Source organism: Limanda limanda, chromosome 2 (assembly GCF_963576545.1).
Source record: "Limanda limanda chromosome 2, fLimLim1.1, whole genome shotgun sequence".
NCBI classification, from domain to species: domain Eukaryota; kingdom Metazoa; phylum Chordata; class Actinopteri; order Pleuronectiformes; family Pleuronectidae; genus Limanda; species Limanda limanda.
Genome location: NC_083637.1, coordinates 1,817,785 through 1,957,990, shown reverse-complemented (window position 1 = coordinate 1,957,990; position 140,206 = coordinate 1,817,785). Strand labels below are relative to the sequence as shown.

The following is a 140,206-nucleotide window of genomic DNA, read 5'->3' as shown; positions in this document are numbered from 1 at the left end:
CTCTGCTGATCATGGGGACGGACGCGTCCATTCAGAAAAATCTAGAAATGTGGGAACATAGGGCTGTGCGAACATCGGGAGGACTAATTTTTCAAAATAAATCTGGGAACATAGGGCTGTGGGAACATCGAGACTAATTTTTCAAAATAAATCTGGGAACATAGGTCTGGGAACATAGGGTTGTGGGAACATTGAGCTGTGGGAACATCGGGACTAATTTTTCAAAATAAATCTGGGAACATAGGGCTGTGGGAACATAGGACTTTGTTCGGCTGCTGATTGGAGTTAATGAGTAACTTTACGCACACGTGACGCACGAGGTGCAGTCCACTCGGAGGAGAAAGGGAAAGCGTGTCGCTTGATTTCTGGGAGGGGGGGGTGGTGGTGGGAGGGCGCGCGCGTGTCCTGTGACAGGTAACGCGCACCGGAGAGACGTGACGTGCGTGTCTGAGCACAGTGACGCAATGTGATGTAGAAAAAAAAAATCACTTGTAATGAACAAGATGAAGAAACACATCCCCCCCCCACGCCCACCTCCACCTCCTGCACCCTCCTTGTCCCAGTGCACACACGCACACACACACACACACACACACACACACACACACACACTGCTAGACAAAAGCAATCAAACTCGTGCTGCAGAATGTTGGTTACAATTTAAAGAAGAAAATATAAACTGATGTGTGTGTGTGTGTGTGTGTGTGTGTGTGTGTGTGTGTTGAGGGGGGGGGTTGGTATTGTGTGCAGGCTATATGGACGTGTGGGCGCGCGCTCAGCTAAGGGAGGCGCGCGCACGCTGTTATTGAGGGGAGAGCAGGTGCTGGACGAATTACCATACAGCTGAGGGTGTGTGTGTGTGTGTGTGTGTGTGTGTGTGTGTGTGTGTGTGTGTGTGTGCAGAGCAAACTTATTCCCTCAGCACACACACACGCGCGCAAAATAACAAAAGTTCCCCCTCATGTTGGCCACGCGAGCGACTCCAGCGCGCGCCACCCTCCCCCCCGCATGCACCTACACACACACACACACACACACACACACATCTACACGCACGCGTGCCCGTGTTTTCTTTAACCTCCGCTCAGAGAAGGAGAAGAAGAAGAGAAGAGCAAAACGGTAAAAGCAGGAGTCCGGCTCCGCGCTGCCAAGGAATGTGTTCATGACTCCATTCAAAGCATCACATTCTTCCCACAACCACAAATAGCCTCCAAAACATTTCAAGGGTGCGTGTGTGTGTGTGTGTGTGTGTTTGTGTGTGTGTGTGTGTGTGCAGAGGAGGAAAGAGAAGCAGCAGCAGGAGAAGGAGGAGGAGGAGGAGGAGGAGGAGGAGGAGGAGGAGGAGGAGGAGGAGGAGGAGGAGGAGGAGGAGGAGGAGGAGGAGGAGGAGGAGGAGGAGGAGGAAGGGGTGTAAACAATTAACTGAGTCAGGGGTTGAGACCAAGAAACATTTTTCTCCCCAAGATTTTTTCTAAATTAGCTTCACACTGCGTTGTTGGCTCTTTTCCTCCCGAAACATCTTCAGACGGCCGAGCACAAAGCGGCTCGTCCGGGGGAGGGAACAGCTGGAGGGAACAGCTGGAGGGATCAGGCCAGGTGCCAGGAGCAGATCCGGCATCTGTGGCATCGAACCTGCGCTGTACCCGACTCCAGTGGCACGTTTATATATCAGAGGGTCTGACTTTGCCCGGACCACGTGGGTCGCGATCTCCAACACAACAGCCTCCATCAGCAGTTTGCTCCCGTTGATAAAACACTGACTCCACATGAAGTGACACAACATGCTTCTTATTACATTTCACTCCACTGAGATACTTTCACACTTCCACCGGGTTGTTGGGAAGCAGATCTCCTCGCTGGGTGAGCTGCTCAGGGGCTGATGGGGGGGTGGGGGGGGGGTGAGGGGTGCAACTTGCATGGGATCCCATTGTGGGGAGCCGGGCCAGATTGGGAGGTGAAGTCGGGGAGGAGGAGGAGGAGGAGGAGGCTCCATTTGCATGTTATTACCATAGCATGTGTCAGGCCGTATATAACAGGCGCCAGGCCGCCGGGCTGGAGACACACGCACAGAAGATCCCAGCGAGGAGGAGAGGGAAGCATGTTGGACCAGTGACGACCTGTCCCTGGGTTCCACACAGACCTGAACACAGGAACATCTACTTCCTTCAGGAACCGGTCACCAGCTCCACAACAACAACACAAGGAACCGTCATTCCCCCCCCCCTCCTTTTTTTTTTCTCCACGCACTGGATTATCGCTTCATAACGGAACCGGAGGACTTCTCTGTTTTATAATTCACATTTCTTATTTTGTGTTTTTTTTTTTATTCTTTTTTTTTTTTTGTTAAGAGTTTGGATTTATCCTCTTTTCGCTCCTCGGGACATGAGGAGTGAGGCTGCAGACACTTGATGAGAGAACTCCGAGAGGCGCCAGAAACCTGCTCGATGCATCTTCCTCAGAGGGACTGAAGAGGAGGAGCAGCCCAGACTTTCTATCTTATTTATTCTTTATTTATTATGTATTTATTTAATATGGGGCGCGTCATCCTGCTGACTCTCGCCGTCATGTCCACGTTGCTGTGCCAGGTAAGATCCTCTATATGTCTCTTTTATCCAAACAATGAACCATCACATAAACACACACACACACACACACACACACACACTTCTCCCTCCCATCACTCCCACCACAGCACACACACACACACACACACACACACACACACACACACACACACACACACACACGCACACGCACACGCACACACACAGAGTTACTGATGCTAAGCTGCTCTCCTCCGCAGGGGTTCTGTTCGGGAGTGTTCGAGCTGAAGTTGCAGGAGTTCCTCAACAAGAAGGGGGTGCAGGGCAACAGGAACTGCTGCCCGGGGGGTCTGACCTCCGCCTTCCAGCAGCAGTGCGAATGTAAAACCTTCTTCAGGATCTGTCTCAAGCACTTTCAGCCCAACGCCTCCCCGGAGCCTCCGTGCACGTACGGCGGCGCCGTGACGCCCGTGCTCGGATCCAACTCCTTCCAGGTGCCGGACGTCATCCCGGAGAGTTCCTTCAGCAACCCGGTCCGGATCAACTTCGGCTTCACTTGGCCGGTAAGTGCAGACGCTCATGTCCCTGGTGTCTACAGGAGAGGAATCATCTCCCTGGTGTCTACAGGAGAGGAATCATCGCGCCCTTTCCTTTGTTGAATCCGTGCGTAAAGACGCGCAGCAGCGACAGCCGGTCTGGCCCCAGGTCCGGGACGCAGCAGGTCTAGGGGTGTTGGGTTTCAGCGGATCGGGTTCTAGGCGGGTGGTTCTCAGCTCAGTGGCTGTGTGGAACAGGGTTAACAGTCGCCTCGGGCCTGGGCCTGATGTTATCTCCGCTCCTCCGCTGGCCACCTGTCTCATGAAGCCATTTGTGTTCCCAGGGGACCTTCTCGCTGATCATCGAGGCCTTGCACACGGACTCCAGAGACGACCTCTCCACAGGTAGGAGATACACACCCTTCCCTTTTCAAAAGGAGGTTACATTTACTCACTTTCCCAGTATCTTACCCCCCCCTCCTCCCTTTCCATCCACTTTAGAGAACCCAGACCGCATCATCAGCACCATGACCATCCAGAGGCATCTCACCGTGGGGGAGGACTGGTCCCAGAACCTGCAGCCCGGCGGCAAGACGGAGCTCAAGTACTCGTACCGGTTCGTGTGCGACGAGCACTACCACGGGGACGGCTGCTCGGTGTTCTGCCGGCCGAGGGACGACGCGTTCGGCCACTTCACCTGCGGAGAGAGAGGGGAGATCACCTGCGACTCGGGCTGGAAGGGACAGTACTGCACAGAACGTGAGTGACCGGACAAGCGTGTGCGTGTGCGTGTGTGTCTGGAGGTGGAAAAACAGGAAGGAACACACGTACATTTCAAGCTGTAAAAAAAAAACAAAAAAAAACACCCCATAAAGTTGTTTTAAAGTTTGTAGGAACACGTCAGAGTGTAAAATCCTAAATATAGGTTTGATATAACACAGGAAAGCGTGTGCGTGTGCGTGGAGGTGGAAACACTGGGAACACACAGGAAAACATACATTTCAAGATTTAAAAACAAAAACACACCATAAAGTTGTTTTAAAGTTTGCAGGAACACGTCAGAGTGCAAATCCTAAATATGAGTTTGATAGTTTGATATAACATAGGAAAGCGTGTGCGTGTGCGTGGAGGTGGAAACACTGGGAACACAGGGAAATATACATTTCAAGATTTAAAAACAAAAACAACACACACCATAAAGTTGTTTTAAAGTTTGTCCTAATCCTAAATATAATCCTGATATAACGGGTTCATTTTCTAATGTTGGGTCTATAACCAGATCCAGTGAGTTCCGTTAGAAGGCAACTTGTGCGTAAACACCACACACAGCCCCCCCCCCCACCCCCTTCCTCCTCCTGCTGCTGCCACACACACACACACACACACACACACACACACACGACCACTTGATTTATTCTAAGGAAAGTTTTTGGGGAATAATCTCACGCGTGCCATAAATTTACATGCTACCTTCCGATTCGTTGCTCCCGGAGTGGGCCGGCCGCTGATTGGCTGAGGCGGGGGAGGTATTGTTTGAAGTGGGCAGCTGCCGGCAGCGAGGAGACAATGGAGCAGCTGTCGGGCGCTGGCAACACACTCGCCAGCTGTCCACTCTTATCTGTCCCGATCCGAGACATTAAGGGGAGTGTGTGTGTGTGTGAGTGTGAGTGTGTGTGTGTGTTTGTGTGTGTGTGTGTGTGTGGGAGCGTGAGCGCGCACAGAGAATGAATAAAAGAGTTTTGACCCGCAGAGAAGAAGAAAAAAAGAGGGTGGTGGTGGTGGTGGTGGTGGTGGGGCGGGTTGAGGGGGTCTGTGAGTGAGTGTGTGTGTGTCTGTGTGTGTGTGTGTGTGTCTGTGTGTGTGTGTGTGTGTGTGAGAGAACACACACTCCATCCTTTGTCTCTGAACTATGTTAAGCAGAAAATTCTTTCATGGTGATAAGGAGATTGTAGTTTAAGGTAACATCTAGGCCCCTCCCCCTCGTTTCTTCCAATTTTTATGACTTTTTTGTTTGTGTTTAGGTGAAAAGTTTTTATTTCTTCAAAATCCAAAAACAAAGACCCAGAGTTTGATTTGTCTAAATGTGTCTCTGTCTTCCTGTCTTCCAGCGATTTGTCTTCCGGGCTGTGACGAGGAACACGGCTTCTGTGAGAAACCTGGAGAGTGCAAGTGAGTACCCCCCCCCCCCCCCACACACACACACCCCCCACCCCCCCACTCCCATCATATCGTTAGTTAATGAGTGGGACTCGTACGTAACGTGAGTGGACTGACCGGTGTTTTCTCCTCATTCGGACGACAACAGGTGCCGAGTGGGATTCAAAGGCCGCTACTGCGACGAGTGCATCCGCTACCCGGGCTGCCTCCACGGGACCTGCCAGCAGCCCTGGCAGTGCAACTGTCAGGAAGGCTGGGGGGGGCTCTTCTGCAACCAAGGTGAGGAGAGGGTGTGGTCGGACGACGAGAAGCAAAAAGAACCAGAGAGCAACAACGATTATTGTAGTAATTTGCTGGTCGAAAGAGTTGAAGCTGGAGAACTGAAGCTGGATTAGATCCGGATGAAAGGTTAAAGTTTCCATCTAAGCTTCAGGAAACAGACTTTCAGCAGCTGGAGTTCAGGTTGTCACCACATGTTGAAGTGTTGTAACCTACATGTCCAAAGAAAAGCCACTTTTCAAGCCAATGGAGCCAAGTTCAGGCCCGAGCAGCTTCATATCTTTTGACCTGCAAATTGCCAAATGTTGCTCTGTGGGTTTATATGAAAACGTCACTTATTCAGAAGAGAGGGATCGAGGACGAACAAGATACGAGTTCGTAGAGCAGGCGTCAAATCTCTTTGGTCTTTCATCTCTGAAAAGGTTTTGGTAAAGTTAAAAAGTTTGCAAAGGGACATAAGGGAGCGAAGCAAAGTTAGCGAGACGTTCCAACGTGAAAGTATCAACAGTGATGAACAGAAAGGGACAGGGCAGCTGTTGTCTCCGGGTGAGGACAGAAACCAAAAACCCCTGAAAAGGAGAAAGAGTCAGCCGGGGGGGGGACAAAAATACATTCTCTCTCTCTCTCTCTCTCTTGTCCTGCCAGTTGTTGAACTGTGGCTAATCCACATGTGCTGCTGTGTCTTGATCCAGATCTCAACTACTGCACCCACCACAAGCCCTGCGTGAATGGAGCCACTTGTAGCAACACCGGCCAGGGCAGCTACACCTGTTCCTGCAAGCCTGGATTCACTGGGGCCAGCTGTGAGGTCCGGGTCAACGAATGTGCTGGAAACCCCTGTCGCAACGGAGGGAGCTGCACTGTAAGTTTCTCCTGAAAACAACTGGAAACTAGAACAGAGAAATCCCGAGGCTCAGTGCCGCCTGTTTTCATGCAGCGATCTGAACCTCACAGAGCGAGCCGTCTGTGTCAGCTGCGAACGCCAGAAAGATCTTTACCTTTTCTATTGTTTCCCCCACCGCAGGATTTGGAGAACACATATACCTGCACTTGCCCTCACGGTTTCTATGGCAACAACTGCGAGCTGAGCGCCATGACGTGTGCGGACGGGCCCTGTTCCAACGGAGGCCGCTGTGCCGACAACCCCGACGGAGGCTACTTCTGCCAGTGCCCCACAGGATACGCAGGGTTCAACTGCGAGAAGAAGATCGACCACTGCACGTCCGCCCCCTGCTCCAATGGTAAGAGGGACGAGAACAGACTCGGTTGTTTACCTTCTTCCTCTGTGGATCCGACCTTAACGCCACTCTCTGCCGCTGTTCTCAGGTGCACGCTGCGTGGATCTCGTCAACTCCTACCTGTGTCAGTGTCCGGATGGTTTCAGTGGCATGAACTGTGACCAGACCGGGGACGAGTGTCTGATGTACCCTTGCCAGAATGGTGGGACGTGCCAGGAGGGTCCCACCGGCTACACCTGCACCTGCCCACCAGGATACACTGGTCGCAACTGCAGCTCACCCATCAGCCGCTGTGAACACAACCCTTGCCACAATGGCGCCACCTGCCATGAAAGAAACAACCGCTACGTCTGCGCTTGTGTTCCTGGCTACGGAGGCCGGAACTGCCAGTTCCTGCTTCCAGAGCACGCCGCCATTCGAGGGTCAGAAGTTCCCTGGATGGCGGTTTGGACCGGGGTGTCCCTGGTACTGCTCCTTCTGGCAGGCTGTGCCGTACTTGTTGGATTTTTCCGATCGAAAGCCCAGCGCGGAGGTCAAATCGAAACGGTTGGTGAGGGAGAGACAATAAACAACCTTACCAACAACTGTCACCGCAGTGACAGGGACCTGGCAGTCAGCATTATGCCGACGCCAGGCGTCAAAAATATCAATAAGAAGATGGACTTCTGCAGCAGTGACCCAGATGAAGGGTCTTCACCGGACAGAAGCAGCTACAAGAGCCGCCATCCGCCTGCCGACTACAACCTCGTACACGAGGTCAATTATGAGCAGGCGGCTAAAGAGGCCATGCTGGACGCAGCCTGCGAGGACAAGTGCCAGTCCCTGGACTCGATCGAGTTCGAGGAGAAGCGCAGCAAACGTTTAAAATGGTAAATATCTCATCCTGCTGAAGCTGAGCTGAAGTCTGTGGCTGTGAACGTGACGACACTGACTTCCTTTTCTTTTCTTTCTCTCCTAAAGCGATGCATCAGAAAAGAAAGCCCCAGAAATGTCTGCATGTGCGGACACCAAGTACAAATCTGTGTTTGTGATGTCGGAAGAGAAGGACGAATGTATAATTGCAACTGAGGTGAGTTCGGTGTTTCTGTGAAATAAACTCTTCTCTCCGAGGTCATTCCACCAACAAACACTAACCTTCCTCTGTCTCCTCTTGTGTTTCCAGGTGTAACGAGCCACCAGTGGGCTGCCCGTTGCTCATTTGTTCTATGGGAGAGTTTTTATACTCCTTCAGATGCTGCTCTAACCCTAGGGGGAGGTGTCCCACCTTGAGACTGCTGCTGATACTGAGACGTTTAACTGATATTCAGAGTGAGCTGGTTCTCTACTGGAAACTAAGTGCAGGCAGCGGCGGCCTGTGGGGTGAGAAACTGGCGGGGGTTGAAATAGAGAAGTTTACGGTTAAAAAGTAAACTGCCACTTAGCTTTTCTGTCCTGCCTTTTGTCAAGGAGTGGGGGGGTAAACATGAAATATTAGGGAGCGCTGGCGATAACAAGCGACGCGACGAGTTTTTTGCAACATTTGCACCCAGGCCTTTTCTCTAACCCACACGCCGTTGCTGAGCGAAGGAACTGCAACAGACGGTGGATGTTTGGCCATAGTGGCCTGTTCTTCATGAGGCTGTTCACGTGGGCTGTGCACCCATCACCTGTGAAGACTGTATGTATACTTGATCACTGTGTTCGCCCAAGTGCGTTTTCTTCCCGGAGCCGTCCAAACCATTTATGACATAGTATTGTTCATTTTGATTTTTTTTTTTTTTTTTGTTTCATTTCTGGGGGACATGGAAAATGTGTCTTAATTAAATAAAAAAAAAAAAATTGTTGCTTTTTCATACAGATTGTCCTTTTTGTAAAATAAAGAAAAAAAAGAAAAAAGTTAAGATTTAAGATTATGATTTAATTTAAGTTAATTTAATGATTTTGTGTTATTTTTATTTTGTATTGTATATTTGTGATGTTTGTTATGATTATTTAAGTTGCTTTTTTAATGATGATATTTGCAAAGGCACTTCAGGTCAATGGGACTTTTTTTTAAAAAGAAAAATGTTATTTAAGAGGGATTGTACTGTACAAATTGTTATTGTTACTGTCTCCTTTACCATTTTTGAATGAAGGAATTAGCCAAGACTATTTTTCCAAATAAATATTCCTAAACGTGAAATTTTAATTGTGTCCAACTTTTTTTGTGTTGTCCATCTGCGAGTGCTCTGAAAGAAAACCACACATTTCTTTAGGGGTCTGTGAGCAAAGTTAATCAGTAACATCTGTTGTCTTCCCCTGGCGACCACATAGTGGGCTTTTCTATGCCGACACTGTTGGCTACTGCCAGAAGTTGAAAGTGTCTCCCTGGAGACGGGAGAGGGGGCCTATTCATAAAAAACAATGTCCCTACGCTAGATTTACCACTGCGAGTTCTCCCCCTAAAGAAGGAGGCAGGTAATTCATGGCTCTAAAATTCAGATCAATGTCGGGTAACGCCTACTGGACATCCTGCACTTCAGCTTTCCTCCCTTCCTGTTTTTCTCACAAATGTCTTTAGAGGCCTTTTCTACGACTATTAAACCCAAGCAACTAAAGCTTTTTCTTCCTTTCACGTCACCTGAACGCAGAAATCATTTAGAAAGTAGAGAAAATCTTTCTGTATAGATTGTGTTTCTTTCCCTCGTATGTTTAAGTCCACCTCAGTTTTCTGTCTTAATTGGCCCACAAAGACGTTGATTGTGTTTTAGGCACAAATAACTGTAAATCATCAGCCCGGTGGAGTCGGCCTCTGCTGGGGTTTATAACCCCGTGGCATTATGGCAACAGACTTCAGCAGACAATGATGGAATTGACAATGGGGCACACAAAAGGCCACCCTTGGGAGAGCCTGCGTGTCCCTCGGCATGCTGGGAGAAAGAGAGTAACAGGAACAGATGTTGTTGAGTAACAGATGCCTTCTGGCCAGAGTTCAGCCTCAACCAGCCAGACCTTCAAAGACTCAAGCTGTAGGGAAAAAGACAGATTATCAATGGGCCTTCGGGAAAATACAGCTTTTATATTGTCCCGGTGAATCAGTCGGGAGTTTTGAGAAATGGTAGAGATAAGAGAATCTAACTTTTGTGTCGCGCGATGAACACAGACAAAGGAACTACAGTGTCGCTGCTGGAGGAGAAGAAAAAAAACACTCAATCAATTCCAGGAATGAAGGAAAGATCTTTTCTCAGCATTTGAAGGACGACGGAAATTAGCTTTTTATGGACTTGACAAAAACAAATAAAAATAAAAAATCTACCTTAATCCCAAGTTCATCAGAATTGTTTTTTTTTTTAATAGTAATGTGTTTTGTCTATTTCCAACAGAGATGCAAACGGTTCACAGTTCTTGGTGCAGATCCAAATATCTGGATGTGACAGATTCAAATGTGGTTTCTGTGCAGTAACAAACCAATGTGTCCCTGAGATAATGTGGATTTAGTAGAGAATCAACTACGGGTGTTCAGTAGTTTGCATGTTGTGTGTTTTTTTGGGCCTTGACGAAGGATCTGAATCCATGTTTCACGACTGCTTTACAAAAAACAACCGTATAGAGTTAAAAAGCAAAATGTCAAAAATACTAATGCAACAAGTGAGAACTCCCAGTGTGAGGTGGTTGATTGTTTCACTGAGCTGTGACACACACACACACACAGACACACAGGACAACAGCTGGCCTGGAGCCATAGAAGCCTTTTTATTTGGAGAAAGAAATCTTTGAAATCACTCATTTTTAAAATTCAATTAATTCATTGAGTACGACATCTAAGTTCTCAGAAAAGTTAAAATCATGCCTTTAGTCTTTTGATACATAAAAGATGTGGTTTTACGATGACAAGTGATTTATTTTTTTTAATTATAAAATGAATGTTTCTTCTTCTGACATATTCAACATCTGTTAAAAGAAATATTAATGTAGAAAAACAATTACCAACTTCACCCCGCCCCCCTCCCCCGATAAAACAAAAGACAGAAAAACCAACATAAAAGGCAAAACACAGTACGTTACAATGCAATGACATGGCTTCATAGCACACATATTACAGTACTGTACAAGGGTCCGCCTCAGACAAAATGCACCAAAACCACTTCCACTGCTGAGGATAGATCAAACCTCTGAAACAGCTCAACACTGCTTATTTACCAAACCCAGGCCACAGCGGGGTGTTGGCAACCGGTAAATGAGGTAAAGGTTTTCCAAAGAAAGCACCAAAGGTTTGGCGATAACATTTCTATATAGCTTATATGCAACAGTGAGTTGAGGGTGTTTCAGTCCAGCTTCTCTTTTCTTTTTTTAAATTCAACACTGGAGAAACAAAGTACTGAGTCGGCAGATTAAAGGCCAATGAACACACGCTGCCGGGCCGGCTCCGCGTAAATAAGCAGGTTCTCCACATTAAAATGGGCCATTTAATATTTATAGTGACGTCCAGACAGAAAGGATTTTAATCTACGTCTCTGCTGGATTCACTCTTTTAGTGGAAAATAATAAGTCTTCATTAAAGTGATTTGTTTCTCTCTCTTTAAGGGAGGAGCACTTATGAAATCATGTCAATTTGAAGGCTCTTACAAAGCTTTAGGTAAACGACTGAATATCTCATAAAAGTTTTCGACTGACAAACATTAAGAAAAATGAGCAAAAAGCAGGGACACGTAAGGTTCTTTTAAAGATCACCTTTTAGGTGCAAAGAAAGGAAAACAATCTTAGGCCAAATACTTCAGGGGACAACAACATCTAGGTCTAAGTAACATGATGTGCAAACTTAATTGTGCATAGAGATCAAATTGTAATAAATATTAATGTGATAATTATCATTATCACGAGTTTGACTTTGTCAAAACTTGTAGGGGTGATTGTACATTTTCATGATTAATTTAGTTTTACTAAACGTTAAAAAGGTTTTTTTATACAATGCTGCAAGAAAAGCTTTATATTTTTTAAATTTTTTTTTTTAGCAACAAACACTTCCCATTTATTATTAACCAGAGCCCTGAAAGACAAACACAACCAAACACTCAATAAAAATCCTGATAAAAGTCACTGATTTGTCATAGTTATTCAACCAAGTTTAACTTCCTGTGAATGGCTCTTTCACTTTAAAAGTTGTATTCTTTTTTCTTTTTTTAACGTTCTGAGCTGTTTCTGCATCGAAGAATCACATGAGCAACAAAGAACAAACTGAGCGTTATAGCGATGTACAGGAATTTTACATAGAAGTACTTTAGTAAGCTTTTTAAAACGTAAATGGATCTATCGTAGCTTTAGTTTTCACTGTTTCTTCGTCTGATGTAGCTTAAAAGATGTGAAGCATAATGCCTGTCTTTGGACCACCGAGGTAATTGTAGGTGTGTGTGTGTGTGTCTGTAAGAGAGTGTGTGTGTAAAACATGCTGAAATGTTTCCCAAATATTTCAAATGAGAAGATAGTGTCCCTCCGAGCCGCCGGGGGCTCGTCCTGGTTCGAGGTATATGATCCTGGGCCGACCGGTGGCGCCTGTGGAAAATGTTACAAAGCTGTCTGATGGATGATGGTGAATTTCATTCACACTGCTGTGCGTCACGCCGCCGCCGCCTCCTCCTCCTCCTCCTCCTCCCGTGCTGCACTCCCTCCCTCCCTCCCCCCTCCCTGCTGTAGCCCCTCTCTGCTCAGACTACTTTCCTTCTTCATCGAATCATTCATCAACAACCGTCTTTGTCAGCCGCTCTGCTCCTGAATAGCTTCGGGCTCCATTCACATTCAATTCAATTAATTCATGAAGAGCGTTTTCTCTGCCTGGAGTTTTTTTTTAAAGAATGAATGAGAAGCAAAAACTGTCTGAATCTTAAATCCACAGTTAGATATCGAAAGTGAGGAAGTCATGGACTTCAGTGAGTGTGTGACCTCATCTCCTGTTTTCCTACTTTAAGGGAGACCAGTAATTAAGAGTATTTAAATCTTAATGTCCTCCGCGTACAGGAGACATTATATTAACCTAACGAGGATTCACCTTCTGTCTAGTTACAGTCTCCAAACAAGTTCTTTTCAACTGCATTGGTTTGTTATTGAGCCGGATTCAATCAGACTAATTACATTCTGGAGCCAAACTGGATAAAAAGGCAGATGCAGGATGTGTGTTCCCAGGTAAGAGCATTCGTGCTGCTAGCTTTTCAATTAGTGTCAGCTGAGAACTGAAAGTGCATTTTCAAATCTTCCAAAGTCTTTAGACCAATGTGGAAAGACGAGCATCCGATGATCTGGGGGGAAATCTTTTGATTCGGGGATAAAATGCTACGTTCACACCAAACACAAAGCGAGTTTTCAAGTGAGTCTCGAGGTCCTCGTGAGAACAACACAAGCAAACACAAGCCACCAGAACCCGGCCTGTTCTCTGGAAGAAGAACAGGACGAGCTACTGGCTGAAGGAACAAGTGCTGAGTTGTGGAAATGCCAGAGGAGCCAGAAAGGTCGTTAACAGTCTCTGTGATCATCCCGAGGATCAAGGCCAGTTTGATGAATGTTTCACATATTGTGTGTGACGCAAATTGTGCGTCTGTTGCTTCATTGACTTTGTATCTCATGTTTTTCTCTTCATGTTTGGTGTGAATGCAACATTAAAGTTCTGGACACTTGTGTAAAAATACATCTTTACAGTCGTTAGACAAGATCTAATTTCCTGATGGATTTCTTCAGAACTTGACATTTTACTGCTCTGCTGAGATCTTCAGATAAACACCTGTGTTCATGTTTATCAGAACTGATCAAAATCCAGTTCTCAACATGAATTCAATGAATTGAGGGCGAATCAAACCCTGCACCCCCCCCCCCCTCCCCTGGTTTCCCCAAGTTGCATCTCATTATCCCTTTCCTTCACCCACCCGATACCCATAATCTCCAGCTAGATCCCCGGTGCCTCCGCCCCCCCGCCCTGTCCTCCTAACCTCTTTGGTGACTCGGCTCTTTGAACCAGGGTTCCTACACGTCCTCTTTTTGGATTTTTAACGGCTGCTCCTCAAGGTGCGTGATTGTTGCTCCACAGCTCGATTATTCGTCGTCACACTAACAAATGTCACGACACAGGAAATGACCGCAGGGTTACAACTATTTTTAAAAAGGGAACTACATTTCAACCATCCCCCCCCTCCCCCCACTCCCCTTTAACTTTTACTTAACATTTCTGTGCAATTCCAAAAACCACCTTTTGAATTTACTGAGTTGTGGAAACTTCCAGCTTTGTGTAGGAACCCTGATTGAAGGTGGAGCTGCTCTGAAACGATTGAGCGCAGTTCCCACCAGAAGAAAAGATCAGCAAGGCTGTTAGGACCAAATAAGGAATGGGCTCGCTGACTCCCCCCCCCCCCGCTCCCCTGACCTCCCCGGCCCTTGCTCTAGGTGGAGGAAGCTCCGTGGCCGGGCATGTTGGACATGCTGCCGACCATGCCAGCCGGGCCAGCCATACCTGAGGGCCCCCCCAGAGCCGGAGGGCTGTGCTTGGTAGGTGAGGTCATGTCGGCTCCACGCCCCTGGCCCTGGCCCTGGGGGGTGTGGTGGGCGTGCTGCAGGGCGTGGCGCTCCAGCAGGGTGCGGTGCGTGAAGGCCCGGTGGCACACGTTGCACTGGAAGGTGCGCTCGGCACGGTGCGTGCGCATGTGCACGTTGAGCGAGCTCTTCTGGGTGAAGCGCTTGCCGCACATGGAGCACTGGAAGGCCCTGACGCCGGTGTGCACCACCATGTGTTTGAGGAGGTAGTCGCGCAGGGAGAAGGAGCGCCAGCAGATGGAGCACTGGTGAGGTTTCTGGCCTGGAAAGATCGAGACGGTCACATTTCAGGTTATCGATAAACTGGGACCAGAAACAGACTTAAACTGGACCAGTGTAACACTCGGGAACTGGATCCAGGCAGAACCAGGATAAGGAGGCGTGTCTTACCAGAGTGGATGAACATGTGCTTGCTGTAGTTCTTCCTGGAACGTAAAGATTTGCCACAGTGCGTGCAGTCGAACGAGGTCTCAGATCCCTGGGAGGAAGGGGAGGGGCCTGCAGAGCAGTTGGAGGGAGGTGGGGCCGGGGTCATCGGCGCCGGGGGCGGAGCCGGCTGACTGGGCTCAGTCCCCGCCATGCTGTCAATCCCGCCCATGGGCCCACCCACGTAGAAGGGCGGGGGCTGCGACTGGCTCACCGGGTACTGGAACAGAAGCTGAGGAGGAATCAAAACAGTTATTAATATTCCTTATTATAAAGTCATTGAAACATAGCTCTTAATGTAATGTGTTATTATGAATTTATTTATCTGGTTATTTCTTAATGGTCACATCTTTGGTTTAATTGAATTCCGCACTTTTCAAAATATGAAATCTATAAAAACAAAACTATAATTATGTGTAATATGTAAAACAAGATTAATTTCCTTTCCCGTCCTCTTCAAAATAAAGTCAATTCAATTAAAAACCCAATTTGAGAAAACAGTTGACTACGATCCATTATCACCCAAAAAGTAAATAATAATGTTATTTTAAATTTCATTTTATGTAATATTGTACGAAGCTGATAAATAACACAGAGTGACAGTGGCACATTTCCATTTTCCAACTGTTGTATCAAACTTTTCTAATCCTCACCTCTGTCAGTGAGACTGAGTGGGAGGTGTTTTGGAGAAAGACTCATTAAAACCGAAGCCGTCATATGGATTCCTGTGTTTTTAATGTTCTTCTCCTATTTTATTGCTGCACTTCTGTCAAACCTCATCACAGAAACCAGAAGAAATGCAGCAGATGTTTTGTCCAAATGAAGCATCTTTAGGAAAGCTTTTTAATTGAATGACCATATCCTCTGTTTCTCCACTGGAACAGTTCATTGACAGCAGAGTTTGCATTTCAGCAGGACAGACGTGTCCTCTGGGCGTGGACACGTAAAGACACACGGCTGGAAATAAAGATCTGCGTCTCCACAAGAAGCTCAATTACCTGGTTTAACGTTATTAAAATAAGATCTATATCTTTTATTCATATTGAACAATAGAGACTCTCAGATATTGTGTATATTTAACTTCAGCGTGTCCATCCTCATTGTATGTCCACGTCACATCTATACCGGGTAACGATTGGCTTGAAACTAGTTGTGATGTCAGAGACGTCATGCTTGTTGGAACAGGTCTTTAACTTAGAAAAGATTTACGGCGAACACGGAAACATTTTTCCCCTTCAGCAGATGAACACACACACACACACACATACACAAACGCACACACACACTTTTCTGCACAGCGATGCTCAAACATCCAAGAGAACAAACAGAAATGAATTTTCAAACAATTGGTTAAGAAACCGTTTGTACACATTGAACTACTCTGAGCAGCTTCAGCTCCAACAGTGCACATCACAGGACGCTGGGACGACCTTAAAGTTAGAAGCCAGTTTCACAATAAAGTCATTTTTAATGCGGAGCAACAACAGACTTTGAATAAATCCAGTTTTTCTCTTGAGTCCAATCCATTGCTGGAGCAAAGCTGAATATTCCTCAACATCAGCTGCTTCACCAAATAAAACTCCAAATTCCTGATACTTAAGAATTTCCTGTCTGAATATTGGACATAAACTTTGGCTTTTAATGACTTTGAGGTCTCGTTAAATCATCTACAGTTGAGCATTATGCACGTGAACTTTTCCTGCCTGGTTCAGACAGTGCAACCCACTCACCACAGACCGAATCTGCTCCTTTAAAGGCTAAATAATTCCATAACCGCAGAGTGTGAATCAGACATTACTGCACAAACCTGGTTGTTGATGGACTGGGTGGTTGGGGGAGGAGTCAGGGGCTTGTTGACCCTTCCTCTCGGGTTGAAGGCCATGGCCCGAGGAGGCTCGCTCTGGGGCCAGAAACTCTCAGAGAACACCGCCTGCTCATCGTAGAAATCCTGCAGCACAAACACACACGTGTGGGAAATGAAACATCCGACAACACCAGTTTTGTGAGCATTAATATCACGGCTTCAGATCCCAGGAAAGTCGATGGCTGAGCGGCAGCACCTCTTATGTAAAAGGTTCGATTCTCCCTCTGAAACACACTGGGATCCTGCTGCTGGAGGCGGAACACTTACCTGCTCCATGGCTGTAGATCCAGCTGTGTTGTGTGTTCACCTCAACAAACGTGTGCATACGCAAAGAAGCAAAAGCTGTAACTACACATTCTTTAGTGCTCCGCTGCGTCTCCTTCCACGTGCACATGTGTACGAACCACTTTGCACTGGCAGCCTGGTCTCAGCCCCCAGGTGAGCTCAGGCAGACGGTGGAACTATAGGTTTGCGTGGTGCGGTCTGACCAGTCAAGCTACATTACTGTGAGAACAGCAGTTGATCAAACGTACAGCTTAATGTATGGCTGCACCGGGGGGGGGGGGGGGAGCTCAGGGGAAATACCTGCATGGGTGGAGCTCGTCGAACACGCAGCAGACGTGAGAAACTATTTGTTGTAGGCGGAGTTTCATTCACCACTTAGGAATATAATTGCAGATATAATATTTAATTGAATGTTGCAGTGGCTGTTTGAATCCTTAGGTTAAAAATCTCTTGAGTCCAGGATTGTCTGTGTTCAAGTGATTTATATGATTTAAGTTTTCATGTTAATAATCTCTCGTTACTTTACCCGTTGAAACTCTGTTGTTGCAGAACTCCCTGAGCCGGACTAACCAGGTTAAATACAGGCAAATAATTAATAACAAATAAGACGAGAGACAAACTGATCTGTGTGAGCGTGGGTTTTTGCTGATAAGAATATTCCACAGAAAAAATGAAGCAGAAGATGTTCATTAATGTTATATTCTATTTAGTGTTTTTCTTTGTATTTATAGATTTTTATAATCTTGGTAGTGGACCAACCCGGTCACAACACATTCAGGTAGTTAGTACAGTTTGTTATAACTCAGCGGTTTTTCCTCCTCTTACAAACAGGATTTAAAGAGAAAACCACCACCTCAGGAAAAATTGAGTTTTAAAGTATTTAAGGTAAGAATATTGAATTTATATAGTTATTCTTATTTTATTGAACAAGTCCAAAAATTTGTATAGTCAGATGTCACAAGGTTTTCAGTTTTATTACTCAACGACTAAAAGCCAAGTTTCATGTGTTTGTTTCATTTAGTTAGTTTTAGTTTCTCATTGTAATTTAGGGACGAAAGAGTTTTGTCTGACGGACGTACATCCTGTCATCATCACCTACGTGGGCGGAGCCTATCTACACTTGACTCTGATTGGTTTGTAGACGGGGGGACGGAGTAGTCTTTCTGTCTGATGAATGAAGCGCTTCATTTGGTTGCCATGGTAATATCCTGATGTGATCATTCCCAGCATCAGCACCTCCAGGCGCAGTACTCCACAATAATACAGTACTCCACAGTACAACAGTACTCACTCAACAGTACAACAGTACTCCACAGTACTCCACACTAGTTCAAGATTTACTCTAAATCAATAACCCTGTTTGAATAGTGATCTGGTGATTGAATTCAGCCGTTGTTTTTCTAAGTCAAAAGGTTTTCACAGTTTTATTCACCATCTACTGTATGTTAAGGTTGCATGGCTGAGTCAGATCTCAGCAGTATACTCGTACATAAAGCAGCTTATACAATATAAATACATTCAATATTTAGGACCATGAAGACACAGATGCATGTCAATAATACACCGTGATTTGTTAGAAGAGAAAACAGTGAAGCTGCTTCACATCATGAGAACTGAAGCGCTGCAGAGGAAGAACTGCTCCAAAACACACTGAATTAGATTAGTTCTAGTGTCGGAGCTGAATCAATTTGTGATCACATGCTTTCTCTTTGCGTGAAGGACAAAACGTCTTCGCCCTCCTGAACCGGGCGGATCCTTCTACTTCCAGTCGTAACTTCTCTGCAGCAGCTTCGACTGAATCCTTCCGACTGCGTGGCAGATGTTCTCGGAGTATTCTGCAGGGCAGAGCAGGCTGCGGCATAAATCTGCTCCAGCGTCTACTCACTTCAAGACTTGACAGAAATGCTGAGCATGAATTTAGCACAATAAAAGTCAAAGTTTCCTTCTACAGAATATGAAAACCCATCCATGGAATAACCACTAAAATATGCAAGATGTTCTTTTACTGACTGTTGTCCTTCCGCACACACGTCCAATAAAAGTGCTCGACATTTACAGCATCTCTCGAATGTGGATCCACATTTACAAACTCCTTCTCCTCCTCCTCCTCCTCCCTCCGGGTGAAACCCACCTGTCCAAATCCTGCCATGGATTCCTGGGAGCCCTCATGCTCTCCGACCCGTCTCCCTTCCTCCAAGGCATAGACGGTCCCGTCCGTGTCCTGAACCCCTTCGTCCTTCACCACCACTCCCTCGCCTCCCAGCACCTGAGGAGAGAGAAAAGAGGTCCAATGCAATTTTTTTGAGAGGCAAAAGATAAATCAGGCTTTCATCAGTGGCAGGAGCAAAGCAGCAGCAGCAGCAGATGGTCTATAGGAACAACAGTGCATCGACTCGGCTTCGATCAGGCACTCATCATTGTTTATGACGTACAGTAAATATGCAGAGGTCCATAGAACATCAACACGGAAATGACTGCTGAGATGAAGACGAGGGCTTCTCCTCGATTGTGCAAAGTGCAGAAACATCTCAGCGATATACGCCAATGCAGTGCGAGAAGAGGGAAAAGCAGAGAAAGAAAGAAAAAGCAAACCGTTGCAGCTCTGCATGCCTGAAAGCTGTAACCATGGCAACCCTTCCCCTTATCCCCCTACCTGGAGTCTTAGCGGCTGCCTCTGCTTGCGGCTGTGGCTCGCCCCCCTGTCTCGGTCTCCATCTCTCCCCCGCTCTCTCCCGTCCAAGTCCTCCTCCTCGCTGTACCGGTCCATCCCCACCAGGTCATCCGAGAGGTCGGTTGTGTTGCCGCGGAGACTGTCCCTGCCGATGCTGTCCACGCTGGCCACGCCGGAGCTGCAGCCCGCCGACAGGTTCCCCGTGCTGCCGGCGTTGGCTCCGTTGGCCGTCTGTGCCAGCAGGTCCCGGAGCTTGTACCTGACGTCCTGAGTGCAGCTGGAGCTCTGCTTCATGAGGATGCCGCCGGCCCCGGAGCCCATCCCGTCCCCGCACATGGAGCCGGGGCCCAAGTCGCCCAGCGCCATCAGACTCACGGTGTTGGCCTGCTCCATCTGGCCTTGGCCGCTCTCGCCGACACCAACGCCGCCCCCCCCTAACCCAGCACCCATGTTGCTAGCCCCACATTCAGCCATGAAGCTGGAGAAGTTTGCATAACCCCCACCTGCTCCACCAACAGAGCAGCTCCCGCCGCCACCGCTCTCTCGCCCTTTGCCCCCGCCACGCTCTTCCTGCTTCGGGAGGACTCCTCCCAGCATGGCACTTCCTGCAGCCGCCGCCGCCGCAGCAGCAGCCGCCGCCGCCGCCCCTGCGGCCGCCTTCCTCTGAGAGATGATCTGGGTGCACTCGTCGATGACCGTCTTGATCTGCAGGATGCTGGCGGCGGTGAGGATGCAGAGGGCCTGCGACTGCAGCACCACCAGCGAGCCGCTGTACATGAAATCCACCAGCTGCTTCACGGTTTCGGCGGGAACCAGCGGCGGCACGGAGATTTCAGAGTGACCCAGCAGCAGCTTGTCCTGGAAGAAGGGGCTGCCGGCCGCCAGGACGCAGGCGTGTGCACGCAGCGAGGCGTCGTGGATCCTCACGGTCACGTCGCAGAAGAGGCCTTCACGCCGCTGCGTGCGCAGCGCCTCCAGCACCGACTGGCTGGAGTTGTGGAGGTGGATGTAGTGCACGGTCTCTGTGCCGGCTGCCATGGCTGGAGGCGGCGAGTCGCTGGGGACCGGGTGGGAGTGGGGGTGGGGGAGGGGGGGAAGGTGCCTGGGGTTTTGCGTCAGCTTGAGGGAGGAGTAGGACAGGGAGGGGAACGGGTACAGTGCATGGGCCACGGTGGGGCTGGGTCCCGTCAAACAGGCATGAGTCTGGTGGAAGCTTTCAAACTGCTGCTGCGCTGGGGGGGGGGGGGGACGAGCTGCCTCGGGGGTCCGGAGGCGACGGCGGGGGGGGGGCGTGTCCACCAGCGTCTCGTCTCTGTTAAAAACCTGTTGAATTAATCAGAAAAAGACTGATGAGTCACACTGAGACACTTCTACATCTCACGTTAGTGCTGGACAGACAATGTGACGGATTCATTAAACATCTCGAGTCGACTCTGGTTTGAATTTGTCTTTTTACAGGATTCTGCAAAACCGACTGAACCGATCTGATCGAAACCTGGTTGGATTTAGCTCGATCTGGACACTTGATATGTTGAAATAGTAACAAACATGCCAACGAGTGCTCTGTAGCAGCAGCTGGGACTCACTAATGTGAACCATGACAACAACAACAAGCTGTGTCTCAATTCTGTGGCCGCGTCCTTCAGAGGACCAGAAGGGGGCGCTCTTTGTGTTCCCGGGTGGACGGCGAAGGCAGACCCTAAACGAGGCGGTCTGGTCTACAGAGGATTTCCGTAATCGGTATCATCAGCTTGTCCCGCCGTTTATTGCCGTTTGTTGCCTAGCAACAGGGCTGCAGTTGGACGAGACGAGAAAGTTTGAATGCCGCTTGGTCTCGTCACACGTGCAGCACGAGCTGGTTAAGAGGACACGTGATGCTCAGCTGTTGGACATCTCGTCTCCATTAACATCTTTCACGACGCACAATCCAATTTGATTTACAGACAATACTCACAAAACACAATTTGTCTCATCAAAGTGCGACGTGATGTGCTCTTGTGTCACAATGTGAGTCAGGAAACACTAACACAACAAGCCCGTCTCAGCAGGGACGTCACAGAGACACGAGGGATCCGTCTCTCAGGACGGACAGAGGGACACTAGAACCTCTGGAGGGACTCACCAGAGTCTCTGTTTGTCGGGGATGAAAAGACGAGATTTGACAACTGAATTTAAGAGCAGCCTGAGAAATGAGGAACCACTGGGACGCAACAGGTCTTGAGATGCCTCCTCTGACCCGGGGGGGGGGGGGGTCCAGGTCTGGGTTCTGGGGACACTGGGCTTCAGGGAACAGAGACTGAACAGGTGAGCATCTCTGTGCAGCAGCTCCAGGGTTCTGGTTCAGGCTCTGCTCCCTGCAGGTCACCTCCACAGCTCGGATACAGGACCACCAGGGAGGGTCCGTGCACGTCCTAGTGACTGAAGCCTGGTCCGTGCACGTCCCTGTGGATGAAGCCTGGTCCGTGCACGTCCCTGTGGATGAAGCCTGGTCCGTGCACGTCCTAGTGACTGAAGCCTGGTCCGTGCACGTCCCTGGTCCGTGCACGTCCCTGTGGATGAAGCCTGGTCCGTGCACGTCCCTGTGGATGAAGCCTGGTCCGTGCACGTCCCACCGGTCGCGTGCAACATCTGGACCACCTGAGGTTCAGGACACGGCACGTGCCGCACGGGACCACTTCAACCCTGAGTCTGTGTGTGTAGTGTGTATGTGTGTGAGTCCGTGTGTGTCCGTTAACGGTACCGACACACACCGGAGCCGGCCCCGGTGTGTGTCCGAGCAGAGGCTCCGCTCCTCCGGGCACCGGACCGCCAGCGGTGACGGCCACGGCGCTAATGCTAATGCTAGCTCGCGTTAGCTGTTGACATTAGCCGCGCGGTAATGTGCACGGATCGCTCCGGGTCCGAGCAGCTGACCGAGCTGCAGCGGGACCGGAAGCACCGAGGAGGCTGTTCCCACATGTCCCCCCGCCGCTGGCACCGCGTCGGACCCGCAAACAACTGACCCACCGCCAGCCGAGCTACGTGGCTATAGCTAGCTAGCGCAGACTGCCGTACACAACCAGAAGGGTTAGCATGCTAGCTAACGCGCTAGCAGCCCTTTATCCCCCCCCCCCCTCCCCGGGGCGGAGGTAACGTTACAATCCGTCGGGTCCCGGTTCGGGTCCCGGTCCGGTCCCGGTCCGTGTCAGTGCCGGTGCTCGTGTGTGAACGGACCCACTGACCTGCGGTGTCAGGCGGGCGCTGCAGCAGGAAGCCCTCGGTGCTGGAAACGCACCCGACCGACCTGGTGAGAGCTGCAGACAAACATGCACACAAACACACACACACTGACACACACTGACACACACACACACTGTGAGTCACACACTCGGCGCAGGAAGCGATGTGGAGCCTCTCCTGCTCTAATCCATCTGCTGCAAGAACCTGCAGCTCCTCACACACACAGGACGGGGAGCAGGACACACACCTGCACGGACACACACACAGAGGCATGCACAGGCACACACACGCACACACAGAGGCATGCACAAAAAAACACAGGCATGCACACACACACCCATACACACAACAGAATGCATGCACTTCACCGTCATAGCAGATTTAATACACTGCTGTTAATTTATAACACGTGTACAAGCATCTTTGTGTACTTACACTCAAAGCTTAAAGGTCCAGTGTGTAACATTTAGGTGAAAGTGATCTATTGAATATAAAATCCTCCTGGTGATGTTTTTCCATTAGTGTGTTTTGTCTACATTATAAGAATTGTTGTTGTCTTTACCCCAAAATGAACACTTCATATTCACTTTCTCACCACTAGATGTCACTTAATTCTACACACTGGTCCTTTAAAAGGGGCAAAGTTGGTATATTAAAGGTCCAGTGTGTAGAATGTAGTGACATCTAGTGGTGAGGTGACGTGTTGCAGCTGAACAGCACCTAACCTCACCCTCGGATTCCAAACATGAACGAGAACCTTCAGGTGTCATAAAAACTCAAAAGGTTTAGTTTGTCCAGTCTGGGCTACTGTAACAAAAAGAACATGGCTGCCTCCGTAGAGAGGAGCCGCTCCTGATGTTAAAATAAAGTATTTATATATACATTATTTAAACATAAATTATTTAAACATAAAGGGCCATTCAAGAGTCAAGAAAACAACAATTTAACCTTTGACAAGAACAAGGAAATACTACAAAAAAAACGTCTAACAGGGAAAAAAAGAAATTATAGTTGTAATGTTTGTGTGTTTCTATATCTCCTTATGCATAATGCACAAATACAGCTAACTTCCTTATGTCTATTGTCTATAGTTGTATTTATTTTACACCTTCACATGTGTTCTCTTCTCTTGTTCTACCTTGTTCTGCTTTAACAAGGGAAGCTCCCGGTGTGGGATCTTATCTTAAATTAAAATGTGTAGGAACTTATGTAACATATTAAATACACCATCATGGAAAAGATTACAACAGTGCAATTAAGACAAAGATGCATAGTAGAGTAGAATGGATGCCTGAATGCGTTGATGACAGATTGAGTGTGGAGGCAGGTGTCCAGGTCGCACACAGGGTTTGTGAATGTGTGTTTGTGAATGTGTGTTTGTACAGTGAGTTGTCGTGTCTGTGCTGCAGCCGGGTCCTGGACCGGTGAACTTCAGTGACGCTGGCAGCAGGTCTGCAGGTCTGAGCTCAGCGTGGCGCTTGGAGCTCATCGTACTTCCAAGGGCAAAGACCGGAGGTGAGTGTAATGCAGCGCTGCCCGGACCAGGAAGGATGAAACAGAGGAGATGATCATCATATTAAATTAAATCAGTGCTCGAATCATGTCTGATTTTAGTTTTTCATCAAGAGCCATTAGGGTTGCAAAATTCCGGGAATATTCAAAGTTGGAAACTCTCCATGGGAATTAACGGGAATAAACGGGAATATACAGGAATTAACGGGAATAAACTGGAAATGTTGTGGGTAATTTATACTAACTGTATTTACCTTGTCATATTCAGACATAAATATAAACATTTTGTTGTGTCATAGGCTGATTTGAGCCCTGAGGAAACTTTGGGCACTTGACTATATGCTTCTGCATCGTTGTGTCATTCTTAACATAGGTCTTTGCACAGTATTTGCAAATGTACACAGCCTTTCCTTCTACATTGGATGGGGTGAAATGTCTCCACACATGAGAGAGTGCACGTGGCATTGTTCTGTAGAATAAGATGAGAAAAAAGTTTGTAAAAAAACACTAATGCAATGCCAGAGATATAAATAGTTAGCCAAACAATTGGAATCGTCTGTAAACATATTTTACAATTGATGGATAAATGAATGGAAATAGTCTAGATGAACAGATGAACAATCCTCAATCAGCATGATAATATATTTTTCCCAGTAATATCATGGAAACTTACCTGACTAGTCCTGCACTCTACAGCAGGCCTCAGTAGCCCTGCTGTAGAGTGAAGCATGCTGGGAGTTATCTGTGCATGTGATGGAAGAATGCACAGTGGAGGGTTGAAACTCAACGTTCCATCCATCTTTGAAATAGAGTTTTGAAGGATGTTTTTATTGCTCAGAGTTTTATTTGCGTATTTTTCCGTTTCCAGAAAGTTTCCGGAAATTTTCCGCCCCTTTGCAACCCTAAGAGCCATGAATTATTCCCTGAGAAATTAGGGTAAGTGTCAAAACACCCGTTATTTTTGTTGAGTTCTCTCTCGACCCTTGTTCCAAGTTCACCAAGTTTTGAGGAAATCCGATCAGTAGTTTTTCCAAACAAACCAACAAACGTGGGGCGAAAACATAACCTCCTCCGCCGAGGTGTTGATCAGCCTTTCAATCCATTGATCTGTCAACAGAAAATTAACCTGCTTATGTTTTATTACTCAGTTAATCGGTCTCTGATTCCAGCCTCAACTCCTTCATACAGAGAGATCCGGTTAAATTGCTTTTCACAAACAAACCAAGCCGCCATATTCCCATCCCGGTATTCTGGTATCGGAGGAATAACCCCGTTTGTGGTTCAACTGTAAGATATCAATCCTCAAACACATTTTTTTGTCTTGAGAGTTTGATAACGACATATTTTCCCCTCAATACATACCAGCCAATGTACGGGTATCTACATTTTTTTTAAATCCTTACTGGAGGGTATCGGAATCGCTCTTCAACCGAACCTTAAAGACGTGAATCTCCGTTAAAATCACCGTGTGAAAGGGATTCTAAAAACATTAAGTTCGAGGACACTTTGTTTCATAATTTTCTGACTTTGGCAGATTAAAACCATTTAATCAGTGACTCTAGAAAAAGTGGTACGATAGGTAATACTAAGTTATTTTTTAGTACTAATATAAAATAGGTGTTGCATGTTAGTGGATTGACTTCAACACTGATCAATTTCCAGGACCTTTTGAAGACTAAATAAGTAAATTAATTGTAGAAATGACCCAATGAATAGTGCAGTAAAGAGTCATCAATAATCTACGTCGCTCCTCAAACAGAGGAATCATGACTCGTGTGAAGCTTTCAGCCATTTTGTTTGGTGCTGTAATAATGTCCAATAGAAATGTCTTTAAATTGTCCTTCGAAATCCACAGCACCTCGTTTCTCCTGCTGCAGAATTTCACAAAAAACACTCTTATGGAAATTCACATTAAATATTCAAATCATTCCTCCTCCTCCTCCTTCCTCCGACACCCAGCCGCCTGCGGTCGGAGCTGTCGACGGTTCTGTGTTTTATGCTGAGTCACAGAACTCGTCAACAGAACGGCTCAAACTTCACCAGACGATAAATCCCGCTCGTCTGTAAGTTCCCGGTGCTTCGTGGACTTTATGCAGATTGTTGCCGTTGCTGCTGTGTGAACACTTTAAAGAAAGAGACACCAGGATTTACTCCACGACAAAATATAATTTAATGAATTCACTTTTCACCGTGTTGTTCACAAATCTATATTGATGTAAAAAATAAAATAAAAAGAGGAAAATATCTCAGCACTCTCCTTTCGTCTTAATGTAAGGCATGCAGTCTGGACAGAGCTGTGGACAGTGGAAGCTACAGGAGACACACTCGGCACAAATACACACAGAAGCGCTCGGAGTGTCCACGCGTTTTCTCTTGGCCCAATAAACATTTATTCTTTGCACAGACAATGAGGAGAAGTGGGGATTCATCACAACACCAAAAGTATAGTAGTTCACAAACAGCAACAGGATACACTTTCACTTTCTTTCGCCGGGGGCTTTTTTTCTCAGCTCTTGAGGAATAAATGGAACGGTGCAGCTGGAATACGTTAATATGTGAGTTACACTGACAGTTACACAGACCGGGGGGGGGGGGGGTTAGTAGCTTAGCACGTAGCGTGAGCGCGTCGCGGGGGGGGGCGATGGTTTTAACAGCCGTGACTCTCGCATTCAACCCTTTGCAGCGAGCCCTTGGGTCCGGAGCTGGAGTTTCGTCATCAAAATGCTGCAGTTGTAACCCTCATATAAAAAGTGCAGACATTTTGTCTATGGTGCAAAATCCTAATGACCTCTGGGATTCAAAGTGGCCTCAGTTATATAAATACAATTATATATTTGCCTCCATATAAAAATAAAATTAGCAATACACAAATATTGCACGGCTAAGGAGTTTAGATTTTATCCGATTATCGACAAGCTATCGAGGAAAATGTACAAACATGGAAATAATAAAAACCTCTGGTGCTGTATAAATAAATATTTAGATACTCAGTTTTAATTCCCTACGCATGCAGCATGTCTCTCTGGCTGTGGAGGAGGAGGTGGTGGTGGTGGGCCAGGGGGGGGGGGGCAGAGGTGGAGTCACGGCTGCCAAGGGCAGATGGAGTTGGGCTGTGCAGGGGGTTTGGGGGGGGGGTGAAGGTCACGATGGAGCAGCAGGTAGTTCTCAAGGACAAACGTGGCGGAGCTCCTCAGTGCTGCTGCGCCTCCAGCTCTCTCTGGCGGCAGCCCACGGCGGTGATGAGGGCGGCGCCCTTGCCGCTGCCGTCCTCGGACAACAGGAAGGTGACGTCACACTTGGGGGCGAGTTCCTTCACCGTCTGCTGGAAGATCCGTGAGAAGCTGAGGGGCAAGAGGGCGACAGGAAACTGTGGTTAGGAGGCAACTCGCTACTGAGCTGAAAGAAACAAAAGATGCTCTGTCGGTCCAGAGCGAGAAGGAAGAAGCTCGACCTCATCTGGAGAGTTGTGTTACTGCAGTTGTCCAGCAACACATTCATCCTGCTCATTGAGTCCACTCTCCATTTACAGTAGAACCAGGATCTTAGTCTCAAGATATCTGATAGGTGTATAATAATAATGAATCTAGATTACTATGTGAGTTCTTTGCTTCCATGTGTGGTTCTTCAGCTGGGGAGCAGGACTTACGGATTTGGTTTTTCTCTGATCTCAGATTTCTGACGACTGAAATTGGATGTTTGAAGCTTTAAACCTTTTATAGACGTTCTAATTATCTTTAAACACCAAATCCTCATCACGACTCTGTGACTCTGCTGTCGAGGGTTTCTCTACTTTAAGCTTTTTAACTTTTACATTCTCAAAAAAAGACCTTATGACGCACCAGTGGAAAGAAACTGAAAAACAATACGTCTCCTTTAAATGTCTTCTGTCTGTGTGGAAAAGTTATAGCATAATATGATTGAAAATGTCCTGGATTGGTTGATACAAGAACATAAGAAGGATGCGTGAGGATGTCCCTGAGTCTTACTGTGGGTGGAGCTTGTAGAGCGTGCCGTCCACGCCCACGGTGACCTCCAGGTGGTCCAGGCCTCGGTTCTCACGGATCTTGTCCACCACGGCAGCCATCCCGGCTCCACAGATCTGAGCCGCGCGGTGGGACACGGTGCCGCACACCTCTTTGACGATGATGCTGTCGTCACAGGTGCTGTCGAGCCCCAGCTGCTGCAGGATGGCCCTGACCTGCAGCAGCGCCAGACGATCGCTGTGGGGGGGGGAGAGGGAGTCAGAGGTCAGCCGACAGCGGTAAAAGTCACCGGATCCCTCACAGCTGTTCCCAGAGGCCAAGGTGGGCTTAGACGGTGTATAAACTAAGTCGTCACAGTGCGCCCCCCCCCCCCCTATCCCTCTAGACCAGGGGTTTTCAACTGGTTTTGTTAACATTTGGTTTTCCATGTTGGTTTTATTTAAAAACCTCAAACAAATCTAGAAAAATCTGTGTAAAAAACAACAAAAAGCGGTTGATTTTCAGTGCTTAAGAATTGAAAACAAAATTAAAATGCAGTTTGTAGTTGTACTGCATCTCAGAACCATATGAACATCAATATATAACGTTCATGACTTAAATGTACAGACATGTAGCTGACATGTTGAGAGAACATTAAAGTAACGATGATCAATAACAATCAACATAAACTGGGGCTACAACTGAAGAGGGAAGATGACAAAGTAATGCAGAATATGTCACAAATGATAATCATACAATTTCATTGATCAATTGAGGCCTACTTAAGTTTAACCTCATGATCACCAGCACCTTTATATCATTTTAGACATTTTTCTTATTTTAGATATTTTTCACGATATTCAAGAGTAATCTGGAAATGTGTTGAAATATCAAAGCGAATTTCGCGGACCCCCTGCAATGCCGTCGCGGACCGCCAGGGGGCCGCGGACCCCCGGTTGAGAACCCCTGGTCTAGATGCTTCTTTTCTGTGAACAATGCTGCTAAAGAACAAGCTTTCATGCCGTTATCCTCAAAATCATAGCAGCTGTTTGGCTTGTTGTCACCAGAGATTGTTCATCAAAAGATGTTTTATATCTAACAGTTGTTAAAGGATAAACCAGCAGTGATGTGGTTAGTTAACTTTAATACAACTTTCCTTTTGTTTTTGAGTGCTACAAAAAGTTTGGGTGTTAAGAAGACGAGATTCTCTGCACAACAGTTAAAGCTCCTATGAGATTATTTTACCTCCCAAGTCCCAGGGAGCTTATGTATCTGGAGCCTTAACTGAGACATTCCCGTCTTCTGGTTTTCATCACTTGGGTCCTGCACAGGTTTTTATCAAGTTTCCTTTCTGACACTTCCTCATTAGACTCTCGATTTGTCCGTCTCTAGATCAACCAGTGCCACTCACCTCTCTATCTGCGACAGAAACTTTGTCTCGAAGATGCCCGTGGTCTTCAGCGTCTCTGAGATTTGTCCCCGGAAGAGGAAGCCGCGCTTGGTCAAATCGATGAGGATCTGCCTGACGATCTCTCCCAGGTACATGCCGCTGCACATCTTCTCGTATCTGACCATAAAAGACGAGGAGACAAATCGTTAGATCGCGGCAAGAATGACAAAACACCCGTTGAAGAAATTCTAAGAGTTGGGAGGAGGATTGCTTTTTACAGAGCTGCTTTTAGATCCAGCAACGACATGAACTGGCAAAGTGTTCAAATACTCAGATATACTTTAACATTTAAAACCTCTTGACCTTTGTTTGCCTTCGTTGAGTGAGTTCTCGTCCACCGAGTGGTCGTACTGCGTCCTGATGTCGTCCAGGCAGCCGTTGTCTCCGAACGCCCCCCACTCCATGTTGACGCACATGCGGCCCTCGTTTCCGTCCACGATCTCAATGTTCCTCATCTCCTCCATGTAACAGGCGTTACTGCCCGTCCCTGAGAGGACACACGACGAACCGTCCGTCAACCTCCACACTGAACTGACACGTTAAAGGGACTCTTACCTTTGTTGCATTTGAGAATTACAGCACATTCAAATCATCCCGCCTTCCTCCAATGCCCCACCCCCTCGTTCCCATCCGCGGTGTTTTTTTGAAGAAACTTTATTTACAAGCAGACTTACGACCTACTGCCTCCGCGCACGCACGTGAGTTTTTGTTTACCAAAGCAATGGATTCGGTAAGTTATATACATTTACATTCACATATGATGACGGGCCCGAATGCGCCACAAGAAGCAGACGGAAAACCTGCATGTCCATGCAGCAAACAGACAGGTCTGTCGGCCAATAAGGTCCTTCGGTCCGAAGAATTTTATTGGTTGAAGTTTTCACTAAATATTACGAGAGTGAAATAATTGTTTGTTTTTACTCCTGGTGGGTCTGTCTTGCATTTTAGAGTGTCATTACCTTATTAATACCAATTTAACCTTATCCACAAAAAGTGTAAAAATGCAACAAAGGTAAGAGTCCCTTTAAATACATGAAGTACAGAAACGTCTCTAGAGTCCATGTGTGGAAACAGCTTTCGATTCGAGAAGCAGTTGTTTTGAAACTCACCTGCGATCAGTCCCACCTCACAAGTGGGTTCCTCGTACGCACAAGTCATCATCGTCCCCACGGTGTCGTTCACTATGGCAACCACATCCAGCTCAAACTCCTAAAATACAAACAACACAAGAAAAACTGGTCTCAGGGCGACGGACGAGGAAACCACATGTACGTGTTTCCACCAATCTCACCCCTCAGGATTCATGCTTTGTGTTATAATCCAACAAATCCGTAAGCAGAGACGCGGTTTTATTTTGATTTCTCTTTATCTGCAAGGCACAAAATATGAGATTATTACTTAAATCCTTTATTTATGTTTCCAGGTTTCCATTGTGCATGACAGCCATTTCAATTCCATGTTCTCTGTCCAACAATTGGACGGGCGTGTTGACAGAGGGATTAATAACTGACCACACTGAGCAGCATGCGCTTCACTCACATTCCTCCACAGGCCGAATCCATAGCAAATACACAAGCTGTGTCACGAGCTCCGCCACACTCACACAATACACAGGATCATGTCTGGATCATGTTTGTCGTCACCGTGGTGATTCTCAGACACTCAAAGACACACACTCTTCCTCTGAGAGAAGCTTCCCAGTGTTACAACATGCTGTTTCCCACAATGACCACACACGGCTCCAGGTCCTCAATGCTTTACCTGCCGGTTACGGATTTACAGTCACTTAATACTTACTGGATTCTCCATCTAAAAGTGTGAAATCAATGTAAGAATCTCAAAATGAACACATTTGAATATGAAAAGTTAAATTCCACTACTTCACCTTATTTTTAGCTATGTATTCTTTAGTAATCTTCATATCTGTCGTACTTGACAAAGGTCTTAAATATCGTTCATCATCGTCTTAAAAAGTTAACTTCAACTTTAATCTGCAGACACCCAACACGATGTTGCTCTATTAAACATTTCATTTTGCGTCCCCACATTATTTACGATCGTTTCCGAGCAGTGTAATTTCTCTACTTTATCAGAATAAATCCGTAGCTCTCTGCCGTAGGAACACAGTGAGCGGACAGCACCTCCCAGTCAAAGCACTTCGGATCTGAAATCACTTCATGACATCGATGAACACGGTTAAAGACTCAAACCCTCGATATGAGAACTGCATCAGCAAAGCAGCAGATATTAATTTTAATGAGCAGGAAAATGGCAGATATTAAAGTTATAGAATGGAGATGGTTGAAAAACATTTGTAAAAGCTTAGATTATTTAAAAACCAGTTTCTTTCTCAGTGGGAATAGTTGTGTTACTGTGGCAGCACAGTAAATATCATGAGGGCGGAGGACACACTGTGCTGTTGTCTGTGTGGCTGCACTTATAATTAGGGATGCACCGATCCGATATTTGTATCGGTATCGGTACCGATATTGAAGAAATTTCTAGATCGGGTATCGGTGACAATGGGCCGATCCATATCGGCTGATCTATTCAGTGTAATTCTATGCTGTGCGCTGTGAGTGACGTCATACGCAAGCAACACGCCGTGCGGAGCCGACAGTGTCCGGCGCCTCTCCCCCGGTTCCTGGTTCTCCCCCGGCTCTCCCCCGGCTCCCGGTCCCGCTCCCGGTCCCTCCGCCGGCCCGGTGCCGGACGGGTCCCGGTCCGGATCTCCCGCCCTGCTCAGTTTGAACGGAACCGGCGGAGTTGCAAAGTTGGTGAACTCACCCGCGGGTGACTTAGAACTGGTGCGGACCAGGGGAATCCGACTGTTTAAATAGTATCGGTATCGGATCGGTATCGGCCGATGCTAAACCTCAGATATCGGTATCGGTATCAGAGGTGAAAAAAGCGGATCGGTGCATCCCTACTTATAATAAAAGTCTCACGTTACCTCTTTCCTCTTGATGGCGTCCCGGAGAAGCTCCACCACATCCTCGCCCTCGCAGTCTGTGGCCTTGAAGCCTTTGGTCCAGGTGACGAGTTTCCCCTGCAGAGCACACAATTCTCACTGAGGACAAATCCACACGGCGGAAATAAACGCTTAATAATAAACGCGATAATCGTCTGCAGAACGGCCGTCTGACTAAATCACAGAAGGGCAATCTGTGGAGAACGTACTGCGTCCAGGCTGGTCTGGTGGCAGGGGAAGGAGAAGGTGAAGCCGAGCGGCAGTCGAGCACTTTTCATTCCCATGTAGTCCAGGAAGTCGGAGATGCAGTGCACAATGTGGTCAAAGAGCTGGAGAGAGAGAGAGATGCTGTTAGCGGTTAATAAACGTAGAGATACGGTTTGCTTTGCTCATACTTTGGTTTCTATGGTGAGAAACATGTTGGTTTCCACTTGTCAAACTCCACAAACACAACCTCATAGATAGATGCATCCTCCGAATGTGGTTTATAGTGACTAGAAATGGGAGTAAATCTATTTTCAAGCTGAAAAGTCGATTTTTTGTTTACCTCCTCTCCAGTTCCCTGCATGACCTCTATGGGAATCTGGTAGATTTTGTTGTGCATCTCCACCGATCGTCTCTTCCCGCTGCGAATCTTCACCAGAAGAACACGGAAGTTGGTCCCTCCGAGGTCCAGAGCCAGGAAATCTCCGTTCTCTGTGATTAAAAGAACGTTCTCGTTAGCAGGAGAACCATCAGATCTTAATCTGGTGCCAGGGAGTTGACTTTTTAACTTTATTATGAAAAACACAGGAGTTGAACATTCAAAAGTTACTGATTCGCAGGTTTTCATTGCAGCAGGAACATTTAAAGTTTGATAAAATCTGAGGCATTTCCTCTTGGATTTAAATGGTCCTGCTCTTGTCTGAACTGGTCTGTGTCGTTAATCTCTCCACTGTCATTAGTTGTAAACCATAATGGAGGTTTAATCTGATGATGGCGTGATGGGGGCGGACTGTGGATCTTTTTTTTAAGTAATGCAGAGGAGCCGGATTCTCTTGTTCTTGCTTCATCTGCGTCGTGTCTCGTCTTGAATTTTGGGAAACTGCCAAGTGGTAAAGCCTCCGGTTGTTTAGCACTTTGTTGATGTGAGACATTGGAACCTGGTGTAAATGGAAGAACTGCTTATAAATAGTGCTTTTCTGGTCTTCATGGACTGATGGACAGAATGGGGTTCAGCATCAAGGACACTTCTACGTGCAGACTGGGAAAGCAGAGGATCGAATCCCCGACCTTCCTGTTAGTGAGCGACCCGCTCTGCCTCCTGGTCATAGTGTAAATCAAGATGGACGACACGTCTCCTCCTCCTCCCACGAACTCTGTCTTTTTACAAATTCTGAGCCAAAGTCTACACAGCGGCGATCAGGGGAACTCAGGCTCGACCAATCACAAGTCAGCTGTCAATCATGAAGTCTCAGTCTGCATCAGATAATTAAAATCGGATCTTGTCAAAGACATAAACACTTAAGAACTTCCGTAAAATGACAGAACCCATGTTTGAGAAATACATTTCATTTCCCATCTGCTAACACGGAGGAGGCTTATTTGTGGCCTATACTGCAGCCAGCCACCAGGGGGCCCAATGAGACCGATGGACTTTTGGGAAGCCCTCATGTCGTCCATCTTTCTTTTACAGTTGGATCATAAACAGAATCTGATCAATAAACTGCAGCAATGTCGCGAATCCCATTAAAATACAAAGATTTTCTCAGTTCGGTGACTTGTTGATGTTACAAATACTTTCCCTGTATTCTCCATGTAGCTTCTACTCTGTGATGTGAAGCCAGTAAATGGTATTTTCAGTAGAATAATATCCACTTCATCTTTGACGGATGTAAAAAACGTCTCTCTCTCTAATCACCTGATCCGTCGGGGGTGCTTCGGACGAAGGTGGGCAGCATCTTGACGGCGGCCTCCTGGTGGCTCTCCTTCTTCAGGCCTCTCTCGATCTCGGCCCTCATGCGTTTCTTCACCTCCAGCAGCTGGGCTTTGCTCAGCCGGAACTCTGCCAGCGTCTGCTGGATCTGGCGCGACTGCTCCGTCAGCCTGTACGCCACCGCTGTTACCATGGCAGCACCCTTCGCACTCCCACTCTCAGACAGCAGGAAGCGCACGTCTGAGTCCGGCACCAGGCGACGCACGGTCTTGTGCAGGCGGCGAGCGTATCTGAGCAGAGAGCAGCAGACACCCAGAGTCAGGAGAGAGGCTCCAGTCAGGAAATCCAAACTGTCACAGACTCGTTTCACAGGGTGGAGACACTGAGCAGCATTTGAGAGGATGTTAGTTACTTCATTTCTCACCTACATTGATTTATCTCAGTTCTTTATGAAGACAAACTCGTACAGAACCTCACAGAAAATATTTATCGGACATATTCTTGAATGTAAAATCCAGTTAATGAGTTAATGGAGCCGGTTGATGTCTTTGAAATCATTGACCTTGATATTAATCTGGATTTATTCTGGAATGTAATCATAATATGGCATAATCTCATGTAATCTCATCAGTGACCCGTAGTTCAGTGCTGTCCATTAAATCAAGCTTTATTGTTTGTGTCCAGATACAAAACCTAAAGAAGTAAATGTCCGTTTTTGGTCAGAATCATTACTCTGGTAAAATAAGGTCAAAGTGTCATGATTTGATTTTACTGAAACACAATCAGCTAATCACTTATTGAAAAAATACGTTTTTATAAATGAACCTAAATTAAAAACAGAAGTGAGTTTAGATTCATTATTTAAAACTCCTCTATATTCGTCAGATGATGTAGTTTGAAGGATTTATCTGAACTGTTTCCTTGCTGTGGTTTCTAACCTCTGTCTCTTTGTTGGTCTTGAATGTGAAACATGAAGTTGTGCGTCCAAGGAGCATCACTTGTGTGTTTAACCCCTCCCCTGCCCTCCTGCCTGACGTGCTACTCACTGCGGGTGCATCTTGTACAGCGACCCGTCGATGCCCACGGTGGTGCGCAGGCGGGCCACTCCTTTGTTTTCCTTTAGGCGAGAGAGGATTCCTCCCAGTGTGGATGCGATTAGATTCGCCGAACGGAAAGACACGATGGTGCACACGTGCTGCACGGCCAGGCAGTCCTCATCCGACGGCTCCACCCCGAGCCTCGTCAGGATCTCCATGCACTTCTTCAGTCCTTCCTTGGTCCTGAGATCAGAGGGATTCATCGTTATTAAGAACTCCGTCCACGCACCTGCAGGACCGAGTCGCTCTGCTCACTCACTTCTCGATGGCGGAGACGTGTTTGGTCTCGATCTTCCCTTTGGTCAGGAGCTCGGGGGTTATCCGGCCCTCGAACAGCAGGCCCTCTTTGGCCATCTTGACCAGAATGAGTCGGACCAGCTCCCCCATGTACATGCCACTGACCATCTTCTCGAACCTGAGCACAGGGAAGGAACCGGTCAGCTGATGCATCGTCTCTTTTCATCGGACTTTGCTGGACAGGAGGCCAGAGGAACTCGTTTTCTGTTACATAACAATACGGTTGTGCTTCAGGAACAAAAATCGATCTTTTCTAGAATAGAGTGTAAAAGGAAACATGCTCCCACCCACAGCCTCCCCAAGAATTCAAGCAGACTACTTTGATGAATTGTGCTTTCCTGTACTTTTCACGTTTTGGAAGAAAAGATTTCTGCCCAAAAACTAAAACTTGAATTTCAAAAGGGATTTCTTACAGCTGCTTCCCTGGGTTGATGGAACCTCTGTCGATCTCACGGTCGAACTCTGTGCGGAGGTCCTCCAGGGACCCGTCGTCCCCGAAGGCGCCCCACTCCGTGTTGATGCACATCCGGCCCTCGTCCCCCTCCACCAGGTCGATGTGACGCAGCTCCTCCATGTAGCAGGCGTTGGTTCCCGTCCCTGAGTGGAGGCAGAGCAGCGTGAGTCACATGACCTACGCTCTCTGGAGTAGGTTGAGTGCATCGACTCAACAGTGCCAGGGAGGTTGTGAAGCCTTTGGCGCCCTCACATGTAGAACTGTGTCTCTGACAAGCTTGTGTTAAGGTTTTTAGATCTTATGAGAACCATCAGTGTGTGGGATCGACTGTCCTCACCTATGATGATGCCCACTTCACAGCGCTGGTCGTCAAATCCGCAGGTCATCATGGTGCCAGTCGTGTCGTTAACCACGGCCATGATGTCGGCGTCACAGTCCTGGAAAGAAAACAAGATTTGTTAAGACAAAATCCAAAATTGCAGCTTTTCTACCACAACTATTCCATCATGGGACAAACGGATCTGTAGAATAGTGGAATAGGATATAACCCTCACCCCTCGTTTCTTGATGGCCTTGTTCAGAAGCTTCACGACGTCCATCCCTTCCACGCCACTGGCTTTAAACTTCTTTGTCCATGTCACTAAGACTGCCTGTAAAACAATTGGTTTCATGAGAGACCAAACTTAAAGGTCCAGGTTTCAGGGTTTAGTAGCTGTTCTATCTACATCATCAAAAAGGACATTTGGCCGCTTTTCAGAGCACATTTAGAGAAATGAAAACTAAGGAGTATCTGTCATAGTCTGTAGGAAATATACAAGACATTATATAAATGTTTACCTCGTCCAGTTTGCTCTGGGCGCAGGGGAAGGAGAAGGTTAATCCGACAGGAAGCTTTTTGTCCTTGATTTTCTGCTTTTCCATGAAATCAGCCAGGCAATCTGCGACGTGACCGAAGAGCTGCGAACAGAGCAGATTCAAACAGTTGTGTTCAATATATACAACGAGACGGTGTAACCAACAAACATTAGACACTTTCCTATTAATACAAGACTTTATCTCATATACACCTCACACCCAACTTTCATTCAGAAAACATCAGCAGTCAGTTGAGGTAAGAGTATGAGAGTTACAGATTCAAGAGTCTGGACCTGATTGATTTACAAGCTTCACAGACATCATGTGATCAACTTGATTTCTTTAAGCTGTTTTCAGAAATTGAATTAGTACGGCTCCTATTTTCCATCCCGAGGTGTTTTGTATTCTTTCAGTTTGAATTATTGAGGTATATTTCCTGCTGTTTTCTCACATTTCTCTCTGGCAATTTCTGGACATTTTACACGGGTTCGGTGCAGTTCACGTTTCTTTAGCTCTTCTCTAAAACCGCTCTTTGTAAACAGCATATTCTTAGAAAGTCTGAACAAAATGTTATTTTCAACTAAAATCCTCCCGTTCGTCGGAGCCACTTTGTTAACAAACCTGTTCATATATCACGTTACATTTCTGAGCAGCTGTCCCTTCCTCATTTCAACTAAACAGCATCTGTCCTGTCCTGTCTGCGTCTCCGTCCCGCTCTGGACCAATCACGCAGCCGCGGTCGGGCGTCCATGTTTTGGTGATCGTGTTACAATGCGAGCGCCAGCTGTTCAGTGCAGGTTCAGTGTAGGTCAGCGCTCGTTGTGACGTCACGCCCTCTGATCTCAGCGTTACTGTGGAGGTAGTTTTACACAAAGTGATCTGCGGCCTGACCTTCAGTGCGGCCGGGCAAACACTGAGTAGAAACAATCCTCTGTCTGACCTGGGTCGGGCTGTGTTGATACAAGGGATTACGACACCGGGACATGTTAAACACAGTCTGGTGCCTGTTTTTAGCAACAGCCATCGATTTTGTCTTTGTCTGTTTAGGAAAAATCGAGAAAGTTGAACCCTGAGGTTTTAAAATACTCGTCTGTCCTCAATGAACCTTGTAACTCCACCAAGGTCCAAAGGTCCAATTAGAGTACATCTCCTAAATGTACCTGATTTATTTATTTTTTATTTTTCAAGATGCTTGAATGATTCCTTGGAAAATTGGTGAAAATGACATAAAAAAGCTCCTATTTCACCTTAAAGAAGGGTTGAAAAATTCTTGATGCAAATTTTACAAAATTCTAGATGCAACCCGGCACCAAGTTTTGTGGAAAATCTGTTGATTAGTTTATGTGCGATCGTGCTGACAGGTGGGAGGGGCTTCACCTCCTTGACAGAGGTCAAACTAGAGGATGTGTGATCACCTGAGTCCCGCTCCCGTGGATGATGTCGTCCGGGGTCTCGTACACCTGGCTCTCCATCTGAACCGGCTGCTTCTTGTCCCGCGTCACTTTAACCCGCAGGATCCGAAAGTTAGACCCCCCGAGGTCCAGCGCTATGAAGTCTCCCTTTTCTGACAGAATGAGAGATTCATAAGTAAGGTCTGTGAGACACACCTGTCAGTAGGATACAGGTCCAGATACAAGAGGCCATAGTACAAGTGAATTTAAATTTCACAATACATTTACTAACAAGGAGTGAATGTGTTTTTAATTTCACGACACTAATTTCAAGATTCCAGAAGATTTCTGGGACAATGAAAAGTCCATCGGTTTCTTTCTCTTCACATTATCAGGATGCAGATCACAGCTGTCTGTCTGAATAATGTAGATCTGTGTCGAGTGTGTAATAAAACCGGGAACGATTGAAGTCGAACATAGAATCTGATCATATCTGATAGTCTGATCCCGTCGGAACCTGAGGCCTGAAAAGAGAAACGTCCGTTAAGAGACACAAACAGGAAAATGGCCTAAAAGCAGAAAGCAACTCAGCTGGTTTCCCACTGAAGCTCTTATTGTGAAGAGGCCAGAGGCGTCTGCTGCTCCAGGCAAGAAGCCCGAATGTAAACGGATCCTCCACAGAGAGAAGAAGCATCACATATTCAGCTGCTTTCATTTCACCCAATGAAATATTTACTCACAACCTGGTGCCGGTCAGGATTCTGTCTGGAGCGTTAACCTGTAGCACTTTTATTCCAGTTAAGACTAAACTGAAAACTCAAAAACTTAAGGGGAAAGCTCCCTAATTTAGCTATATAGCCTTATTTGGTATTTGTCTGACACTGATCCAAAGTGACTCACAATGCAGACGATAACACGTGTGTGTGGTTGCGCAGTGGGATCTGACCTGTGACCTCGTGGTGTTGATTCAAGTCGGGAGGAATCCGTCCTCCCAACTAAACAATGTTCTTCACTCGGTGACTCTGTGACTTTAGTGTTTGCTGCGTTGTGCTATTTATCCCCCTGACCTGCCTGGAATGAGCTGTGACCGGGTCTGACATCCACAAGTGTTTCTGACTGAGTGCAGAGCACGAGTCCAGGTGATAGTCACGTCCCACCACGACCCTGCAGTCCAGTCCCATCGACCCGTGGATATAAATAGAAATCTGCTCCTGTTGGCAAACCTCTGGAATTGCATCATTTGAGGAGTTCACCCAGTAAAAGTTCATGTGATTTATGGATTTTTCCCCACAGTGTTTATTTAAATGATCATCTGCTTTGCTTTCATTACATGTAGAGTCCGACTTCCCCAGATGTGATTTGAGTTGCGTGGACGAGTCAGTGGATCTCTGTTGTGTTCCAGACTCAAATCTAAACGGACTAAAGTTTAAATAAGAGATTTAAACTGGATTTGTGAGAGTAGGACTAAGATGAGCAGGTCTTTTTAACATTTGAGTCTTCTACTCGTAGACTAATCTTATTACACAGGAAGGTTTACCCTGCTCTGTGACTCCTCATTAGAGCTCAGCCATGATTTCCTTCACCCGTTGTCCTTTGAGTCGCTCAGAGGGAGAAAGGAATTAGATTATCTGTCACTGAAGCACAGCTCGGGTTACAGAGGAGGAAGGTTTCTGCTGCAGCTGATCCAGCTCCCGCGGCTCCAGCTCTGCTTCCTGTCTCCACACATTGTGTTGTAGTTGAAACCTGGAGCTATTTATAAGATGAGAGACGGCTGGAAGGTGACAGCGTCGCCTCCTTGTTCGGGCCTCGGCTTGTCGCACGGACACTTGATGTTATATCTGTGTTTGGACACTGTTTACTAACAAGGACGAGGCAAGATGGCAGCTTGACTTTGACCGGTGTGACTCTGTTCTGACCGGTGGTTTGATTCCACAGAGGACGTTCAACACAGTAGCTACACACAGAATCATCATTAATTCAATATTTCTTTTAGTTTGTCTCCTCAGTAAATTCCTTATTGACCTGTAACAACCGGATTATTAAAGGAACCTGAAACAAAAGCTACTTTCCTGTAACTTCAATGTTATAGACAAAACTATTATACCAGATCTTTCAAGATTTCTCATATGACATGTTCCAAACTATCTATTTTTTCAGAATATTTTGACGTGACCGGATTACGGGATTTTCATCCGTCAGTGTTTGTGTGTTTACGAGACGAAGACGTCATGTGATTGTGTCGTTTGAACTCTTTGGCCCCGAGGCTGAAACAATGGAGATCTACTGAGTCCACGTCCAGAGCACAAAGAGGCTTGTGTTAACTCATCAGCCCTTTTTAATATTAACAGATGCGTCAGAACGAACCAATTTACAGTTCAGACTACAGACGGTTTATAATCAACGTGAACCTGTCCTGTTGTTAAAGGACAAACTATCATGGGATATATTGTGGAAAATATTAAGAACGACCTAAAATGACAGAAGCCATCTTTGGTCCACGTCCCATCCAATAACATGAAGGAGGCAGCGTTTATCACCTTTACTGCAGCCAGCCATCAGGGGGCGATCAAGATGCTTTGGCTTCACTTTTTGGAGGCATCATGTCGTCCATCTTTATTTACGTTTTCTTCGAGCACGTGAAACAAGAATTTATTTGTTTGATTGGATTAGATCGGTCACTTAAAGGTTCTTATTTAAGAATAATGTGTTTTTATTTCCTGAAGTTGGCAGCGACGCCTAAATCAAGTAATTTTAATTCCAAGTTTTGCTTTAATTCGTGAAGCACAGCAAATGTTTCCCTCATATCTCATGAATTTTAAATTACTACTACTGTTCAGTTCATTCCCTGAGACCCTGGATGTGAACTCTACCTGATCCATCGGGGATGGACCTGACGAAGGTCGGCAGCATCTTCACGGTGGCCGTGGTGCTCGTGTCCCGTCCGAGCCCGTTCTCCATCTCCCTGCGGAACCGGTTCATGACGTCCCTCAGCGTCTCGTCCGAGAAGCGCATGGAGTACAGGTACTTATCGATCTGAGGGAGGAAGACACAGACACAGGGGGTCAGGGATCGGTCAAAATATAAACCTGCATATTAATACATTTATTTGTCCCAAACACATGCACAGTGATGCACAAGCACACTCATGCAATTGTAGGGAAATTTAACCTCTGTTTTTAACCCATCTGGTGCAGGACACACAGAGCAGTGAGCAGCCATGTACGGAGCCCGGTTCAATTCAACACGGTTCATTTACAATTTAGACGGCAATTTGATTTAAAGATAAATCCGGACGAGGGGTTTGTAACTCTCTGATAAATAGAAACTTTAGATTTTCTCTTTATTATTTGCAACGATAACTTGACAAATGAGTTTCATATTCACACCAGGTTTGGTGAAAAAAATCTGTCACTGCGTTGTTGAGTAATTTTGAGCACAGACACACACACACACACACACACACACACACACACACACACACACACACACACACACACACACACACACACACACAGAGAGACACACACACACACAAAGACACACACACAGGTGAAGACATTCCCCTCCTGTCTAGGCAGCGCTCAGCATAATAAGTCAGTGTTCAAAGCAGGTGCTGGTAACCATGGCAACATCAAGTTTAAATTCATGCTGTGTCACTGATTAACTCGAGACAATAACCACGTGTGAAACTGACTAAACCTTAACTTCAGTGACATTAACCAGAGTCACACTGACAGGAGCGTTTCCACTGTGGTTGGTTTTTCTCCTTTTGATTTAATTTGCAGCACAAACACAGAATAACCTTTTGACCTCAGCTCATTGGCCTCTAGCTGGTTTGTAGAATTTGAACTCTTCCCCTGAAATGTTCAACCCGAAGTTCAACCCTGGTGCCAGGACCCCTCGTGTTGTGTGACCACTTCCTGTTCCCTGAGTCACGTGACGCACACGTTAACACATCACGTGAAGGAGCCTCTGAACCAGAGCAGATGTTTTCATGATGTCTAAATACCAGTGGCTTTAATAATCAGCAGGGTTTAAAACTGCCAGTCTGCAGTTTAATTATTGCATTAGAGTTAATGCATCTAATTAGGGCATGTGTGTTGGGGGGTTGGGGGTGGGGGGGTATTTGCTCTGGCCACTCACTGTTGTTGTTACATAATCACACACAGTGCATGCCATGGGGCACACCGGCCTATTCTGTCCACACACTTGTTTCCCATCAGGCCTCTCTGTGTGGCGTCACTATTTTTAGCCTCTCAGAAAAAAGACAGATGTATCGTGAGGAACATAAACACAGTGGGAGACGACTTCCTAAAAATAATGAGCAGTAAACAAGATTCTGTTTCTATTCACGTCCTTCGTCACACGTCCGTCGGGCAGTTTAATCGTTCAGTTATTCAACGTCTTTCTTTTATACTCACGAGAAACATCCTTTATATTCTCTATCTGCTTGATCCAAGATCCTAAAATTAACTTTAACGATCCCACGGAGAGAAAATGACTCGTTACAGCAGCAGAACGAGGGAGGAAAAGTCTAAAAATAGAATAAAATAGGCAATAACATGGAATATAACAGCAAATTCAAAATATAGAGAACATGTTCATAAAACAAACATTAAATACAGACGCCCTTGAGTAAAGTTCGAACATTTATTTGAAGTTGAGTGATGCCATTGTGAAGTATTTGTGGCAACACTGGGACAAATGTTCAGTTTGTATCAAACATAGTTATACGTGAATTTCTCCTAAACTTTGCCTTAAACGTTATTGTTTCCTGTTTTCAGTTCGTAGAGATGAACCCACTTTTCTGTGAGAGGTTAAACTTCTGTAAATGTGTTTAAAGTCATTTAGGCTCATAATGAAAGTATTAAGTATATTAGTCTGATTCCGGGTTTCACACCAGAGCTGTCAGGTTCTGCTACGTTCGGCCTATTCCATCATTGGCTCGTGCAAATACTGCACAATGACATCACGCATGACATCACTCCCCCTCCAACCTCTGGCCACTCCCACCTCCCCCCAGGGAACATCTTTCTGCTCTCTCATCCAATCAGGTGGCTGGTTTCTTTCTACTCATCCTCAGGTCAGGGTCTCTGGATCCAGCTCACATTCCTCTGCTGATGAATTCATGTGTGTGTGTGTGTGTTTGCCCGCAGAAATAACGGAAAGACGAAGGGAACGAGGGAGGAGACGGAAGAGGAGAGAGCGGAGGAAGAAGGAGGGAGCGGAGGAAGAAGGAGGGAGCGGAGGAAGCAGCAGGTGAGAGAGAGGGAGGGAGGGAGGGACGACATCACGACTTTCCCACGACCGACGCTCAGAGACACCTGTCTGCTTCTGACGCCCCCGGCAACCGACGCCCCCGGCAACCCTGGCCGGTGAGATGTCTGCCTCCATCCCTCACCACGGCCGAGGACACCGGGTCCAGCACCGTGAGCCCACCGGAACCAACCAGAACACATCACACCCCCGGTAGAGTTCATCATGGCCTCCTCCACTTCCTCTCCCAGCCTGATACGCCCCACAGCCTCATGTACACGCTGCCATGTTAACCGGCTTCCATGTCCGCCCCCCCGGCCGCTGTCACATCACACAACACACAACACACATCACACATTCCTCTCTCGCTCTCACCTTCTTGAGTTGATCATCCTTCAACTCGGTGAAGTAGTAGGCCAGGAGCTGAGCCGCTATCATCTTGGCTGCACGTCCGCCCAGGAGCTGTCAGCGACGAGGAGGAGGCGGTGAGAGAGCAGAGAGAAGGAGGGAGAGGAAGGCTGCCGGCCCCCCCACAGTGATCCCTCTTTATCCTGAGGAGGAGGAGGAGGAGGAGGAGGAGGAGGAGGAGGAGGAGGAGGAGGAGGAGGAGGAGGAAGGCCGCGGCCAGGCGCCGGGACAAAGCAAGGTTACAGGGGGAAAAGTCTGGTGGAACAAGAGTGCAGCAGTGGTCGTGCCTGCTGGTCTGCGACAGGCACACACTCACAGCTCCTATCTGACACACACACACACACACACACCCACACACAGCACAGACACACACACTGAAGCACACACAGAGGCTGGGTCAGTGTGTGTCTCCTCCCTCTCAGCTGCTGGCTCCCTGTTCGCTCTGGGGAGATGCAGCAGCTCTGCTCTGGAGTGGTGGGTCCGTTATACCCTGCCCCCACCGAGCGCTCTGATTGGCTGAGCAGGGGAGCGTGAAGGAGAGGAGGGGCGGATGAGAGGAGGGGGCTTCTCCCACAGCAGTGAGGGCGGGGGAGAGAGAGGGAGGGAGGGAGAGAGAGAGAGAGAGAGAGAGAGAGAGGGAGGGAGGGTCTGAGCTGAGGGAGGAAGCTGCTCCTGCATGATAACCTGCAGGCGGCCATCAGCAGCCAGAGACTTCCCTCCCGTTGCCATGGCACCCAGAGGTGGACGTGCAGGGGGACAGGGCCGCCACACGATGATGTCATCGGCGCTCGTCCTGCTGCATCACTCTCCCGCAGCATCACATGACATCACATGACACATGAGGCCGACTCGTGACTGACGGGTTCTTCTCTCCTGTCACGCTGTCACAGTCCTCTCACCACAACTCACAGTGACCGCTTCAGAATCATAACATTTAAAAACCTCATTTCAAATATCTGGGCAGCGATGTTCACTCCTGACCTTGGGAAGATGGAAAAGTCTCTTTTCAATATTCATAAAAGTCATAGAAAGGCACAACACATGTCCCTGGCTCTGCCACCTGATCTTGATCCAAACCAAAATGTAATGGAGACTTTATCCCTGTTTATATCCGTCTGTAAAACAAACGCACACATCACAACGGGAACACAACCTCGTTGACAAAGGTGATAACAACACTAAAGCAAAAAGAAAACTGGGAAAAACATCTGATCACTATTTTTTCTTTACAATTTCCCTTCCCCCAGAAGAGCCTCCAATACAGTAAAGGGACCTGAAGGGTGGAGGTAAAGGTTCCATGACTGATGGATGGATGGATGGATGGATGGATAGTTGTATAGATGGATAGATAGATAGATAGATAGATAGATGTATAGATAGATAGATAGATAGATAGATAGATAGATAGATAGATAGATAGATAGATAGATAGATAGATAGATAGATAGATAGATAGATAGATAGATAGATAGATAGATAGATAGATAGATAGATAGATAGATAGATATATGTATTGATATATAGATAGATAGATGATAGATAGATAGATAGATATATGTATTGATATATAGATGGATAGATGATAGATAGATAGATAGATATATGTATTGATATTTGGATGTATAGATGTATAGATAGATAGATATATGTATTGATATATAGATGGATATATGTATTGATATATAGATGGATAGATGTTTAGATAGATAGATGGATAGATGTATAGATAGATAGATGTATAGATAGATAGATGTATAAATAGATAGATAGATAGATAGATAGATAGATAGATAGATAGATAGATAGATAGATAGATAGATAGATAGATAGATAGATAGATAGATAGATATATGTATTGATATATAGATGGATAGATAGATAGATGGATAGATGTATAGATAGATAGATAGATGGATAGATGGATGGATGGATGGATGGATGGATGGATACTTTATTGATTCCCAAGGAAATGAAAGCATCTCGTAGCTTAAAACACACACACATTAAAATGAGCCATGGGGATATTATACTAACTATAAAGTCACTGCGCACAGAAGTTATTCTTGATATTATTAAAGATGATCAACAGAGCACCCAGAAGTCATTGTGTTGATGCATTTGTAGCTACAAGTCAAAAACGTGGATTTCAGGAAGGTTTTCCAAGGACAGAAATCTTCGAGACCCGTGAAAGGATTTTCTCTGAAATTTAGTTTGGCTCACGTTTCCACCAAGTTTCAAGAAAAAGAGTGAACGAAAAGCAGTGAAAACATAAACCTCCTCAGTGGAGATAAACACGAGTCGGACTTTAAAGCTAAAAATCTGCTTGTCAACAGATATTAATAAATGAATTCCATCACATCACGATCCTTTCCCCCTGTCTTTGAATGTCAGATGAGACCTGATGCAACAGATCTCTGCATTGCCCCACATGGAGACCCCCCCCCCAACCCCCCCCTGCAGCTCGGCCACGTCACCGTGTCAGCTGACTGACGACGTGCGAGCGCTGTGACGTTCCTCTCGTTTCTTTAGGATTGAGGACTTCCCTCCTGGACGCCTGTGTGTCCGGCCCCTAGCCCCCCGGAGCCGTCTTCTGCAGCCAGGGGTCACAGGGTGCATGCACGAAAAGAACCACCTCCCTGTACTGTCTCTCCCCCGCGGGGCGAGAGAGAGAGAGGGAGAGAGAGAGGGGAGGAGGGGGGCTTAACATTCATTCACTCCTCTCACAGGCAGAATATCCAGCGTGGTGTCATGGCTGCTTCAGGGTGACCTTCTCCACCGACCTTCATCTGTGTCCGAGTGCTGACACGCAAACCAGTGAAGGGCTTGAGACACATCCACAAAAACTGTATATTATACATTTTAATGCTGTTTTTATTGCGGATCGTTTCATTTTTTGAACATGGGGAGAAGTTCTTTGATTTTAAAATGTGTGAGATTAAAGCGACAGATGGATTAGAAATAAATCTCAGTTCATAAAACTGCAAAATAATCACATTAGTTCCTGAAAATTACAAAAAGTGAAGCTTGTTCCAGGTCTTAAAAAGTCTGAAGTCCAAATTTCTAAATGTTATGCCTTCAAAAGTATTAAGTTTGTTAAAAAAGTGTTAAATATATTTTGGTAAATGCTCATTTAATACTAATTTGGTCACACTTCTTTTATAGAGAATTGTTTTGGTATCGTGAAAAGTTTGTCTCTGTTGTTGATCTTCAGTAATGTGGAAGTGTAATTAATTCTTCTTCCTTCACATCTGTCGCACTTTATCTTAAATCTTATTCATGATGGTTTTCTGTGCAGCAGTGTTTTCCTTTGTGAGGTCAGATGAAGGACAAAGATTAATAACACACTTGTAGAGCTTATTATGACCGATAATCATGTTGTTGTTCTGAATCTCTTGTTTACGATCTAACTAAACTTTGAACAACAGTTTCCTGTGGTCGGACTGTAAATGGGACACAAATATTGACCTATTATCCAATAACGTATTCTCTCCTCATTAGTCACAAACAAGAAACTGTAGAGAAACAGATGATATAATACATTTCTGCCGATTGTGCTCATTTGGTCTGAAAGTCCATGAAAGTCCAGAGTGAGGAGTGAATGTTGCTCTGCAGAGACCAGGCCCCTCAAACTTCTCCCTCAGATTATCATGCTCCAATAATCTCCTTTATTCCCACTACAAACATGCTGTGTGCTGAGGCCAGAGAGAGGAGTGAGCATCAGCAGGAGACACACACACACACACACACACACACACACACACACACAGACACACAAACACACACACCACAGGTTTTGTTTTTTGTGCTGTAGAAGCTCATGAAGTGATAGTTTTCAGGAATGTGTTTCTGTCTGGTCTTACGAAGCTTAAAAACTTTTAAATGCCGAATATTAGATCTTAAAAAGTCTTAAATATGCTAAAGAGTATATATATATATATGTATAAGTATATGTATTCTGGTCATAAATATAATCCTCAGAACAGTGGAGAGGAAGAATGTTTGTGCAGCTGAAATATTTGGGTTTTAGAACATAGGGCGATACGGAGAGAATTACATTTAATCAGAATCCACGTTCTCTTAATGTAATATGTCCCAGTTTTACAAAATGATTTGTTCCTCTGTCATTAAAATTCTAAATGTAAAAATAAAGTTTTATTTTAAATCGTTGTCTTGGGCTTTGACTTAGTTTTTAATGTTTTCTGCAGTAAAACATCTTGTAAACTTGTTTTGAGAGGAACAGTTTAAATTAATTTAAATAAAATGTATCATTATTATATGCAACAACATATTTAATAATTCTGATTTTCTCAGAGTAGTAAATATCAAAGTTTGCTATAATGGTGATAAACAGCATTTAGGCAAACAGCAACACTGAAGCAAACTGGATCGGCTGGCGGCCGAGTGTGAAGCGGCTGGGATGAGGATCAGCACCACTAAATCTGAGGCCATGACTCTTAGCAGGAAACCGATGGATTGCTTACTCCGGGTAGGAAATGAGTCCTTAGCCCAAGTGAAGGAGTTCAAGTACCTCGGGGTCTTGTTCGCGAGTGAGGGTACTATGGAGCGTGAGATTGGCCGGAGAATCGGAGCAGCGGGGGCGGTATTGCGTTCGCTTTACCGCACCGTTGTAACGAAAAGAGAGCTGAGCCGCAAGGCAAAGCTCTCGATCTACCGGTCGATCTTCGTTCCTATCCTCACCTATGGTCATGAGGGCTGGGTGATGACCGAAAGGACGAGATCGCGGGTACAAGCGGCCGAGATGAGTTTTCTCAGAAGGGTGGCTGGCGTCTCCCTTAGAGATAGGGTGAGAAGCTCAGTCATCCGTGAGGGACTCGGATTAGAGCCGCTGCTCCTTTACTTAGAAAGGAGTCAGCTGAGGTGGTTCGGGCATCTGGTAAGGATGCCCACTGGGCGCCTCCCTTGGGAGGTGTTTCAGGCACGTCCAGTGGGGAGGAGACCTCGGGGAAGACCCAGGACTAGGTGGAGAGATTATATCTCAACACTGGCCTGGGAACGCCTCGGGATCCCCCCGTCAGAGCTGGTCAATGTGGCCCGGGAAAGGGAAGTCTGGGGCCCCCTGCTTGAGCTGCTCCCCCCGCGACCCGACCCCGGATAAGCGGATGAAGATGAGCCACACTGAAGCTTCAGATGAATAACAGCAGGGGGCAGCATTTCACCTTGAATACGACAAAATGACTGAAATGTAACTTGTTGACTTGACCATCACTTTACTAATCTGCAGAAACTCTGCATTGCAATGTGGGAAAGTGAAGAGAGACACAAATAAAACCTGTAGGATCCAGAGTCTGTGGAGTTTGACCCGAGGGAATAAAATTTCTGACCAATATTCTATTTTTAAACCAACGTTATGGGAGTGTGATGTTGAATTGAAGAATCATTTTAAAAATATTAACTGAGACGTAATTTAAACATTTATATTTTACTTATTGTTCCTGTTGCTCACTTCTCTCACACACACATGATTAATATCTGTTATTATTGTATTTGCTTATTAATCAGGAGAATCCAGAAGTTTTAGGAGAGACACAGATTTTTTTGCTGCTTTTCAAGTTCAAAACCAGGGAATGTATCTTAAAATGTCTGATGTGAACAACCTGCTGCTTCGTTCTTCAGATATCTGACTTAGATGACAAATCTAAAGTCTTCTCTGGTTTGGAGAAAACGTATGAAGTAGGTTAGAATCATTTTAACAGGTTTTAAAGGTCGTAGGTCTTAAATGTAATTCTTTAAGGTCTTAAAAAGTCTTAAATTTGAGTTATTCAAACCTATTAAATCCCTGTGTCAGAATAAGAAAACATTTCCCCTTAATGAAGGATGGAAGAACTTTGGTGCTGGTGGGAGTCAAAGGCAGGATCCAGGATGTAAGTTCCCCCCCCCACACACACACACACACACACACTTATTTAAACATTGTAGAATAGTGCAATTTTCTACATTCGTTATTTTTCAGGAATAATGCACAACTGTTGATTTCCCACTCTGGTTAAAGTCGAACTCCTCTTTCCTCCTCACTTGCATTTATCTGCGTCACTGACTTATATCTGTGTGTGTTTCGCGTTGCTTCCACTGGGTGTCGCCAAAATATTCAGACATGTCTAAATCCTCCACTTGGTAACACAGATATGTAAAATGTTTTTATGAGTTTTTATTAGGGTTGCAAAATTCCGGGAATATTCAAAGTTGGAAACTTTCCATGGGAATTAACGGGAATATACGGGAAATAACGGGAATAAACGGGAATAAACTGGAAATGTTGTGGGTAATTTATACTAACTGTATTAACCTTTTCATATACAGACATAAATATAAACATTTTATTGTGTCATAGGCTGATTTGAGCCCTGAGGAAACTTTGGGCACTTGACTATATGCTTCTGCATCGTTGTGTCATTCTTAACATAGGTCTTTGCACAGTATTTGCTAATGTACACAGCCTTTCCTTCTACATTGGATGAGGTGAAATGTCTCCACACATGAGAGAGTGCACGTGGCATTGTTCTGTAGAATAAGATGAGAAAAAAGTTTGTAAAAAAACACTAATGCAATGCCAGAGATATAAATAGTTAGCCAAACAATTGGAAACGTCTGTAAACATATTTTACAATTGATGGATAAATGAATGGAAATAGTCTAGATGAACAGATGAACAATCCTCAATCAGCATGCTAATATATTTTTCCCAGTAATATCATGGAAACTTACCTGACTAGTCCTGCACTCTACAGCAGGCCTCAGTAGCCCTGCTGTAGAGTGAAGGATGCTGGGAGTTATCTGTGCATGTGATGGAAGAATGCACAGTGGAGGGTTGAAACTCAACGTTCCATACATCTTTAAAATAGAGTTTTGAATGATGTTTTTATTGCTCAGCGTTTAATTTGCAATTTGCATATATATAAATTTTTTTTTTAATTCCCCAAATTCCCGAGCTAAACTTCCCATGGAAAGTTTCCGGAAAGTTTCCGGAAATTTACCGGAAACGTTCCGCCCCTTTGCAACCCTAGTTTTTATTCATGTATTTTATAAGTTAAGATATGAGCAGAGCTTCAGACCCGTTTCTTTTAAACTGAAAAGTGCCGGTGACCTTTAAAGTGAAGTCACAACCACTTGTCGTCTTGTTGATGAACCCCCGGCCTCCTTTGTGTTGGACTTTGGACAGAAGACGAGGAGACACACACACTTGTTTTCTTCCTCTCAATCCTCACTTATAGGATTTTTAAATAGTGTGAATATAAAAAGCTGCAGCGGCTCTTGTACAGTGGGAGTCGGGGGTGTCACTGTAACGGAGGCGCTGCAGATAAGAATAGCCCGAGTGCTGCTCACACGTGTCTCAGGGAACCTAAAAAGGTCTCGTCAGGTTCTCAGTGTTGAGATCTGCCAGCAAAACTTCTCAAATCCTCTGTTGTGGCCTGAATGAATAACGTTGTGTGTTTGTGTGTGTGCTGCAGGGACGAGGTCAGAGGTCATCCTGGTGAAGGGATGTTTTGAGAACTTCCTGAATGTTAACAGACATGTTAAAAGATGTAATTTGAATCTTAAAATAGCAGTTTGAGATAACGACTTGTTTAATTGGACGGACCAGTGGATGAAACGTACCTCAGAGCACTTTTAATAAATGTGCAGGTACGGACGCTTCATCTCCAAAGTGCAGAATGAGAGTAAAATTTGGGGGTAAAAGCTATATATAGTCTGAAGTGCCTCCCTACATGGGGTGGAAGGGGGAGAGCATTCCTCCGGTGACAGGGTAATATTTTTGTTACCATCAGCAAGTGCTTCCCAAGCGGCATCAGGCTGGTCCGCATCCGCTTCGCGCTGTTTTAATCTCTCGGGGTAAGTCACTTCTCTTCATATTCGCTCCCTGGCGGCCGGGTTTTATTGCAGGAACTTGTTTTCTTTGTGCAGAAAGTGAGGAGACGATTATCTGCTGTGAGAGGTGGGAGAGTGAATGTGCTGCTGTCACAAACGGCTGTAGATAATCGGTCTCCTGTGTGAGGAGCCGGCAGCAGCCTCCCTGGACGGTACTCTCTCACATGCCAGGGCGTTAAGAGGCTGCTGACCCGCTCGTCCTCATTTGTGTCGGATAAACAAACTCCGGTGCAGAAAGTGATCGACTGCACAGAACTGTCATCGGAGGCAGAGCTCGGATTTGACGGCTGGTTTGGAAGTTCACTTAGAAACAGTCTCTAGATGAGGTTTTTTAAAGAAGTAGTGTGGAGGCCTGTATTTTTGCTGCTGTGTTTCCTTCATTAATTCTCCGATCGTGGAATCTGCTGCACGTCTATTCATAGCTGAGCAGCGTGAGGCTGGGAGGAGAAACTCTGGAAGTGCCGAGCTCCCGTTCAGAATCAGAATTCTTTTAATTGCCAAGTATATTTACACAGACAGGAAATAGCCTTGGTGTGGTTGGTGCATTGGACATAAAACAACAGTATATACAGTAAGAGCTCTGCTGGAACTGGACTCTAAACACATCAACCCTGAGGTGGAGAAGAACTTAGATATCAGTGTGTTAGTGGTGGAGTCAGTACATGTCCCTCAGAGGCTTCACAGGAGCTGCAGTCACGTTAAAGAGAAGTTCTACTGACATGGCTAACACATGTGTGGTCTCCCCCCCTCCTCCTCCTCCTACTCCTCCTCCTCCTCCGCCGGCCTGGGGCTCTCGGCCAGGTCTCCTTGAAGCGTTCCCGTCATGGCCTCCAAAGTCACCGCGTGCTATAAGAAGAAGCGCGTGAGCCAGGTGCAAACTGATTATGCGTATCACCACACTAAACACGAGGTCCAGCAGCAGACGGAAAGGTACGACGGTGACGTTCACCTCCTGCTGCTGCTGCTGCTGCTGCTGCTGCTGCTTGAGCCGGGTGGAGTGTGGAGCTGCTGCTGCTGGGGCCCGGACCCCCCCCCGTCCCCCCCCACCTGCTTCTAGAGAACATTGAACTGAGACTTGTTATGTTCTCACTGCTCCCAGCATTCACCTCGCTTATGTCTTAAATCATCTGTGCAAGATTCATTTTCTAGATTTCATACACCTGCTTCACTGTTTCACTCTTTGTATTTTGTTGACCTCGAACATATTTCTATTTTTTTTTTTTTTTTTACAGTTCCTTGTGTTTGTGTACGATATTTAACTTATAACCTTTATTCTCTCCATAGTGCGACTGGTAAAGGATCATCGTATCGTGATTTATCTTATTGTATCGTACCGTTTCGCATTATAAATCATATCTTATCGTATCTTTTCATATCTTATATCTTTTCATATCTTACATTACCGTACTGTATCGTCTCACGTGTTAACCATCTCCTAGACAGCAGCTATCAGATCCAACTGAATCTCTGGGTTCATTAACTTTATGTAATATTAGCTTCTTCCAGGCGTGAAAACCCAAATTTTTGTTCTTTTTTTTCAAACTTTAAACTTCTGCTGCTGCAGCACCAGGACGACAGAAGTTGATATCGCTGTTATTGAACGATGAGGCCAAGACAGAAGTTTTCACATCAGTCGATCGCTGATTATCACAATGTCACGTTGTTTCTGGTTTTAAACTTGTCAAACCTCAGCTCGTTCGTGTTAAAGCTCCTCACGGAAACATCTATTGCTATTGATGAAGTTATATCGAGTTAATGACAGATATGACTTCATCCTATCTTACAGATCATGACCGAGAACTTTGTGTCTTTTCATTTCGTCTTCTGTTTTGTATTCTGCACCTTCCCTGGCTCTTAGCTCAGCTCAGCTCTGCTTCAGCAGCAAACAGCAAAGTTCTCTCTGCGCCGGCTTTGTTTTCAACTGTGACCTAAAACCAGCTCACGTCCCAGATCTGAGTTCTGGTGTGTAGCCCCCCCACCTCCCCCCTGAACCTGAACTACATCTGAAGTTTTACATCAGAGGCAATGGAGAAGAAAATTCTATATAAAATATTTAATCAGGTTTTATACAGAATTTTAAAAATCAATTTTAAAAGAGCAAATAATTTCTTGGATCTGCAACTAATTGTGAAACGGTTGACCAGCGACATTTCACAATTTGTTAATTTGCTTATAAACCAAATTAATTGATGAAATCGAATGGATGTTGTAGGATCTGAATCAAAAGTATTGGCAAAGCACGGGAGAGAAATTGTTCAGGATCCATTAAAGTTTAAAGTTTATAGTTTATTCGTTTGCATCTCAAACCAAAGCATATTCACACGTGTTGTTTCTGAAAAGTTGATCGTCTGCTGCCATTTTAAACTCGACCAGGTGGTTTTTTAAACAGCAACAGCTTCTGCAAAACTAAAATAAAGACCTCCTGTAAGATGGAATTGTCCTTTAACGGCTGCTTCATAACGACGGACTCTCTCCTCAGCAGGAAATCCACTTCTAAGTCGGCGACCCAGGTGCAGGCCCAGGCCACAGCGGCTATGGCGGAACCAGATTATACAGTACCGGTGTTCCGGCAGAGGTGAGTTCCCATTGGCTGCCGCATGTCGGGCTATTTTCGGTGTAAGGTAATACTGAACTTCTCCCTCAGCCCAGTGGAGAGTCACTAGCTGATTATTCTGAATCGATTTGAGTGTTAAGTCGGCATCTCACTGAGAATACTTGGATGTTGTTAATTTAAACTCTGCACGAAAGGAAATTAGGCAAATCGCCAAATTTAATACTTCAAAGCTTTCACAAAAAAATATGTTTTATGTCCCTTGAGCTTGGATTCAATGTGTTTTGTTGTTCAAGTTGTATTCAAAGTCAGACTTTATGAGATGAAGTGATGAAAACCCCTGAAAGGATCAATTAGAATAACTCAAAGCAGGAAACTCTTATTTCTTGATAGAAGGTTTCCTACAATGTGAGATAAGTTTCCCCGGTGGCACCGAAGCTGGGTGTGTTCACTGCTGTGGGTTCATCGTGCAGGTTCAGTTGGATAAGTGTGCGACGGATCTGGTTCTGTGTGTCTTCAGGAGTTCTGAGGAGACGGAGGAGTATCAGAGAGTGACCACCAACGTGGGGAAAGGCCTGGCTGTGATCCAGGAGGAGCTGCACAGGATGAGAATGGCCACCAAGGCTCAGGTGGAGAGTCTGGAGATCCAGAGGGAGGTGAGGAGCCTGGTGTCTGCTTTTTATGATTTAAATATTATTATAATATATTTATACACAAACTGAAAATATTAACCGTAGATTTGTTGTTTAGAAATGAGGCTTTTATAGTTTTCTTATGCTTATTTCATTAACTTGCGTATCAAAGCCAAGATTTAACAATTCATCATTTAGCAGCTTAGATTATGATTATTATTCTTATTACAGCAGTTTGACACCAGGGGCTTAAATATTAAGGATTAAATAATGTTAAATAATATTTATAGACCATTTACTCACTTTGTAAAGTTCTTGTTCAGACGCTGCATCAGGAACTTATCAGAGCAATGTGGTCAAAACAGTCTCCAGTGTATCAGGCAGATCACAGAGATGATAAAGAAAAATAAGAAATAAATCAAATAGAAATGTTTTCGTCCTCAATAAAACTTCACAAACTGCGGCGCCAAGTTTTTATAAGAAGTAGAACTAATACTTCTTGCTCCACATTTGAGTAAATAAAGAATATAAATCCGGTTTTCTACTTTTAATAGTTTTCAACGGTTTTTCTGATGTTTAGCGTCAAATTTCTGATTCAACCAAACTTTGACTCTTTTGAAAACAAGCTTCTAAACTTTTTAGTTCTCCTTTGCTCTTTTCTGTCGTCGTTACTCTGAAGAAATGTTTTGCTCAAATTAAAGGTCATTTTTTTGTCAAATTTCAAACTAAAATGTGTAACAAGGTGTAGTCCTCACATTGATCGCCTCTTTTCATGGAAACACATTATGTGTGTTTGAATTCCACATGATTCACACTTCATGTCCCAACATGGAGAACAGAACCAGTGGAGTAATCACTGTGCTGTCTGCCCCCCCCCCCCCCCCCCCCAGGTGAGAGGCAGGATGCCGAGGAGGGGCGACACGTTGGAGGAAATCCCCAAGCTGCCCGACTTCCTGGTGGCGCTGCGGCCTCACACCGTGTGGGAGAAGACGCCTGTGAAGCTGTTCTGCACCGTGGAGGGAAACCCGAGGCCCATCGTCAAATGGTCAGAACACCCGCATGTCACTGGAGAGTCGTTACACACGTGCACTCGTTACACACGTGCACTCGTTACACACGTGCACTCGCTACACACGTGTAACGAGTTCACGTGTAACGAGTGGAGGAGTCACGACGGCAGTTTGATAAATGACTGAACAATGACATCAGATCAAAGGAAAGACAGCAGAAGCTCATCCTGAGAGACGTGTGCATCTTGTTCTAAGATCCCTGCAATAATACGTCATAATTCTAAATTATTATCACACAATTATGAAGTTGTGGCTGAGTAATATCCTGGATTGAAATAAGAATGAACTGAGAGTCACAGCTCAACGTTCAGCTCAGAGAGAACTTCATATATATACTAGGGCTGGGCAAGTTAACTAGTTTCAATCGAGTTAACTCAAGTGATGAGTTAACTCGATTAATTATTTTATCTCGCATTAACTCAGGTTTGATTATTTATTGTTTTATTGTGAAAGTCAGGCTTTTATTTTGTGAAAGTCTGTTGCTGACTGCTGCAGAACAGGAGAAAAGAAAATAATTGGCGGATAAACAATCGAGTTAACTCATCACTTGAGTTAACTCGATTAAAACGAGTTAACTTGCCCAGCCCTAATTTATACTATCATCATTCAAACATTGTTCTGGACAATTTTCTAAAAGTTTTTAGAACGTACACTTCTGGGTTAAATGACAAAACACATCCAGTTAACGTGATAACTTTATTATAGTTTCTTATGATGCAGCCTGTCTGTATTTATGTTGCACTTTTCTAGTTTTGATGACACTTGAAGATGGGGATCGAACCGTCGAACCCCCTGAGCCACAGCTTAGTGTTAATATCATTTCAAAATATCGTGTCTTTACATTTTATATTAAACCTTGTTTTGTATTATGTGGGTATAATATTTAGAATGAAACAGGACGAGAGGGAATGACTGTGTCTTGTTGGCAGGTATAAAGGAGGAGCACCGGTCGACCCGCTCAGCGCCCCGGGACGCTACAAGATCGAGAGCAAGTATGGAGTCCACAGTTTGATCATAAGCAGGTGAGTTTCCCTCTCGACTCCGACTCATACTAATAAAACTCTAACTATAATATAACAATTAATAAGTGTTAACTGAAGCTCTGTGATGATGCTCCTCCTAGTTAGAGGTGAATCAAGTCGATGCACGTGACAGACAAACAACGAGAAATTAAATCATTATAAAATCACAAAAATAGTCAAATCAGAGACTTTACTTCTTGCTGCTGTTTGTTAAACCTGTAAGTTTGAAGGAGTCAGAGGTTCAAAGGAAACCGACAGAGAGATGATCAAAGGGGTTTAGAATAAAATAATCATAAACATGTTTTCACTTTGATTTTTCTTGGCTCTCGACGATCGTTTTCATCTGAAAAGTTCAAACCCAGTCAGAGACTCAGTGAGAGGAGAGTCCGTTTCGTCATCTTCACGACTGCTCAGCTGTTCCTGTAGAAGTGCTGACCTTTGTGTCACTCGAGCCTTGAATTCCTTCCTCCCTCCATATCTCCCTCCCTCCCTCCCTCCCTCCCTCTCTCAGAATATCTCTAGCCCCCCTATCATCGTCACAAGGCCGCCTCACTTCACCTTCTGCTCAGAGTGAGGTCATTCCTGCAAAGAGGCCGGACGCCCCCCCCCCCCCCTGGTCTCTGAGACGCTGAGGTCTTATTGAGGAGAAGCTCAGCTGCTCCTTGTGCTCATGTTAAACTCTGTGTTTAACTCTCAGCTGCTGATCTGATCTCAGATCCTACAATGTGGATACGACACTCGTCACTTACATAATGTCCGCTGGGTGTTTTGGTGAAGCTCTTGAGATCTGTCGGTCGATTAAAATGTATTTAAATACACAGAAACCTTATATTTATATATTTGTATTAGTCCCACAATGAGGACATTTGCGATATTACAGCAGCAAGAGTCAAAAATAGGCATCAATAAGTAATAATAAGTAACATACCATACTACATGAATGGAATCAAAATGAATATATTGCGCATCAGTAAACAGCTGTACCATGTATTAGATATTGAAAGCTATCGATGTGTCTTCATGTATTGAATCAAATCCCTGACGTGTTTCCGTGGCGATGCTCTCAGGTGTGTGGTGAGTGATACCGCCGAGTACAGCGCCGTGGCAACCAACGCGCACGGCACGGCCACCAGCAAGGCTGCAGTCACCGTGAAGAGTAGGTGCTCCTCTTCCTCCTCCTCCTCCTCCTCCTCCTCCTCCTCCTCCTCCTCCTCCTCCTCCTTCTCCTCCTCCTCCTCCTCCTCCTCCTCCTCCTCCTCCTCCTCCTCCTCCTCCTCCTCCTCCTCCTCCATATCTCATCCCTTTCTCTCAGTGACCATGAATTCTGTTTCCACAGGAGCCGCAGGAGCCGGGCAGTCCTGCCAGCTCAACCTAGGTGAGGGGGGAGAGAGGGAGGGAGGGAGGGAGGGAGGGAGTCTTTTTAATATTTGTCTGGAATCAGACCTAAACACAAACCAGTGACCCATGGGACCTTTTGGCTCCAGATAGCAATGAGGAGCTGTGACAAGCTGTGGAATAAAACAAAAAGAAACCCTTCTTTAATATAATAATAACTTTTCAAATCGCCACAGCAAGAAGGACAAAGTAGAATAATGCAAAATCATATATATATTTTTTTTACACATATTTTATTTGTTTTTTCGTTTACATACAGCAATAATTCACACATACAGTGTATACAAAAATTCTTAGAGGTAGAAAATAGCGGTAGGATGTCCAAACGATGTATGATGATAACAACAATGAGCTTAAACTGAGCCAGAACGGCTTCTATGAACCACAATTAACCCTTGACCCTTCCCACCCACTGACAAGAAAAAAGTAAAATAATTGCATAATTAAACCGCAAAATCATATTTAAAGCTTAGAGATGGTTCAGGGTTCCCCCTCATCTTAAGAAATACTTCTCCATGACAATCAGTTATGTCATTTCACTTTAGGCTTAATATTAACACATTTAATCCCATTTATATTACTCATTTTTTAATGATGCAGGCTTTTTATTTGAGGCGAACCATGTTTTTGTGACTTTAATAACATGAAATCTTACTTGTGTCCGTCACTCCAAACAATGTCTAATACTCAGGTCCCGCACATGAACTCCAAACTGGGACAAATAATAAATACATACATATTTATATAGTTTACAAAGTGCTTCACAGAAACAGAAACATAATATACAGGCAGTGGAATTACACATTTAAACAAGTGCATTAAACAATAGAACAACATGTAATGAGTTGTGAGATCCAGAGAAGGAGCTTCCTGTTCAACAGATTCAATCAAAATCTAAACACACATGGATATTCATGAAGGTGATTTATGAAAGGAGCTGAAATACAGTTTAACGAAGGTCCAGGACAATCCAGATTATCACCAGGAGGTTCTGTCCAGAGAGTTTCTCCGAGTGGAGAAGTTCCTGATGTTTAACTTCCTCCGTCCTGATCCGTCCAGTTCCTCATCTGACCGTCATCCATCCCAGTAAGCTGGAGGTGTCTCTGCTGGATCATTTCTCCGTCAGCTTCGGGCTGGAGGGCGGATCCATCAGCCTGGTGTGCACCATGGTGGTGGTCCCCGACCTGCCCAACCTGCCCCCCCTCGCCCAGTGGTACAGAGACGGTGAGACATTGGTGCTCGGCTCCTTCCTTTACTCAAACCGTCCTGTTGCCACCTCCGAGACAAACGCTCCGTCGTGTCCTCACTCCTCCTTCCATCCCGTCTGCGAGTAGATAAACTGCTGGAGCCCAGTCACCTGGTGGAGATGGCGGTGGGGGGGAGCGCGGCCCGTCTGACGCTGCCGCACCTGGCCAAGGACGACGAGGGTCTCTACACGCTCCGCGTCTTCACCAAGGACGGGACCGCCGAGCACAGCGCCTACCTGTTCGTCTCAGGTCCGACACAACTCTGCATCACCAACACTTCATCTTCTCATTCATCTTGTTTGAATACCGCACAGTTTCTTCATCTATGTTCGAATAAGATCTGTAAAATGAGAAACCTCCTTATGTCTGTGTTGTCTCGGCCCCCTAGACGCCCCCCCCTCTGCAGCCGGGGCCCCTGGTGCGCCCATGAGCGTGAAGGCATATGACATCAACGCCGACTACGTCCTGGTTGCCTGGAAACCCCCCAACACCGTCAACGAGGCGCCAATCACCGGATACTTTGTGGACCGGTCAGTGCTCCTCAGCTTTATCAAACCTGTCAAATCACAGCTTCTTCAGGAAATCACTCAAACTGATCTGATGAGTCTGAAGCCACCATCACAGAACTGCACTATACCTGTCTCCTTGCACTGTGGACCTGTACAACACTCAGCTACATATACACTTACTTCACATCATATGTGATATGTGTTCATATACACCATATTGATATTATATATCATTTTATACAATAATATTGTCTTTTGCACACTCTGTCTACATATTCTTACACTCATAGTATATTATATTATCTATTGTATAGTCAAATACTTATATTTATACCTCTACTATTTATCATATATTATATCATACTCTCTGTATATTCTTTGTATATATAAGTCTATATACACATTTTTATACATGTGTTGTTATAATTATTATTATTATATTACTATTACTATTATTATTATTATTATTATATATACTGTTGCTGCCATTATTACTATATACTGCTATTATATTGGTATAATTACTATCATATATAAATATATGTAATGTTATATTATATACTATATATACTGTACTATTTCATATACTGTCTAACAATAACATTACCATCATATCATCAGTACTATTACCATCATCTTGCCACTGCACCTTATCTACCTATTTATCTTGTGTTTCTGTTTTTATTCTTTCTACCTCAATATTTTTATTTTATTTTATTTTATCCTATTCTATTGTATTTTATTGTATTCAAATATACCGGCTGCTATGACAACTTAATTTCCCTTCGGGGATGAATAAAGTAATCTATCTATCTATCTATCTATCTATCTATCTATCTATCTATCTATCTATCTATCTATCTATCTATCTATCTATCTATCTATCTATCTATCTATCTATCTATCTATCTATCTATCTATCTATCTATCTATCTATCTATCTATCTATCTATCTATCTATCTATCTATCTATCTATCTATCTATCTATCTATCTATCTATCTATCTATCTATCTATCTATCTATCTATCTATCTATCTATCTATCTATCTATCTATCTATCTATCTATCTATCTATCTATCTATCTATCTATCTATCTATCTATCTATCTATCTATCTATCTATCTATCTATCTATCTATCTATCTATCTATCTATCTATCTATCTATCTATCTATCTATCTATCTATCTATCTATCTATCTATCTATCTATCTATCTATCTATCTATCTATCTATCTATCTATCTATCTATCTATCTATCTATCTATCTATCTATCTATCTATCTATCTTTCTATCTATCTATAGACCAGTTAATTCTGGTCACTTGTGAGGTATTCTGTGTATTTCCCCGGCTGATGATGTCACATCCTGGTCCCGTGTGCAGGTGTGAGGCCGGGAGCGGTGCCTGGGTCCAGAGCAACGACGCCCCGGTGAAGGTTTGTAAATACCCGGTGCACGGCCTGAGCACGGGCCGCTCCTACCACTTCCGGGTCCGAGCCGTGAACAGCGCCGGCATCAGCAGGCCGTCCCGCCAGTCGGACAAGGTCACCGCCCTGGACGCCGCCGAGAGCGAGAGGCTGCAAGGTACCGACGAGGGTAAATACCAAACACACGGCGGAAGGAAACAACAGATTTCTGACAGATCTGTTGTCGTCATTTCCTGCAACAGTGATAAAAATCGAAGGGAAATACGACGTAGTGATCAGGGACGATGACCTGGAAGGTAAAGTAGGAAATCCACTGATCCGGGTTCAGATTCCTGCTTGAATCCTTTTAAACCACTTCCTCCTAATCTCACACAGGCTGAACACTAACAACAGACAAACTAAATCCCAGCAACATCAGTAATAACATTTACATTTTGAAAGGGGAACTACACTGAAAGTATGAATGCAGTTCAAATTTAAAAAGAAATATTAATAATAAGTTCACATCCACCTGATTGTGTCTTCGTCTTTCATCAATAATAAGTATCTAGTGATTGAGTGGAGATTCCCTAATTGAATAAAAAGTTATGGATGAATTAGGAGGATTAAGAATAAAGCCGTATTTCTTTCTATCTTTTTCACGGGTCGATAAAAATGCTGATTCCATTAATATACATTTATAATTATAGATAAAATGATGTACATTTATTAAAAAGCACATTTAAAAACAACCACAATGCAAAATACAAGAAAAGGGTCAAATATAATAACACAGAATACAAACAGTCGATTCTAGACTTTTACTCTGAAGATCAGATTTTCTCATCTTTCCTGAAAACATGAAGAAACAAACAAACAAACATCACACTGGATATAAAAACTAAACCCAACAACAGAACTAATGTCACGTGTTCTAACGTCTCCAGACCCAAACCACCTCCTTCTTTTTTTATCCCGTTTTGACCGGTGACGTCTTCGATCTAACTCCACTTTGGAATTCTGACTTTTAAAGATCTAAAAAACGTTCTTCCATTAAACCACCGGGTGTTGGGCTGACTCCACCGTGTGCTGAGCATGTTCTCCCACTTCCCGCTAACCCGCGACACAAACACTAAAAATGTAAAAAACCTAAAAGTAATATTTTGACGCGTTTGTATAATTCCTGCAGATGTAGAAGTCCCACATTTCACTGCAGTTTATTCAACTTTTACTGATATTGAGTTCTTAAGTGTTATAGAAATCAAACCTGTGTATTTATCTCCAGCTGCAGGACAGATTCCTTCAGAGGATTCTTTCTTTCTTCTTTTTAAAAAAGCTGAAACATGAGACTGAGGTTTTCTTAGAGGAGACGTGTTGCTAGATTAAATGAAATTAAGATTAAAATGATGAAACGGTGAATCCATTTCTCAACGAATTGCTTTAAAATACATGATTTAAAACACAGTTAGCTCTTTAATGTGGGACTTCTGCAGCCGCTGTCACTGCTGGTACCTGATCAACTCGGTTCACTCCTGCTCCAGGCTACGTTACGATCCCCGGGGAGCCCACCGACGTGCATGCTTCAGAGGTTTTCAAATCGTACGTGGTGCTGAGCTGGAAACCCCCCCGCCCCCGAGGACGGGCGCCGCTGAGCTACGTCATCGAGAAGGTGCGTGTCGCTCCGTCACTGAGGTTCTGTGGAGCGTTGACCTCTTAAACGCTGGAATTTAACTCGTGTTCACTTCACTTTTAACTCGTCTCTCCAACAACTCATATTTACTCTAAATGATTCGATGCGTTTCTGATCCGGCTTTTTAAAGATGTTCCCTCCAGCTCCGTTTAAGAGGTTCAATGATTCTCATGATGTAGAAGGTCCTGACCCCCCCCCCACATGTTACTCACCTGCATCGTTGGGGCTCCGCTTCAGAGTCGCTGGTAGTAAAGCCCACACGTGAATATCAGCATAAATAAACAGCATCTGATATCTTTTTATCTGGTCTCTTTACATAGATGTAAAGTTAAAGATGGCCGCTTTGTGTCCTGGCTTCGGTTCTGGACAGTGGGAGGAAGTGGAGACACAACCAGAGAGGGCGTTTTACAGTTCTACATTTTTCCTGAAGGCCTCTATAGACTCTCTGATATAAGGAGGGGTGATATTCACTTGGCTGAAATATGTCCCCTCACCACTAGAGGGCCCTTAATCCTCCACACTGAACCTTTAAGATCTTTGGCTTTTATTTTGACTTTTGTCTTTCAAGCTCCGATTAGAAGAATTCCTGCAAACATTTTAAATTTAGCTCAAGAATTGTTTTCAATCTCTAACACTGAGTTTGATCGTTAAAACCACATCGAGCCCCAACTCTGCAAAAAGTGACGTACGATTGAATAATCTTCATCCTTAAAATCTCATCCTTGTTGTTGTTGCTACGTTGGCGCGCTCGGTTGCACCTTCTCACTTCCCTCCATCCCCCGACTTTCCCACAGTGCGTCGCCGGCACTGGGGCGTGGCAGCGGATCAACACGTCCGTCGAACTGCTCTCCCCTCGTTACCCGGTTTTTGATTTGCAAGACGGGCAAAAGTACCAGTTCCGAGTGTTTTCGGTCAACGTGCACGGCAGCAGCGAGGCGTCGGCGCCCTCCGAGCCCGTCCAGAAGGTCGATGAGGACGGTAAGGGACAGGACCAGAGACATGCAGACACCACGAGAGCTTCAGTCCTAAATGTTCTCTGTAGATTCTCCTCCACAGCAGTGCGTTTTCATATATGAATAAAGAGGGAAAAATAGGGTTTTTATGAAGTGTCTATTTTAAACTGACTGGGTTTTGTTCAGCTTTCAATCAAATAATGTTCAACTAAACTTGTTTTATATCATAAGAACAACTAAAAATATTTATGCTTATCTCTTACAACTGGGAAAAAGAAAATGTGGTGTCATCTCAAATTTAGTTGAGTATTTAAATTTCTCCAAACACCCAAAGAGTTCCATCTGAAGTTGATCCTCTGTTCAAAGTGATTTACTGTTTCCCACAGGAGTTGAGCTGCCGGTTGGTACGTACACTTTAATGTTGAATATTAATTTAGTCACAAATTACTTCACTCTTCCACTCTGTGTGGTCACACTGGTTTATCAGCACACGTGCACAGTTCTTTGTGTTGTTGACTTTGAGCTACAGTATCAGATAAAACAAAGTCGTCTCATAACTATAATCATCATTAGTTCCTCAGTTTAATCGTGTTCCTGTGTGAGATATTTTTCTATAAATCTAAAACATTACACGTGAACAAACAAATCACTTTGTGTTTGTTGACCCACGTTTCACTGAAAACACCACGAGGAGGAATCACCTTCTGTTCACTGCACGTTTCACATCCTGGTTCATCTCAGTGTGTGAGCATCAGACCTGGGGTCAGTGGTTTCTGCTGTTTGTGATGTTATGGTTTCTGTTCAGTGAGGAAACGTGTGAATGTTAATCAGCAGATTTCATCCAGAGAAAAAAGGGTCACTGTGATTGACAGGTGATCTGACTCAGAAGTATTACCCAGCCAGCGACTGATGCAGACATTTGACTTAAAATCATACAAATATATCATTTAAAATGTTTTAAGTTGAAATGTGACAGTTTGTAAATTATGAGTTTATGTTACAATTAGGGTTGCAAAATTCCGTGAATATTCAGAGTTGGAAACTTTCCATGGGAATTAACGAGAATTAACGGGAATTAACGGGAATTAAAGGGAATAAACTGGAAATGTTGTGGGTAATTTATACTAACTGTATTTACCTTGTCATATACAGACATAAATATAAACATTTTGTTTTGTCATAGGCTGATTTGAGCCCTGAGGAAACTTTGGGCACTTGACTATATGCTTCTGCATCGTTGTGTCATTCTTAACATAGGTCTTTGCACAGTATTTGCAAATGTACACAGCCTTTCCTTCTACATTGGATGGGGTGAAATGTCTCCACACATGAGAGAGTGCACGTGGCATTGTTCTGTAGAATAAGATGAGAAAAAAGGTTGTAAAAAAACACTCATGCAATGCCAGAGATATAAATAGTTAGACAAACAATTGGAATCGTCTGTAAACATATTTTACAATTGATGGATAAATGAATGGAAATAGTCTAGATGAACAGATGAACAATCCTCAATCAGCATGCTAATATATTTTCCCAGTAATATCATGGAAACTTACCTGACTAGTCCTTCACTCTACAGCAGGCCTCAATAGCCCTGCTGTAGAGTGAAGGATGCTGGGAGTTATCTGTGCATGTGATGGAAGAATGACCAGTGGAGGGTTGAAACTCAACGTTACATACATCTTTAAAATAGAGTTTTGAATGATGTTTTTATTGCTCAGCGTTTAATTTGCATAGTTGTTTTTTCCCAAATTCCCGAGCTTAATATTCCCGTGGAAAGTTTCCGGAAAGTTTCCGCCCCTTTGCAACCCTAGTTACAATCACTTTCTCTGAATTCACAGACAGAAAAACAAACATTTGACGACTTCTGAATATGTTTTATTCTGGATCTCTTGACTTTAGCTGTTGAATTATGTTCCTATAGTTTTTGGAATGTAAATATGAAAAGCATCAGCAGAGTTACTGACGGTGAATAACGGCTCCTCTCCCTCGTGAGCAGGCGTCCCCTCGGCTCCGGGTCAGGTGGTTGCCACCAGGAACTCCAAGTCCTCCGTGTTCGTGCAGTGGGATCCTCCCAAGCAGGTGAAGAACCTCCTGGGATATTACATCGACGGGCGCGTGGTCGGATCCAAGGAGTGGTTCCCGTGTAACCACAAGCCCTTCAAGCACAACAGGTACCAGGCCAGCGTCCCGCCGGCGCCACTTTGACTCCACAGATTTGTGTCATGTGTCTGTAATTCAAACCAGAAGTGAATGTGTCTCAGGTTCGTGGTCCACGGGCTGATCCCGGGCGAGACCTACGTGTTCCGGGCCCAGGCCGCCAACGTGTTCGGCCTCAGCGAGGAGTCGCAGGAGTCTTCGCCCATCGCCGTGGAGCCGGCGCTCGGTGAGACAACAGAACTCTGAACAGTCACAAGGAGCTGGAAATGATAAATTCAATCTGTTATTATCCAAACACATTCTCGCCTTTGGCCGGAGAGAAGAATGAATCATTAGAAACACAAAACTGATACCAGACGTGATTCATTTTAATCAACTTGTTTAAATACCTACAGGCCGAGCGGTGGATTATGGTATGTATTCGATCCCTGTGTTAACAACCTGCTTCCACCCCCCCGCTCCACGTCCCACTGTGTGTTTTCTTCACAGAATCATTTATCTTCATGGTCACCGTGGCAACACGACGCACAAAATGAGTTCACCATCACATTTTTAAGCACTTCACGAGTTTGTAAAACTAAAATGTTCTGGTGGATAAAGTTTGAAACAACATTAATGTTCACGTCACAGTGAGCTTCACTCATTAATTAAGATTCGTGTTCAAGTCAATGATTAACAAAGTCGTTAATCATAAAAACGTCTGTTCTGGATAAAAAGGTGATGTTAGAAGTTTGTAAGAGAAGTTTATATTAGAAGCTTCTATTGAGATCGGATTGTAAAGTTGAGTTAATTGGTTTATAGTCGATGACGTCAGTAACGTCCCAGGTCACATGACCTTCCCCAGTCAGGAAGAGGTTTCCCAGGTGTTGACTGTGACTCTGTGTGACCTCTGCTCCAGCGACTCCCAGCGCTCCCTTCGGCATCACCATGCTGAGCTGTGACGGCGCCTCCATGACTCTGGCCTGGAAGAGTCCCGCCCACTGCGGCGGCTCCAAGGTCAACGCCTACTACATCGACAAGCGCAACGCCGACACCCTGACCTGGAAGGAGGTCAACCTGGTGGCCGTCACCGAGAGACTCTGCACCGTGAGAGAAACAGGAAGTTCAAACTGTGGAGCTCATCTCTCTTATTAAATCTGTTTATGACCTCACGTGTTCTCTGGATCCTCAGGTCGACAGTCTGACCGAGGGTCTGACCGAGGGAATCTTCTACGAGTTCAAGGTCCAGGCTGGAAACCTGGCGGGCGTCGGTGTCCCATCAGCTCCCAGTGCCCCCATGAAGTGTGAAGCTTGGACCATGGAGGCACCAGGTAGGAGACACGTTCCAAGGAAAACACTTCTCTGCCCTCAGGTTTCTCTCTTCTCTGGCTCCTACAGTCTTGTTTAAGGTGAATTCGATTGTTTTTGATCATATTCGAAACACGAAACTGATCAAAAAAGCAGAAATCAGTGCAACAGGTTTGTTTCATCGTAACAAAGTGAGAATCCGTGGACAGTATCACTTCCAGTGTTCATCCAGAGTCACACTTCATCCACGAGATAAACAGGAATATGGCAAACTTATCAATTATTTCAAAATAAAAGCTTTGTGTTTAGACCAGAACATTTTATCTTTCTCTATCAGTTTCTGTCGTAAAACCTTGAATAACTAAAAATCAACTGTTTTCAAAACCAACCTGCTGATTTATTTCTTTATATATATCTAAACATGTATCTTTATATATATTTGAAGGCCCAGCCTACGACCTGAGCTTCAGCGAGGTCAGAGGTCACTCCCTGGTCATCCTGTGGAAGGCTCCCGTCTACACCGGAGCGAGCGCCGTCTCTGGATACCTGGTGGACATGGCTAAACAGGGCTCGTCAGAGTTCGTCACTCTGAACCAGGAAGCTGTGAGCCACCGTTACCTGCAGGTAATAGACCGAGCCGACACGTTCACATCCGCAGGTTGACACGCCTCTTCCCTCATCGTGGTCCCTCCGAACATCTGATGTTGTTCCCCCGGTGTCCTGCAGGTGTCCGGTCTGGAGGAAGGTCAAACCTACGTGTTCAGAGTTCGTGCCGTCAACGCTAGCGGTGTCGGGAAAGCTTCTCAGGTGTCCGAGGCCGTCTGTGCCAGAGCTCTTCCAGGTAACAACGACCTGACGCTGCTGTCACGTGGGTTCGTCTCAGAAACACCAGCGTGAAGTTCCTTTAGTTCACTTCACTAGGACCCGAGCTCCCATTGCTCCTGGTCCAGTTGATTTAATTAAATCTTGTTAAAACCAAACGTTCTCACACTTGACCCGAGTGTGTTTTCTCGTCATGTTCGATGTTCTCAGGCGCCCAGGAGATCGTGGCCAGCGTGGACGGGGACACCGGAGACATCTTCCTGTCCCTGGAGGCCTGTGAGATCTGCGAGACGTCCAAGTTTGTGTGGTCCAAGAACTACAAGGCCATCGTGGACTGTCCCAGAGTGGAAGTGACGACCAAGGGCAGAACGTGAGCTCAACACACACACACACACACACACACACACACACACACACACACACACAACAATCAAATGTTTTCTGCTCTCATTCATCTTGTTGCTGGTCGACCTGATTCCAGGATTAAAACTCTTTTATGAGGATTTTCTGAAACGTTGATGGAGAAAATGAACGAGGAATAGAGACGTTTCTGAAAGTGCACGTTCACTGTTACGCTCTATTGATTTATTATTGGAATGTAATTGTCAAAATTAAAATTACGAACTTGTTTTGAACAAAACTCTTAAAAATTTCTGACTCATGAAACAAAGAGGAAACGTCACAGAAACATTTTATTTACACTTTCATAAAATCAAATAGTTCAAACTGTAGATAAATAAAAAGACATGTGAGATCCAGGTGGAAGCTGAACTGACCTCCGCTCTCTGTGTTGTGTTGCTGACTCGGATTGTGTTGATATTCACCAGTTGTTGTGTTTGTGTCCCAGCTCCAAAATGACGTTCACTCAGCCCGATAAGGACGATTTGGGCAAATACTCCGTGGTCGTCACGGATACGGACGGAGTGTCGGCCAGCCACACGCTGAGCGAGGACGGTGGGTCACGGGTTCACTGGTGAAGAACATCTCATGACTCTGGTGTCTTTGTGTAATAATTCATATTTCTCTGATTCTCCTGCAGCTCTGAACACGATGCTGGAGCTCAGCCACGCCATCAGACATCCCAGTGAGTCCAGCAGCACATCGCACAACTCACAGAACTGAAGACAAATAGTTATTTGAGATCAGGTTCCATGTTGATGCTTATTGTAGTGAAACAGCTCGATGTAGACAAATTCAAGCACGACTGATTTATTGATTTAAATATAAAATCTATCTGATGTAGAAACGTCTGATATGAAAATCACAGACGTTTACTGTATCAGTGTTTGTTTCTCGATGGGAAAACTTAATTTAACAGAATATACAAACAAAGATGTGCTGACGACCACAAGTGTCAGAAATAGTAATACATGTAATTTAATCAATTTAAAATTAGTACTTTTATAAATATGTTTACAAACCAGTTTATTTATCTTTATAAAAAAGAACAAGTTTAATACCTCAGACAACGAAAACGCAAAATCTGTTATAAGAGTGAATTGTACATGTCACTATTGATGAATTCACTGATGTTTTTTAATAATGTACTTATACTTATACATATGTTGTGTTTATAGTATAAAGTCTATAGATTAATATATAATAATACATTAATCATAACAATACATTTGTTAACTTGAAATATTTTATTTCTTTATTTTGTGTGACACTTGTGATCCTTCAACGTTTCAGTCGGACATGAACATATTATTTAAGTTTGATATATTTTGTGTTTTTATTTTTAGTTATTTCTATTTGTAATAAAGTTTATGGTAAAACTGTAAAATATCCAAACTCAGTTAAATTACCTATAAGGTTTTGATAGTGACATCTATATATATATATAATTGAGTTATGATAAACTAAGAGGTGTCAGTGCAGCAGATTCTTGGGAGCAGTGAGATCTGATCTTCTCTCGCGACTCTTCCTCTGTTTCCAGTTGTTCCTCTGAAACACGGCCTGAACTACGAGATCCTGGAGAAAGGTCACGTCCGCTTCTGGCTTCAGGCCGTCAAGCTGTCGCCCGCCGTGTCCTACCGGTTCATCGTGAACGACAAGGAGGTCGCCAGCGGGGAGGTAACGGACCGGAGCCAATGAGTTCAGAGAGTGTGACCAGCTGTAGTTATCATGAACGTCCTCTAAGTTCCAGCGTGGAACCGTCAGCTGCTGTTTCCTGCTCTCGTCCCCTCGGCTCGGTTTGACTTGTCTGTGAAACTCTGAGATCATCTGATGCTTTTCATTTATTATCCACAAACAGATAAAATAAAAAAAAACACATAAAAAACGTCTTCTAACCCTCAAGTCATCATGGTTTGAATATTTAGCTCTTCTCTGATTGGTTCTCTGTCCGGTTTCTACCAGGATGTCACACTGACTTATGGACATTTATAGAAAACATGTGATGCTTTTTCTGTTTCCTTTGTCTTTCTAAAATACACATTTGTTCTACTTTACTGTTGTGATGAGTTACATCCTTTTTAAAAATGGTAAAACTCTTATTTTTGTACCTTTCAACCTCAACAAATTGATTATTTGATACATGTAACGTTTTTGTCGGTTTCTTTCCTCTCGTGTGTTATTCAGCTTTTGTTGTGAATGTAAAAGTTTGGATTTCTCTGTGGATTTCAACGCACTGAATCCTCTCCTTCTTTTTCCCGTCAGGGTCACAAGATCAGTCACGACGTGGCCACAGGAATCATCCAGATGACCGTGGATCACTTCACCAGAGCCAACGAGGGCACGTACACCGTCCAGATCCACGACGGCAGAGCCAAGGCCCAGAGCTCCCTGGTGCTGGTGGGAGATGGTGAGCTTTTCTTCAACCCCTGGAATTCAACCAGCACACACACACACACACATGTTAATCATCTAAATGTGCCTAGTTGGTTTCATCGAGATCCATGAAACATTGAAGCAACTCAGACACAAACACTTTATCCACCTTTACTCTGTTTTCAGTTTTCAAGGCAGCGCTGAAGGAGGCCGAGTTTCAGAGGAAGGAGCACATCAGGAAACAAGGTAGGAGACCCCCCCCCCGGGCCGGTGGGAGCCACACGAGCCTGAGACCTGAGATTCATGTTCAACACACTGTCCGTCCCTGACAGAGACGTCCAGCTACAAGAGGAGAAACATCAAGAATGAGTCTTCATGTCCTTAAACTACCGCGTTCCACTCTGTTGTTTCAGGTCCACATTTCTCTGAGTATCTGTATTTCACTGTCACTGAGGATTGCACCGTGATGCTCGCCTGCAAGGTAATTCTAACGTTTAATAAAGTGAAGCTACATTTAAATGTGTTTTTGAGATTGTTCTTTGATTTAACACATTAAAGGGACTCTTACCTTTGTTGCATTTTTACACTTTTTGTGGATAAGGTTAAATTGGTATTAATAAGGTAATGACACTCTAAAATGCAACACAGACCCACCAGGAGTAAAAACAAACAATTATTTCACTCTCATAAGATTTAGTGAAAACTTCAACCAATAAAATTCTTCGGACCGAAGGACCTTATTGGCCGACAGACCTGTCTGTTTGCTGCATGGACATGCAGGTTTTCCGTCTGCTTCTTGTGGCGCAAATAAATGGTGCAAATAACCATTGAACTGAAAAATATATATGTGAATGTAAATGTATATAACTTACCGGTGCTTCTGAATCCGAATCCATTGCTTTGGTAAACAAAAACTCACGTGCGTGCGCGGAGGCAGTAGGTTGTTATTCTGCTTGTAAATAAAGTTTCTTCAAAAAAACACCGCGGATGGGAACGAGGGGGTGGGGCATTGGAGGAAGGCGGGATGATTTGAATGTGCTGTAATTCTCAAATGCAACAAAGGTAAGAGTCCCTTTAAAGCTGATCACATTTATCACCACATCTATAAAAACCTGTGTTGGACCAGGCTCATTACGCCCCCTAGTGTTTCAAAGCATCCGTACACTTTACAGAAAACAGCTTATGATTTATGATGATTCGTTACTTTCCTATTTTAATACTTTTCTCACTCCTCCGATGACTCTCCTCCCTGTTTGTGTTGTTGTTTTTTTCTGCAGGTGGCCAACGTGAAGAAGGAGACGACTTTCCACTGGTACAAGGAGGACGACGAGATCGTTCCCGAAACTCCTCCCAACGTCCTGTCGGGGGCCTGCGCTCTGCCCATCGCCCTGGTAACAGCCGACAAATCATCAACCACACATGCATGGGTTCAACACACTGACACTGACATGCACACATTCATGATCACACACCGAACAAAAGTCAGAGAAACAAGTTTATTTGTTGATCTTTGTCGCCTGAGACTCTGAATCAGGCTTGTTTCTTCCGATCTGGTTAGTTTTTGGTTTCACATTGTAATTGATTCGGTTACAGTAAATTGATTTTGATCGGGAAAATGTACGAATTACTATTCTTTGTCTCAGTTCTCCAGGAAAGATCAGGGTGTGTTCAAGGCCACGCTCGGGGACGACAGAGGAAAGGACACGTCTCTGTTCGACATCTCAGGCCAAGGTCAGTTTGTCTCTGTCCTCATCGTTCAGTCTCTGAGTTGTTGTGGTTCAGAATCTAATGTTCCCTCCTCTCTGTTTGATCCGCAGTGTTTGATGACATCATCAACGCGCTCGCTCAGAACGCTGGTGAGTGTGATTCCCTGAGTGTCGGGGATGAAACGTGTGCGACAGGATGCTGGTGTCTGATTGGACGGTTCATGGTTCAGCACCGGCTCTTTAGCCTGAAGCTCCGACTGTCTCAGATGATGTGTGACATTAGACTGTGCAAATAAAATTTAAAACATTAATGAACATAAAGATAAAGTCATAAAATGCTAGAAGAGGAGAAACTAAAACCAGAGAAAACTGGAAGGAGACTGAGAGAGAGAATAACTCCGGAATTAATCATCTAGAATGTGACGGCCCACAATTCTATAACCTGTCCCCATGAACCAACACTTCATAGCTTTCACTTCTCATGATAACATCAGAGATCTCTCACCTGCTGCCTTGTTAACATGTGTGCAGCTATTTGCAGAACTAATTCGGATCAGCACCAAGATTTAATGAGTTCTTTCTGTTAATCTCTGGATTTTTAATCCTGCTGACGAACGGACAAAGTGAAAAAACAGTCAGATTGTAATTCAGAATAATTCTAAATACGATCGAATGAAGGATTTACCAGTAAAATATGTATGAATAAATAAAGAGATCATGAACATTTCATTAATAGCCTGGTCTGGAGTTTGTGTTAACGCTGTGAGTGTGTGTCTGTGTGTGTCTGTGTGTCTCAGGTGCGTCCGCCTCTGAGCTGGTGATGCAATGCACTCCAGAGGGAATCCGGCTGCAGTGCTACATGAACTACTACACCGAGGAGATGAAGACCGTCTGGAAACACAAGTACGGTTCACACGCTCCTGCTGCAGCCGCCTCCTCCGCACACTTTAGGCTTTTTTAACTTTGCAGAACTTCACAAACCTAAAAGACAAACTAGAGGAAAGAGCCAGAGACAGAACTTCTCCCCTTTAACACGTTAACTCAATGTGACGGTACTTTCTCTAAGCGTTGACTCAGACGTGTTAAAACGACGTCTTTGTTACCTGTGACCAAGTGTTGACCTCTGACCTTTGACCTGGGTCTCCAACCCACAGGGAGACAAAGATCGCCTCCTCTGAGAAGATGAGGATCGGGGGAACAGCGGAGATGGCCTGGATGCAGATCTGCGACCCGTCCGATAAGGAGAAGGGTCACTACACCATCGAGATCTCCGACGGCGTGCAGACTCACACCAGGACCTTTGACCTCTCTGGACAGGGTGAAACATCCGTCCTCCCGTCCATCAGTGTTTTCAGTTTCATCTTAAATCATATTCTGTCCTCTCCATGTTTCACTCCACTGTTTTATCTCCCTGACGCTGAGTGATTAAGTCATTTATCCTGAGCTGATGTTGTGTGTTGCAGCCTACACCGACGCCTACGAGGAGTACCTGAGACTCAAGTGAGTCCTTTCTCACAACAAACCTTCGGGGACATGAACTTCTGAATGTTGTGTTACTCACTCTGTCCTTGTTTCCTCCTCCAGGGCAGCGGCCTTCGCTGAGAAGAGTGAGTATCCTTATTTATTACCCTCCGGGACATTGACCTACATTTCAGTTCCTGAGTGTTTGCACAATGACGTGTTGAGTCAGAAGTGACTCTCACTGAACTCTCGTTGCGTCTCCTCAGACCGCGGCAGAGTGGTCGGGGGTCTTCCGGACGTGGTCACCATCATGGAGCAGAAGGTGAGGAGTTCTCAGCTCCGCCCTCAGATCACACGTCACCATATTAACTCTACAGCAGCGATGATGCTGAAGTTTTAAACCTTCTGACTGCAGGTCTTGTGTTTCGTCATCAGTCGTGCACTTGTTGTACGAGTTGCACAGGTCGAGCCACATTCTTAGGAAACCAGTGCCGGAGCAAAACATGTAAATTAGAGCTGTGAGTCAACTCCGGCTCTAATTTACTCGTGGTGCTTTGGTCTGGAGGCTCCAGTTTGTCTGTGGTTCACCGGTTATGACATGAGGACGTAGACGTGTGGACTGTCAGGCGTGTTCGTTGATCCTTTAAGAGAAGATGAGCCGAACTCGGTTTGTTCAATCAAGAATTTATTTAGGAAGCAATGAACAGGTTATTATCAGCAAAACAATGGGCTTCCAACACACTAGTTGTATCAGAGCGCCACAAACATCCGGCACCCGTCCAACAGTAGATCTTGGTTCCTCCTCCTCGGAAGTACACAGGCGTAATCCATCCTCCTGGCATTTGGATACGGAAGTAACAAGGAGTCACTCCCAAGGCCTTGACCCAGCAGATGCCATGAGGGCAAAACTGATGTCCAGTGGGCGAAGAATGTTATGTTTTCTGCTTTATCAAAACAATCCTGACTCATAAACATTCGGATCCTCGAAACCAAACAATGTCACAAAATTAAGTCAACAAAGTCACTCTGTCCGACCTCCAGAACTTATCAGACAGCTGCTCGATATCTATGTGAGTTTAATGAACCTAAGGGAATTACGCTTTAATACAAAAGTTAGAAATTAGAACAAGTGAAAGATTCATTATTAACACTAAGCAGCAACAGTTATTAAAATCATTTGTATGAAGGTATAATATCTAGCCAAAACTACTCCTATCTTTATTGTTAAGAGTACAAATATAATTTGAAATGCTTCTATCTTTATTTGTTTAGAATTCTGTCAGACAAAACCTGTAGTTCAAATATTGAAATCCTCACAGGACGAAGCCGTAGTTTCTGTCGTTGAAACATAAGTTTTCCACTTTCCACTTTCTACTTTCGTCTCTAATTAAATTCTGACTCTTGCCCGTCCGCAGTCCCTGAGCCTGACCTGCACCGTGTGGGGCGAGCCCACCCCCGAGGTCACCTGGTTCAAGAACGAGCAGGAAGTCACCTGCACGGAGCACACCAAGGTCACGTTTGACGGCGGCAAGTTCTCCAGCCTCATCATCAACCAGGTCACGCCCGAAGACTCCGGCAAGTACAGCATCAACGTGCGGAACAAGTACGGCGGCGAGTTCGTGGAGATCACCGTCAGCGTCTACAAGGACGGCGAGCAGATCCCCGAGGCCAAGCTGGGACAGCCCAAAACGGCCACGCCCGCGGCCACGCCCACATCCACGCCTGTGCCGCCCAAGTCCCCGGCTCTCCCCTCCAAGACCCCGACCCCCACACCTTCCAAGTCCCAGACCCCGGGGCCGCCACCGAAGACCCCAACTCCAGCCTCTACTCCGGCGCCGTCCCTGAGGAGTCAGGCCTCCACCCCTTCTTCCACCCCCGTCCCCAAGTCCCCAACCCCCACCCCCAAATCCCCCACCCCAAATCCTCGCGGCGTCAAGTCCCCGACTCCTCCCAGGTTCATGAAGTCTCCGACCCCCCCGAGGAAGTAAAGGTGGAGCGGAGGTCCGAGGGGGAAACGTCTGCCGTGAGCAGCGCTGGTGTTTAGCATGAGTGTGAAAGTTATTTAGACGTAGTCTCTGTTAAAGTCTCACTTCCTGCACGGCCGCACGCAGCGGACGGCGCCGGACACGTTTCAGCTCGTTCACGGGATCGACCGGTCGCTGCGCTTTGACTCGGGCGGGAAAAAGCAGAAAAGTACGACAAATTGAAAGACCAGGGTCCAGGTTAATGTCCTGTGTTTTTCAAAAGCTGCACCTTCCGCTACGTGACGTCAGCGGAACGCCTCCTTTTTTTTGTGGTTGTTTAAATGTTAAATCCTGGTTTTGGCTCATGGTGATAAATCAAGTCTCCAGGTTTCCTGCTGAGATCTGGAAACACGCTGACGAGAGAAGTTACGTTAACACGCAGAGAGAATCGGAGAATCACCGATGACCTCTGAGTAAACCGGATTAAACCAAATCATCTCGTCTCTCGTGGAGTTTCTCACGCCGGCGTCCCGGTCTCGGCCGGTAAATCTCGGCGAGTGCAGTGTTTTTAGAGTCAGACCCAAACTGTTTGGAATCCTGTGAGTTACGTTTGTCCCATGTGACTTTCCTCTTGTAAAATGTGTGAATGTAAAATGTTCACTTCCTGTCAGAAGGTCTGAGACATGTTTGTGTGCCCCCCCCCCCCCCCCAGTGCTTTGTGATGACAATAAACTTCACTTATCAACCTCATCCTGTCGTCTTTGAGTCTCCTTCCTCCTCCTCACACCTCCTCACACCTCCTCACACCTCCTCACACCTCCTCACACCTCCTCACACCTCCTCACACCTCAAACCTCCTCACACCTCCTCCCACCTCCTCCCACCTCCTCAAACCTCACACCTCACAACTCCTCACACCTCAAACCTCCTCACACCTCCTCTCACCTCCTCACACCTCACACCTCCTCCCACCTCCTCTCACCTCCTCTCACCTCCTCTCACCTCCTCTCACCTCCTCCCACCTCCTCACACCTCCTCACAACTCCTCACACCTCAAACCTCCTCACACCTCCTCTCACCTCCTCAAACCTCCTCATACCTCTCACCTCCTCACACCTCACACCTCCTCCCACCTCCTCCTACCTCCTCACACCTCCTCTCACCTCCTCACACCTCCTCAAACCTCCTCACACGTCCTCTCACCTCCTCACACCTCACACCTCCTCCCACCTCACACCTCCTCTCACCTCCTCACACCTCAAACCTCCTCCCACCTCACACCTGCTCCCACCTCCTCCCACCTCCTCCCACCTCCTCAAACCTCACACCTCACAACTCCTCACACCTCAAACCTCCTCACACCTCCTCTCACCTCCTCACACCTCACACCTCACACCTCCTCCCACCTCCTCACACCTCCTCTCACCTCCTCACACCTCCTCAAACCTCCTCACACCTCAAACCTCCTCCCACCTCACACCTGCTCCCACCTCCTCCCACCTCCTCCCACCTCCTCAAACCTCACACCTCACAACTCCTCACACCTCAAACCTCCTCACACCTCCTCCCACCTCACACCTCCTCTCACCTCCTCACACCTCAAACCTCCTCCCACCTCACACCTGCTCCCACCTCCTCAAACCTCCTCACACCTTCTCTCACCTCCTCCCACCTCACACTTCCTCCCACCTCACACCTCACACCTCCTCACACCTCCTCACACCTCCTCACACCTCACGCCTCCTCCCACCTCCCACCTCCTCTCACCTCCTCCCACCTCACACCTCCTCACACCTCTCACCTCCTCTCACCTCCTCACACCTCCTCACACCTCCTCTCACCTCCTCCCACCTCCTCACACCTCCTCACACCTCCTCTCACCTCCTCACACCTCACACCTCCTCCCACCTCACACCTCCTCTCACCTCCTCACACCTCACACCTCCTCATACCTCTCACCTCCTCCCACCTCCTCCCACCTCCTCACACTTCCTCGTAACACGACTCCTGCAGCAGCAAAGAATAATGAAAATAATACACAAAAGAAAGAAGTGCACAAAGTGCTCAAGAGCGGTGAGTCGAGCAGGTAAACAAACCTGCTGCTGCCACCCAGGTGAGCTGAGGGGGGGCGTGGCCTGTTGCAGTGTGCGAGCTGTCAGTGGACAGACAGAACGAGGGGGGGGGGGGCATGTACCACAAAGTGCTCTCTCAACACCGTGAGTTCAGATCCACACACCTCCGAGCGGCTGCAGCAGCAGCACACACCGAGGAGACGGCCTCCTCTGCCTGGAGCGAAGCAGAGTCACTGGTTCCCAACATGCTGTAAGTTGTGTTTCTTCATGTTCTTCTGCGAATGCTTGTTTAGGTAATTTTTCGTTGAAGCTGAAGTATAATTAGTTACTGGAGTCACCGCATGCTTCACAGTGTTGATCTACTGGAGGTGATTCACACACCCGACGGACAGGTTTTCACATTCAGCTGTTTCCCTCTCGGCGTGACTCTCAGTATCTGTCGTCTGGTCCAGAGAAGCTTTCAGGTGTGAACTGCACCGATAAGAGTCTCGCAGCTTCTCACCCGTCGGGTCAGACGCCCCGAGGCCACCCGGCCACATGGAGGCCAGCCTGTCCGGCCTGTCGTCGCTGAAGGACGACAACGTGCCGCTCTACATCCAGCCACACTACAAGGAAACCTACCGCCTGGCCATCTACGCTTTGCTCTGCGGCGGCAAGGAGGCCTACGAGGACTTCCTGCGGGCCGAGCAGATCAGCCACTTCCTGTCCGAGGAGGAGATCTTCTTCATCCTGGAGAATGCAGAGGTGCCGGTGGTGGAGGACGAAGCGGAGGTCGCCAGGCCGGGCCCGGACGAGGTCAGCCCCTCCACCTACTTCCCCACGGAGTCGGACGAGGAGGTGCCGGACCTGGACCTGGGCTGGCCCGAGGACACGCAGGGGGGCGCGGACACCAGCATCAGCCTGCTGTTCCACCCGCCCAGGGAGGACACGCCCACCATCAAGGAGGTGGTCCGCAAACAGATCCAGGAGGCGAGGCAGGTGAGTGGTCAGATACTGTGCAGACACACACACACAGACACAGACACAGACACACACACACGTACACACACACACACACACACACACACACACAGACACAGACACAGACACACACACACTCAAACACACACACACACACGTACACACACATTCACACACACACACACACACATTAATGAGGGTGAAACCAGACTCTGTCAGGTGTGTGTTAATGTGGAGGGATTATTCTTCATCTTTTATTGCTGCACAAACACACACACACACACACACACACACACACACACACACACACACAAATAGTTACACACACAAAGCAGCACAAACACAATGAGAGGCGTTTCTTTTACTCAGAGGAAAATAAATATCACCACACATTTCTCTGTAGTGAACAGTGAACATTGAACAGTGGGCTTGGCTGCACTGTAACACACACACACACACACACACACACACACACACACACACACACACTCCACAGAAACACACACACACACAGGGTTGTGCAGCTATTCTTATTAGGACTTTGCATTGACTTCCATTCATCATGTATTGTCCAACCAAAGCCTGATGTTGAGCCTCTTTAGAGCAGAGCTGTGGTCCCCATGAGGTATGCTGGTCCTGACAGGGTCAGTGTTTACACAGGGAAAGGTCCCAAAGAGATGATGACAACAAGCTCACACACACACACACCTGACGACACCATTTGTATTGTTTCATTCAGTCGTTGTTGAGGAAACTTTGTTTCTTTTAATCTCCCGACGTTCAGCTGCCGTGAATTCCACTGAACAGATTCAGACCAAAGACCAGTTTGATTCTATTGTGAAATTCATTCACAGTTTTCCTCTTGTTGGTTCGTCTCTTTGGAAACAGACGAGAAGTTTGCTGTCAGTAAAAGTTATAAATAGTGAACATGCAATATAAGGAAATATAAAAAAAGAATAGATATAATATATAAAAATGTGATCTATGATATATACGGTATAAACCTTGATGTTGTGACCAAACTGAAGAAAGTTCAGATTCTGCTGTTTCTGATTCACAGAAACTAAATCTTTTGAAAAGTTTGTTTAACGATCTTGTGATTATTTCGCAGGTTGTTGGTAGTTTTTAATTTATTCATGAAAAAAGTGTTAAAAGTAGAACGTCTCTGTAACAACAGATTGTTTCATGAAGTTTTGACATGAAACTCGTGAAATGAAACGTGCAACATTCATTCAGGGAAGAAAAGAGAAACTGATCACCTGAGGCCAGTGATTAGTCTTCAGTCCTTTTTCAAGATCCTGTCACAGCATGAGATTTAACAAGATTTACACAAAGGTCTTCTTCTACACACACACACACACACACACACATGCAGCTCAGCAGTTAATTGTGAGTTTTGTGCAGAAAGGCCACGGTTAATTTTCAGACACATTTCCGTGAATCAGCCGTCGTGTCTCAGCTTGAATCTGTTCGAGGTTCGGCTCCCTGTCTCCAGGGCTGCAGATAATAATTCATACATCACAGTGTGTGTGTGTGTGTGTGTGTGTGTGTGTGTGTGTGTGTGTGTGTCTGTGTGCAGGAAGTGGACTTATATTCTATAGATATCCCTCCTCCTGTGCACGATGCATTCGTGAACGTGCTCATGTTCAGAGTGGAAGTTCAAAGCTGCAGCTTCAGCTACGGGACGTTGGTGGAACGTTTCTATTAAAAAGTAGAGGATTGAAAAACGTTGTTCTGCGTGTAAAAGTGTGTCCACGTGTCCACTGTGTCTCCAGGTCGTTGCCATATCGATGGACGTCTTCACCGATGTGGACATCTTTAAAGAGATCGTCAGTGCCACGCTGCGGGGGGTGGTGGTCTACATCCTCCTGGATGAGTCTCAGTTCAGGAGCTTCCTCACCATGTCGCACAGGGTGGGCGTCAACATCCAGGACCTGAAGGTGAGACAGACACGTCTGATCGTTATGAATGTGTGAGGTTGTGGGACGATGAACGTACAGGGACGACAACGTGCCGAGGACACAGGCTGCACATGAAATGAAGGCTGAGACTCAACAACAACATTAGAACAGGTTTAGTGTTTGACGTCTCGGCTCCAACTTAATCTGCCCTCGCTCGCCGGCGTCGCTCGACTTATTTATCTGTGCATTTCTTGAGAAATTCATAAAAATGTCAAAAACACATTTTAAATTAAAGGACAAGCTAGTGGTTTGCAGGTCGTCTGGAAGTTTGTTCAAAGACAGATCTAAATCTTTTAGTTTTGCTCCTCCAGTCGTGAGTTTGCAGATTGTTATCCCCTGAATGTCTCCAGGTGAAGCGCCGCCCCTGCGTTGACCTTTCTTCTATTGACAGGAGCGTTCAGTGGATTAAGTCTGACATTTGCTCCACACCTTCGTGGAAACATGTCTTCTTCTGCACGTCTGCCTGTCATTAACATGTGAGACGGCTGCAGCAGCCGTGGGACACATCTATTAGCGCGGCTGGATTTTCCTGTTGAGCTGCATCAGGACGACATTTGAAAAGTCAAACAACGAGTCGACAGATCACGAGCTCGGCTTCGTGTCTGCAAGTGAAACACAGCAGCACTGAGACGCAGGTTTGATCCTGTTGAGAGTAAGAGGGTGTGTGTGTGTGTGTGTGTGTGTGTGTGTGTGTGTGTGTGCGTGTGTGTGTGTGTGTGCATGTGTGTGTGTGTGTGTGTGTCTGCGGTGTGCTTTTATATGGGTGTGTTGAAGCTGCTGGCAATAGAAATGGGAATAAAAAGTACCGCTTTACTTTGTTTAATGTAGAATTTAATTAGGCAAATTCATCTAATTTCAAATTGAAATGTTCAAACCCTCGGGAATATTTCTGTTTGTCTAAATGCTGCAGCCACAGAAACAAGGACACTTGGATATTTGTCTCATTAAAGAGCCGGAGTTAAAAACCGACAGTTTATAATAATAATAATATGATGATGATGATGATGATGATGATGATGATGATGATGATGATGATGATGATGATGATGATGATGATGATGATGATGATGATGATGATGATGATGATGATGATGATGATGATGATGATGATGATGATGATGATGCAACATAAAAAAACAACTAAAGTGACAAAAAAGGATAAAACTGGACATTTAAGAGTTAGATGATCTGCTCCTCACTGGCGGCCACATGTGGCTGTAACGGTCATTACACATTTACTGGAGAGCAGAGGCAAACTGAAGCTGGATGGTTTTGATCTGAGGAAATACTTTGAATTCAGTCGTTATCATCGACCAGTTCTAAAAATGGACTTAAACTCTGGTTCTGCAAATTATTACCAATGGGAGTGGACCTGAAACCTGTATTCTCTTGAAAGACCAGGAGAGGGCGACTCCACTGGTTGAAAAAGGAAGTCCTAACACTTTCCAAAGGAGTTTGTGTCTCAAACTCTCGTTTCAAGTCTTGAACATTTATTTTCTGATTTGAAAAAGCACATGTTCAAAGTCCTGCTCAGTTAAAACCAACTTCTCTCTCTGTTTGTTCCCCAGAACATTCGGGTTCGAACAGTCCAGGGGCAGCAGTACCAGTGCCAGTCGGGGGTCAAGTTTCATGGAGTTTTGGAACAGAAGTTTATTCTGGTGGACTGCAGAACAGTTTTATACGGAACTTACAGGTAAGTCAGTGCTGATCTTCCCTCGTAGAGTGACCAGGACACAGGCCGTTCCTCCGTCTGTATACGTTTCTGTTGACTGTGCCTCTACTTCCTCTTTCAGCTTCACGTGGTCCTATGAGAAGATCAACCTCAGCATGGTCCTGGTGGTAACCGGTCAGCTGGTCTGCTCCTACGACGAGGAGTTCCGCCGACTGTACGCTCGCTCCACGGTTCCTCCCGTCCTGGCCAGGGAGAGAATATCTGTCCCGTACCTGAGAGACTCCGTGGCCCTGACGAGTCCAAACTCCAGCCAACTGTCCCTCCACCAACTTCACATGAACCCCAGACTGATGCACGGCATGAGAAGCCCTCCGGATGATAGGTTTAATAATCCCCCCCAGCTGACCAGGGGCCTGAGCATGCAGGACCGGCTGCACCAGTCCCACTGTCCAGACTTGGGGAATCTGGTGCGGGGACACAGTTATGGTGAACTGCAGAAGTTACACTCCATGACTCGGCTGAGGATGGGGACCAGGGACCTTGGAATACCTGACAAGACAGGACCGAACCTGATGCCAACAAACAGGTTGTCTCAGCAGCAGCTTCGGCACCACACTCGTTACGGTGCAGATCAGAATCTAATACCATTCAACTCGGAAACGTCACTGAACAGGTGGAAGATCGACTCGTACTTTAACGAGAGCGATTTGCCTCCAGATGCATCATATGATGTGATCTCTCCCATGGTATCCCCATACAGCAGCCACACGGGCTTGAACGAGCTGCAGTCACAGGTGATTCACAACCGGTCGAGGGACATTAAGTCCAGGATGGAAGAAATGAGGCAGAAGAGGCTCAGTTTGCAGGAATATGCTAATTTGAGGCAGAGCCAAGAAAGCTTGAGGTCGATGTATCCAAGTCTAGAAAGACCAAAGTTTGGGTCTTCGTTGAGAAATCTGGACAAGATGCAGAGCGTGGCCGAATCAGAGCCCCATGCACAAAATGGTGGTGACATGGAATCAACAAACCAGAAAATCAATGACCCAAGTAAGGAAGGCGACAAAAGACAGAGACTGCATACGTATGACTGGCGTGAGCCTCTTACCAGAACAGTGTCAGCTGCTGAATTAGACGGGAAACTCAACGATCCTTCGCTCAAACTCTCTCACTTGCAGTCCAGCAGTGTCCAGCACTTAAGAGCCATGGAGTCTTTGATTGAGATCCCCGAAGAAAAAGACAGTTCAAACTCTCGTATCAACACCTCGGACAAAGTTGTGCTCGACAATGGTAATGAGGAAAATCACAAAGAGGAAATAGTTGTTCCAGAAGTGAACTCTGTGAAATCAAGCTCAGCTGAAGAGCCACAATGTCGGGATGAAGTCAGAGGAAGTCACGGTTCTATTGGTAAAGTAGCCAACAGTTCTAAATCTTTGAAAGAAAGAAAGAAATCAGTAGAAAACATTCCAAAGATATTGAACACATCTACAGGGTCTCAGCCTGCAATGGAGGGTAAGAGTAGTCATTCGGAAAAACGACGAGAGGAACCAACGCTGCAGAGGAAGAATTCCGTGAAAATGAAAGTGCAATTGTTGCTTTCATCTGACGAAAAGAAAGCCTGCAAAAAAGAGGAGAAGTCTCTCCAGAGGAAGTCCTCGGTGAGGGCGCAGAATCCCTCGGTATCGAGCCAGCCCCTCAGGGCGGACCATTCCCAGGGGTCCTCCGCCGGGCAAATAACAAAGAAAGGTCGGTCGCCCAGTGTCTCCAGGTCACAGCACGCCAGTAGTCCAACAGACACCGAAAGGAATAAATCTGCATTCGCAAGATTATCACCTCAACGTTCAAGCAAAAGAAAGACGAACCCTGCAGCAGAGCAGGATCGCGGCTCCAGGAGCACCCTGAGCGACGAGGGGGCCACCGTCTTTCAGACCCGGAGAGAGAAAGCCTACAGCCGATACGAGTACTTGCTCAGCACCGAAAGCAGGACGACGAGCATGTATCCCTCCGACAAAGACAGAGGCACGAGTCCCGTTCATGGAAGGCCTGATTCAGGTTACTCAATGTACCAGACACAAAGCAGCACTGAAAACAAACTGGGAAGATTCATGCAGCGAGTAGGAAATCTTATGGGCAAGAATAAGTAGAGATGCAGGAGGAGTTAAGGCAGGAGGGAAGGCAAAATCTGTGAGGGTTCGTTTGGTTTTGCCTCCGACACAGACTGGATATGAATCTCTGATGTTTTTCATAATGCGGGTCAGAGCTTACGAGAGAAAGTGTTTATCACCGAGGTTAAAACACAAGATGTTCTGGTACAAAGTGTTTCTTTATTAGCCTGGAATCGATGTTACATTGGAAGTGGGGTCGATGTGAAAATACCAGTTAAGTTATATACTCATAATGTTAAAGGAGACATATTCAGGTGGATTATTTTAATTAGTGTTATGACTGTAAAAGGTTGAATCTAATGTGCACCTGTTTAACTTTGGAGAACTTTTACATTCACGAAAAAAATCACTGGAGGATAAAAACACTGGAAAAACATCATCTGTCTCCTTTAAGACGGGATGAATACGAAAGTAGCGCTTTTAGATTGTATATAAAAATTAACAATACTCTGTTTGTCTGTTATTTAATAATGTTTAGTTTAAGTACAAATCTGGTGATATTCTTTATTTTTTATACAAGAAAATTCTACAAGATTAAAAAACAACGAAAATGTTTCTCCAGAACGTCCAATAACTGGAACTTAAGTTTTGCTCAATTTTTTCTGTTGTAAAAAAGTGTGAAACTAGTCTTTATACTGATGTTGTTGTTCAAATCCAACATAAAATGCAACAATATCTTGATTAACATGTGTTCAAATATAAAGTACAAAGTGGAAAAAGCTCAGATCTTGTAGACACCGTGTTTCTCACACACTTTATCATCTGCAGAATTTCACTTGACTGTTCACGTTCATTTCACATCAGAAAACCAAAGTGTTGAACTGACTTCAAATGGAGGAAGGACTTCCTAACTTCAGAGTCACATGGTATTCCAGTTTTATTTCCTGCCGCAGGACAATGCCTCTTACTTTGTATTTTTATTGCATTGGTTGAATGTTGTACTTATTAACTTTTATGTAAACACCAGTTTGCAAACACACACACACAAACTGCAAAAACACTTTGCGCAATTAGGATATATTTACCTTTATTTCGAAATGACCCTGAAAAATATCTATGATCTAGTGATAATGATTGTATATCAACATAGTATATAAAATAAACAACTTTTATATTCAAGCTGTAGTTTCTCATGCTTTTATTTGTGTGGAAGGAGGAACTGTGTTTCAAATGGAGAAGCTTCTTTAAATAAAATACTCCAGGCACTTGTTCCTCTCGTCATCCAGTTCTTGGGTCTCAATCTCAAACTTTTTCATGGCGATGAAATACTGAACAAACGGTTCTCCGAGTGTGCTGCGGATCACGTGGTCGTCCCCCAGCGCCTCCAGGGCCTCGTCCAGCTTCACAGGGATGGAGAATTCCTTCTGCTGACAAGGGGCTTTGTTCAGACCGCTCTCGATGTTCAGGTTCCGCCTGATGCCGTCCAGTCCCGCAGCCACTGTGGCGGCCAGCACGATGTAAGGGTTGGCCATGGCCGAGCCCAGCTTGTTGTCGATGTGCGTCTCTCTACCGCCGTGACATTTGATGTTGAAGGAGCTGCTGTTATCGTTGCTGCCACAGGTGGCGTACAGCATCCGCTTTGGGTCTTTGATTGTCTTGGCAATGTGGTTGCGGCAGCCGAGGCCAGGCGACATCAGGCAGCTCAGGGCGGCAGAGTGGGTGAGCAGCCCGGCCAACCACTTCCTGCCGATCTCAGACAGCTCGCCTGCCTTCTCGCCGCTGTGGAAGAGGCTACGCCGCCCGTTAGCATCCCACAAGCTGTGAGAGAGCACCCCCGCATTGTACAGGCCGTCATCTGTGAAGAAGCTGGCGATGTAGCTGTATTTACGAGCCATTTCTTTGATGCCGGTGCGGAAGGTGAAGGCGGTATCAGCTGCCGCGATACCAAATTCTGGCCTGAGATTGATCTCCATCTGGCCGGGCCCGCTGGCAGAGGCGGTGCTGTCTATGTCTGCACCCATGCAGTACATGCTGTCCACCAGCTGCTGGAAGAAAGGCAGGTCGTGGTTGCTCAGCAGGGTGGTAGCCGGGAAGAGGAGTGTCTTCGGTCCGATCCGGTCAGGTGATCCCAGGACGCAACATTCGTAGGTGAAGGAGGAGTGCAGCGAGAATCCCAGACTCTGCAGCTGGGCGAGGAGCTGCTTGGCGATGAGGCGAGGTGAAGTGCGAAGGGGGCTTCCTGTCACCGTGCAGGGGTCACAGATGACCCGGGCTGTCTGCTCGGCCCAGGGTAGGACCCTGAAGGTCGAAAGGTCAGGGATCAGAAGGATATCACTGTTGAAGTTGGCAGTGTTGGCGTTGTCCACTTCATTGCTCTGAGGACTCAGGGTTAGCTCCAAGTAACTCCTCGGCATCGGAACCCCATACACGGCTTTCTCCTGCGGATACAACATGTACGTTAAAGGAGAATGCTAACATTTATTTATTTTGATTAATGAGAAGATCAATATCAATCTCATGTTTGTGTCAAATGCAGAGGAACTGCTTGGAGATGCTTAGCCTCCCTTAGAGACCATAGGTAGGTAGGTAGGTAAGTGAGTAGGTAGGTAGGTAGGTAGGCAGGTGGGTAGGCGGGTGGGTAGGTAGGTAGGTAATTTAGTAGGTAGGTAGGTAGGTAGGTAGGTAGGTAGGTAGGTAGACAGGTAATTTAGTAGGTAGGTAGGTAGGTAGGTAGACAGGTAATTTAGTAGGTAGGTAGGTTTCCATACGTGGAAGAAGCGAACAGGCACTGTCTTGGACCTGGACACCCCGTGGAGATCGGTGGCCTCGAATCGGACAAAGTTGATGTTCTCTCGGGCGATCTGCTGCTTGATCTGCTCCATGTCTGCAATGAACCTCTGGTTACCAGAGAACTCGACCGTCTCGTTCTCGTTATCTGTAGAAAACAGTGTGAAATATCTGCAATAACATGTGACAACCATTGATTCAAGTACTAAGCCTAAGAAAAACATCCACAAATCCAATTTTTCTCCAGTGGTGTCAAGACGACTTTGGTCAAATCCGAGATCAGCTCTGTTTGAACCAGTCAATACCGATTAGACAGAATTTGTTCAATAAGTTGTCTCAGCCAATAAACAGAAGTAAATTAAAGCACAGAAACATCCAACTGTGCTCAAGGTGAAAAACAACTTGGAAATAGGCCATAAATTGTAATTTATACTAAAAGTAGAAATAATGAGTTTGTTTAGGATGAAAAGATCCTTCTCTCAGTTTTGAAGAAAGCAAAAGTCCATCACACAGCCAGCTTTACGTCAAATTCATAATTAGAAAAGTCCGGGTAAAAATAAAGAAAACACAAAAAAATGGTTAAAGAAATCGACAGCTCAGTTAAAACAGGAGAATGAGACAAATTTCGGATTTTAAATAGACTCAAGACGGAGACCGGACTTTTAACAGTCTTTGATCTGAGATGTCTTATCTGCTACATTTTGTCTTTGTAAGAGAAATGATTTCTGGATTTGGGAGGAAATAACTCGTCGTATAAACAAAGCTTCACCGACCTGAATGAGAAGCTCCAGTCTCTTCCCAGGAGCCACCTCTTGCATGTGAGTGCGCACTGACGCCCGGCCGCCTATTTGTGTTCCCATCTGACCTGAACGAGCTGGATGAATCCATGCTGGAAGGCAGCTGAATAGATGTGCTCTCTCTGGACCCGGGCCCCCTTCTGGAAGCATCAGACTGGGGTTTGAAGGTGCTCAACACCCTGTGGGGGTTTCCATCTTCCTGCCGTCCGTCGGGGCGTCCGCCACCGTCTCTAGCGCTCCTGCTTCCATGGAGGTACGTATAGGGACTCCCCGGCTTCCCATCGTCTCTCACCCGGACGCTCAGCAGAGGGCCGCCGCTCAGGATGGTCTTCAGCTCCTCCATGGTCTGCCTGGGGACACCCATTTCACTGTAGGACACCCTGGGGTGAGACGACGCCTCCCCGGGCCAGTCGCCCCCAGCTGAGGCTTCCTCCATTCTGCGCTCAGCGACCCGCTCTGGGGGCCTGAGAGGCAGGGGGCCAATTGAGATGACAGTGGGGGTGTCTGGAAGTTTGGGGATGCTGGCAGGAGAGTGGATGATGGATGGACCTCCTCCTCTGCTGCTCCAATCCACAGGAGGCACATGTCTCCCAGTCACCCTCACTCCCTTCCTGCTGCTCATCCCTGTGCCGTCTATCTGGTCTTTGCTTCTTCTCTCGCCCTCCTGGAAAACACGCGTCCGCCACATGAACGTTAAGAGACGAGATCAAATCTGGAAAAATACTGATTCAAAATTAAACTTCAAAGACAATAAAAAAACAAAATAAGAGAGCCACTGGAAAAAAGTTTTTTGCTGAAATAAAATTAAAATCAAGAAGTTAGATTTTGAATTGTTACCTTGAAATCCTCAGAGTCATTCATTTCTTTGTTTGAACTCTTTCATGAACAGTGATTTGGAGTTTTCAGGGCCCTCATGTGAGGACAGAGCTTCTCTGGCGCATTAATTTTTATAGACAATTGGTACAATGGTGACGGATTAGAAAATTCTTTCTCGCCCCCAGCACCCGCGGGAGTCTGGCTGGAAACTGGCAGCCGCCGGCCGCTGGTGGACACTGAGCCGCTGAGCTGCCGGCTCATTGGCTGCCGGACAATTCAGAGTCGCTTTTGTGCTCCTGCAAAGTGAGAGTGCAGAGCTCAGCAGCTCTGTTTGTGCTTCCAGAAAGATACCGAGCAAAAGTATTTATTCTAGAGAGATAAAAAAAAAAAAACACAAACTACCAGGAGCAGACAATGGCTGCTGCTGCTGCTGCTGATGCATGAAACCGCTGCTGAGAATCTCTCCGTCTACAAATCACCCCGAGAACATGAACCCATTTAAATGTGTTTTCTTCACTTAATAAAATCATTTCATCTATAAATCAGAAATATATACAGCTACCACTTCCCTACAAGTTATATTAGGCTATAAGGCTATAAGTTTTGGTCAGTAAAAGAAACTCCAGCCCACATGGTCAGTTTATCAGTTGTTGTTTTACCATTTCTTATGTTCATCAGCTAACGGAGGCAACACGTCCTTAAAGAACGTTTCAAATGTAAATTCAAATCTAAAAAAGAATCATAACAACCGAGCAAAGTCAATGTGCTGAAGAAGAAACAATCGAAAGCTCTTGAGCAGCGGCTAAATGGTCGGATAAATAATTAACTCTCAATCACTTGTTCAAAAGTTGTAATTAAATCATAAATGTATATGTGGTCATTTAATTAATTTATTAGAGATTGGTAATAAATGATTAATATGGCCTATTTAAGGTGAGCTCATTCTCAGACACTTTGTAACCTTTAGACCTGCAAACCTGCAAGTCATTGATAAACAGTCATGAGGTTTTTTTTTAATAACATGGTAATGAACAGATTCAGGCCCAGATGCTCTGCAGCTTGTTCACAGAAGGAAAATGATTGAACTGTTCAACAGAGAAGATCAGAAACACTAAAAGTTGTTTTTTAAAAATATTTACTGCAAGTCCAGATTTTTTTAGGATTACTTTTGTGTTCACTCACAATACTTTTCTTCTTCTACTAATACAAATGCACTTTTCTGTCTGAACCTGTCCGATCCCGAGGGTAAACTAACCGAGCACGACCTGAACCCAACACGTTCTGTTATTTGTGTCCGAGCCCGGCTGCATTGAATTTGTTTCCCTGACACGCTCGTGGTTATTGCAGGTTTCCAACCAGCTACCTGAGCAGCTTGCAGCCTCAAAGATTTGTCTGACCCTCTTTATATTCAGTCTCTGGTCTGGACCTCACATTTTCAGGGTGGGGTTCCCACTGCTCCGTCAAGCTGGAGACAACTCAAAGCAGAAGGAACCAGATGATCTCAGGTTTTTCTCTTCAAAATAATACTTCAGGTGTGAAGTGACTGTGAACAAAAGTGCAGAATAAGTATAGAATATAATATATCATAGTTTACTTGTTGTGAGCTGAGAATAAGAGTAAAAAAAATCATCTGACAGATATATATATATTTTATGAGAATATGTAAATAAGTCTCAGGAGGAGTCAAGATGAGAACAGTTAAAGATTGCAACATGCTGTTGTTGTCGTGGTAAAGAGCTTGTCATTCCGGCTTTGCCGGCTGGTGATAGTCGTTTTTTGTGTTTGACCTTTAACCTGCACCTGTTTGGACCAAAATAATTCACCTGTAGGTAAAAATGTTTGCGTAGGAAGTTCACACGAAGAAGTGTCTTCACCTCCGGCCTCATAACTGAAGTGTTGACACCAAGGAAACGTGTCAGTCGTGTCTCTGCAGGATGTTTGGGTCATAGAATATAAAATTAGTTTTGGGGGAAATTTCATGTGACAATGTGAGGGAGAAGAATCACATTTTTCTTCCTTTCATCAACTTCATCTTTTTCTTGTTTATCAGTTTTATTATGCAGCCTCCACTGAGGTGAGTAGGGATGGTTTGATAAACCAGCATTTTAAAAATCACATTGGTTTAGTTTATTGGTGAGTGTGGTAACCAGCATCAAGGTGCATCTTCTATATCCTCAACCTCTTTTCTTTGTTGGCTCCCTCTCCTTCCACCAAACCACGGGTACCTTTATTTATATAGCACCTTTTAAAACAGATGTCATAAAGCATATTTTTGTATATTGTGGATTCAAATATTTATCTTTAGGATTATCGTCTGTTGTTTGTTTCTTTGTCAACCTGCCTGGGACTGAAACTGATTCTAAGAGACTAACTCCGGTGCATTTCTATGAACCACAGTTCTCATATTAATTCGTGTGCATTGTCCATTTGAATTAAATCAGATAAATTAAAAAACAAAACTCATTGTAAAGGAAAGGGGCTGCGGAGGAGGAGGAGGTGGTGTTTTTTTTTGTTTTTTTTAACAATATATTTATTGAGTTTTACATATAAGAAACATACATTCAAACATTTATAAACATACAAACGTTTATGAACACCCCCCAACCCAAAATCAAACACTCAGGGTAAAGAAAAAGAGGCAGATATCAAATAACTTAAAATAAGATTAAATAAAATAATAAAAAAATATATAAAAAAAATACATATATATAATATAAGAATAAATGGAAGTTAATAAAGACATAGTTATACAAATACAAATACAAATAAATAAAATAAAATTCCAATCAATCAAATCAAAAGCCTAGATAAAATAACGTTAGGAGGTGGTGTTTTACTTTGAAAAACGGAAGTGCGTCGGGCAGTAATCCGGAGACCACCGGGAGACTTCCGCTCGGGGACTCATCACCGGAGAGCACCGGGAGAAGTGTCCGTTAACTCGACCGGTTTCTGGGGAGCGGCTGAATGATCGAGCTACAATCTTCAATGAGTAAACACACCCCAGTAAGTCCCCGTGTCCCCGGGTCCTCGGTGTCCTCCAGCTCGGTCCTCCGGAGCGGCTCGTCCCCAGCTGGCCTCCGGGCTGTGGGGGGGGGGGGGGGATCACGGCCTGCTCGGGACTAACCCGAGTTAAAACCCCGGGTTAGTCCCTAGCGGTTCACGCGGAGCCTCCTTGCGGTAACAGAAGCGGGCTAACCCGGGGTGTGGTCCCGGTGGTCCCGCTGCGGGTGGAGCTCCGGGCTGTCCCCGGGTCGAGGAGCCGGAGGAAGCCGCTGTCAGAGCCGCAGCTCCCGGGCAGCCTCGGCTCCGTCGCTCGGTCTCATCGACGCGTCGTCACCGGGAAGAACAGGGAAATGGCGACGGACGGTTTCCCCTCGGTGGTTGTGCCCGCTGTCGAGCTGCTCTCCGCCCGCAGAGAGGCGTCGTGTGTGCGGCCTGGAGGAGGCGGAGGGCCGGGGCAGGAGGGCCGGGGAGGAGGTGCAGGAGGGCCGGGGAGGAGGTGCAGGAGGGCCGGGGAGGATGATGGCGGCCAGCGCCTCACACAAAGGAGGCTGAGCCCCGAGCAACCGTGTGGAGACTCCGTGTCTCCTCAGCGTGTCTCCTCGGTGTGTCCTCCGTGTCTCCTCTGTGTGTCTCCTCCGTGTCTCCTCGGTGTGTGCTCCGTGTCTCCTCTGTGTGTCTCCTCCGTGTGTCCTCAGCATGTCTCCTGCGTGTGTCTCCTCCGTGTCTCCTACACGTCTCCTCAGCATGTCTCTTCCTTGTCTCCTACACTACTCTACGTGTGTCTCCTCGGTGTCTCCTCGGTGTCTCCTCCGTGTCTCCTCCGTGTCTCCTACACGTCTCCTAAGTGTGTCTCCTCGGTGTCCCCTACACGTCTCCTCCATGTCTCCTACACTACTCCGTGTGTCCTCGGTGTCCCCTACACGTCTCCTCCGTGTGTCCTCAGCATGTCTCCTCCGTGTGTCCTCAGCATGTCTCCTCCGTGTCTCCTACACGTCTCCTCCATGTCTCCTACACTACTCCGTGTGTCCTCGGTGTCCCCTACACGTCTCCTCCATGTCTCCTACACGTCTCCTCCGTGTCTCCTACACGTCTCCTCCATGTCTCCTACACTACTCCGTGTGTCCTCGGTGTCCCCTACACGTCTCCTCCGTGTGTCCTCAGCATGTCTCCTCCGTGTCTCCTACACGTCTGCCCTTTACACCATCTCCTCTCCTCGGTTTTAATACGTTTCTACCGTAATGCACCGAGCGGCTCCGGTTCATTCTGGTGTGAACATCTGTTTATTAAGAGGTGAACATCTGCCGAGGTCTGTTAAAACACCCAGGAGGTTTTAGATTCCGTGATGATGAGGGTCTGTTGAAGACCTGATGAAGGAGCTCATTATCTGGATCTTATTTGGATCTGCACCAGGTTCTGGTGGAGACCAGCCCCCTGAAGCTGCAGGTGGTTTGTCCTCCAGACCCAGGACCTGGTCCCTGGGAGGCCGGGACAAGTTTCTCCCACTAAGAGGATTTTGCAGACATGTTATTGTCGTTGATGGATCGTGGAGTCGGAACCCGGACGGCCGTCTGTCGAGTGTTAACCTCTGACCCATAATTTATTATTAAATATTTCATCAGAGAAAAACAATGATCCAGATCCAGTTCTATTCCCGACTCGTATCAGATTCTTCACCGTCTTTGTGTGATCCAGCTCAATAATAGACGATTAAATTAAAACACAACCTCCTTGGCAGAGCTCACGATCCTTATTATAAACTATATTGTCCAAACAAATATTTAAAATAATGGCTTATTGTTTTTAAGGTCGGTGTGAGCATGAAACCCTCACGCTCCTGTGGAGGCTAGTGCCTTGCTCAGCAGTGACTGATACTGGGTTTTATTAATCTCTCATGAGAGAACAGAGAAATTCAACCTACCTGTTTTTCAGAGTAAGAAGGAAGTTGATGTTGAAACAAAACCCACCCACGGACTTTATTGTTTTATCGCTGCTCGTGTTATTACTTCCTCACGGTGTGTTTCTGGCAGGATTGTGTGCTGGAGGTGTTTATTAACATGAGCTGCAGGAAACGTTAATACCCGACCTGCTGTTGGATATGAAACGAGCTTTAGAAAGAATCTCTCGTCAGGATCGGTATCAGAGCCGGTGTGGGACTGAACTGAGGTTACACAACATGTGACCACACCGAGTCTTTAATCCTGTTCCCGAAATTAACATTAAAACATCATCAAGACGAGATTAAAGTTAAATCTGTCGTTTTCATTTGATCATTTGATTCTTAAAGTGTCAAAAATTCAAAGATATGACAAAATCTCATAAACCGTGTTGGAGAAACATTGAGAAAACATCCAACACATTTACTTTATAATATAACTGTGAAAATGGAGAAAATCCTGCATCCGGCTCAAATTTCCAAAACAGAAATCACTTACATTTGAACTCTTTGTTCGCTCACCGGATCGAAACATGAATTCAAGCTGCACAGAAAAGTAAATTAATCAACTTTCTGATAACTGATCGCTTGACTCTTTTCTTCTTTTAGATAGATAGATAGATAGATAGATAGATAGATAGATTACTTTATTTATCCCCGAAGGGAAATTAAGTCGTCATAGCAGCCGGTATACTTGAATACAATAAAATAAAATACAATAGAATAAAATAAAAAATATTGAGGTAGAAAGAATAAAAAAACAGAAACACAAGATAAATAGGTAGATAAGGTGCAGTGGCAAGATGATGGTAATAGTACTGATGATATGATGGTAATGTTATTGTTAGACAGTATATAAAAATAGTACAGTATATATAGTATGTAATATAACAATATATATTTATATATGATAGTAATTATACCAATATAATAGCAGTAAATAGTAATAATGGCAGCAACAGTATATATAATAATAACAATAATAGTAATATAATAATTATAATTATAACAACACATGTATAAAAATGTGTATATAGACTTATATATACAAACAGATTTTTAACAGAAACATCAGAATTTGACTGGTTCCAGATTTTTGAGAAAGTGAAATGTGAAGTTTTCAGTTGAATTAAAACGGAAATCTCGTATCAGTCAGTCATCGGGCTGGAAGAAAACCTTTAAAGTGATGAAACTAGAACTAAGGCGCCGCTGCTCTGCCGTGTTTCAAGGTGACTTGTCTTAGTAACCTCCTGAGTTCTTGAATCCTGTTTTCTAACGAGCTGTGTCCTCTGTCCTCTGTCCTCTGTCTGTCCCGTGTCCTGCAGCAGTTCCGTGGTGTTCTGGGTCACACATTTATGGAGTTTCTGAAGGGCAGTGGGGACTACTGCCAGGCTCAGCACGCTGCCTATGCAGACGAGTGAACAGCCGAACTCGCCATCGAATCCCAAGCACTTGAGCCACAGGAGGGACCCCGGAGCGTTGGCAGGACCGGGACGCCTCCCAGACCCAGAGACGCCTCGGCCTGGATGGGGTAACTCCACCCGCTGCACACTGCCCTCGTCGGCCAGACCCAAGGTGGAACCAGCCTTGTTTTTTTTTTAGTTTTCTTCCTTTCCTTTTAGTTTCAGTCCAAAGAAGAGAGTTACTTTTCTGATTGTCCACCCTGTCCAGCCTTGCCAACCCTGGAAGACGACCCGAGGTAGTTTTTGTTTCTGGAAGCTCGTTGGACATTTTTGCGTTTTTTGACATTCCCTCCGAGTTCAACTCCGTGTTTACATCGGTGTGTGTTCGCTCCGTGGAAGACGTTTGGGTTTGGTCAGTTTTTGTTTTAACGCTGTCACCATGGCTCGCATGAACAGACCGGCCCCTGTGGAGATCACGTACAAAAACATGAGGTTCCTCATCACCCACAATCCCACCAACGCCACCCTGAACAAGTTCATCGAGGTGAGCTGCGTTTGCATCGGGTCAAACTCATACATTTGCTCAGATAGAAGTGTCGGTTCACTTGTAGGAAGCATGAGGACAAAGAAACCAGGCTGGGGGAATGATTTGAGTAGAGATAACGGAACATGAGAACTTTGAAAACGTGTTTCGGAAGAAGATAAAACTATAGAAGCCCATTTAATATCTTTTAATAGTGTACATGTGTGTCAATCTGCTTATTATCTCTCACCAGTCGTCTGATGTGTTTTTGCAGGAGCTGAAGAAATATGGAGTCACCACTGTAGTGAGAGTTTGTGAGGCCACCTACGACGCCGCCCTGGTGGTGAAAGAGGGAATCCAGGTTCTGGTGAGTTCACACTTAAATAACTGACGAACCTCGTGACTCTCGTTGGATTAATGTTTGTCCCTTTGAGCTGTGGGTTCTGTTATTTAACAGCGTTATGTAAAAAACGATAATACACACAACAGACAAAGTGCAGTCATGACTCACAGCTTGAACCGTTTCTCTCTCGTCAACACGATGAGTTGGTGCTTAGATTTAGTTCAGAGAGACTTTGAGGCTCAATATCTTTTTAAATATAAGAACAAGCTAACATGGAACAGAGTTAATTTACAGATCTGACAGATGAACATGTTTCATATTTAACTGATTTAAACCCTTAAGATCATCTCATTGCTTCCTGTAGTAATCAAAATTGATCTTCCTCTGCTTCACGATGGATTAGTGAGTAAACCTGATTTGAATTATTGTGTTAAATGTGAAGCTGCAGCTAATTAAGCATTATTTTGATCATCGATTATTCTGCAGATTAATCAATTTATTTTCTATCATAACAGTTCAGTCTCTAAAAGGTCTTGTTCTAACCAGGCAACAGTTTAAAACAGAATAATATTGAATTCATATGTATACGTTTTTTCCTTCATCTCTTATCATAATGTATTTTCTGTCCATCAGTTCTTGAATTCATTTGACTTAAGCTGCTAATTGTTGTGATTTTTAAGTATTTTTTAAAACCTGATGCTCTGCCTGTTTTAAATTAGAGCGTAGAAATGAATTTAAACTTAATATTCATAAAGTCAAACCTTTTTAAAATGTCAAACAAAGCCTCTGAAACAGAAGAAAGGAAAACCTCCCTCCCTCCATCCCTCCATCCCCCCCCCACAACAACATGTTCTCTCGGCCCGCCCACTTCTTTTGTTTTGGTTTCCAAGAAACTGGGCCAATGACGTTATTTCCCTTTTGCCTCCTCTCCTGCTCCAGGATTGGCCGTTCGATGATGGAGCTCCTCCCTCCAACCAGATCGTGGACGATTGGCTGAACCTGCTGAAGCTGAAGTTCCGGGAGGAGCCAGGCTGCTGCATTGCTGTCCACTGTGTGGCAGGACTGGGGAGGTGAGCGCTGGGACTGGGTTCTCAGCTCAGTCACTGGTTCACACCTGAGCTGTGCTGGTGGGAATCTGACAAGTAAAACTCACACTGGCTCGTTTTCTGCTACAGCAACAAACTGGGGATTCTTTAAAGTCTTTATTTCACTGAAAAACCTCAAAGATTTTCAGGTTTCAGCTTCTGAACCAAACATCAACGTCATCACAACACGATGAAGTAGAAGAGAGAAGTCTTGACTTGAATACGTGTCCGAGTTTTTTATTTTTTATTTAAACAGGAAGTTAGAGGCTGAGGGTTAAACAGTTAAAGCTAAAAAGAAGAAAGCCTCACATTTTCACAAATTTCATTAATTTAAAAATTTAACCATTTAATTTATGAAAAAATTATCATTTGATGAAACACAAAAGTGGCTGATTACCGTTTAATTAGATCAGGTCAAATGAGAGTTTGGAAATCAAGAAGCCAAAGTGTCAACACACGTGTCGTCAGTTGTGGTTTGAAAAACAGCCGTTGTGTGGAATATTTTTCTCATGTTGTTGAACACTAGTCGAGACATTCTGTCCCTTGTGTGTTTTCTTAGTCAAGAAAACACACATAATCTTTTAATTCTCTTTAATTCAAGTTCTATATATTTTCTTTATAGTTATTTTAAATATAGTTGGTATATACTGTTGAACCTTTCAATATCAAACCTTTGATAACATCTTCAGAATCGTTTCCAAATTTTCTCTTTTCTTGTTATATCAGCTGTTATATCGGAATCTAAAATTCTTTACTCCCAGTCGGACAGGAAGTGAAGATGAACCTGTGTTTTTGAGTTTCCTGTTGACTGAGCTCAGTTCTGCTCGTGTCCTCTGCAGAGCTCCTGTTCTGGTCGCACTCGCCTTGATTGAATGTGGGATGAAATATGAAGACGCTGTCCAGTTCATCCGACAGTAAGTTCACGTGATAACAAACAGTTTGAGGTTTTGTTAAGATGAATAAGATGAAGATTGTTTGGAATGAAACAGCTGATGGAGCATCTCTCATGTGATCTCAATGGAAACTGGATTATTAAGGCAAATGTGTATGTTGATATTTCAGGTGAGAATCCTTTTGATTATAAAATCCAATGGTTGATCAGGATATGTTGATCCTCCAGCACTAGATCTACCAGATAATAACTGTCCAATAGACCAAAATACTTTGTGACATAACCTTCACATCCCACCGACAGGATGAGTTTATCACATGAAACCGACAGGATGAGTCACAGCTCTAAATAGATGAGGAATCAGATACAAGACGAGTGACTCAGGTGGCGGAAGTGCTTTTAGAGTCCGATGAGTCATCGCTTGATGGGAGATTTGTCCGTGTTCTCACCAGATGATAAACCTGTTCATACTTTGACCTTTAACCTTTAGTAGCCTCGCTCTCATGCTGCAGCTACAGTTGTGTGTATAGATGGAAACAACTGAGGATTTCCTACTTTTTAAGATGTAACTCAACACTTTGAGTTCCTGTAGATGTGAAGGCAACACACACATTTCTACATTTTCACCTGATAACACGTGAACTCTGCTTAACATTCTCCTGGCGTCCGCACTACTTTAACTTAGGGACGGGAATCGGCAGGGACCTCCCGGTACGATACTATCACGATACTTGGGTGGTTATACGATATGTATTGCGATTCTGTAAGTATTGCGATTGGATATTACGATTTCCTGGGATTTCTTTTGGTTATTTTTTTTTTTTTAAATACTGGACCATGGAAAAATGTTGAATCATACCTTCAAATACAACACAGTCAAATTCACTTAGAGCTTTACCAGTTTTATTTCAAATATTAACATTAACTTAATGACTGCCGGGCAGCCAATAGAGAAAATAAATAAACATGTTCCCTATTATAGTATAACCCCTGTCAACTGCACACAAACTGACAGATTAAGAAATGTAAGCCACTTAGGCTACTTTTAAACAATAAATAAAAGGTAAATTAAATAGAATGAATAAAGGTTTACTTAAAATATAAACTTTGAAATAAACAAAAAGTAGGCTATTGTTGTTTGCATGTAGCCGATGCAAAGCTAGTGCTTGGGTATGTTTAGATTCTTGTGCAAAAACAAGAGCTGGTCAACATGCTCTGGGGTGATGTTGCTCCCCCCATATATCCCCCCCCGTATAAATCAATAAATATGTTTGAAAATTTGTATTTTTTTATTTTTAAAAAATCGATTTGGGAGGCAGCATATCGATTTTAAAATCGTCATCCACAAGAATCGCGATTTGTAACTGAATCAATTTGTCCCCCCCATCCCTACTTTAACTTTTAACAAACACTACAGGGCTGTAGTTTAGTCTGGTCGAACCTTCCTGCTTCCTTCGGGCTTTTATCACATTCCAACAGAAATCAACCAGAGTCGAACACAACATAGAGAATCAATCAGGAGCTTTACAGGTACAACAGCAGCTAACAACCAAATGCTTCCTGTCAACACCTTCACTTGCATCCCAGTGTACGTGAGTGGTCACGTAGAGAAGAAAAAGGTCTCTTCACACAAATAGGTGGATGTAAGTGTGAAGAGGAGACTTTAGGGAACCTGTGTTAATAACAGTGACTTAAACCTCAGTTTAGACTCGAGTCCAAACGATTGTGAATTGACACCATGTCGTTGTTTATCCTGCTGATGACACAAACCTTCTTTCTCTCAGGAAGCGTCGAGGAGCGTTCAACAGCAAGCAGCTGTTCTATCTGGAGAAATATCGTCCAAAGATGCGCCTGCGCTTCAAAGATTCCAACGGCCATCGCAATAACTGCTGCATCCAGTAGAGCCAAACCCTGAGCCCCGCCCACACCGCCCCCCCCCCCCCCACCCCACCCCACCGCCCTGCGGACCAGCTCAGTTCGACCTAGCTAGCTTCGTACCTGGCCGGCTTGTTTCCTTAGTCATTGTGTTGAAGTCATTTTATTTGGAAAACCATGTGCGGTAGTTAAACTGTCCCCCCCCCCCCCCTTCAGGCTCCAAACTAGTGTCAGAAAAAGACGAATCCAGAGTTGTGTGAACCGGGTGTTTCCTATTCTTATGCCCATTAAAACAAAAAAAAAAAACAAAGCCAGGGCAGCGCTGAGTCGTGTATCATTGTAAAATGTTGGATTAATTGTTTCTTCTGCAAACGCAACTCAAAGATTTTGATTGGCCGGTGCGTTTTACGTCGCCTGAGATTGTGCTAAAGGATAAAAAGATGAATTCATTTCCTGTGAGCAGTTAAGTCCGCCCCTCCCTCCGCTTCAGTTTTAGGATTCTGTTTCCCAGACTGACCAGAAAGAGGTTTGCCTTCCTGGAAATCAGATGGTTCATCCATAAATGCCTTAAAATCAAAGTGGAACAAAGGCAATCGAGGCAGATTCGTCTCCCGCTGGCATTTGGAAATGGTTTCATTTTTCTACTCGGAACAAAAAAAAAAAAGAAATAGTTGCCTTTGTCTTGTGCAGGAAGTCTTACACACACTTATGCCCTTTCAGCAACTATTTTTTTAATATAAAAATGCTTAATTGTTGCAATATTTGTCAACTGAAAGTCTAGGAACTTCGTCTCTTTGCTTTTCTCTATCAAACCATCTGTTTACTAATTAACTGCCATGTCCAAAATGTGATTTTTCTCTTATTTTTCAGTTTGTTTTTTGTTTTTTTCCGCTTCAAACTGGACTTCCAACGTCTGCGATATTTTGTATGCCTTTTTATTTGATGTCCGTAACTTAAGACTTGGATACTTGATGATTTTATGTATTTGAAAAATGTGTACTATTATTATTAGGTTGGCTATTTATACTATCAATGGATGTGTGATTTAGTACCGTGAGCGACAAAGTTGTACCTGTTCACCAACTTGTGAGAGTACATTAAATGATACACTGAAAAACAACAAGTGGACGCGTTAAGTCGTTATTTATTTTTGTATTTACAGTTTTTATTTAAATAGAGTCTGAACCAAGCTTCATGTGTTTATTTCATTTGATCTGTTTGTTTTGGTTTCACATTGTAATTTAGGGTTGACATCACCTACGTGGGCTGCGTCTACCTAAGGTAACAGTACTCTACAGTACTCCACAGTACTATACAGTACTCTACAGTACCACAGTACTCCACAGATGAAGGGTTTCATCTGGTTTGACCTGAGATCACAAACATTAAACCCTTTTAGTAAATATCAAAACACTTGTGGTTCCGTTTTATTGAAATGCCATCAGCCGACTTCACTTCTCTCTCAGACGCATCCTGATCATTTTAGGGTCAAAGATTAGACTGGAAAATAAACGATAAATCAAATTAATTTGAGTCTGATTGAAATGGGAGCTGAATAAGTGATTCTAGAAAATATATGTTTTTAAGACGCCTGATAAGAACAAGTCGGACAGAAACGTGGTTTGAAAGAGATTTTGTTCAGGGCAGAAACTGAATATTTACGATTAACAAACGTGAAAACAAAGACTCAAATTTGACTTCATTTTTGACTTATTGTTCCTCTGCCTCACCACATTTATCAGGTTTATTTTAGAGAAATAAATATAAAGCTGACAATCACAGTAATTCATGTTTAATTTAGATGTCATTTTCTCATCCTGTCAGTTTTGGGCCGTTCTCTCGTCGATACAAAACATGCCAGAGGTTATCAAAATGTATTTATTTCCCCCTTTGTACAACTTGAAGATGTCGTGTCGAAGCTCGATATAATAAATAAGAAGTCATACAAAACTGCCAGAGGGTTTTTCACACATCACCTCCCACTCATCACAAAAACAACAGTCGTCATGACAGAAATCATCAAACATATCCTGCGCTCAGAGGAAAAGGCTCACGAGCCATTTTTAAGTGGATAAACAACAAAGATACTCACAAACAAATGTAAAGTATCCAACAGTATAACTTGCGTATCAACACATTTACATAAACAAACACATTGTTGTTGTTGTTGGGACAGAAATGGGTCTGGTGCGGTTCATACATATACAGTGAGTTTTTAATTTCACAAAAACACGGATTACTCCTTTAATTGTACAGTACACAGATGGCAAACGTGAGGTAAAAATTTAACTTTTTTTACGCAAAGGTTTCAAAAGTGTTGGTGCTCAGTTTCCACCTTCAGGTCAAAGATGGCGCCGAGAGAACAAAGAAGTCAAATGAGCTGACCGATTCAAAAAAAGTGACGAAACCCAAATGGACCAAATCTTCCTCTAAGTTCTGGTTCTGCTCCAGTCTCTCAGTTCCTCCTGCTCAGCTCCTCCTCACATCTCGTTGGGGCCCTTCATGCCGGAGTCCTTCGCTGACACCGGCGACGCCACCATCGCCAGGATGCACTGCGACGACTCGCAGTGACCGTTCAGACCCGCGGTACCGGGAGGCCCGGGCACGCCGTGCATCCCGGGAGCGCCCCGAGGTCCCCGCTCGCCGTCCCGCCCGTCGTTGCCGTAAGCCGGTCGACCCGATTCACCTGAGCATCGGAAGTAAGAGAACGTCACAAATGTCTCCAAGACCCTATAATAAATATGACTTGTGGATCTAAAGTGTTTTACACACTTTCTGAGCTGCTCATCCAATCCACTGAATGACGCTGAGTGAGAGTCAGAGGACTGAGGGCACAGGTCTGAATTGTCTCAGTCATACTTGTTGTTTACCTGCTTGACCGGGCGCTCCGGGTGCTCCTTTGGGTCCTCGCGCTGTGTGTCCTCTGTCTCCTCGGTCACCGTGGTCACCTGCCGAGCGGACACACGTGACACAGAGAGGAAGTTCATACTCAGAGTTCAGACTTTATCTGTTGCTTCATTACAGAATTCAATTATACGACTGTTCTTTGATCAAACACAAAGGTAAAACACCCACAGTTTGTTTCCAGTCCAACAACGTTCACACTCAAAGCTCCAGGTGTTTGTAGAGTTCGCTAATCAGAATCTCACCTTTGGGTCCTTTGCGGCCCATGACCCCGGACGGACCCTTCAGCCCCGGCAGTCCTCGAGATCCGGAGTGTCCGGGGAAACCGTTCTCCCCAGAGGATCCCGGGGGTCCAGGCGGGCCGGGGGGGCCAGGCAGCCCAGAGACTCCTGACTCAGGCCTGCTCAGGCTGGCTGCTAGCTGGGCCAGCTGCTCTGTGGCGCGGGAGGACAGGGTTCAGACTTGAGCTTTAGTCCAGAGTCACTGGGTTTCACTCAGAGATCGATTTGAGTTTGAGTTTCATGTAGATTCTAAGAAACAACTTCTTCCTTATGTTAAAAGTTTAACTCATAAGTTACACATTCAGGAGTGCGTTTGCTTCTCTTTAACACAAAGGCCGAAAATTGAGTATTCACTATTTTTCAATCAATGTCAAATGATTAGAAAAACGTGTTCCCGCCTGGAAATAATCCCATGACCATGCAAACACTTACCTTGCATCACCCTCATGCAAACTTGTTTGATGTGTGTGTCTGTCGGTGCTTTTCCCTGCACACAGACAAAGCGATGACAGTGATGAGCAAACATCAGAAAGTCTCCTTCAGAAACGTTAGAATCTGTCTTTTATCATCACTTGCATAAAACCACCAGATTGGGTCCCTTGATTATCACGAGGTCTTACCGCTGGTCCCTGGGATCCGGGGAGGCCCGGCACCCCCCCGTCGCCCTGCATGCCACGCGGCCCCGACTGGCCCGACTTGCCCTCTTTCCCTGGCTGTCCTCGGCCCCCCTCGGGTCCTTTGTTTCCCGTCTCTCCTGGTGGGCCGGTCTGCAACCGACACATTGAAACAACAGATGAGCTACAGAGCGCCACCTTGAGGTCAAACATGTCCGTCGGTGAAAACTTGGTGAAAACATTCATACGTTTTTCGGACTTCTTGAAATTCTCCTGAAAAGCCATGACACATTAAGACCCAAAGAGCATTTCCTAAGAAAGAGACTGAAACCAGTAACATTTAGCTGGTTCTGTCTGGTAGATCTGATCTGCTTTTGTCAGCCTGTCACACAATTAAGGACGTTTCCAAAATCAGTATTAATTTTATGAAATGTTCTGAGTTAAACTTCCGTCAGTCGATACTATAAACAAGAAGTCAAAGAACTTGCTTTTGTATAATTTAGTTTTACAGATTTTGGGAATAAAGTGCTTTAAAAACTTAATAAAGCTGCGTTAGCTTATAATGAAAAACTCAAGTTATCCTGTGATTTTACTTCCGACAGCTGCAGGACGTAAACAACAGCTGGATCTAAATCAGACAACGTTAAGACATAACTAACTAATTAGTAACTAATAATCATATGAGAGTCGTGTGGTCAGCGGACAGGTGGAGGTGTGGTCATGATGTTTAGTGAACGTACCGATCCTTTCTCTCCGCCTTCTCCTTGTTCTCCCTGGAAGAAGAAACACGTATAAACAACAGAAAAGGTGGGATGTGTAAAAAACAACTGCTCCCACACATTCATCAGACTTTTTCAAATCTCAATATGACGTGTAACTTAAATCGGAGTTTCAGTCCTGCTGTTTGCTGACTCATCATTAAACTGCGTTCAGTCGTCCATCACTCACCAGGTCTCCTCTGTCTCCAGACGTCCCCTCGGAACCCGCCGGTCCCTGAAGGAAAGACAGGGACAGATGTTTGGCTCTGAATCTGAGGATCAGAATGTGAACATGTGATATTAAGACCTAGAGGAACGTACCTGCTCCCCTCCGGGTCCGTCCAGACCGACTGCTCCCTGACGGAGACAAAACACAAACACTCTTTAGAGGATCTGAGTCTGTTGAAGAGGAAATAACTAAATCCATTGAATCCTACTCGTAGCTTTCTGAGGTTTCTCTCACGTTACAGATGTTTCTGATCCTGATGTGGACTTGAGATTCAAATTGGATCTCACCTCATTCAGATTGAACTTTGAGATTTTAAGAAATGAGACTCATTCTGGATTCTTCATACTAAATATTCATCAGGTGGATCAACAGCGTTTTCCAATCAACAGAGAACTGCTGCTGCTGCTGCTGCTGTTGTTGTTGTTCCCAAATGAGTTTTCAAAATCCAAATTTGCAATCTGATGTAATTTTTGTGCAGATCTGGATACTTTTGTCACTTCTTCAGGTGTAATTGCTTCGTCTCTGATTGGTGGAACTTGCTGTTACCATGGAAAGTGTGAAAGTAATGTCGGCTCCAATCGGACGCCTCAGCTTTACTTCACGTTTACCACAGGACGACTAAGATTTGTCTTAAGTTTTTGCTCTTAAAATAATTATCTTCTGTCTTGTTTATCTTTTTACATTTTCTAATATGTTTATTTGTTCTGAACAAAAAGGTGTTATGGTCTGAATTCATCTGGGATCTGGTTCCAGACTCATTTGATCCGACAGCTCTCACCCTGTCTCCTGTCTGACCACGATACCCAGCGGGTCCAGGAAGTCCTGGAAGGCCCGGGTCCCCTTTGCCTCCCTGTGAAAACACACACGTGAGGAAATAAACTGTTAAAAACACACACACACACTCAGAATCATAACACACAACCACCACCACCTTGACCACATCTAGTGAAAAAATAAAAACAGGTCCCTCCTCGCCCGCCTCCACCCGTCAGATGCCTGTGGGCGTTAGTGGGCGCTGGTGGTGGCGTCCAGTGAGCCCACCACCTTCAGGCATTCCTGGGGAACAGAGAACTCTTTCAGGGCGTCTCAGCTCCTGTTCCTGCCCCGGACCCCCCCCCCCCCGAGCTCCAGAGAACCCCCCCCTGGGCCTCAGATTTCTGTAACAAGAGGCCATTCATGCTCGCTGGCCGCTGGATTACAGACTCAACTGCAGGGACAGAAGTTCATCAAGCAACGACCCTCTGTGGTAGAAGTTCAGCCGTGTTGAATAATATGTTCAGGATGGAGACGCTGTTTAAACACACTTTGCTCTTCAGGGTTCGATGAAGCGAAGCCGAAACACTTCGTCTCACGACTTCCACCCGACCTGTTTGTTTTCATGTTGATTTTAATAAGAGAAGTTGCTTTCAGACGCAGAGAGAGAGAGGAGCTGAGTTCATATGGTTCAACGTCCACGAAAACCTGCTTTTACTGTTTCATAATTCAATGGTTTTATCATTATTATTATTTATCTTGTGAAAGTTTTATTGTGGATCATATTATCGTAACTTTCTTTTTTTGTTGTCTTTCTGAATTTCCTCTGTAGAAAATCAATAAAGGTCGATGTGATCGTGTCTGGTCTTTTATTGTTGTGTTGTGTTGTGTCATGTTGTGTCTTGTCTTGTTGTGTCTTGTATTTTATTGCTGTGTTGTGTCTTGTCAAGTCATGTCATGTTGTGTCATGTTTTATCTTGTCATGTTTTGTCTTGTCTTGTCTTGTATTGTTGTGTCATGTTGAGTCTTGTCATGTTGTGTCATGTTGAGTCTTGTCTTGTTGTGTCATGTTGTGTCTTGTCTTGTCATGTTGTGTCTTGTCTTGTCATGTTGTGTCTTGTTGTGTCACGTTGTATCTTGTCTCGTTGTGTCGGTTGTGTCATGTTGTGTCATGTCTTGTTGTGTCTGGTTGTGTCACGTTGTATCTTGTCATGTTGTTTCTTGTGTCATGTCTTGCTGTGTCTGGTTGTGTCACATTGTATCTTGTCTTGTTGTGTCTCTCATGTTGTGTCATGTTGTATCTTGTCTTGTTGTGTCTGGTTGTGTCATGTCTTGTGGTGTCTTGTCTTGTCATTTTGTGTCTTGTTGTGTCTTGTTGTATCATGTTGTGTCATGTTGTGTCATGTCTTGGTGTGTCTTGTTGTGTCATGTTGTGTCACGTTGTATCTTGTCTTGTTGTGTCTGTCATGTTGTGTCATGTTGTACCTTGTCTTGTTGTTTCATGTTGTGTCATGTTGTTTCATGTTGTGTCTTGTTGTGTCTGGTTGTGTCATGTTGTGTCATGTTGTGTCATGTCTTGGTGTGTCATGTTGTATCTTGTCTTGTTGTGTCTGGTTGTGTCATGTTGTTTCATGTTGTGTCATGTTGTTTCATTTTGTGTCTTGTTGTGTCTTGTTGCATCATGTTGTGTCATGTTGTGTCATGTTGTGTCATGTCATGTTGTGTCACGTTGTATCTTGTCTTGTTGTGTCATGTTGTGTCATGTTGTGTCATGTTGTGTCATGTTGTATCTTGTCTTGTTGTATCATGTTGTGTCATGCTGTGTCATGCTGTGTCTTGTTGTGTCTTGTTGTGTCTTGTTGTGTCTTGTTGTGTTGTGTCTTGTTGTGAATGCAGCAGTAAACCCTAGTTTCTCTCTGTGTGAAACCTCCTCTGAACGAACCGTGCTCCTCTGCTTCCTGAGTGAGTTTATCGATCAGACGCTGAGTCTCTTACCCGAGCTCCTGGTGATCCTAGAGGCCCCTCGGGCCCTCGTTCTCCTCGTTCACCCTGAACAAAGAAAATACACAAATAGACAAATGAGTCAAAATGGAATGGAGAGAAAGTCCCAGGACCCTGAAGCTCGGCATTGTGGGTAACAGGAGGAGCACTTCCTGTTTGGAGGATTAAAAATGGTGTGAAATGTAGAAGAGACTCACTGGTCCGGCTCTGGGTCCGACTGGTCCGACCTCACCCTGCTCGCCACGCTCGCCCTGGAGACAGAGAACACCTCAAAATCACGAATTTGCTCATTTTCTGGATTAAATTGTAATTAACTACAGGTAGTTTCACACTAGATTCACTTTGAGGTTTCAACTGTTTCTAAACAATTTAAATTTGTTAAAACTTGCTTCAAACGAACCTGTTTCCCCGGCGACCCCATCAGGCCTGCAGCTCCTGGATCTCCTGTGCTGCCCTGGGGACAAATAATCACATTTCATCTCAGCTCATTCAGGAAGTTACCGTGTAGAAGTACAGCACTGTAGTTTGAATCCTACCTTCCCACCGGCGTGTCCCTTCTGTCCATAAGTGCCTGGCAAACCCTGCATGGAGACGGTTTGTGTCAAACATCAGCATCAACACAAGAAAAATACAAATCTCACACGACAGGAGGTCAGAGGTCACTCACAGGAAGTCCCTGTAGGCCTCCGTCACCTGGAGCTCCATTCTTCCCTGGAAGACCCTGAAGACAACGAGGGACGGATTGATTAAACACATCACTGACTGATTTATTTAAAGTACCGGTCTGCAGTGAGTTTACCTTGGTTCCTGGCAGCCCGGGTATTCCCTCCCGACCATCAGGACCCGGTAAACCCTGTGACAAGAGGCAGAGGAAAAACATGATGTTAATCACAACAAACACATTAATATCACAGGAAAACCAGCATCTGAGATTATGGACAAAAATTATTTAATTTAGCTTTAATTCTCTGATAACAACATGAAGGACAGAGACAAGGAACATGGATATTTAATAAGAAGGATGTCTGACAGGTAAACAGAACTGAAGGACAGTATTCCAGTTATGTGATTGATTGATTGATTGATTGATTGATTGATTGATTGATTGATTGATTGATTGATTGATTGATTGATTGATTGATTGATCGATTGTGGCTCTGATCAGATGAAGGGGTTCTCACAGCTTCTCCTTCAGGACCCGGCACTCCTCTGATTCCTTGTGGTCCTCGATCCCCCTACGAAGAAACACACAAGTTAACAACATTTAGAAATGTTTGTTTACAATAAAGTTAAAGGTTTTAAGAAGTGGAGAATCAATTCATTAATTGAAATACAGGATATAGTGTTTAAATCTTGGCTGTGTTTTTCAATCCGGTGGAAACAGGATGTGAAGACAGTACGTAGGCCGGACGCGTGTGAGTGAACTCAAACTGTTTGCGTTTCCACAGCAGCCGTTGTTACGTCTTCATGTTTCTTACCGACACTCCCCCCGGTCCAGCCTCACCTATGGCTCCTCTCTGGCCCAGGTCGCCCTACAGGATGGAATCAGTTGCGTCAGTGTCAGTGTGAATAACCAGGAGATGTCAGACGATGTGCTGGAGACTCACCGGGCCTCCCTGGATCCCCTGAGGACCCACACCGCCCAAACTCCCACGAGCTCCCTGTTTGGGAAACGGAAGTTAATTCATGGTTTCGTATCCAGGTGCAGAAGCAGGGATGAACTTGATTCACATGCTTTTATTTTGAAAGTGCTCATTGTTTAAGAGGTTTGAGCTTTTATCTGTTGCAGCGCAGACATGAGGTGGAACATATCAGACACGTGACGTCTTACCCTGTCCCCTTTGGAGCCCAATATCCCCGGGAGGCCTCTTGCTCCACCTGGACCCTAAAATCACTCAGCGGATGGAGAAGACAGACACAGAGACGTCTCATGTTAGCATGTTTGACCGAGCGTAGGACACTGACTGAGTGAGTGTGGTGAAGTATCTCACTGGTAGTCCCTGAGCGCCCACGTCTCCCAGCAGGCCTTGATCGCCCTCCTCCCCCTGAAAGTCAAGGAAACCTGGTTATGTCCGGATTATTAACATCTGGATCATTTTCTCTCACGCGTTAGAAACGAGGATGTCACCTTGTGTCCTTGTCTTCCAGGCTCACCGGATTCACCCTTGACCCCTTTGTGGCCCTGCAGGCAGGAACCAGAAGTCATTCATCTTGAAAGTGCTTTAACTCAGTGTCAGTCAGGGAGGACAAGTCCAACTGTGAACTCACCTTCATGCCCGGGAGACCAGAGTGTCCATTGAGACCAGACGGGCAGGCGTTAGGACACTGAAAAACACAACAGCCTATTTGAGGTCATGGAAGAGCCCTGCCACCAGGGGGCTCCACTGGCAGTGACCCCGTTAGAAAGAGCAGAAATTTACATCTGTGTGTTTTACCGTAAAATAAGTTTTTCACAACATAAAGGGTTTATTTACTAAAGCTTTTATCACAGTGAGGAAAACAAAGAGATTAATGGGACAATGAAATTAAACTAATTAAGGAGAATATAAACTCTTTCTTCAGATCAGTGTGGCAGCAGGTTCTCAGAGGTGGAAATGTTGGAGCTTCCTGTCGCCAAAAACACTAATAAATAGAGAAATGATCTATATATTTTATTGAAATATTGAATTTAATGATCAACTTAAAACATAGACTGTGAATAAAGATGGACGACACGTCTCAACATCCTCCCACTGTCAAGAAATGAAGCCAAAATATCCAAGATACGAACACTCGACCAATCAGGAGTCAGTGTCAGCTGTCAATCATGACGTCTCAGACAGTTTCTACATCAGCAAATAACTGATTCAAACCAAACTGATCAGAAAAATGAATAAACTTCAGTGAGAGAAGAACGACCTGAAATGATAGAAAACATCGCTGACAGATTATTTATGTCTACTTAGATTTTTTTTTCAAATTTTGGTGCATGTCCAATCTACTAACATGGAGGAGGCAGGGTTTCTGATCTAAACTATAACCTGCCACCAAGCGGAGAGCAAGACACTTTTTTGTCATCCATCTTTATTCACATTTAATGATTTGAAAACTTTTGTCAGTGGAGTGAACATGAAATTAATACAAAAAGCCATTAAAACCTGTTTTGTAAATATTTTGTGAGTTAACTTTCCGTCTGGGATCAAACTTACCAGGTCTTCTCCTTGATAAACACCCGCAGGTCCCTGCTCAGACAGAAAAATACCGTTATTCAACTTTTTATTCAGCACAGATCATATTTCACAGAACAAAATCATAACTAAGAACAGAAGCTGGATATTTACCCGAGGCCCGGCGGCACCAGGAAGTCCGACCTGACCTCTCTTCCCTCTCGCCCCCTGTGACACGTCAACGTTTTTATTTAGGTAAGAATATTAAAACTCAAAGCATCTTTTTAATGTTTTAATCACCTGCCGACTTTTTTTAAATTTTATTTTAAATATGAAAAATACTCACAGGGCCGCCAACTTTGCCCAATTCCCCCGGGAGCCCGTCTGTACCAGGGATACCCTGTAAAAAAAAACATTCAAAATTCATAATCATCAAACAAGTCAGGTAAATGATTCTCCGTGTGTCCATTAACAAAAAGATGAAATGCTGTTCAAACATCTGATTCTGTTAATTAAACTGTATTTATAACAAATATTCTCCCTCTCTGCTCTTTAATACGTGAGATGTTCTCCTTTTACACTAATATATGACCTGTATTGAAGATTTTGTATCTTTTGTATATTTGTTGCTATTATTTCAGTGTAGTTCTCATGTTGGTCTTTGCTGGTTCCTACCAACAATATATTTTAATATTTAATTTTGTATTTATGTTGTGTGAAATAAACTAAACTAAATTGAAGTCATAAGAAAACTTGACATAGTTAAAAGAATGTACGTTTCTCTGATGTCAGACTGAAACTTGTTGGATTAAAAGTTTATTGCTTCCATGTGGATGAAGATTCAAATCTCATCGTCTTTCACCTGCAGATCCTTTTATTATGAAACAGGATAAACAACCACAGGGATTCAAACATTGAAGCTACTCACATCGAGTCCGTCAGGTCCAACCCCCTGAGAGAGAAACACAGAACCACATGACGAGTGAGCAGCAGAAATCACAAACTGATTACAATCATATTATCAGTATTATTCTATTATTTGCAGATATATAAACACAACTATCTTCACACCAATGCAGCAAATTATCCTTACTTTGGGTTCAGTGCACAATCTGCTCTGATACTGACCATGTTTATGTGGTTTTATCAAAGACATGACAGATATGAGATGTGATAGCTGAAGGTATAAACGATCAAAGAGGTTATTCTCTGGACTCACAGGCTCTCCAGGGGTCCCTCGTCCTCCAGCGTCTCCCTGAAAACAGGAAGAAATAAGATCTGACGTCAGAAACATCTTCTCGGTTCAGTTCAGAGAAGTTTATTAAAATTCCTGTCTCATCCTCCGTAGTTCCTCCAGACGGGGCGTCAGGAAACAGAATTGAAACAGTGTTGACGTGTCCACAGAACCACTTCGGTGACTGAGGATGAATTTACCTTCAGTCCCTTTGTGCCGAGTGGACCTGGATCTCCAGGAGGTCCCACGGGTCCCTGCAGGCACACGTCATGGGATCAGAAAAGCACAGCAGCTACACACACACTACACAACACCTGGTGAACTTAAAGAAAACCACTCAAGGAAGTCAAACAAATAGTTTGGTTTGGTTCAGTTAATCAAACTAAATGTTGAGTTCTAGTGAACAAAACTACTTGTTTCATAAATAAAGCAATTTGGTTATGTTTAGTAAAAAAATTTTAATGTTACGGTTTAGTAAACAAAACGACATGGTTATGTTTAGTTAAAAAAAACTACTTGATTAGTTATACGCGATAAAACTATTCGTCAGATCACCAAAAGTCCACAGGATTTGTCAATTATCAATAAAATCGATCTAAGAAAATCATAGACCATGTAAACAACACATTGTGATCTTTGGCATTATTATAATTATTATTATTAATAGTAGTAGTACTACTACTAGTAGTAGTAGTAGTATTAGTACTGTACTTTATACTTTGACTTGAGGTCTTCTCGTCGTGTAACCACAGCAAACCCAGGAGCAGGATCTGAGGTTATTTAAGGATCACGTCCGAGTTTTCAAGCTTGTCACTTCTAATCGGGGTAAATCACCATGGTAACTGATGCTGAACAGTGAACCAGCTGGGGCGCAGGTCAGAGATCCACCCGGAGGCAGCAGAGCGCAGAGGAGGGACGAAGAAGAGAGAGGCAGGATGGTCATGTACAGTAGATGGCGGTAATGCACCTTGATGTTAGTTACCAGCCGCCAGTAAACCCGAATAAAGAAGAAGAAGAAGAATCAAAGCACAGAAAGGCGCCGCCTACTGAGGGAGGATGTGGCGTTAGCCCCGCCCCTCACTTTCCCCCTCCATTAATAAACGTTCAAACCAAAATGTACTCGAACAAAGTCGACAACGACGAAGACGACAAGATCTTCGTCCTCGTCCATTTGGACAAAGTCAGAAATGAATCAAAGACTAAAGATGCAGATTATTTCTGACTCGCCGCTGAATTCTTAATATTTAGTATTTTCAAACTTCTCCGTCTGAGCCAGTTCCTGTGAAGCTGCTCCTTCAGCTCTCTGCACCATCACCACAGCCCAGCACACTGAGGCCAGTCTGTGTCGCCTCTCCCAGCAGACACTCCTCTCCTGTCAGCCATGTCTGGGGCGGCGGCCCCCCCCCGACACCCCCTAGAGACCGCTCACAGAAAGCCCCCTGTTCCTGTCAGGAAGCCACTCCCCTCTCTCTCTCCTCTAAATGGGCAGAGTGATTTATTCAGGGAACGTTTCTCTCTTTTAACTGGGCCAAGACAAACTTCTCCCACAGCAGCAGATCTGAACGTCTCAGATCTTACACCTTCAATACATCCTCTCATCGGAGGCTGAGCAGCAGGAGTCTCCTCTGCTGGATTCAAACCTCAGCACAGCCTCAGAACAGTTCCTGGAGGATGAACCTGAATCCGTCCAGTCTGTGTCTGAGTTGGAAGAGGTTGCTCCACTTACGTCTGCGCCCGGGAGACCTGCAGCTCCAGCAGCTCCGTCTTTGCCGTTATCGCCGTCAGGACCCTGGAAGCAGAAGTTCATTCCTCATTAGCTCTGAGTGTTTCAGGTGTAATGACTTCAGCCCTCGTTATCCTCTACAAGTGAAGGGAAAGAAATGAAACGTCCACTCACTGGTCCCCCGCTCACTGTGGAGTCTTCTCCTCTGTCGCCCTGAAGACACAAAACAAGGAGGGTTGAGAAGATGGATCTGGGTTTTTAAACTTTGAGATCTTGTTTGAGTTAACGACCTTAGAGGACACTGAGATCGTTCTAACCCGACATGCGTCTAAGTCTACATTTTAAAAACTGTCATGGAGGTTTTTCCACTATTTTTGAACTAGAAAAAACAATAAATCAATTAAATGAGCAATTAAAACATGAAAATCCAACTGGAATCATGGAAATTGAACTCAGGATGAGGAACTAGTGCCTCATAGTTTCACCCGATGGTGCAGCTTGTAATCTTTAAGTTTCATGATGAAGCATTTCAATAAAATGGCTGTAGTTTCTCTGCATGCTCTCATGTGATAAATCATTAATCTGAGAGTAGAATTTATTGTCACTTCATCGCAAAGAAACGTAGTGAGGATGAGAAATGTTTGTTCTCAGAGTTAAAACTTCTTCTGTGTGAACGAATGAAAACCGGCTTCCCTGAGGTGATGAACCCAGAAAGTGAACCTGGCGACTGAGGAGAGAAGCAACTCACATCGATGCCGTCCACTCCGGGAACGCCGGCTACACCGGGCGGGCCCGCGGAGCCTCTGGGACCCACCGGGCCCCTCTGGAAAACAAACAGAGAAATCAGTTTATAACCATGAAAATCATCTCTAAATATCATCCGCTGCTGGAGGAGGAGGAGGAGGAGGAGGAGGAGGAGGAGGAGGAGGCCGCGGTTTGAAGGGCAGCTCACACAGAGTCTCATTGTCTGCGTGAGGTGGGGGGTGTGGGGGGTGTGGGGGTAAAGGTCATGAAACTAAACCTTGTTTCCTATTATAGAGCCATTATACCACCTAAGTAACTGCATGTGTTCAGGTTGTGCTGCTGTCTGGAGCTCAGTGGAGCCAGGTGAGCACACACACAACCACGGTTCAGCTTTTACCTCATCATCATAAAAATATAGATATTTATAAAGAATACAGTTTCTGAGAACATGCATTTATACGTTTATTACTTTAGATTCACCCAGTTTCAACATTTACATGTCCCACAATGATTCTCATGCAATAACAATGTGAAAAGAAAACAATATTTTACACTGGAGGTTATTTGCTTTTGTGAAAAACCTCATGTGGAAGAAAATCTGATGATAAAACCATAAAATATGCAAAGTAGATTTGAGCGCCTGAAATTGTTGAAGAGATTTAAGTGGATTATAAAAAGGCTTTAAAGTCTCTCACTGTTTGTTTCTGAACAAATGTGAAGAAAACCCAAATACTCTTTACTGATCAACAGAACCAAGCAGAAAGTGGAAAACTAAATATCAAACAGGAGATTAGAAACAATAAAACATGAAGGTACAGCAGAAACTCATCATGTAGACGCACACATTCTCAGCTTCTTGCTTATCTTTTATATTCATGCATCAGAAATAAAACTCTCTACACTAACACCACTGAGCTTCTTTCCCAGGAGATACAAGTAGTGAAAAGAAAGAGCACCTGTGTCTCACCTGAGCCGAGCAGATCAAGAGGACTTGCAGTAAAATCACCAGTAAAGACGCCCGACAGATCCTGGACAGAGACATGGTCGTCCCGCGGCTGAGGAGGACGCTCACACTCCTTCTTCACCCAGATTAGAGACGGGCTCACGGACGCTCCACCTGTCAGTCTCCCCCTGAATAAAACCCCACCGCCTGCTGGAGGAGGAGGATGTTAGAGAGTCCTGGTTATTCATGAGCAGCCGGGGAGGAGGAGGAGGAGGAGGAGGAGGAGGAGGAGGAGGAGGAGGAGGAGGAGGAGGAGGAGGAGGAGGAAGGCCTTTACTTTTACTTTGAAATTAAATGAAGTTTAAAGCTAAAGTTCCAGTGGAAGGTGACCATGACAAAGAAGAAGTTAGATATTATTCTTAGCCTCCAGAAAACAAAGTAAACTATCTATCTATCTATCTATCTATCTATCTATCTATCTATCTATCTATCTATCTATCTATCTATCTATCTATCTATCTATCTATCTATCTATCTATCTATCTATCTATCTATCTATCTATCTATCTATCTATCTATCTATCTATCTATCTATCTATCTATCTATCTATCTATCTATCTATCTATCTATCTATCTATCTATCTATCTATCTATCTATCTATCTATCTATCTATCTATCTATCTATCTATCTATCTATCTATCTATCTATCTATCTATCTATCTATCTATCTATCTATCTATCTATCTATCTATCTATTTATCTATCTAACTATCTATCTCTCTATCTATCTATCTATCTATCTATCTATCTATCTATCTATCTATCTATCTATCTATCTATCTATCTATCTATCTATCTATCTATCTATCTATCTATCTATCTATCTATCTATCTATCTATCTATCTATCTATCTATCTATCTATCTATCTATCTATCTATCTATCTATCTATCTATCAATCTATCTATCTATCTATCTATCTATCTATCTATCTATCTATCTATCTATCTATCTATCTATCTATCTATCTATCTATCTATCTATCTATCTATCTATCTATCTATCTATCTATCTATCTATCTATCTATCTATCTATCTATCTATCTATCTATCTATCTATTTACCCATCTATCTATCTATCTATCTATCTATCTATCTATCTATCTATCTATCTATCTATCTATCTATCTATCTATCTATCTATCTATCTATCTATCTATCTATCTATCTATCTATCTATCTATCTATCTATCTATCTATCTATCTATCTATCTATCTATCTATCTATCTATCTATCTATTTACCCAGCTATCTATCTATCTATCTGTCTGCCTATGACAATATAATATAATATAATACGAGCACGTTCCGTGACCAATTTTGTGTCAATTGGAGAATGTTACCACAACTTCATTTTCACACTGATCAGTAGGTGGCGCTGTGACCCTGAGGAAATATTGACACATAGAGCTGATCGGGCTTGAACTCTGATCATGAGACAGAAGTTTGGTGGTGATAGGACAATGCAGAGTGGAGTTATGACAACATCGTCTCCTTTGGCGAAGGATGAACCTCCGCCGTACCTCAATGTTTACACGGTTTGAGGAAATGTCCCAATTCCGAGAGAGAGAGAGAGAGAGAGAGAGAGAGAGAGAGAGAGAGAGAGAGAGAGAGAGAGAGAGAGAGAGAGAGAGAGAGAAACGTTGTCGTTTTCGGTTGTTTCTGGGATCAGATAATAGTAAAAATTGGCTATAAAAATGTATTTAATAACAATAATAATAACAGGCAACACTGCGATTTGGAGTCAGACGTGTTGAAGTGAGTTTGGTGGAAATTATAAAAGATCATAACTTCTGATATTTTTTTATGTTTTGAAAGAAAAACACATGGACTGATAATACAAATCACACTTCTTGAAGTTATAATTTTCAGAATGAATAAAAGAATAATCAGACAGTGTATGACCCGAGTCTTGATAGCTTTACATAACTATTTCATATTTAATGTATAAAACACACCTGGGTATTTCCTCAAAATGACAAAGCTGAAGTTACATAATGAAACTAATTGATGACGGTTATAGAATTAAATGTTTAAGTTATTTTACTTCATCAAATATAGTTTATAAGTATCATAAACATAACACATTTTTAAAAATGTAACGTATTCATATTCGCAGATCATAACAAAAATGAACAAAATATCTAATGATCAATATTGAAACGATCCCTCTGAAGTCCGTGCGTCGCAGCGTGCGTGTTGCTCTGATGATGAGGGGGCGGCTCCATCATATCTGGAGCCTATCACACACACACACACACCCACAGTCATGTGATTTCCAGTAACTGCAGAGCGGCTGGACACACACACAGACACTCACACACACACACACACACACACACACAAACACACACACACAGAGTCAGGCGATTTCCAGCAGCTGCAGAGCGGATGGACACACACACACACACATGCACACAGACACACACACACACACACACACACACACACACACACACACACACACACACACACACACACACACACACACACACTCACTCACACTCACACACACAGAGTCACGTGTTTTCCAGTAACTGCAGAGAGGGGGAGGAGCCTCCAGTGAAAGTGTTCAGACTCGTTCTAACTTCAAGCAGCAGACGGAGGAGACGTGAAGTCTGAGGCTGGTGAGTGTTCAGCAACATTTATATTATTCATTCATATTATTTTACAGTCAGTGTTTTTCACTGGATCCCAGAGACAGATGTGAACAGCAGGTCTGGAACAAAGAGAATTCAAAGGACTAATTAACAGAGTTAACTCACAGTTTCACTCTTTAGCTTCATCTGTTCATCAAGTGTTTAATAACAGAACGTGTTTTCACCATCATACGTTACAGTCACCTGAGTGTGTGTGTGTGTGTGTGTGTCTGTCTGTGTGTGTGTGTGAGAGAGAGAGAGAGCCTTTTGTCCTTCCTGAGGTTCCTGATGTGTTCACTGTATTTCCTTGTATATAAGACGTCCTGTGTACTCAAATAGATACCAGTTCTACAAACTATGAAGCCCTGCATCTATTTCACAATAAAAACATTTAAAAATAAATGAATACATTCAGTCGACAGAAACGCTGGAGTGCTTTTATTTTGAAATGGGTCACCTACAGGAAGTGTTGCAAATATTTGTGTTTGTGACGTTTTCAACAGATAAACATTGAAACTGGTCTAAAGATCATTTCACTGAGTTCTGCTGTAAACTGAGCGCAGAACCAGAAGGAAATAGACCAGACCTTGAATATCTAGAAGAGCAGCGCGGCCTGAACCACAACTGAGCCGCAGCCGACCCGGTGCAACATGGACGAGGACACTTCAGAGCAAGTTGGACCCTCACACACAAAGTAAGAGACCTGCTACAAACATGTGAAGCTCCAAACTGAATCCTCAGAGAATGAACCAGTGAATGATGTGTTCTGAATAAAAACATGTTTGTGTTTGCAGAGGTCAGGACCTCATAGTGAGAGCAGAGTCTCCAGGGTCCAGCTGTCTGTCTCTGAAGAGTGACTGGTCCAAACATGAGCCTCCAAGCTTCAGTAAAGAACCTGGACCCTCACACACAGAGTAAGAGACCTGCTACAAACATGTGAAGCTCCAAACTGAATCCTCAGAGAATGAACCAGTGAATGATGTGTTCTGAATAAAAACATGTTTGTGTTTGCAGAGGTCAGGACCACAGACTGAGAGCAGAGTCTCCAGGGTCCAGCTGTCTGTCTCTGAAGAGTGACTGGTCCAAACATGAGCCTCCAAGCTTCAGTAAAGAACCTGGACCCTCACACACAGAGTAAGAGACCTGCTACAAACATGTGCAGCTCCAAACTGAATCCTCAGAGAATGAACCAGTGAATGATGTGTTCTGAATAAAAACATGTTTTTGTTTGCAGAGGTCAGGACCACAGACTGAGAGCAGAGTCTTCAGGGTCCAGCTGTCTGTATCTGAAGAGTGACTGGTCCAAACATGAGCCTCCAAACTTCAGTAAAGAACCTGGACCCTCATACACAGAGTAAGAGACTGTTTCTACTGTGACCTGCTCTGAAGAGGATCTAGTTTCCTCTAGTGTGGCCCATGCATTAGGACACAGCTTCATTGAAGTTGGTGACTAATCTCTCAGAATCACTCAAAGAGCTCACACCTCCACCAAGAACCAACACGCTCCTTATGAAACCACTTTGAAATCCACTAGAAACTCATTTGGTTTTGGATCTGCACCAAAATCCAAACACTGGTAAACCTCAGTCCTCTGAACATGTCTGTGAAAGAGGAACCCCCACTCACCCCCCCAATCTGGTTCACAGACCACAACCTTCAAACCAAGTTCACTGGGAATCTGTTGTTATTTATAATCCCACTAACGAACCAACCAGCACACAAACATACTGGGTGAAAACAAAACCTCCTTGACAGAAGTAATGACAACCTGTGACTGTGACATGTGAGTTATCAGGACATGTCTTCACAGGGAGAGGAAGAGGAGTCATGTTTCTGAGGAGGAGCAGTCGTCCTGCTGTGCTTCGTGTCAGGACGTCCTTAAGGATCCAGTCTCCACCAGCTGTGGACACTGGTTCTGCAGACAGTGCATCACCTCATACTGGGACCAGTCTGGTTCTTCAGGAGACTCCTCCTGTCCCCAGTGTGGAAAAAGATCCAGAACAGGAGCTGGAGCTCAGACAGCCGGTCAGAGCAGCACTGTACATGTGTCTGCTGATGTCTTCACTTCTGACAACAGCACATGTGGTTTTATTTTGTTCCTTCATACAGCATCAACATTTAACATCGTTAGAAAAGCACAAAGTTAAAAAGCTTTTATTTTCTGTAGTTTTTCTGTATCTGATGAAAACAATCAGCAGATTCTCAGATTCTCTGTCTCTGACATTGTTTCTTGTCTTTCAGCAGATCGTGGTCTGCAGGAGGTTTTAGATGAACATAAGCTCAGTGTGAGGAGGAGATGTGAACATGTGACTGAAGGAAGTGATGCAACAGGAAGTAGAACCCTCCTCAACAGGATCTACACTGAGCTCTACATCACAGAGGGACAGAGTGAAGAGGTTAATACTCAACATGAGGTGAGGCAGCTTGAGACAGCTTCCAAGATGAAGATCCTCCACGACACTCCCATCAGGTGCCACGACATCTTTAAAGCCTCCACTGACCAGCAGAGCAGCATCAGAGTCGTCATGACCAACGGCGTCGCTGGCGTTGGAAAAACCTTCTCGGTGCAGAAGTTCACTCTGGACTGGGCAGAGGGTTTAGAAAACCAGGATGTGGGTCTGCTGACTGTGCTTTCGTTCAGGGAGCTGAACCTGGTGAAGGACCAGCAGCACAGTCTCCTCACGCTGCTCCGTGTTTTCCATCCAGCGTTACAGAAGCTCACGGCAGAGACGCTCGCTGTCTGTAAACCTTTGTTCATCTTTGACGGCCTGGATGAAAGCAGACCTTCTCTGGACTTCAACAACAAGGAGTTTGTGTCTGAGGTCACACAGAGGTCATCAGTCAACGTGCTGCTGACAAACCTCATCCGGGGGAATCTGCTTCCCTCGGCTCTCGTCTGGATAACCTCCAGACCTGCGGCGGCCAATCAGATCCCTCCTGCATGTGTTGACAGGGTCACAGAAGTACGAGGCTTCACTGAGGCCCAGAAGGAGGAGTACTTCAGGAAGAGATTCAGTGATGAAGAGCTGTGCAGCAGAATCATCTCACACATCAAGACGTCCAGGAGCCTCCACATCATGTGTCAAATCCCAGTCTTCTGCTGGATCAGTGCTACAGTTCTGGAGCACATGTTGACCACAGACCAGAGAGGAGAGCTGCCCAAGACCCTGACTGACCTGTACTCACACTTCCTGCTGGTTCAGACAAAGAGGAAGAACAACAAGTACGGTGAGGGACATGAGACGACTCCACAGCAGCTGACAGAGGCTGACAGGGACGTTCTCCTGAAGCTGGGGAAGCTGGCACTTAAACATCTGGAGGAAGGAAACATCATGTTCTACCAAGAAGACCTGGAGCGGTGTGGTCTTAATGTCACAGAAGCCTCGGTGTACTCAGGAGTTTGTACTGAGATCTTCAGAAGAGAGTGTGTGATTTTCCAGAAATCAGTCTACTGCTTTGTTCATCTGAGCGTTCAGGAGTTTCTGGCTGCAGTCTATATGTTCCACTGTTACACTGAGAGGAACACACAAGAACTCAACAACTTCTTGGGAACATGTGAGGAAACAGACAGTACCTTCTCCCTGGATGACTTCCTGATTACAAACATGGAGGAATCCCTCACCAGTACAAATGGTCATCTGGACCTGTTTGTTCGCTTCCTTCACGGCCTCAGTCTGGAGTCCAACCAGAGAGTCTTAGGAGGCCTGCTGGGTCGGACAGAGAACAATCCAGAGATCATCCAGAGAATCATCAACAACCTGAAGGAGATGAAGAGTTATTACCTTTCTCCTGACAGAAGCATCAACATCTTCCACTGTCTGACTGAGATGAACGACCACTCAGTTCATCAGCAGATGAAACAGTTCCTGACGTCAGAGAACAGATCAGAGGAGAAACTCTCTGAGATCCACTGCTCAGCTCTGGCCTACATGCTGCAGATGTCAGAGGAGGTTCTGGATGAGTTGGACATGAATAAGTTCAACACATCAGAACAGGGTCGATGGAGACTGATCCCAGCTTTGAGGAACTGCAGGAAGGCTCTGTGAGTCCAGACATGATCAATAACATGTTCAATCAGTGGAGATGAGTCGTTCTTCAAATACACTCATTGTGTGTGTGTGATTGTGTGTGTGACTGTGTGTGTGTGTGTAATTAAGTTATTATTATTATATACATAAACATTGTCATTGTTCTCATATACAAACGAGAACAACTAGATCAGATGTGGAGGGTGAAATCCAATGTGATCACTTTGCTGGAGTTTGAGGGTTCAGACATACGACCATGTGGGGTCCAAGGGAGGTTATTGTATATACTGTTCATATATATATATATATATATATATATATATATATATGATCAAACAGGTAGCACAGAGTGAGGAGACGATCACTGAATCACTGACGGTTCCTTGAAACTGAAGAAGCAGGAAATAAAGTTTATTCTTCCCACCCTGTGTTTGCCCTCCAACAAAAACCAGTGCAGTGTCTGTCCCTCCAGGTTTCTGGCATGTTGACTTCACAACAACATGAGGTCACTCTGACCTTTGACCACTGAAATCTAATCAGTTTATCTTTGAGTCCAAATGTGAAGAAATCCCCTAAAGACAGACTTGAGATATCATGTTCAAAAGGCCATGGACATGTTCTGTGACCTTGACCTTTGACCTCTGACCACCTGAATCTAATGAGTTCCTCTGTTAGTCTGAATGAACGCTTGAACCAAATCTGAAAGGATTCTCTTGAGGAGTTTTTAGCAAAAAGGGGATTTACCAGGGTGAGGGTCACATGATCACGTTTTGTATGAATGTTGTGTTTTCTGATTTTATTCTAACAGATTTGATAATTTCTTTAACTACAGACTCAGTGATTGTGAACTCTCAGAGACTCACTGTGAAGTCGTGGCCTCAGCTCTGAAGTCCGACCCCTCACATCTGAGAGAACTGGATCTGAGTAACAACAACCTGCAGGATTCAGGAGTGAAGCTGTGTTCTGGTCTGGAGAGTCCAAACTGTCGACTGGAGACTCTGAGGTCCTTAAATCCTTCTTCACTTTTCAGACTTTCTTTCTTATTGGGTCATTATGAAAGTGTCAGTAAATAACATGTGGACTGAGGCCGAGCACTCGTCCTCCTCAGGTTTTCAAAATAAGAAACATTCTTATTGAAACACGTTGGACAGTTGATAAATATAGAAACAAACAGGATGTGACATCAGCACCATCCCTACTTTAAACAGTGTTTAATTACACAAACCTGCTCAGTGACCAACACAGAGAAGAAGCTGATGAATGAAACCATGGTCCAACATGTCTGATCTGATATTTATCTTCAGGTCACAGACTGGACTGAGGTCAGCAGCATGTTGAGACTCTGTGTTGACATGATGACGATCCACAACAACAGGAGGACACATTCTAATATTCATATTTCTTTATCCAGGTTGTATCAGTGCAGACTTTCAGAGATCAGCTGTTCTTCTCTGGCTTCAGCTCTGAGGTCAAACCCCTCTCATCTGAGAAAACTGGAACTGAGTCGAAACAACCTGCAGGACTCAGGAGTGAAGGAGCTGTGTGGTTTCCTACAGAGTCCAACCTGTCGACTGGAGACTCTGAGGTCAGTTCACTGACTGACTTTTTTAGATCTTATATCTATAAACAGCATTTATACACAATTTATCTAATTTAATTCTAATTCAACATAATTCCTCTTCATACATAACTTCAATCAATTAATTAATTTATTCATTTATTAATCTGTGACATTTTAAATATTCAGCTACTTGTTTAAACACTGGGTTTAGTTCTGGATTTCCTAAACTGATCTGCAGGACAGAGACTTGGTCCAAATAATCTATGGTTATGGAATCAGGACTCGTTTTTAGTCCAACATGTCTGATTTCATATTTATCTTCCATGTTATGAGTCTGTGCTGACATGAATATGTGTCTGTTATTTTCACACATGAACTCAGTTTAATTTACAGTTAAGTTTTATTCTTTATCCAGGTTGGAGAGATGCAATCTCTCAGAGATCAGCTGTTCTTCTCTGGCTTCAGCTCTAAGGTCAAACCCCTCTCATCTGATAGAGCTGGATCTAAAAGACAACAAAGAACTGCAGGACTCAGCAGTGAAGGAGCTGTGTGGTTTTCTACAGAGTCCAACCTGTCGACTGGAGACTCTGAGGTCAGTTCACTGACTGACTTTTGTAGATCTTATATCTATAAACAGCATTTATACATAATTCATCTAATTGAATTATAATTTAACATAATTCCTCTTTACACTTAACTTGAATTCATTAATTAACTAATCTGTGACATTTTAAATATTCAGCTACTTGATAAAACACTGAGTTTAGTTTTGGATTTCCTGAACTGATCTGCAGGACAGAGACCGGGTCCAAATAATGCATATCAATTAAATCAGGACTTGTTTTTAGTCCAACATGTCTGATTTCATATTTATCTTCCATGTTATGAGTGTGTGTTGACATGAATATGTGTCTGTTATTTTCACACATGAACTCAGTTTAATTTACAGTTAAGTTTTATTATTTATCCAGGTTGTATCACTGCCTTCTGTCAGAGATAAGCTGTTCTTCTCTGGCTTCAGCTCTGAGGTCAAACCCCTCTCATCTGAGAGAACTGGATCTGACTAAGAACTTCCTGCAGGACTCAGGAGTAAAGGAGCTGTGTGGTTCTCTACAGAGTCCAACCTGTCGACTGGAGACTCTGAGGTCACTTCACTGACTGACTTTTGTAGATCTCATATCTATAAAACAGCATTTATACTCAATTTATCATTTCATTCTAATTTAACATAATTCCTCTCCATACATAACTTGAATCCATTCATTAATTAATCTGTGACATTATAAATATTCAGCTACTTGTTAAACATTGAGTTTAGTTCTGGATTTCGTAAACTGATCTGCAGGACAGAGACCGGGTCCAAATAATCTATTTGTACTAAATCAGGACTCGTTTTTAGTCCAACATGTCTGATTTCATATTTATCTTCCATGTTATGAGTTGGTGCTGACATGAATATGTGTCTGTTATGTTCACACATAAACTCAGTTTAATTTACAGTTAGATTTTATTCTTTATCCAGGTTGGAGGAGTGCAGACTGTCAGAGATCAGCTGTTCTTATCTGGCTTCAGCTCTGAGGTCAAACCCCTCTCATCTGAGAGAACTGGTTCTGAGTATCAACGACCTGCAGGACTCAGGAGTGAAGAAGCTGTGTGGTTTCCTACAGAGTCCAACCTGTCAACTAGAGACTCTTGGGTCAGTTCACTGACTGACTTTTTTAGATCTCATATCCATAAAACAGCATTTATACACAATGTATCTAATTTAATACTAATTTAACATAATTCCTCTTCATATATAACTTGAATCCATTCATTTAGTAATTTGTGACATTATAAATATTCAGCTACTTGTTAAAACACTGACTTTAGTTCTGGATTTCCTAAACTGATCTGCAGGACAGAGACCAACTCCAAATAATCTATTAGTACTGAATCAGAACTCGTTTTTAGTCCAACATGTCAGATTTCATATTTATCTTCCATGTTATGAGTCTGTGCTGACATGAATATGTGTCTGTTATTTTCACACATGAACTCAGTTTAATTTACAGTTAAGTTTTATTCTTTATCCAGGTTGCATCACTGCAGACTGTCAGAGATCAGCTGTTCTTCTCTGGCTTCAGCTCTGAGGTCAAACCCCTCTCATCTGAGAATACTGGATCTGAGATACAACGACCTGCAGGACTCAGGAGTGAAGGATCTGCTTGATCTACAGCAGAGTCCAACCTGTCGACTGGAGACTCTGTGGTCAGTAGATGGTTGGAGTCAGTCCACGCTGCTTTCATCAGTATTTTACTAAACACAGTCAGTATCACAGATCCAGGGTCTGTGCTACCAAGCAGGATTTGTGGTTATCAGGTGAACTTCAGGTTTAGTTTTTTCAGTCCCACGAATTTGTCCACTTCTTAACGAGGTAAATCACCATGGTAACTTCTGATGAACGGCTAACCTGCTCCAGGTAAAGTTGGAGATCAACCCGTATAGAAGCTCCGCCCACTGACCACAGTTACTCTCCTTAAAGGGACGGATAAGGGAAGTTTAAATCAACGTCTGGTTGGTTCAGTTGATCTCTAACTCACCCAGAGACAGTGAGACAGTTTGTGTCCTCGGAGTCAGTGAGACAGTGTGTGTCCCCAGAGTCAGTGAGACGGTGTGTGTCCTCAAAGTCAGTGAGACAGTGTGTGTCCTCAGAGTCAGTGTGTGTCCTCAGAGACAGTGTGTGTCCTCAGAGACAGTGAGACAGTGTTTTTCCTCAGAGTCAGTGAGACGGTGTGTGTCCTTAAAGTCAGTGAGACAGGTTGTGTCCTCAGAGTCAGTGTGTGTGATCAGAGACAGTGAGTCAGTGTGTGTCCTCAGAGTCAGTATGTGTCCTCATAGTCAGTGAGTGTCCTCAGAGACAGTGTGTGTCTTCTTCTCTTCCACTCGTCTTGTTAGTAAACAACAGATTCAGATCTCGTGGCCTCGAGTTATTTATCTCGTTCACACGTTATTATGTCGTGGTCACGTAATATATTTTTACCTGATGCCACCAGGGGGCGCTGTAACTTACACAAGCTGCAGCACAGCTGACAGCCTCACACGAGGGACAGAGACGGTTTCGTCTTCATCTGATCTGAGACAGTTTGTTCTCTCACTTCATCAGTGAAGAACTGATCAGGTGGATCTTTGTCACAGCTCTGAGATCAGTGGGACTGAAGCCTCTCCTCATCACCATGGTAACCAGGAGCTCTTTATACAGAGCAGAACCTCTGCTGAGGTCCATCTGTCTCATCTGGTCCCAGTTTGTCAGACGCAGATGTTCATCAACACACAGTGAAACATGTCTTCACCTGTAACAGCAGGAAATCCACCTCTCAGGTGTCCACTCTGCACTTTGACATGCAGAGGACACACACTGAGCTCTTAGCGTGTTCATTCCAACACGTGAACATGAAGCAGAGAGGAAGCTGCTCCACCTCTGAACAGGACTGAAGTCCCTGCTGCTCTTTCTACTGGATGTGCTGCATCACTGACTCACAGCTGATGAAGTGAGTCTCTGTGACACTGATGTCTACTTCTCTCAACAGGTGGATGTCTGACTGAAGCTGAGTGTGAAGAGGACAGTGTGTGTGGACGGAGGCTGAGCTGTGTCCTGAGGATCCAGAGGCTGAAGCAGCAGCTGCTTGTGTGTAGTCTCCAATCTACACAACCCCTAATCTGCATGTGTTTGTGAGATGAAGCCGGAGCACCTGGAGAAAACACGTGGAGAACATGCAGACTCCACACAGGAAGACCCATCTGAACCGGATTCAAACCAGCAACCTTCCTGCCCCGATTGTGTTTATTCACATGAAGAATGTGTTTATTGAAATGACACAACACAAGCAGAATATATAAACCCTCTATAAAGAGTCACACACAGTGTGTTTAAGTTTGTCTTTATTATTTTCCACCTTTGTCCCTCAGTTTGTCTCCATGTGTTTAGAACCACATTCTGTGTAGATGTTTGTTTATGATCTTAAAGTTCCTGGATTCACGTCACAATTGATTTAGTTCAACACAAAGTTAAACACATTGAAATCACTTTGAGTTTGTTCTCAGACAGCAGAACATTACAGATCTGATTCTTTGATAAGGCTTTATGGTTAGTTTATGGGTGCTGCTCCTCTGCTATGGTGCTTATATAGAGGACAACACTTGAAGGAACACTGGTATAATCATTACAATTGATATTTCATTCATTAAGTTTTTCAAAGATACTGAAACAACCTTTAAGTTATTTATCTTTGAATACATGTAAATATATGTTTGTGTCATATTAAAATCATATTTCTTCATGTGACCGACTGTCACCAAGTCCCTTGTGTCTATATACACTGTATATACATATAGATATATATATCTATATGTATATATAGTCCCTGATTCTGCCAGAACACCTGAACACAAGAACCTGCTGAATGTTGCATCAGTAAAGATACAGACACTGATTCACATGTTTTTATCTCATTACACCAGGATCACTGGTCTTATTAGAAAATCTGTAGAACAGAGAACTTCTGTCTCACGTTTATTCTTTATTCTATTCTCCTTGTTTTCATGTTCATGTACAGTTCTTGCGCCACCTGCAGGCAGACGTCACCACTGAGTCTGATTCTCTCAGTTAATCAGGAGTTTGTTTTCAATGCGTTTCTCTATAATTTGTTTAAGTCTTGAACTTTTAAGTAAAGAGCCTTGAGATTATGTATATTTGGATTTGTCGCTATACAAATCCAATGTTATTGAAATTTCTCATCTTTCTAATTGAGACAAATTTTCCGTTGTATTTAGTTTGACATTATTACCATTAACTTTTCCCCTGTCTCCTCTGAACATGTATAAACTGTTTAATCTGCTTCAACTGTTCCTAATGTGGGAGAAACCATGTGGAGAGGGCCGACCACCTCACACGTCTGGAACAACATCTTCAAAGTGCTGGTTCTGGATTGTTCTGCTCCAGGTGACACAGATTCAGTCCAGAGGAATCCAGCAGAATAAAAACAGACGCAGCATCAGGTTCCCTTTTCCCCGACAGGAATACATTTATTTGAATTTATTTCAAATGATAAAAACAAGGGTTGGTTAACATGAAATGACCACAGGTTGGTTTCTTCTTGTTAGAGTAGAGACAAGGTGTGAACCTGAGGAGACCAGCGTGACGCCTCACCTGTGGGTCAAGGTGAACGCACACGCTGGACAGGAAGTGGAGTTTCATTTGTCCTTTGTGTTTCTCGTGTCCATCAGCCACCAGGTTCCCTCGTTCACCCGCCGGCTGGATGTTGTTGTTTGTAAAGAAACATGATCCCCAAAGTTTATTCTTGTTGGCAAAGTGTCACACGTCCGTTCAGCTCCTTCACCCTCATGTGGTCACACATCCAGAGAGTCTGCTCCATGTTCAACTCTTCACCATCTCTCTTTCCTATATTACAACCTTTTTACAACATAAAAATAGATCAATAGCTATGATTAACATATTCCATTATGTAAATACACGATATTTATTGCATTTTCAAATAGACTCGTTTCTTATTTACTCTGATGTCATCATCTTCCCCCTAAGAACAAATAAATCTGAATAAAAGCACTGGTACCGCGGAGAGAGACAACAGATGTGTGTAAGGCAATGACCAGCAGGGGGCGCCACATGGCTGAGAACGGAGAGTCGGCCCTGAACAAGCTCTTCTTCGTGGTCACTTCTCCTGCTTGGTCTCTTTGAATATGTCATTAGTGTTTTAAAGTCAAGCTAAAAGCAAAGTGTAGTAAAGAAGCTCCATGTGCTTCAAACATCTGGCCCTGAAGTGTTCCTCTTGTTTCTGGTTCGCTGCTCCCAGCTCCAATCTGTACAAACTGCAGAGCAAGTTCCCAGCAGCTCGTGGCCTCCTGTGGTCACGTCGTCTGAACGTTGGCTGAATGTTCCCGTGATTCATCTCGTCCACGATCCAGAAGAAATGATCTTTCTATAGAAAACCAGTGGAAACATTCCTCTCTCTGCAGCTCACCTGACTTCACCTGCTTCTGGCCTCTGACACGAGAGGATCTAAACGCAGCCTCACCTGCACAGCTGGAATGACTAAGACAAACCCACCCCCCCAAAATAAAAGCATCAATCAGCCCCTCATCAGTTCTGCTTAAAGACCTCAGTGGGAATCATTTGCTGAAAACTCAGTTTCCATTCGTAGCGTTGATTCTTTCTTTCTCTCCCTCGCAAATTAATTCTGACACCAAAAAAACAATTAAATAAACAAAACAAAAGATGTTATTCAGAGTTATGAAAATCACCATTGTCATCATGAATATGCATTTTTAAAAAGGTGGAATGCACCGAGTGGAAGCGTTGGGAGTTTGGTCCTGATCGGTCGTGTGGAGCAGAGGCTTCTGCTTCCGCTCAGCAGGAAGTCCAGGTGGTCGCAGTCGTGACGCTGGAGACGGCTTCTCGTCTCCGAGTGTTTGTGATTCTCTCGTGCAAAGTGAGAAAGTGACTCCGAGTCGTGTCCGACCTGCGTGCTGTGGTAGTGTTAACTTTTTTTGGCCACTGTGCTTCTGGCTGGTGGTTTAATGTTAGTGAATGTGTGTGTTTAGTGTGTGTTTAGTGTCGAGCGTGTTTGTGATTGGAGTGCGTCTTCACCACTCCCTCCTGAGCGTCCACCGAGTCGGCTGACTGAGAGTTCAAGTCCTGAGCTGAGGCCCGTTCACCTCCCGACCGGCGGCGCTGGAGGGGCTCCTCTCATCATGCCTGAGGGCAGAGAGACAGAGGTTACTCAAGGTCGGAGCTGGTAAAGATCTGCATCCAAACTCATCTGAAAACACATTGTACAGATTCACCTGACTAATGGAAGCTAAAGACCAGATATGTTGTATTTATATATATATGTCTATATGAGTATTTTCTCCTCCAGCAGGTCGACACTGACTATGATGCTGCTGCAGCCGTACCCTTGTTGTTTCTGCTGGGGTAGACCTTGTTGAAGTGCCTGTACTCCTCCGGAGGTGGAAGCTCTTCCATCGGGTGGAAGTTGAACTTGGATTCAAAATCATCTGAGGGAAGAGAAGGAGGACATTTAAGAAGAGGTCAATCATTTTAATTTGTGTTACCACTTGAAACTCCGGTCAGCTCGACAACCGTTGTGATCAACTGCTTCTCTCTCTCGCCTCACATGGCTTTGTGCTATTTATTCTATATTTATAAAGGTTACTTCTACGTCAGTGAAAACTAACACTGTATCATAACTTGAAGACAAAAAGGGAGGAGCACGCGGGAGGAGCTTGCAGCAGAAGGAGGAGGCGGGAGGAGCAGGCGGGAGGTGCTTGTGGGAGGAGCATGCAGGAGGAGCATGCAGGAGGAGCATGCGTGAGCATGCAGGAGGAGCAGGAGGAGCAGGACGAGCAGGAGGAGCATGCAGGAGGAGCTTGCAGGAGGAGCAGGAGGAGCTTGCAGGAGGAGCAGGACATGACACATTCGTTTCTGCTCATGTCTCGATCTCCACGTTTTCCCAGTGGACATCTCAGTCCGGGGGTCTCATTTATAAAAGAGTGGGTAGGATTCATAATGAAAGAGTACTTACATACAAAAGCCGGAAATGGCGTATGCCAAAGATAATTCCGATTTATAAAACCGTGCGCACGCTCACCTGAACGCAATGTTCGCTTTATAAATCACAGTCCACCTGGAAACGTTCGTATGTGGATCTGCCTCCAAATCCGCCCTCCACACGCCCACTTTCCACCATAAATGGTCAATGCAAAGCACGGCGTGAATATTAAATGATGCTGCTGACCAATGGGTTTCCACCGTGAGTCCTGACGGAGTCACGGCATCAAGCGATGTGAAGAGGAAGTGAAACTTTCTGACGAGGTGTTTGTTACTGAGTTGGAGGTGAAGAGCGACTTTATGGGACAGCAGTGATGTCTGTGTGAGATCAGACATCACTGAACCCTCGTTTCCTCCTCGTTCTTCCATTCACATTCACATTTCTTATAAGTTATCTCCAGTGCGCTCTGTGCTCTGTGCGCTCTCTGGCTCAGTCCCGTTCACTGCAGCGATCTGATGATACACGCACAGTGTTAGAAGATATTATTAAATCCTATTAATGACTCGGTTCCGTAACTCGGCTGTTAATCCAATCTGAACCTAATTTGCTTTAAGTTGTTTTATATTTTTTAAATTAAAAGGCTCGTGTGGAGCAGATACGTCACACGAGCAAAACTAAGTTGCTGGTTTCAATGTAAATTATGAATTGGATCAATAATCTGCTGCAGTTCACCACCTCACGTCTGTGTCGCCGTTTTCCCGTCTCCAAAACGGTCGTAAGCATGGGTCTAAGTTTGCGTAGAAATACGCACATTTTCCCGTCAAGTTTGTTTTTATAAATCCCAACGTTGGCGTGAGAGGTGGCGTACTCATGTTTCAGGCCCGTTTTGTGCGTACGCAACGGTTATAAATGAGACCCCGGGTCTGGCCACTCAGACACTTAATAAACTGACGTGATCCCGAGCGTACGATGTGAGGAGGAGGAACAGACGCTCAGTTTTCTAGTAAAACTTTGACTTCACTTTGGGAAGATCCTACAACTGTGCATCTATGAACGTTTCCTTCCCTCCTGAGTTGTTCCAGTGTAACAGGAAACTGACACGGCTCATTTGCATGGCCTGTAGCAGGATGTACGAGTGTCGACGGCCATTCATCAGGTCGTCTCCGACGTGTCATCAACATCAACACGTCAACAAATCCTGTGACTCGAGGATTAAATAGAGACGAGGACGACGGGAGAATCTAAATTCTTCCGTGTCTGTGAAGAGAAACCATGGATAAGCAGAAGGAATAAGACGATGCTGGTCTGTCCCCACTCACCTATGATGGACTTGGAAGAGGAGAAGTTGGAGTGGCCGTTCCTGATGGGCGGTGGAGGTGGAGGAGGTCCGGCCGGGGTGCGGGAGGAGGTGGAGGAGGAGATGGAGGAGGAGGAGGGCGGAGGAGGTTTTCCCACTCGGTTGAGGGACTCTGAGATCGCAGAGCTGTTGACACGGTACGGGGGGGGTGGCGGAGGAGCGTCCCGACCTCCGTTACGAGACCCGGAAGGCGGAACCTGGGGAGCTGCGTGGACAACACACACACACACACACACTAGTAGTACACAGTACCTACAACACAACTTCAACAAACCATCAATACAATGAACTTAATATTCAAGGAAAAGTTTAAAGTGACACAGAGTCAGTGTGTGAATTCCTGAGTGATTGTTCAGCCAGCCACCAGGGGGCCTTCGAGACGCTTTGGCTTCACTTTTCGGAGCCATCATGTCGGCCATCTTTATTTACAGTCTATGTCAGACATGGGCAAAGTACTTTAAAAAAAAATAATAATTTAAATTAAATCTTTTTTTTTTCTTTCTTTTCTAGCTTTTTTTTCGCAACTAACAATTCAGTAGCACTTAAATGTCTCGTACTTATAGCACTTTGTAGCTTTGCTTTATTTTTGAAGAAATCGTACTTTCTTGATTCTTGTTGTTCTGGGTTTGAACCCTCGGGGTTGATGCACTTATTGTAAGTCGCTTAGGATAAAAGCGTCAGCTAAATTATATTTGCCCAGGAGTGTGGTGTGTCGGGCTTGAAAGGTCACATGATCTCCCTTCACTGTTTCCCTTTCCCCACTGAAGTCCAATCGAAGGCTGTATGCCTGATATGCCGAGAAACTGTCGCAGTTTTCATGGAGTACAACATCAGCCGTCACTTTGCTATGAAGCATGCTAACTACGCTAGCAAGCAGTCAACGCAAGAACGGGTGGCTGCAGCTCAGAGGTTGGTGACTAATTTACAGACTCAGCAACATTTTTTTCACAGACAAACTGCGATTAAAGAGTCATCTACCAAGGCATGTTTTTGGGGGGGCATTCGAAATAGCAAAGGCTAGCAAGCCTTTCTCTGAAGCAGGGCCGGGTCTAGGCAGGGGCAAGAGGGGGCCTGGCCCCCTCAAATAAATGTTGTGCCCCCTCAAACTAAATCCCAATTTATAATAATAATAATATAATAAAGCACAATGCCCCCTCAAGATTTGTGGCTGCCCCCTCATACATGCCTGTCTAGACCCGGCCCTGCTCTAAAGGCGGGTTTTTGTTAAATGGTCTTGCAAATAAGTGCTTTGCTACTTGGTAAAGGCCAAATCCTTTCATGTAATGATTTTTTCATGTCATTTATATTAGTAAACAAAAACACTCCATCCATCTGTTCCTGGCCCCGCCATCAAATTTTGGAACCCATTGTGGCCCGCGAGTCAAAAACTTTGCCCACCCCTGGTCTATGTCAAGATACGTTTGTGCCAATTAATAGAGAAATCGCTGAATCAAACAAAAACAATGAACAGATTATCTGACGATGTAAATAATCCTTAGTTTAAAGCTATAACAAAGCAAATGTCTCCGACCACGCGTCACAGTAATAAACTGCACACAGAAGTGAAGCACCTTGACCAGTGGGTCCCAGTTCGGCCTGGAACAGAAACAGTCATGAACTGTGGCTGGTGGAAGTATTTCCAGTTCCAGCCGACACTGCACCAGTAACACATCATTCTCCTCCACTGATGACAGCAATGAGAACGCAGAGTATAATGTGAAGTGGTGAGAATTAGAGGAACATCAGACATCCTGTGAGCACAGTAAAGGGAAAAGGAATGCTGGAATATTCCACAGGGCTTGAGGAATGCAGAGGAACCAGGAGGCCTTGTGGCGACTCGCTCCGTTGTCCAATCACAACACAAAGCTTCAGCTCCCAAGTGGCTTCCTGTTTGGATCTCACTCTGGATTCAAATTAGGAAATGAAAGTTTCTATTCATCTGCACCGAGGAACTAAAGGTTTTTATGTTTACCAGTTTTACACGTTGTGGGTGACGGGGTCTTTCATCCTCCAGTGTTTGTTTCTATGTCAACACACACAGACACACACACACACACACACACACACACACACACAGACACACACACACACACACACACACACCTCGGTTCACCTTCTGAAAGGAGCGGAGGAATCTGATGTGTCACCATCCACAACTGGGCCTGTACACACACGTCAATGTTCAACAGATCTGCTCCATGTGTTGAATCCTGTCGCTGCAATGAGGGGAAAGTTTCCCCAAACACCAACAGCTGGAGGTATCAAGGCAAGTATTAAACCACAGTGTGTTTAGTGGCTGGACACACATCTGGCTTTAAAGCCATTTGTGTGTTTTACAGAACCAAAGAAATCCCCTCACCGCCCTGCGCTCTATTGTCAGACCTGCAGAACGTGCGATTGGGAATTCAAGGCTGCGCTGCCGGGCCGAGGCTCAGAGGAGACGAGTGGAAACGTGCTTCAGCCTGTGGACCAACATTCCTACAGCTGAGGACAGAGACTCAGGTTGTCTTCATCCACGCTGCTGTCCAACATCATCTCGATGAGACGGACACAAAACCAGAAGTTGGTTGAGCTGAAATAATTGATCCCATTAAGACCTGAGGCGCCGAATAAAGAACACATGAAAAACTCAGTGTTGACTGAACTTCAAACCAAGGAGCCAGTGGGTGAAGTCCTCAGAGAATCTGGAGCTTCTAACTCGGACATCTGCGTTGACACATGCCCCAGAACTCAGTGCATGTCAGAAAGCAGCTTAAGAGACGTGAATGAGGAAGAAGAAGGATCTCTGTGAGTTTGAAGTTTAGGGAAAAGGCATAATTTTACGACGAAAGCCAAATCTTTAAGATATCAAATCTATATTCATGTATCTGCTCCAGAGATTTAGAAACAAAGTGTTTATGAATGTTAGTGATTCCGTCAGCTCTTCAGGTTTGAGGTGTTTGGTTTGACGCTGAGGTTTGACTTGTTGCCTTTGGTCTTGAAGGGTTAAACCACATTCAGGAGGTGTACCTGCTCTGCGTCCAGGCGGCTCTCTGGCAGGTGGTGGAGGTCTCGGGACCGGCTGAGAAGATGGAGACGGAGAAGGAGGAGGAGGAGGGGCGTGGCTTCGTCCTTGGCTGCCGCCTCCTGATGTGTGTTTCTTGTGCAGCGAGTTGTGCCTCTGTGGCAGCTCCGGAGCTCCGCCCCCCCCGTCCACGTGGGAAGGCCCATTGGAGACTGAAGTGTGTGGTCTGTATGGGGGGGGAGGCGGAGGAGCAGAGGAACCCCCGGTTGGAGGTCGGCTGGAAGATGGCGGCTTCACCGAGCTGGGGGGCGTGGCACCTCTGTTGGGCGTAGGGGGGAGGGGCTTCTCTCTGCTATGAGGGGATGCGGAAGGTGCTTTCTGGTTGGGGGTGGGCGGAGCGTTGCCACGGCCGACCCTGTTGAAGGGTGGAGGAGGGGGGGGAGCAGAGGTGCTGTGCTTCATCCCGCCGCCCGTGGACGAGCCGCCGCTGGGGGGACGGGAGATGTCGGGCAGAGACGGGCGGTGGGAGCGCTGGTGCTCCGGTGGAGAGGGCTTGTTCGGGGGAGAGGGGGAAGTGGAGCGGCCTGCGGGGGGGCGGGGGGCCGCGGACCGGGCCCCCGGGGGCCTCAGTGCAGACCTGCCCACTGACCCCCCTGCTGAACCATCTGGGGGGGGGGGACAAAGAGGAGGCGGTCAATGCACTGCAGGTGGAACATGAGAGTCACAGAGATTCTCATCATCAAACCATTTGCTGATCATAACTATATATCATATCATAACTACTCATACAGACTCATCATAACTATATATCATATCATAACTACTCATACACACTCATCATAACTCCATCCATCAATGAATGATTTTACAGACTCAGGTTCACTGAAGATAAGAAAACTGGAGTCGAGACAAACATTCAAACACACGTCACAACCATCTGTTGTGATCACATTTTGAGTTTTTTGGTTACCAAAGTTATCTTCAGATTATTTTGAGTATGAAATGAAAACGTGGAATCAAGTGTTTCTGCTGCGGAAACGACTCCAGCTGTTTTCTTGTGGATGAATTTATCATTTCAATCGACTGTTCTTTGTCAGTGTGTTTATTACTGAGCTCATTGTTACAGTTGCTGTTTCACTGGATCAGTGTAAAACACAAAATACGTTTTTACCTCCAACTGGGCGTAACTTTGGCACACCACCTTGAAAAAGCCCCCCCATCCCCATTGGGGCTCCGCCTCCGCCTCCTCCTCCTCCGCCACTTCCTCCTGAATCTGGTGAAAGGAAAAAGTATATATCAAACATTCCATGAACAACACATATGTGTGTGTGTTGGAATATGGGCGAGTGAATATTAAAATGTACTCACTCTCTATGACGGGTGCACTCCGGTCACTGACCACGCCCACCTTCTTCAGCCGGGCGCCTTTGCAGATGTCGTTCAGCAGCGCTCCTCTGCCTTTAGCCCCGGATGAGCTCAGTTTGGGAGCAGTCGTGTTTGCCTGTCGGGGGGGTGGGGGTTAATTTTTTACAATAAAATAACAGGGGCCATAAACATAGAAGACCCAGAAAGAGAGAAAGTGCGACGTCCTGTGTCCTTACCCTCGACTATGGTGAAGTAAAATGACCCAGTTAGCATTAGCATTAGCACAAGGAAAAACCCCAACTATTAAGGGGGGGGGGGGATCGGCTGAGAGGGTTGTGGGGGGGGGGGGGGGGGGGGGGACTCGTCTCAGACAGAAAGACGTGTAGAGAGTCTAATGTAACACAACATGTCAACACATTCAACACCTCACTGGTCAAACAGGAAACCGGTTATGGACTCGTGGTTTTGAGATAAATTCTCCAACACTGAACTGCAGCATCTCCCTGTTTCTACAGCTGATGGATGCAGACGCCGCCCGGTGGCGAGCGGCGTGTTCCGTCCGCTCACTGACCTCATTGAAGGTGGGTGGGGGCGGCGGTCCCGGGGGTGGGGGAGGAGGGGGAGGAATAGGCATCCTGTCCCTCTGTTGGCACGTCTCTGTGTGGGGGGGGTAACGTCAGGTGACTTCACCAACTCAGCTGGGGCGACGCACACTGACACCTGAAAAACAACGGACACAAATGTTGGGACATGGTTTTTGCGCAAACCGCAGGCCTCTCTATCGGCCTGTATGGGTAGTCAAAACCTGAAGTACATGTGTTTTGTCTTGAGAAAGCCGCATGTGCTGGAGCGAACTCAATCTCCCAGGGTGCAATGTGTTTTCTTTGTTCTTGGAAGGCCAAGAAACTCCGGCTCCCAGAGTGCTGCATGTCCCCTTTGTTTCAGCAACTTCACATAGAGGTGCGAAGTGCTACCAGGATCAGATGCCAATTGGTCACTCTGGCCACATGACCTGAGGGTCATCAGCTCTATAAAAGACCAAGGCTCCCCCAATTCTTTCTCTTCTCCTCAACTCTTTCCTCATCCCCACCGAAGACTGCAACGCCAAGGGAGGGGGGTCCAGGCTGCTTCACTCTCTTTCTCCACCGACCACCACTGAGGACAGCAGGCTGCCGGCCTTTCCTCCTGCATCGGCGAGTGGAGAAACCGGATTCCTCCAGCTTAAATCTTCTCTATCCAACAACCGGAGGGCAAAGGTCGAGCTTCCAGCTCACCTTCTCAAGGAAACCTCCTCGCCCTTCAAGCTCTTCCAATCTCCTTGTTGCGATTCGATATCCTGCAGGTAAGGAATTCAACAAGCGAGAGCTGCACAGCTCAACAGAACTGCGGAAGCAGAGACCACACGAACCAGAGACTTCACACAACGCCAGGACGAACGGCAAACCGCACAGCAACTTTCTCCCTGTTCAAGGACTGGTAACATACTGGGCTTAATAATTATACGACGCTTAGCAAGACTGTTTATTTGATTCTGTGTGGTGTTTTTAAAGTTTGATAGATGTGGTGTTACTGTAGTTACAAGCTAAATGAAAGTTAATGTGACCTAGGCTCTACTCAGACGCTGCCATTATCTAATAAGCATTTTCACAGACACCGCATATCTCCTCACCTCATTAGCCCAGACCCCACTGCATGTCGTAAAACCACTTCTGCAGAAGAAGGGGGGTGCTATCTTAGGGGGTCAAACCACCATTCTGAAAGCACCCTTATTTACATACGCACACACACACACTCACATCTTTGTTAGTTAGTATTTTGTTTAGTAATTGGTGTTTTTATACTTATTATGTTTATAATAAATGTTTTCTTTTAACCCTGTCCTTTCATTAATGTTGCTTAAGTGAACTTTGCCAACCGTTACACTGTCAAGAACTCTATAACTCTTAACTGTTCATTATATAAGCTTTAATAGTAAATATTAAGATTTCTAATTGAACTAGATGTAAATGAGACTGATCTTAATCAATAAATTGGCTATCGTTTCCCTTCTGTGAAGGGTGGTGCCCCGCGAGAACTTAAACAAACTAAAGTTAGGATTTAATATTAATATTTTAAATATTAATGTTTTATATTTTATTTTGATAACCAAATGTATTTAACGCCTAAAGGCCCACCAGCTTATGGTATCACTCCTTACCCTTATTGCACAACACGATTCAAATGGTGGAGCTACGGC

At 44.9% G+C, this 140,206-nt stretch overlaps 10 protein-coding genes across 10 annotated transcripts in view; 5 read left to right on the top strand and 5 right to left on the bottom strand.

Annotated features, from left to right (window-relative positions):
- Positions 1–2,513: 2,513 nt before the first annotated feature.
- On the top strand, positions 2,514–7,921 carry dla (deltaA). The gene is made up of 11 exons (XM_061067461.1): positions 2,514–2,585; positions 2,804–3,106; positions 3,424–3,484; positions 3,581–3,838; positions 5,188–5,248; positions 5,385–5,515; positions 6,208–6,377; positions 6,540–6,756; positions 6,842–7,622; positions 7,714–7,822; positions 7,916–7,921. Exons 1-11 carry the CDS (start codon positions 2,517–2,519, stop codon positions 7,919–7,921), a joined length of 2,166 nt encoding a protein of 721 aa, XP_060923444.1. The 5' UTR covers positions 2,514–2,516.
- A 6,211-nt stretch (positions 7,922–14,132) lies between these two features.
- Positions 14,133–20,574, bottom strand: zbtb45 (zinc finger and BTB domain containing 45). Its single transcript, XM_061093475.1, has 5 exons — positions 19,512–20,574; positions 18,990–19,124; positions 16,517–16,657; positions 14,674–14,941; positions 14,133–14,545 (listed from the first exon to the last, which is right to left on the bottom strand). The coding sequence occupies exons 1-5, from the start codon at positions 20,565–20,567 to the stop codon at positions 14,133–14,135; spliced, it is 2,013 nt and encodes a 670-aa protein (XP_060949458.1). The 5' UTR covers positions 20,568–20,574.
- A 6,795-nt stretch (positions 20,575–27,369) lies between these two features.
- LOC133023191 (hexokinase-1-like) lies at positions 27,370–44,473 on the bottom strand. The gene is made up of 18 exons (XM_061090161.1): positions 44,284–44,473; positions 41,523–41,685; positions 38,677–38,825; positions 37,244–37,363; positions 36,961–37,056; positions 36,744–36,843; positions 36,366–36,549; positions 35,915–36,070; positions 35,605–35,838; positions 34,544–34,848; positions 33,191–33,339; positions 32,853–32,972; positions 32,626–32,721; positions 30,782–30,881; positions 29,976–30,159; positions 29,634–29,789; positions 28,247–28,480; positions 27,370–27,601 (listed from the first exon to the last, which is right to left on the bottom strand). The coding sequence occupies exons 1-18, from the start codon at positions 44,344–44,346 to the stop codon at positions 27,451–27,453; spliced, it is 2,760 nt and encodes a 919-aa protein (XP_060946144.1). The 5' UTR covers positions 44,347–44,473; the 3' UTR covers positions 27,370–27,450.
- Positions 44,474–53,023: 8,550 nt separating this feature from the next.
- myom2a (myomesin 2a) lies at positions 53,024–76,873 on the top strand. The gene is made up of 38 exons (XM_061092305.1): positions 53,024–53,130; positions 54,683–54,775; positions 55,272–55,407; positions 56,274–56,428; positions 57,383–57,475; positions 58,543–58,631; positions 58,812–58,850; positions 59,930–60,094; positions 60,205–60,366; positions 60,506–60,647; positions 62,013–62,212; positions 62,298–62,351; positions 63,576–63,703; positions 64,519–64,702; positions 65,064–65,081; positions 66,677–66,851; positions 66,942–67,063; positions 67,233–67,250; positions 67,736–67,923; positions 68,009–68,147; positions 68,570–68,748; positions 68,851–68,965; positions 69,157–69,316; positions 69,794–69,900; positions 69,986–70,030; positions 70,886–71,022; positions 71,608–71,752; positions 71,905–71,964; positions 72,132–72,199; positions 72,996–73,109; positions 73,362–73,449; positions 73,536–73,574; positions 74,222–74,327; positions 74,579–74,742; positions 74,888–74,924; positions 75,009–75,031; positions 75,152–75,207; positions 76,301–76,873. The coding sequence occupies exons 1-38, from the start codon at positions 53,024–53,026 to the stop codon at positions 76,871–76,873; spliced, it is 4,623 nt and encodes a 1,540-aa protein (XP_060948288.1).
- Positions 76,874–79,458: 2,585 nt separating this feature from the next.
- On the top strand, positions 79,459–85,655 carry LOC132997597 (protein FAM83B-like). The gene is made up of 5 exons (XM_061067460.1): positions 79,459–79,899; positions 81,657–81,821; positions 83,411–83,535; positions 83,636–85,190; positions 85,227–85,655. Exons 1-5 carry the CDS (start codon positions 79,459–79,461, stop codon positions 85,653–85,655), a joined length of 2,715 nt encoding a protein of 904 aa, XP_060923443.1.
- A 1,205-nt stretch (positions 85,656–86,860) lies between these two features.
- Positions 86,861–90,070, bottom strand: lgsn (lengsin, lens protein with glutamine synthetase domain). The gene is made up of 4 exons (XM_061067458.1): positions 90,038–90,070; positions 89,177–89,864; positions 88,385–88,551; positions 86,861–88,054 (listed from the first exon to the last, which is right to left on the bottom strand). Exons 1-4 carry the CDS (start codon positions 90,059–90,061, stop codon positions 86,861–86,863), a joined length of 2,073 nt encoding a protein of 690 aa, XP_060923441.1. The 5' UTR covers positions 90,062–90,070.
- A 6,428-nt stretch (positions 90,071–96,498) lies between these two features.
- On the top strand, positions 96,499–101,125 carry ptp4a1 (protein tyrosine phosphatase 4A1). The gene is made up of 5 exons (XM_061086062.1): positions 96,499–96,899; positions 97,153–97,245; positions 98,161–98,291; positions 99,146–99,220; positions 100,983–101,125. The coding sequence occupies exons 1-5, from the start codon at positions 96,795–96,797 to the stop codon at positions 101,098–101,100; spliced, it is 522 nt and encodes a 173-aa protein (XP_060942045.1). The 5' UTR covers positions 96,499–96,794; the 3' UTR covers positions 101,101–101,125.
- Positions 101,126–103,553: 2,428 nt separating this feature from the next.
- col9a1a (collagen, type IX, alpha 1a) lies at positions 103,554–116,502 on the bottom strand. The gene is made up of 32 exons (XM_061066805.1): positions 116,428–116,502; positions 115,465–115,539; positions 114,891–114,929; positions 114,720–114,782; positions 113,194–113,247; positions 112,979–113,014; positions 112,688–112,711; positions 112,106–112,159; positions 111,934–111,987; positions 111,802–111,834; positions 110,882–110,938; positions 110,742–110,795; positions 110,605–110,658; positions 110,445–110,498; positions 110,221–110,274; positions 110,092–110,145; positions 109,795–109,848; positions 109,413–109,466; positions 109,281–109,334; positions 109,150–109,194; positions 109,014–109,067; positions 108,811–108,864; positions 108,608–108,661; positions 106,638–106,709; positions 105,952–105,987; positions 105,821–105,865; positions 105,613–105,645; positions 104,879–105,025; positions 104,691–104,745; positions 104,223–104,411; positions 103,944–104,021; positions 103,554–103,759 (listed from the first exon to the last, which is right to left on the bottom strand). The coding sequence occupies exons 1-32, from the start codon at positions 116,500–116,502 to the stop codon at positions 103,554–103,556; spliced, it is 2,064 nt and encodes a 687-aa protein (XP_060922788.1).
- A 255-nt stretch (positions 116,503–116,757) lies between these two features.
- On the top strand, positions 116,758–129,022 carry LOC132997580 (NACHT, LRR and PYD domains-containing protein 14-like). Its single transcript, XM_061067459.1, has 9 exons — positions 116,758–116,788; positions 121,290–123,147; positions 123,942–124,136; positions 124,545–124,718; positions 125,110–125,286; positions 125,666–125,839; positions 126,217–126,390; positions 126,771–126,944; positions 128,264–129,022. The coding sequence occupies exons 1-9, from the start codon at positions 116,758–116,760 to the stop codon at positions 128,277–128,279; spliced, it is 2,973 nt and encodes a 990-aa protein (XP_060923442.1). The 3' UTR covers positions 128,280–129,022.
- Positions 129,023–129,732: 710 nt separating this feature from the next.
- wipf2a (WAS/WASL interacting protein family, member 2a) overlaps positions 129,733–140,206 on the bottom strand; it is a 15,773-nt gene continuing 5,299 nt past the window's right edge. Inside the window, exons 2-8 of the mRNA XM_061091517.1 lie at positions 138,542–138,690; positions 137,974–138,106; positions 137,777–137,878; positions 136,611–137,270; positions 133,564–133,806; positions 131,649–131,750; positions 129,733–131,448 (exon numbers count right to left, since the gene is read on the bottom strand). Coding sequence (XP_060947500.1) covers positions 131,405–131,448; positions 131,649–131,750; positions 133,564–133,806; positions 136,611–137,270; positions 137,777–137,878; positions 137,974–138,106; positions 138,542–138,604 — 1,347 coding nt within the window. The 5' untranslated portion in view covers positions 138,605–138,690 and the 3' untranslated portion in view covers positions 129,733–131,404. The remainder of the gene's footprint in view (positions 131,449–131,648; positions 131,751–133,563; positions 133,807–136,610; positions 137,271–137,776; positions 137,879–137,973; positions 138,107–138,541; positions 138,691–140,206) is intronic.

What these genes read in the sequence shown, in the direction of transcription:
- dla (XM_061067461.1), top strand. Translation starts at nt 2,517, where the DNA reads ATGTATTTATTTAATATGGGGCGCGTCATCCTGCTGACTCTCGCCGTC. An exon ending in ACTTCGGCTTCACTTGGCCG is followed by an intron (nt 3,107 to 3,423) that starts GTAAGTGCAGAC and finishes TTGTGTTCCCAG; the next exon opens with GGGACCTTCTCGCTGATCAT. An exon ending in CAGAGACGACCTCTCCACAG is followed by an intron (nt 3,485 to 3,580) that starts GTAGGAGATACA and finishes CATCCACTTTAG; the next exon opens with AGAACCCAGACCGCATCATC.
- zbtb45 (XM_061093475.1), bottom strand. Translation starts at nt 20,567, where the DNA reads ATGGCAGCCGGCACAGAGACCGTGCACTACATCCACCTCCACAACTCC. An exon ending in GGCAGCCGCTAAGACTCCAG is followed by an intron (nt 19,125 to 19,511) that starts GTAGGGGGATAA and finishes CTCTCTCCTCAG; the next exon opens with GTGCTGGGAGGCGAGGGAGT. An exon ending in CCATGGCAGGATTTGGACAG is followed by an intron (nt 16,658 to 18,989) that starts GTGGGTTTCACC and finishes TTTGTGCTGCAG; the next exon opens with GATTTCTACGATGAGCAGGC.
- LOC133023191 (XM_061090161.1), bottom strand. Translation starts at nt 44,346, where the DNA reads ATGATAGCGGCTCAGCTCCTGGCCTACTACTTCACCGAGTTGAAGGAT. An exon ending in AAGCACCCCCGACGGATCAG is followed by an intron (nt 33,340 to 34,543) that starts GTGATTAGAGAG and finishes TTTTAATCACAG; the next exon opens with AGAACGGAGATTTCCTGGCT. An exon ending in CTCAACGAAGGCAAACAAAG is followed by an intron (nt 29,790 to 29,975) that starts GTCAAGAGGTTT and finishes TTTTATGGTCAG; the next exon opens with ATACGAGAAGATGTGCAGCG.
- myom2a (XM_061092305.1), top strand. Translation starts at nt 53,024, where the DNA reads ATGGCCTCCAAAGTCACCGCGTGCTATAAGAAGAAGCGCGTGAGCCAG. An exon ending in CAGGGACGATGACCTGGAAG is followed by an intron (nt 62,352 to 63,575) that starts GTAAAGTAGGAA and finishes CTCCTGCTCCAG; the next exon opens with GCTACGTTACGATCCCCGGG. An exon ending in GTGACGACCAAGGGCAGAAC is followed by an intron (nt 69,317 to 69,793) that starts GTGAGCTCAACA and finishes TTTGTGTCCCAG; the next exon opens with CTCCAAAATGACGTTCACTC.
- LOC132997597 (XM_061067460.1), top strand. Translation starts at nt 79,459, where the DNA reads ATGGAGGCCAGCCTGTCCGGCCTGTCGTCGCTGAAGGACGACAACGTG. An exon ending in TCAACATCCAGGACCTGAAG is followed by an intron (nt 81,822 to 83,410) that starts GTGAGACAGACA and finishes TTTGTTCCCCAG; the next exon opens with AACATTCGGGTTCGAACAGT. An exon ending in TGAGGGCGCAGAATCCCTCG is followed by an intron (nt 85,191 to 85,226) that starts GTATCGAGCCAG and finishes GACCATTCCCAG; the next exon opens with GGGTCCTCCGCCGGGCAAAT.
- lgsn (XM_061067458.1), bottom strand. Translation starts at nt 90,061, where the DNA reads ATGAATGACTCTGAGGATTTCAAG. An exon ending in GACTGGAGCTTCTCATTCAG is followed by an intron (nt 88,552 to 89,176) that starts GTCGGTGAAGCT and finishes TGTTTTCTACAG; the next exon opens with ATAACGAGAACGAGACGGTC. An exon ending in TGCCTGTTCGCTTCTTCCAC is followed by an intron (nt 88,055 to 88,384) that starts GTATGGAAACCT and finishes TTGTATCCGCAG; the next exon opens with GAGAAAGCCGTGTATGGGGT.
- ptp4a1 (XM_061086062.1), top strand. Translation starts at nt 96,795, where the DNA reads ATGGCTCGCATGAACAGACCGGCCCCTGTGGAGATCACGTACAAAAAC. An exon ending in CCCTGAACAAGTTCATCGAG is followed by an intron (nt 96,900 to 97,152) that starts GTGAGCTGCGTT and finishes GTGTTTTTGCAG; the next exon opens with GAGCTGAAGAAATATGGAGT. An exon ending in AAGAGGGAATCCAGGTTCTG is followed by an intron (nt 97,246 to 98,160) that starts GTGAGTTCACAC and finishes CTCCTGCTCCAG; the next exon opens with GATTGGCCGTTCGATGATGG.
- col9a1a (XM_061066805.1), bottom strand. Translation starts at nt 116,502, where the DNA reads ATGTCTCTGTCCAGGATCTGTCGGGCGTCTTTACTGGTGATTTTACTG. An exon ending in TCGGACCCAGAGCCGGACCA is followed by an intron (nt 108,662 to 108,810) that starts GTGAGTCTCTTC and finishes TTCTTTGTTCAG; the next exon opens with GGTGAACGAGGAGAACGAGG. An exon ending in GGGCCGCAAAGGACCCAAAG is followed by an intron (nt 104,022 to 104,222) that starts GTGAGATTCTGA and finishes TCCGCTCGGCAG; the next exon opens with GTGACCACGGTGACCGAGGA.
- LOC132997580 (XM_061067459.1), top strand. Translation starts at nt 116,758, where the DNA reads ATGAAGTTTAAAGCTAAAGTTCCAGTGGAAG. An exon ending in AGGAACTGCAGGAAGGCTCT is followed by an intron (nt 123,148 to 123,941) that starts GTGAGTCCAGAC and finishes TTATTCTAACAG; the next exon opens with ATTTGATAATTTCTTTAACT. An exon ending in TGTCAACTAGAGACTCTTGG is followed by an intron (nt 126,391 to 126,770) that starts GTCAGTTCACTG and finishes TTCTTTATCCAG; the next exon opens with GTTGCATCACTGCAGACTGT.